We start from the raw sequence: 142988 nt of genomic DNA, 5'->3' as shown, positions 1-142988 counted from the left end.
TTATCAGTGAATCAAGTTGCTAGGGCAGGAAGGGCAGGGGGAAGTGATGAGAGGACTGGGAGGGAAGGTGGATAGGAGGGGTCGAGGATGCCGGCAGCCTGTCATCTCCATGACGCGGACAGCTGCTTTGGTTGTATTTGAAACGGAATCGCATCCCAGTGTAGACACTGCGTCTGGATTTACGATCCACCCCGTGATCTGTCACTTTTATATACACACACACACAAAGGAGTGGAGTGGTTTCCATAGAGAGGAAATATCACGGCCCACTTTCGAACAATACAAGAAAAGGAGTCAGCGACCCCAGCATAGACAGAAGTTCGGGGGGATGGTCCTGGGGCAGATCCCCCGGTCCTGAAGCTGCTGCACATCTCACTGCGCTTTTCCACTCCGGAGGGAAGTCCACTCACGGGTAAGGTTTTGGTCGGGGACTTCTTTATGAAGGATAAATTGATTTGCCCTAAATTAGGCAGGAGGTGCTGGGGACTGGATGGGATAAGAGATGAGAGTTGCAAATGCCCCTGGGGGCACCGTGCTGAACGCCAAGGTCTGTGTTTTAAATAAGAAGTTGGCTCTAAAGGGACCATGGGGAAGTTTCTCAGGGGGCGCAAAATGATCCTCCCTTCGCTGGTAGAGAGACCTGCTTTGCAAAAGGTAATAGACTGGAGGCAGAATGTGTTCCTACAAATGTATTTTTCTGAACAGAGTCTAGTTGTGAATATGAAAATCGTGTTTACAAATGGAGTGGATGGGGGAAGGCGTGGGGTAGAAACTTCAGGGTACGATGCCCCGCTGCCTGCCCGAGCCGGAGGATGCTTGCATTTATTGGTTACCAAGGGCATCTCCTTTCGTTCTCTTGATGAACCTGTGAGGCAGGTAATGTCTCCTTTTTAGGATGTGACAACTGAGAGGTTAAATGGTTGAGGGAAGGCATTTGAGGGTAAGGGAGCTTCCCAGCCCAGGTCCTCTGCCTTCAAAGCCTAGAACCCTTTTCCCCTGGCTATACTGGGGACAGTGGAGGGAGGGGACAGATGTGTGTAACGATTAGGTGCCACCTGTGAAGGGGGAGACCATAAAGATGGATGGATGTTTGCTGTCTCCATCTGATGTCCAAGTCTTCTGAGAAATCCTGTCTGCAATGTTCTCCTCTAACATAGCAATCCAGCAAACACACACCCATACACGCCCCCCCCCCCCCACACACACATGCACACCCCTCTTCTGAGAATGAATGAAGTAAGAACGTGAATGCGAATGCTGCCAATGACAAATGTTATCTGTAACATGTCAGCTTTCTCCTGGCCGCTCTTCCCTCCTGGGGAGAAGGGTCTTTCATGAGTGAACCCTCTCTGCTCACTTGAGGGTGAATTGCTTGGAAGTCTGTGTGTGTATATGTGACACATAAGCACTTCCACGAGTCCACAGCTCATTACTATAATACCTTTTGAAATGCTTTAATGCCCCCTAGGTTCAGCAGTTACATTTTATAAAGTGTTTTCTAATTCAACATCTTATCAGTGTTTGCAGATGAGCTGGGTAACATGGGGACTATCTCCGCCTTCCTCGCTGCTAGAAAAAGGGGCTGGCACTGGGCGAAGCCACAGAGTTGTACATTTGCCTTCTCGCTTCACTTTTTTCCTTCGAGCACTCTCTCCCTTGCAGGTGCTCTGAATTTCAGGCCAGCCCAGGTTCCTCAGTGCCTCTCATCCTAGGGCGTGACGTGGCTGTCACAGCTCTCAGAAGTAAGTGTGTATCTTCAGAGAAGCACTGCTTATAATAACCCCAAAGAATGGCTCAGTTTCAGGTATCCAAATGAGAAAAATAAAGATGTAGAACTTTACCTCTTAAATCTAACTAGGCGGAGACCACTTGTTTTCAGAGCAGGTAGGAGGGAAATCTTAAACCTTTGTGTTGTTGCACTAGGGTAACGGCAAAAGAATCCAAAGAACATAAGAGGAGAAACTTGCTTAGGAATCAGACTTTAGTGAGGAGAAAAGGACATTTCTGTTCTTTTATGCTGCAAATGCTAAACAAGGAGATAGAGAGAGAGGGAAGAGCCTGAAACTCAATCCCCTGATCTCAAAGATGGAAATACTGGCACCCAGAGCATTTAACTGCTGAGCAAGTTAGTGGGAGGCCAGGGCTGAGTCTGGTCCATGAAAGGAGCGGGGGTACAAAGGGATAGAATGACAGAGAAAACAACTTCCCCACCTTGTGTTAACCCTTTCTTTGTCAATTAGTTTTTGGTTTTTTAAATCTTTTCAGCCTTAACAAGCCCTTTGAAAGTTCTTCCAGGCTTTAAGATGTCTCCAAGGTGTGAGGCAACTAATTCTAAGCTAAGCCACAATTCATGCTACTATTATGCAAAACAACTAAGGAGCTCCTCGGTAAATGATAAAGCAGGAAGTCTGGTTATTGACACAATATTGACAGGGAAAAAAAGTCCACTTTTCCACAGTCAACACACACCCCTGTAAAATGTTCTCAGGGAATTGGACACACAATTCTAAGGAGCTCAGAGATGGATTGGAACACTGAGAAAGTGGTTCTCAAAGCGTGGTCCATGAACCCACAGCATCAGCATCGTCTAGGGATGTGTTAGAAATGCAGACTCTCAGACCTCACCCCAAACCTACTGATTCAGAAATGCTTAGAATGGGGCCCAGCAGCTAGTGTTTGAACAATCCATTCACATGATTCTAAACACTCTGAAGCTTGAGAACCGCTGACTTAGAATGAGTTCAAAGCAAGGAGAGCCTGTCTGGGTTAGGATGGAGCAAATGGTGTATAGAAAAAACGGAAAAGCCAAAAACACAACACAACAAAGATACTGGTCTACAGGATCCAATTACCTGGCATATTTGTATATCTATATTTATATTATATTGATATAATTTATATTTATATTATATTATTTATATAATTTATAGTATATTTATAGATATATAGATATAGACAGATCACTTCTGAGATGGCTGTGTGTGTACTGAATCTTATCCTAATAGGATCTGGAGATGATTTATATATAAACAGTTATGAACCAACCGTCTTCATTAAGTATTTGGTTAGACCAGGAGCTTTTCCATTTTAATTTAATCTTTCACTTAACCTTTATGAGGTAGTTATTATTATCCCCAATTATCAGATGAGGAAATTGACATTCTCAGAGGTTAACCAATCTGCCCACCGCCCTCAGGCAAATAAGGACCAAGTTGGAATTTGAGCCTACACCTGACTAATCGCAGAGTCTGTGTTGCTTTCCCTACCCAGCTAGTTCATACATTTGGATTATTTAAAGCAAGGATCAGTCATCATCAGGCTTGTGAAAGTGCAGATTGCTGGCCCCAGAGTTTTTGATTGACTAGCTCTGGAGCAAGACCTGAGAATTCTTCGCATTTCTAACAAATTTCCACATGGTGCTGCTGGTCCAGAGACCACACTTTGACAGCCAGTGAAGTTGAACATGAACAAAGCCCTACTGGATTTGATCCATTTCCTCCTGCGCCCTAAGCCCCCCTCTCACACCCTCTTCCCACATTGCTCTTCTCTGCTACAGGGAGAGATGCTGATACCAGCCCACTTCCTGCTGCTACTGCTGCTGCTTCTAGGGGCCCCCAGCACAGGCCTCTCCCAAAAGCTGTACAAAGCCAAGCCCATCTTCAGCTGCCTCAACAAGAAGAGCCAGCTGGAGGATGCGCCCCTGCTGAGCAAGAGAAGCTTCCCCTCCCTGCCCAGCCAAGACTCACTCTCAGGAGAAGACCAGGAGAAGGAGGAGGAGAAAGACAAGGAGAAAAGGACCTTCCCTGGCTCTGGGGGTGGCGGTGGGGCTAGAAGCACCCGGCACAAATACCTGTCCCAGGCGCAGCTCCGGCGGAGGCTGTACCAGGACAAGGCCAAGAGTGACCAACGCACCAAGTTCACGCTCTCCCTCGATGTCCCCACTAACATCATGAACATCCTCTTCAACATTGCCAAGGCCAAGAACCTACGAGCCAAGGCAGCTGCCAACGCCCACATGATGGCCCAGATTGGGCGGAAGAAGTAGAAGCAGAGGCCAGAATGAGGGTGGCCCATCTGGGACAAAGGTCAGGGTGGAGGGGAGGGTTGGTTCGTATTGGAAGAATCTGCCCTGTTTTCCAGGCTGCTTCACTGCTCAACCCCTCTGCTTCTTCCTGCCTCTGGCCCAGCTCCCTGCTCCTCTGTACACGCACACACCAATGCAGTATAGTCCCCGCTTCACAGATACCAGGCCATTGATGTCTCCACCTACATTCTGCATCTCCTCTCTCTTCCCCACGATGAGAGGCAAAGGTCATGCACTCCTGCCCTCCATGCTGCTCCTTCATGACCCAATGCCCGAGAAGAGGGCGTGCAGAGCCCCTCTCCCCTCCACACACCCACCTTCCCCAGACAAGGCCAGAAGATGAGGGCACTCAGCATTCCCTCCCCTCCCCTCTCACCCCCATTAAAACCTATGGCTACTTGAACCCCTGGCTGGTTTCAATTCCTCTTCCTTCAACCGGCTGCTTTCAGGCCTCCGGGCTTGGAAAGGGGACAGCTAGTGAGGGAGGTTACATGTGAGTCCATTTCCAACTCTCCCAGGACAGGAATGGTTCCTGGAGGTTTTAGGGGGGCTGAAGAAGAGCTTGGGAAAGGCCAAGATGCAGGACTGTGCTGGTTGTCGTTCGATCAAGAGCCATCTACATGGCCTGGTCCCACCCAGGGACACAGCCTGGGATCTGCTACCGAGTGGGCCCCTGGGTTTAATGGGAGACATCCTCAGCTCCTCCATACTTGCTAGGGATTGGGCCACCAATCTTTAATAGGGGCTTCTTGAACCCATGGTCACTGTCCAGCCCAGTGCTGGACCCAGCGGGGGATATTGATGTGGGAGGCAAGGCCTCTGCTCCCCATGCCTCAACAGTCTAAGTGAACAGACAAAAGCAAAATTTGAAAAGAAGCAGATACCACTGGGGAGTATATAAGTGATGAACGGCAACGTGATAGCAATTAGTGTAAAAAAGTAATGAGGAACTCAGAGCAAGATGAGAAGGTTTAATATGAGTATAATTCACTAGACATGGACATCGGCAAGAACTCTGATGGCCTCTAGCAGCAAAGCCTTCTGCATGGTAACAAGTCATGAATACATAAAAGGAACTTCCACATGGTAAAATAAACCACATACACACACACACCAGCAACTAACCCCATCACCACCAGACAGAAAGAGACAAATGAATGACAGATTTGAAAAATGTTTGCCACTCATGTGAAACACAGATGGCTTACTGATCAAATATTTAAAGATCTACTAAAAACTGAAAAGAACAATCCCCCCCAAAAATAAGCAAGGACATGAATAGATCATACACACACACACAAACACACACACAAATACAAATGATCCTTAAATGTATGAAAAGATGCTAAACTTCATTGCTAAGAAAACAAATTAAACCTGTACTCATATAGAATTTGTCACCCATCAAATAGGCAAATGTCCCTGTTTGACAATTGGCCCACACGGTGATTGATGAGGTGAAAAGCCACCCTCCTCCACTGCTGGCTGGTGGGAATATAAACTCTGAGAGGCAGTTTGGAAATACTTATTAAAATCACAAGTTCACTTTACCTTTAACTCAACAATCCTGCTTCTGGTGGACATTATTGGCAAAAGCGAAACTGTGCATTTTTTGAAATGTTAAGCTAAACTTGAAATGAAAAATACCCCATCTCTTAACAGAACCAATGTTCAAAAACCCGAAATGCAGCCATTGTTTCCATCCTGGGAAAAAAACCCTCATGATAGAGCAGAAAGAATCCTGCCCGAGACTCAGAATACCTACCTTAAGTCTGGGTTCCTCTTCTTATGTGCCTCTGAGCAAATCCTTTAACTTGCCTCAGTGCTGATGTGCCATGAAATCTCTTTATGAATGTGACCTCATGGAGTTCTCATGAGTATATCTTAAAGTAACTATTTTTTTCCATTTTGAAGATTTCTTAAAATTTGCATTTAATATTTATTTTTGCTTTAATAGTGCATATTCTGTTCACACCAAAGGTGCAAAGGACACGAAGCAGGAGATTAGCTTGGCTAAGGAAAAAATCAAGCAGGTGTGACATTTCCATGAACAACCAAAAACTAGGAGAACTTAAAAGTTGCAGCTGGTACCCCCAAGCACGCCCAAGTTCACAGCTGTCTCCTCAGGACCTTTGGCTAGGTGAGCAAAGCCTTGATAACAGCAGCCTCTAGCGGACTTTGATAAGCAGCTTTAAAAGGTTTTGTTTTGCTTTGTTTTGAATGACGGTACCTATATCACAAAAGCTCCAATCAAAAGGGTGATTAAAAAAAAAAGAAGGCACAGATCATTGCAAATGCCAGATTTTCTCTTGCTCTCTTTGCAAATACACCATCACGTATAAGCTAAAATGTATCTACGGTGGTGAGGTTTACTGGCAGGGGAAGGGGAATGGCATATGTAACAGAATCCTAGAGGATTCAGCTTTGCACCTGAAGCAAGAGATTGGAGCCCAGAGAAGTGAGGGAACTGTCCAAGGTCTCCCGGCTGGTAAGTGACAGTCAGATCTCTCTGGCCACAAAGCCTCTGCTCATCCCTCCATGCAGAGCTGGCCCTTCACGTGTACAAAGGGCATAAAAACATGAACCATGTTGTTGCCTTCCAGGGCTAGCACGAGCCCCAGTGAACCACAAACGTGGAAGCAGCTGGGAAAGCCCCACACAGATACTAGGACTTATTATGTCTTCAGCAGGTGGGTCTGGTGTTTAGAATGCCCTCAGAGCCTTACAGGTGATTTAAATGTGAACAGAAGCATCTGCTTAATAAACTAAGGAGTATTTGCCAAAGCTGGACCCACCAAGAACAGTGGGAAAGCACAGGTTTCCTGCCGGGGGCTCCTGCTGAGCCCCGCATTCTGCTGTCCGAGCTCCAGTCCCCAGAATGGACCCCGTCACAGTCACATCAACATGTGAGAAGGGAGAAGGCCACATCCAGAGATCACCACCGCTGCCATCTGCCACCCTTGAGTTCACCTTGTAAAACCAAGATTCACTCTCGATTTCACTTTGTAAAATCATTTGCGGAGGGCGGTGGGAAGGGGGAGAACTGTATTGAGCTCTCTTGAAACAACGGGTTTAAGCTCTCTTTTTAAAATAAAGTGAGCCTCAAACGCCAAGTGAACCTTCTCCAAGGAGACAAGTGCATGGATAACAGGATCTCCAAATGTTCTACCCAACAAGAAACCCCGCAAATACCAACAGCTGACAACGGTGCCTGCTTCATGGCAGTGGAATAATTTTGGAAGCTGTAACCAAATAATTAGGGAAAGCCGAGTGATACCCAGAATTCAATCAGATATTTTATGTAATTCCAAGAAATGGGAGGTACATGAGCTCAAACGTATGTAGTATTAAACTAAAAGACATTGATTATATATTGAGAGCCAGAGAAAGACAAAACCTAATCAAATGGTGTAGCTAGCTACCTTAGTAAGAACCACAGATGGAATCAGACTTGAAAACTAACCTTAGTTAGGTTAGTTAGTTAGACTCAAATCTAAGGGTGTGCTATGGGACACTTCGTTCTTTTGTAAATGTATTTTTATTGAGGTGTAATCAACATACACCATCATATTAGTTTCAGGCATAGGACACGATGATCCCACCTCGTCCTTTAATTAATGAAGTTTCTGTTATGGACTGTTGCCTAGGGTTCAGCACGTCCATGAGAGCTGCCAAGATCCTGTCACAGCCTAGTCAGCATCACTTAGAAGCCTCAGCAAGCTGGGAAGGCAAAAGACAAAAAAGTTATCTTGGGAAGGTAACCCCAAGCCTATGGGATGACATGGTGTTTTCTTAAGGGGCGAGCATCTTTAACCCCAGGAGATAGTCCTGTCTCCTTCCTCCCTAAATCATCATCCCCCAGCTTGAACCTCATGTCTTAGGATCGAATCAGCCTAACCACCCTGTTGGCACTGTTCTTTACCAGAACCTGGGTCAGCCTGCCTCAGTTCCTGATCATTTTAGCTCACCAACCTCTCTGACACCTCTCCTGCCCTGACGATTGGTGATTTTGACATGCATAAGATGACCTGCCCCACATCCCGGGTCTCAGGTCTACTCCCTGACCCCGTCCAACACCATCTCTCGGCCACGCGATCCCATGGCCACACCCCAGACTTCATCCTCACAGATCATACACTGTCGGACCGGCCCCTCCTGTCTCTCCCGCTCGCTTTCTGTAGGACACCAACTCCAATGGTCTTTCAGCCCTACTGAGACCAGTAATCCGTTGATCCTGCTACCTTTTCACTGTCCCTCACCCTCTGCTCATAACATCTCTTCACTCTTTACCAGTTTAAACGCCGTGGTCAATCATTATCATTGTTTTTTGTAGACACCTGTCATTCTCTTGTTCCACTTTTGCTTTGCCTAATTCATTAAACCCTGAGAAATTCACACACTCCACCATACCGCCCCTGTACCTTGAAGCTGAACACAGCTTAACACACACACACACACACGCACACACACACACACACTGATTGATCTCACTTTAAAATCCTGACAAGACGCCTCAAATGGGCTCTTAAAGCTGTTCAGCAATTAGGCCACATCTCTCTACACCATTCACATGCCTACTGTCCTAGACTCTCCCTCCTCTTCTTTCCTCAAACCTCTCATAGATCCTCCCTATCCAGTGGACTCATGCACTCTGCCCTCGTTTCTACGCTAGAAACCCACACGCCCAGCCGCTCCTGGTGGAGGACCACACTGTGCTCTGCACCAGCTTCCCATCCCCTCTCGACTGCTTACAACATTGAGCCAACAACTGGCCCTTCTTCCTCCCACATCGTCAGTGTCACCCCACCTGCTGCCTGGTTCACATCGGCACGGAAACCTACACGACAGCCTACAAGCCCTTGACCCCTTCCGGGCGGTGGCCAACCCTCTGCTCCCTTTGACAGAGCTCCCTTGGAAGTTCCCTCTACTTACCTCTCATTCTCGAAGTCAGATGTCCATCCCTATCCTTCCACTGAAACTGCTCACGAAGGTCAGCCAGAACCCCTACGTTGCTGAATTCAGTGGTCAAGCCTCCGCCCTCACGCCTCTTGATCTGTAAGAATCACTCAACCCAGTGAACCACCACCTGCCCCCCGCACACACTTTTTTTCCAGTCTGGCTTTCAGGACATCATACTCTGTTTCCCTCGTTCCCCAATAGCCCCTCCTTCTGAGTCTCCTTTGCAGGTTCCGTTTGCCAGGTATGTTCTTCCTCCAGGCATCTGCATTCTCCCTGTGTCACTTCCTCCAGCTCCTTGTCAAATGCCTCTTTCTCACTGAGGCCTTTAGTAACCACCCTATTTCAAATTGCAACCTCCTTTCCCCTTACCAGGCTCTATTATTTCCTTTGTGCACTATTGTACCCATCACCTTTAACATGCAATATAACTTACTTATTTAACATGTCTATTATCTTTCACCCCACCTTCACTACCATATAAACCATGAGGGCAGGGATTTTTGGGGGAGTGGGGCGGGAGGGCTTAATGTTTATCCCCGGTGGTCAGAATAATGAGGAACACATGACAGGCACTCAGTAAATAACTGGTGAATGAGTTAATTAAGTAAGGATTATTAAAGTTCTCGTGACAAGAAATCTGTGCATAATTAGCATTTAAAGTGCAGTATGTATAATATTTAAGAGTATTTGGCCTAAAAGAATCATAGTCAGCCTTATAATTCCAATTTTAAATATGTAAATTGAGTAAATAATTTACACCTGTGATCTTAAAACTCTTACTAGCTTATAGACAGTCTGGAACATATAGGAACACTAATCACCATATTTATAGTTTACTTTGTTCAATTTTAAAAGAATTAGATTTTTTTTAACTTTTTATTTTATACTGGAGTATAGTTGATTAACAATGTTATGATAGTTTCAGGTGTACAGCAAAGTGATTCAGATATACATATACATGTATCTATTCTTTTTCAAATTCTAAAAGAATTAGAGTACTTGGGAAAGTTTGTCAGACAATTAAAATTCTTAAAATAAAATAAATTTATAAATACAACCTAAAATATTTGAGCATTTATCTAATTGCAAAGGGCACCAAAAATTCAAACATATTCCCTTTAAAAGTGATTATTTAACTTTGCTAAACTTAGAAATAATAAGATTTACACGCTGAACTTAAAAATTTAAGAAATGTTTAGGATTATAATCTTAATTTTAGTAGTTTATTAGTTGTTAAAAACAAAAGGAGGGACTTCCCTGGTGGTCCAGTGGTTGAGACCTTGCCTTCCAATGCAGGGGGTGCAGGTTCGATCCCTGGTCGGGGAGCTAAGATCCCACATGCCTCGCAGCCAAAAAACCAAAACATAGAACAGAAACAATATTCTAACAAATTCAATAAAGACTTAAAAAAAAATAGTCCACATCAAAAAAAATAAATAAATAAAATAAAATAAAAACAAAAGGAAACTTCTAGATGTTCTTTTCTGAGTTTTCTAAATGTCTTTTCACACATGTGCGCACGCCCACACACACACACACACACACACACACACACTCAAATGTAACACTAAAAAAAAAGCTAACAGCAATTATTTAAGCATTTCACTAGCGCCCTCCAGTGTCCAAAGCGGGGAATAACACATGTACATAAAAACATTTTTTCTTAGTAAAAGCCTACTAAACGTTCAGACAACTATGTAGGATATTCACATGAAAAAATATATTTCATCAATGAGAATTTACTACAGTATTTTAAATATAGTGAGAAACCTCATAGTGTATCTCCACTCTCTCTATATTCCCAAGAGGCCACAGGCAACAGGTGATGTCTGATCTGGGTTTGAAGTCGGAATTCACCCCACGGTCACAGAAGGAAAGAAGAGAGAAAGTAGTGAGAAGGAGCAGAGGCAGAGGAGAGAGGAAGAAAAGACAAAAAACGTGCTGGGAAGGGGTGAGCCGTCTAGCTTGAACGGAATGCGTGCAAACACGGTGAAGAGTGTCTAAGCAATACTTCCACCAAACTGCAGTCATTAGCCTCCGTGGTGACAGCAGTGTGAGTTGAAAATAAGCAAAGTGGTACATTGTTGGAATGAAGCTCTTAAAGGCCACATCTCAGTGCAGTGATTTTGGTTCGTAAAAGCATCTACCAGGAAAGTGTTAAAGATGGAGCGGCAGTTCTCAGGTCCAGGTGGCACACGCAAAAAGAAGGTGGTAGCATTGCACTTTGATAAATCTCACACCAAGAACCACAATGTTAGGCCTCCAGCCAAGGCTTTAGAGCCTGTTACCTTCAGTTGTCCAGCCGGACCAAAAGCACTGACCGCGTGGAGACCAAGAGAGCATAACTGGAGGGCCCAGGCTGAAAGGTCAGCCCTGTGGATGAATAAGGCACCTGAAACCTACCTACAATCAGCTCGAGAGCAACACCTAAGCCCAAGCGAGCACCTTTGCAGTGTCTTATCTTACTTCCAACTAGTAGACTAATATCATGGATCTTTAAAATCTAGCTAGTCGTTTTAATGCATTTATAGCTGTTTTGTCCATTTTAAATTATCACCTGTTTGAACATGAGTCAGTTTAATACCCAAAGTTAATTCCATGAGGTGGTTTTTGAACTTAAATCCTCAGATGACCCTCCCTCCAATTCCCAGGGCTTCTCATTTAGCAAGTCCATAACGAAGCTCAAGAATCTGCAATTTTTCTCAACATCTTAAATGGCTCCCATGCAGGGTTCTGCTGGCCATGCTTCCAGAACACGTCCTCAAGGACAGAGGAGCGGAAAGAAATCACTTTCACCTTCTGACCCGCAGGACACACAGATTCAAACTTCTGAAAAACCCAAGAATATTCTTGTTGTTTGTTTATTTGTTTGTCTGTATAAAAAGCAAACTGAGACCTTAAGGCCTTGGAAGAAGGAAAAGACTCATATTGAAAATATTCATTATTTAATCAATGTACAAAATATATATATATGGGAAAATAACATTAATAATCATTACATGCTATTTTCCACCTCAGGAACAGGAAAGGAAGAGCATTCACTTTAGGGTTTCACAGTCACTTGGTTGAAAAAGCAAAGAATAAAGCCAGGTTTCCATTCTGACAAAAAAAAAAAAAAAAGATGAGCCCCAGAAATTCAAAGGACTCCAAATCTTAGAAGGTTCACAGGGTGCAGTGCTGAGTGACACTAACAGACAAGGAAATGTGGGCTCATTGTTAATATGGACCCATTTAATTGGAACTCGGGGTCTCGCTTGACTTAATTTCCTTAATTTCCTCATCAAGGGAACTCTAGCCTTTAAGTGTAAAGCGTGACACTTAAGCTTAGCATTCATTGTCACCAGTCAGATCTGCATCAGAAACTTCGCCCCACTTCCTCGTAATCCTTCTCCAAGACTGCCAAGTCTTCCCTGGCTTCTACAAACTCGCCTTCCTCCATGCCTTCCCTAATATACCAGTGCAGAAACGCCTTCTTGGCGTACATGAGGTCGAACTTGTGTCCCAGGCGGGCCCAGGCCTCCACGACCGCCGTGCTGTTGCTCAGCATACAGACAGCCCGCTGGACCTCGGCCAGGTCCCCTCCCGGCACTGCCCGGGGGGGATGACCATTGATGCCCACCTTGAATCCAGTTGGACACCAATCTACAAACTGGACAGAGTTCCTTGTCTTCATGGCTGCAATTGCCGTGTTCACATCCTTGGGGACCACATCCCCTCTGTAGAGCAGGCAGCAGGCCACGTACTTCCCCAGGCGAGAGTCACACTTGACCAGCTGGTTGGAGGACTCGAAGCAAGCAGCTGTGATGTCTGACACAGAGGGCTCCTCGTGGTGGGCGTTGTCCGCAGAGATGATGGGGGCGAAGCTGGTCATGGGGAAGTGTATTCTAGGGTAAGGTACGAGGTTGGTCTGGAATTCAATCAGGTCCACGTTCAGGGCCCCCTCAAACCGGAGGGAAGTGGTGATGGAAGATACTGCCTGGCTCAGCAATCTGTTGATGCTGGCATAAGACGGGTGTTCAACGTCAAGTTTGCGATGGCATATGTCATAGATGGCCTCGTTATCCACCAGGAAGGTACAGTCCGCATGCTCTATGGTGGGATGGGTGGTGAGGATGGTGTTGTAAGGCTCCACTATAGCCGTGGAGATCCGAGGGGCTGGGTAGACAGAGAACTCCAGTTTAGCCTTCGTGCTGTAGTCTATGGAGAGCTGCTCCATTAAGAGAGACGTAAATCCTGATCCAGTGCCTCCTCCAAAGCTTCGGAAAATCAAAAAGCCCTGAAGACCACTGCACTGTTCCGCCTAGGGAAAGTAAAAGGGACGTAAGAATTCAGCCAAATAAACCCAGAAGCAGTGGTAACCGTGGAACACAACTAGTACCCCAAAACAAACAGAAACTTTCAGAAAGAACTGGTTTACCATCACTAACTCATCACAGACATATTTACTTTGAAACATACTTGAGAAGTTACTTCTGGAGTGGGGGAAGTGCTTAGAGGTTTACTGTAAGCAAAGCATAAATATTCAACTGTCTTTTGCTACCCCTGATGAATTTATCTGTATGTGATCTAAAGTAAGGTCTTTATCAATAACAAAGAAAATGACAAGCAAAATATTGAAGTAATATAATCCCCCCCCGCAGTAGATGAAGTACCTTTCATTTTCATACCCAATCTACTGTGCTAGTGTAAAAGATACTGTATTCCCTAACGATTATGCCAAACATCAAAATTTTTACTAGACAAAGGATTCTCCAGACACAGGTCCTTAGGGAAGAATTAACTGTCAGTAAAGAGTAACTGATCTCCAGGTAGGATGTGCTTCCTGTTAACTTTACAGATCTTAGTAACTATTGGAAAATGACAAGTTTTAGAGTTCTTTGGAAGTCTCTGATAAAAAGATATGCCATGAGTCAGCAGAAGCAGGAGTAGATGGGGGCTAGTCACTAAAAAGAAGGAAACCCTGCTGTTTGTGACAACGTGGATGGACCTTGTGGGCAGTTAAGCAAAGTGAAATAAGTCAGACAGAGAAAGAAAAGTACTGCATCATCTCACTTATATGTGGAATCGAAAAAAGCCAAACTCAGAAACAGTAGAATAGTAGTTGTGAGGAGCTGGGGTCGGGGGGTGGGAGATGCTGCTCAAAGCGTATAAACTTCCAGTTATAAGATGATTAAGTTATTGGGATCTAATGTACAGCATGGTGACTGTAGTTAACAGCACTGTGTTGTAAACTTGAAAGCTGCTAAGAGAACAGATCTTAAATGTTGTCGTCTCCACACACACAAAAAGGTAATTATGTGAGGGATGGATGTATTAACTAGCCTGATTGTGGTGGTCATTTGGCAATATATTCCTGTGTCACATCACCATGATGTACACCTTAACTTTACACAATGTTATAGGTCAATTATACCTCAATAAAACGGGGGGAGATAAAATAAAATATTTCCTCATAAATATAAAAAGAAAAACAAAATAGTCGATGGGGGCTGTACAGTAAGTGCAAAGGCTTCTTTCCCCTGCCTAGTAAGGAAGGTAGTCAGTGCCCACATCAGGACCAGCCCAGCTTTGAGCATGCGCAGGAGGCTTCCAGGGGAGAGGTTGGGTGGTGATGGAGGCGTAGGTAGAAAGTGCTGCTTGGGCGGGTCCCGCAGGATCACAGGCACACAGGCACTGCCTGTGGAAGGAGAGAGGAGCCACTTGCCAGCTTTCGGAGCCTCTCCAGCACCAGATCGAGGATCTCTGGCCCCACAGAGTAGCGACCACGGGCGTAGTTATTGGCAGCATCCTCCTTTCCGCTGACGAGCTGCTCCGGGTGGAAGAGTGAGCGGTACCTGCCTGCACGGATCTCATCTGCCAAGAGGAAAGGAGGTCAGTGCAGTCCACTCCATCCCACCCCTAACTCTTGCACAGCCCTGTACCCTGACTCGCTTTCTCTCTTCTAATGTCCTATAAAGAAATGGATTTAAACTGCCCAACTGGCCCTTCTTAATCGAGGAAAAGGTATAATTATCCCCATATAAATTGAAAGCACGTTTTTCCGTCATACACCCTTTATTAGTTTCTCAGGGCTACTGTAACAAAGTACAACAAACTTCGTGGCTTAAAACAAGGGAGATTTATTGCCTCATAGTTCAGGAGGCTGTAAGTTCAACGTCCAGATGTCGGCAGGGCTGGTTCCTTCTGGAGGCTCTGGTGGAGAAATGGCCGCATGCCTCTCTCCCAGCTTCTGGTGACTGCATACATTTCTTGGAGTTCTTGGCCGGCAGCTACATCACTTCATCTCTGCCCCCATCACAATGCCCCCTTTTCCTGTCCGTGTGTTCTCTCTTCTCATAAGGTGTACTGAGGGGACCACCCTGCTCTTAGAAAATGAGTGTTTTTCCTCTTAGGCAGGAGCTTCTAGGTATCTGATGCCAAGTCCATTGGGGTACATCTGCATAAATACATGTCATCAAGCCAATTTTATCATTATTATTTATAATTGTTATATGGGCCATATATCATCCATATATCCAACCAGATCATTGGACATAGGGCCTCCCTAATCTGGTATGACCTCATCTTAACTATGTACATCTGCAAAGACCCCAGTTCCAAATAAACTCATATTCTAGGGTGCTAGGTGGGTGCAGAGTTTTGGGGGGACAACATTCAACCCACCACACATGCGTGGTACTTTTGCATTTTAAGATAAAGAGCCAGCTGTGTGCTGGAAAAGCATACCAATCTAAATGATTAGTTATATGCTTAAAAAGAGGCTTTCACAAGAAAAACGGAGCTGGAGGAATCAGGTTCCTGGGCTTCAGATTATACTACAAAGCTACAGTAATCAAGATGGTATGGTACTGGCACAAAAACAGAAATGTAGATCAATGGAACAGGATAGAAAGCCCGGAGATAAACCCACACACATATGGTCACCTTATTTTTGATAAAGGAGGCAAGAATATACAATGGAGAAAAGACAGCCTCTTCAATAAGTGGTGCTGGGAAAACTGGACTGCTACATGTAAAAGAATGAAATTAGAACACTCCCTAACACCATACACAAAAATAAACTCAAAATGGATTAAAGACCTAAATGTAAGGTCATACACTATAAAACTCTTAGAGGAAAACAGGAAGAACACTCTACAACATAAATCACAGCAAGATCCTTTCTGACCAACCTCCTAGAGAAATGGAAATAAAAACAACAATAAACAAATGGGACCTAATGGAACTTGAAAGCTTTTGCACAGCAAAGGAAAACATAAACAAGATGAAAAGACAACCCTCAGAATGGGAGAAAATATTTGCAAATGAAGCAACTGACAAAGGATTAATCTCCAAAATTTACAAGCAGCTCATGCAGCTCAATATCAAAAAACAAACAACCCCATCCAAAAATGGGCAGAAGACCTAAATAGACATTTCTCCAAAGAAGATATACAGATTGCCAACAAACACATGAAAGGATGCTCAACATCACTAATCATTAGAGAAATGCAAATCAAAACTACAATGAAGTATCACCTCACACCAGTCAGAATGGCCATCATCAAAAAATCTACAAACAATAAATGATGGAGAGGGTGTGGAGAAAAGGGAAGCCTCTTGCACTGTTGGTGGGAATGTAAATTGATAAAGCCACTGTGGAGAACGGTATGGAGGTTCCTTAAAAAACTAAAATAGAACTACCATACGACCCAGCAATCCCACTACTGGTCATATACCCTGAGGAAACCATAATTCAAAAAGAGTCATGTACCACAATGTTCATTGCAGTTCTATTTACAATAGCCAGGACATGGAAACAACCTAAGTGTGCATTGACAGATGAATAGATAAAGAAGATATGGCACATATATACAATGGAATATTACTCAGCCATAAAAAGGAACAAAGCTAAGTTATTTGTAGTGAGGTGGATGGACCTAGAGTCTGTCATACAGAGTGAAGTAAGTCAGTAAGAGAAAAACAAATACTGTACACTAACACATATACATGGAATCTAAAAAAACAAAACAAAAAACAGAAAAAAACCATGGTTCTGAAGAACCTAGGAGCAGGATAGGAATAAAGATGCAGATGTAGAGAATGGACTTGACATGGGGAGGGGGAGGGGTAAGCTGGGACAAAGTGAGAGAGTGGCATGGACATACATACACTACCAAATGTAAAATAGATAGCTAGTGAGAAGCAGACTCATAGTACAGGGAGATCAGCTCGGTGCTTTGTGACCACCTAGAGGGGTGGGATAGGGAGGGTGGGAGGGAGATGCAAGAGGGAGGAGATATGGGGATATATGTATAGCTGATTCACTTTTTTATAAAGCAGAAACTAACACACCATTGTAAAGCAATTATACTCCAATAAAGATGTTAAAAAAAAAAAAAGAGAAGCATGCAAACTCAAATGCCCACACCACTTGGTGCAGTTAACACAAATGCCTGAAGCAGGGAAATAGCGTGAAGATGTCAGTATTCCATACAACCAAGCATAACCCTTGCTGGTTTTATTCCCTTTTAAAACAAGAAAACATCAAGACACAGCATGTCCAAGGGCCGGGTCACACTCACCTACCTTAGAATTATCCAAACAGTGTGATTCCTGAAGATCGACGCAGCGGCATTTGAGGGCTAGGGAGGTTCTGGGAATGTTGTCCTGGTTATAGCGGGTAGGATACGCATTGCATAGCAGTTCAGAGCATGTGCTCAAGAATCAATTTCCTGGGTGCATGGCTGGCCTTCCTCATTTAGCTATAGAGCAGTTACTTAGTGTCTCTAAGCCCCAGTTATATCCTCTCACAAATGAGGATGATAGCAAGACCTACCCCAGTGAGTTATCATGGGATTAAAGACCACAGAGCATGATGCATGGCCCATATAACAATTATAAATAATAATGATAATGGCTTCGTGTCATGCATTTATGCAGATGTACCTCAATGGCCTTGGCATCAGATACCTAGAAGCTCCTGCCTAAGAGGAAAAGCATTCATTTTCTAAGAGCAAGGTGGTCCCCTCAGTACACCTTGCTCTCCTGTGTATGACCATGTATATGACCACAATTTGGTACACCCCTAAATGTTTAAATTTAATAAAACTGAGTTGAAATTACTTTTAACTAACATATGTACACCAAAAAACAACCACCAAAGTTGGGATGTTTTAAAGATATATTTACAAGCAAGTGGGCATATAATTCCAGGTTGACTACCAGCTTCTCACCTGAAGCTATAAGGCTGAGTTCAGTTTAAGCAGGGAATCTATGGAAGCCTGCTTCTTCAAGACAATGTCCAATTGAGTCCTTGAGGGTGGTTAGTTCCATAAATTCCTTCAGTAAAATCCACTTTCTGGGAGATCAGTGATATAGCACCACCATTCACAAGTATACAAATTTCTGCCATGTTTCCACCCTGCTCAGAGACCATGTACCTGGTCCAGCATCCTTAACCAGCATCCACAGGGACTTTGGTGGTTTTAAAACATGATTATTATTTGATGGTTCCTTGGCTTCCTTACCTCCATTCCAGGTTAAGCCTTCTAGGACTCCCCTATATCAATGTCCTCCTCATTTTCAAGCTGAAACAACACTCACGGGTGTCTGGATGTGTCTTTGCTCATGGTTTCCATCTCTCTCACCTGTGAACTATTAAAATCCCCCTGCCCAGTCTTCCAGACTCAGAGGAACTATCACTTGGTCCATAAGGTCTTTTCTGATCTTTTCCATAGAGGTAAAGCTCAGGCCTCACTTCCTTCAGATTCCTACGCACCACCTCCTCAGTAAAGCTTTCCTTGATGTTCCTTTTGAAAAACAGCCCCCTCAGCCCACACGCAATATTCCCTTCCCCTATGGCCCTGCTTTGTTTTTCCCCATGCTCCGATCGCCACCAGACACACTATTTGGCTTTTATAGGTCTGCACCCCACTAGAATGTAAGCTCCAGGAAGACTGATACTATATATCTCTCCAATGTCAAGATAGTGTCTGACCATATGAGGCATTTTTATTTGTTGAATAAAACAAGGAAAATCAGTGCCTCCTCTCTAAACCCTGGAGCTTATGGTGTTTTGTTTGGACCAGCTCAAGATCCTCAAAATTGCCCTCCCTCCAGGCTGAGTTCTAGAGGATTGGGGAATTTCTTCTGGTCTTTGCCTGCCGACTGTCTCTCCTCCAGCTTGCTTAGCTTCTGATCCTGGGTCCTCCTATTTGCCTAGGTCTTTGGATTAGCACAAGTTAAAATATCTGCTACAATATTCATAATGCTGGGGTGTGACCTCTCACATTGCTCCTTCAGCCACATTTACCGAGGTCCTCTGGGGACGTATTCTACCCTGCCCAGGATCATGGCACACCAGACTCCAGCTAAAGCTCACAGTTGCAAACTCCCATTTGTTTGAAACGAAAATTCAGACATTCTCTTAGGGCACTTATAACTCAAGTCAGAATATGACGCGATTGCCTCTCTCAGGTTCCATACTAGTCTTGCCTGTTCTTGAAGCCATCAGCAGCTCCTTATTTTTAATTCTTTCACAACATTTAGCAGAGTAATACTGAATCAATATAAATCTTGGCCTTGACATTTCTTAACTTCCACCTATTAATTTAAAAAACCTTTCTATCATTTCCCTCACGTTGACATCACCGTACTTTCTCCATCAGTTTGTTACTTGATTCAGACTTCGTTCTGATGAGGAAATGAACTCCAATCCAGATTGTATTTTCCAAAGAAGACTGTAATGATATTTCCTATCTCACTTGTGCTTCTAGAACCTCACTATTTCTGTATCAAGAGGTGAGGTCTATATCCCTTCCCAGGATGGATCTTTGTAACCGCTTCAACCCATGGAGGACAGCTGAAGTGACACAATGTGACTTCTGAGGCCAGGTTATAAAAATGCCATGGACTTCTGCCTTGTTCTCGTGGGATGCTTGTTCTTGGAACCCAGCTACCATGCCACAAGGATGCACGAGCAGCCCACAGTGACCCCACAGCTCTGGCTTAGCTCTCAGCCAACAGCCAGCACCAACTCGCCAGCCAAGCGAGTGAGCCACTTTCAAAGTGAATCTTCCAGCTCCCACTTGAGTCTACCTTCCTGACACCATATGGACCAGAGGAGCTGTCCTCTGAGCCCTGTCCAAACTGCAGATTCATGGAGAAAGTAATGGTTGTTGGTGTTTTAAACTGCTACGTTTGGAGGCGATTTATTACACAGCGGAAAATAATTGATACAGAGTACCAAACCCAAACCCACCCTCCTCTGTAGTTTTCTCTGAAGTCTGCAAGACCCTTTCTCTCCCCAGCATTTCGCCAGCTCCACTTCAAGTGTTTTTGCACGAGATGCTACAACATCTGCTGTTAATAATCATAAGTAATCATTTTATAATCATTAATCATCATTTCCCCACAATTAGAAGAGTTATTTAGCTCCTTCCTTCTTCGGAATCACGTTCAACTAGTCTATTCTCTAAAAGCAGGTAATGCCAAATTTCAGATTCTTTGTCAGAAGCTTCTAGCAACTGGCTTTCAAACCCAGGAAAAGATTTAGTGTTCTGTTACAGTAGATTGTGTGGAGAAACTAACAAGGTTTTCGTTCTTTTCGTCACACAGAAAAAGAAGGCTAAGTTAGTCTTCCCTTTGGGTTTGTTTGTCATGTTGATCACCCTAAGTGTCCACTGAGAGATGCTCTAAATTTGGAAAAGGGCCATATGATCCTATTCAGATAGATTCATGTAATCTGATGATCCCACCCACTGATGCTTGTTTGGGTTGTGGACCCGGTTAAGCACACTAGAACGTAAAATGTACATTACCTACAACAGTTGGCTCCAGGTCCATGAAGAGTGCTCTGGGCACGTGCTTCCCAGCTCTGGTCTCACAAAAGAAGGAATCGAAAGATGCACCCATAGGCTCCGTTCTGGCACGTGCCTGCGGATCCTGCCTGCCATCGAGAACAACGCCATCTGGCTGGATTCCGTGTTCCAGGCAGTAGAGCTCCCAACAGGCATCCCCAATCTGGACGCCAGCTTGGCCAATGTGGACAGACAGGCACTCCCTCTGAAATGAGCCGTAGTATTTAAGTTACAGCTGTGCATCTTCCTAACATGATAATACGAGCTACATCACTCAGCAGTTCCGCTCAGGGCTGAGAGAAAGCAGGCTAGCGTATGCCAGCAAGAGAACTTCGTGATAAAGCTAATGAAAACTGTTTCATGGAAACCAAAAACCAAGGTACAGGTAAGCTTCAGGAACAATTAAACCAAGGACTCCAGTTCACACAACATAAATTAAGCATCTATTGTGTAATGGGCTATGGATGAGTTAAGACATATCATATATGAATAAAATCAAGCTTTCTCACCCAGAAAAAAATTAGTTATTGGAAAGGAATAAAACCAAAATCAATGTACAGCCTGATATATGTTAAAACTCACTGCAGTAAATCTCATATCTTGAGATTTTACATTTACTGTTCATATGTGCTCTAAATAAGGAAGGATGTTCTAAGCTTAAAAGTAGTGCAAAATTTACCAAGGAAACATGCTATAGATTTAATAACCCCAAAATGTAAAAACTCCATACTATAATAAACAAACAAAAATACTGATGTATATAAAAAAGGATTTATGTATAGCCCTTCATATATGAGCTATACATAAGGCAATTTTATATACATCAATTAAAAAATACTTGAGACATCTATTAGATAAATAGGAAAATGACATAAACAAATGAATTACAAAAGAAAGAAATGATCTAAAATGCAAAGATTTAGGCACAATTGCATTCACAGTATCATTATTTATAAGAGTAAAAACCAAGAACCAATCTACTTAACCATTTACCTATTGTTGGGCATTTAAAGGAAAGTACATCGATACAATGGCATGCTATGCAAACCTTCAACAGTTACCAAAAAATTGTATGACATGGGAAATACTTATGTTAAAATGTTACGTGAAAGCGTATGTTATATAATTGTATATAAAGTATGATGTCAAATACATTTAAAAATAAGCTTACTCAGCCATAAAAAAGAATGAAGTAATGCCATTTGCAGCAACATGGATGGGCCTAGAGATTATCATACTAACTGAAGTAAGTCAGAGAAGGACAAATATCATATGATATCACTTATATGTGGAATCTAAAAAATGATACAAACGAACTTCTTTACAAAACAGAAACAGACCCACAGACATAAAAAAACAAACTTATAGTTACCAAAGGGGAAGAGAGGAGAAATAAATATAAATACATATAACATAGATAAACAACGAGGTCCTACTGAATGACACAGGGAATTGTATTCAACATTCTGTAATAAACCATAATAGAAGGCTTCCCTGGTGGCGCAGTGGTTGAGAGTCCCCCTGCCGATTCAGGGGACGCGGGTTCGTGCCCCGGTCTGGGAAGGTCCCACATGCCGCGGAGCGGCTGGGCCCGTGAGCCATGGCCACTGAGCCTGCGCGTCCGGAGCCTGTGCTCCGCAACGGGAGAGGCCACAACAGTGAGAGGCACACGTACCGCAAAAAACAAAAAAAAAAAACAAAAAAAAAACCATAATAGAAAAGAATATGAAAAAGAATATATATATGTATAACTGAATCACTTTGCTGTACACAAGAAACTAACTCAACTTTGTAAATCAACTATACATCAACAAAAATAAACAAATAAAATAAAATAAAAGTAAAAATAAGCACAGAAAAAAAGTCTTTAAAATGCATCAAAATATTAACTCTAGTTACATCTGGGTAGAATTTTTTTACCTGTTTAAACTTACCTATTTTCTTCACCCTCATTAGCCTCCCCTCTCCTCTTCCACTTTTTTTTCTTTTTTCTTTCTTTTTTTTTTTTTTTTTTTGCGGTACGCGGGCCTCTCACTGTTGTGGCCTCTCCCGTTGCGGAGCACAGGCTCCGGACGCGCAGGCTCAGCGGCCATGGCTCACGGACCCAGCCGCTCCCTGGCATGTGGGATCCTCCCGGACCGGGGCACGAACCCGCGTCCCCTGCATCAGCAGGCGGACTCTCAACCACTGCGCCACCAGGGAAGCCCTCCTCTCCCACTTTTAAACTACCATTCACTTTTATTTTTTTTTAAGGCAAACAACTTTTTTTTGTAATTTAAATATCTACTCATCTAAGAGAGGGGAGAAAAAGTTAAATCCTAAAAATCTAAAGGGACAGCAATTGCTGGCTTTAATATCGTTGTGTTTTGATTGCCAATGGTCATGGAACAAGTCTGTGCAGAGGGTCTTACAGGGTGAGAAGTCTGTTTACTGCATCATCAGGACCCTTCAGGCTGTCTGCCTGATATGCTGATAGGCAACCCTGCCCTCCTCTGTCTGTCCGTGGCTGCACTTTCCCAAGGTCTGAGATTCAACCACAAAAAGACCACCGATTGGAGGAGGGGAGGGAGGTCTCTGTGGCCAGTCACAGCCCTGCCATCTGACCCAGACTCTGCTCACGCTGCTTGTGCTCAGCCATAAAAACCCTGTACTTTGTCTCCTTGAGTCACGGGCATAACACAGAGCTCTGTGCTTTATGAGGAATTCAAGTTCATTACCTGAGTAGAACTTCCCTTTGATTTCGTTTGTATGCAACCATGTCTCTCATGACAAAGGAAGTGAACTCAATTTACAAAGCACTTCACTTAGTACCAACCAATTTTTCCAACCTCTATCTGGCACAGAAAAATCAAAACAACATATTCCATCATCAACAGCCTTCTAACACCTGAGTCTGTAAAGCACAGCTTCAATCCTCTCTCCTCCCAAAGGACTTAAGAGGATCTCAGTACATTAGCTACTGTAATCAGATCAAAACTTACCCCAATTCCTAGATTTAGGTACAAACTTAAAAGTGGTGGAGGGGTGGGGGTGGAGGGGGTGAAGGGGGGCGGCGAATTCCTTGTTTCTGCATCATTAAAACCAATTGCATGTAGATTTCTCTCACAACATCCTTCCATGACTGTTTTCCACCCAGTCCAACAGGTCATGCACACAGGGTACTTGCTCTTAATATTCACGGTAAAAATAATCGCCAACATGAAAAACGATTGCTGATCTTCATGGGGACTGTTCTCCCAAGTGATACAGACATAGGAGGGAAACTGAGCTTTTTGAACTTGGCAGGAATACTTGGCCCAAGAAGGACCAATCTTGCCCATCCTGGTTTGAGAAGCAGCTGAGTTTATCTCATAACTGTATCCCAGGGACAGAAGGCTATCTCCACCTTATTCTTAGCCTTTTCCTCCTTTCCAAACTATCTGTTAAAATATTAGTCACACTATATAAAATAAAGACTGTAAAATGCCCACTGAATATCAGTAGTGATGTCACAGCACATTAATAAATGCTGCTTTAAAGCTTATTGGGAATTACTAGGACAGCACAGTTTTTTAATTACCTTTTTATTTTGAGATAAATATGAACTGTAGATTCATGTGTGGTTATAAGAAATAATGCAGAAAGAGCTCATGGATCCCTTACCTGTTTTCCTCCAGTGGAAATATCTTGCAAGATCACACCCAGAATATCAAAACTGATACACTCAAGACAGAGCATTTCCATTACTGCAAGGATCCCTGATGTAGGAAGGCATAATTTTTAAGAGCAAAACAATATAAAATAAACATCCTTAAAATGTTGGAGAGAGAGTCCAATGGGGTGAGAAGATCAAAGATGAAAAAGTAATTCGAATTCTTGCTTCCATTTAAGAATTAAAAATTCTAAGACTAAAAATTACTGTGACTGGAACATAAGAGATAATAACACTGTTGGTGGAAACATAAATTGGTGCAGCCACTGTGGAAAACAGTTTGAAGGTTTCTCAAAAAACTAAAAAGAGAACTGTCATATGAAACAGCAATTCCACTCCTGGGTATATTTTTGAGAAAAACAAAAACACTAATTCGAAAAGATACATGAACCCCAGTGTTCATAACAGCAGCATTATTTACAATTGTCAAGACACGGAAGCCACCTGAGTGTCCATCAACAGATGAATGGATAAAGAAGTGGTATATACACACACACACACACACACACACACACACACACACACACACACAATGGAATATTACTCAGCCATTAAAACAGAACAAATTTTTGCCATTTGCAGCAACATGGATGGACTTGAAAAATTGAAATAAGTCAGACAGAGACAAACATGTATGATATCACTTATATGTGGAATCTAAAAAATACAAGAAACTAGTGAATATAACAAAAAGAAGCAGACTCACAGATATAGAGAAAAACTAGTGGTTAGCAGAGGGGAGAGTGAAGGGGGGAGGGCAATTTAGGGGTAGGGGACTAAATGGTACAAACTATTAGGTATAGAATAAGTGACAAGGATACATTGTACAACATGGGGAATAGAGCCAATATTTTATAGTAATTACAAATGGAGTATGACCTTTGAAAATTGTGAATCACTATATAGCACACCTGTAACATATAATATTGTATAGCAGACTCTACGTCAATTAAAAAAAGAAATAAAAAACCAAGAGAGTGAAAGGAAAGTGGATCATAAGAGGTGGTCCCCAAACAGAATTATTGTAAGTAACTGTATTAATTATTGTCCTCAAAGAACTAGACTCAAGAGAGGACAACATAGAGGTCCCTGCGCTTCACCCAGCCTCACATTTATGAGCTCAGCAACGGTGACCTGGCTCTGAAGTTCCCAGAAACTCTGAAAGCATTACTAAAAACGAAGCCACTGGTTTCTACAGAAAAACCAGCACACTCAGTCTAAAGCAAATGTAAAAACTAAAGGAAGGAGAGGATCTTGCCTCAGTGCTTCCGTTAAAGGCAGTGAACCACTACAAATCAACAAAGCTTGTCCTAAAAGCAGCAGAATTATAGATGAATAGATGAGATTCAGAGCAGATTCAAATCTGATCCAAACACAGATATTTAAAGAAACAAATGCCTCTTTAAAAATTTCTTCTCTTGTGTCAGGAATCTATGAAGAATTGTTTGGTGGGGGAAAAGAGAGACACACATGATGAAAAAAATTTGCTGCAACTGTTGACAGCAACACTGTCAGCAACATAGAAGCCACTTACCATGCTGATCTGCAGGTGCCCCACTGCCCAGTGGTACTGACAGGAGGAGCCGCCCAGGTAAGCTTTATCAAAGGGCAGGAAGTGACTCTACCTGAGGGCTGAGACACTTAAAGCAGCACAGCCTCTTTTCAGTTTTTCACTTCTCTGGTGTCAGAGGAGCTGTGATGCGCCTACCTGAACACCCTGTGATAAAGTCTGTGCACAACTACCGATGAATTCTCTAAAGCTTATCCAAATCTGCTTGCGACGTATACCTAGGTTGAAAATAACAAATGTCTTTAAGAAAGAATCCTCCTCTTGTATTAAGAATGTATGAGAGGCTTCCCTGGTGGCGCAGTGGTTGAGAGTCCGCCTGCCGATTCAGGGGACACGGGTTCGTGCCCCGGTCCGGGAAGATCCCACATGCCGCCGAGCGGCTGGGTCCGTGAGCCATGGCCGCTGAGCCTGAGCGTCCGGAGTCTGTGCTCCGCAACGGGAGAGACCACAACAGTGAGAGGCCCTCGTACCGCAAAAAAAAAAAAAAAAAAAAAGACAGAATTTGAATTAACAGTAGAAAAGCAAACAGATTTTTACATGTACAGAGGAGCCTCCATAGGAAAATAAAAACGCAAAGAAGGAGCAAAACCTTAGTGCTTATGTACGAGGTTGGACAATGAGAGGGAATTGTGGAAGAGTAAGTAAAATAGACGGGGAGACCAAAAGAAGATAAGAGTTATTTAAACAATTTCTGTTTGTAGAGAATTCTCTGTCCCTGACTCCCCCCATCCTCCTGATATGGGGAGGGCCGCTATCACAGGGGAGATTTATCTCCTGCTTTCATGAAGAAAGGGGGAGGTCAGAAGGCCCTTCTTGCACCTGGTGTTCTTCAAGTGCCTGCAGCTAAAAATAATCCTCCTTCCAAAGCGGCATGTTTAAGGTGGCATATATTGCTACCCTTCAATGTATATACAATTTTATTTCTTAGGATAGATTCCCAGAAAGGGAATCAGAGTGTGAAAGGGGAGGTGATTTTTAAAGCCTTTGACATAAAGAAAGCAGTATTTTAAACCAAAGAATGTGCTATTTAACAATTTTCTTTTTTATTTGAGAAGGTCCTTTACGTGCTGTAGTGCCTTCTTATAATTAGAGGATGAAGGCACTTGGACTCTTCTGCTCTGGAGACAGGAGGTCTCATAATCAGATTTACTGGTTTCCTAGAGAGAGCCCTGAGAACACATTTTTCCAATACCTTTGGTGACCGGGGATTTATCTCACATGAATAATTCAGCGTGTGCAAACCTCATTTTACTTTCAACATCTCCCCACATGCTAAGAAAGATCTAAAATGCTTCCAATTTGCCTTGGCTTGTGGTGAAAGTCCTAATGAACTGTGAACTACTAATCGGGTCTTGGGGATTTAGGAATGGAGTCAGAACTAAATCCCAGGTTACACGTTTTCAACAGGGTGACCCCCTCGGCTACCCTCCCCTTCTAGCTTCTATGAAGTTAAGCGCCTGGAGGTAGGAGGAGAGGGGCGGGACTCCACGTTTCCTAGCAACCGCACGCCGTCCCCTGATTGGCTGGTCGCCGCGCGGCCGCCATTTTCAAACCCCGGAAGATGGCGATGGCGGCGGCGGCGGTGGCGGCGCCCTCCTGACAGGAACTCTTCTCCGGGCCGAAGCGGCCAGGCGCCGTGCGGCTCCCAGCGGGCCTCCCGGGCACCCGGCCACCGCGCCGCCCCCTTCACGCCATGGAGCCCGAGCTGGCGGCCAAGGAGCAGAGCCGGCCGCGGAGGCGAAGCCGCCGGGCCTCGGGACTCAGCGCGGGCGGCGCCGCAGAGCCTTCGGCCGACACCCCCGGGCCGGGGCCAGATGGCAGGTGAGCGCTGGGGGCGGCGGCGCCTGGGGACCCCTAGCGTTGGGTCCGAGGTTGGGGAGGGGGTGGGAGGAGGGGAGGGGCAGGGGAGGGCCGGGCTGCCTACTCTCCTCCCCCTTCTCCCCCCTCCCTCTTCTCCCCACCTTTTTTTCTCCTCCCCCTTCTTTTCCTTCCTCCTTCTCTTCCCCCTCCTCTCATCCTCCTATCATCTTCTCCCTCGTCCTTTATTTCCTTTTCCCACTCCTTCCTACCTCTCCCCTTCCCCCTCCCTCCAAACTCCTCCCCCACCTCCCTCAGGGGGCCTTGGAGATCCTCTAAACATCCATCAGGTTTCGGGCCGGAATCGGGAAGGTTCCTAAATGCCCACGGGGAACTGCTGGGTCGGGGGACGGGAATCGTCCCTGGAGCCAGAGGACTTCTACCAGACAGCAAACTTTTAGCCTAAAAACGAGCATTAATATGAAAAGTTTTGCCGAGGTCAGAGTCCCTCCTTTGGAACCTTGGCCAAGTCGGTGCTCAGCGCAGCTCACGGCCCCAACCTCCTGGGTAAAGAGAGCAAAGAGGATGGTCGACGAATTTTTAGCTGTTGACACATTTCACATTCTGTCCCGTGTATCTACAAAGGAAGGACACTAGCCGAGGGTTTCAGAGGCTGTGTCTGCAAGAGGAGAGGGTGAAAAAGTGCTAAAGGCGTGGCTTTCCCCTCACGATTTTGCAGGGGGTGGGTTTCCACTGACTGGCGGTTGGACCTTACATCCCTGAAGTTGTGTCCTCATCTGTCAACTGGGATTATAATAGTACCCACTTCCTGTAAGTTGTGAAATTCAGTGAGGTCATGTGTGTAACCCTGTACACAGAGAGCTCTCAACAAATGTTAACTGTTCTTTGTTGATTTTTATCTATAATTCCACCTCTGCTCCATCTTTTCAGAAGCACTGTGGTCCACTTCACATTATTACTTGAGATAAACTACAGTTCCTTACATAATTTACATTCCAGTCATGCCTGCATGTGCCAATCCCTTTTTTTAAAAAATTTATTTAATTAATTTATTTTTGGCTGCACTGGGTCTTGGTTGCTGCGTGCAGGCTTTCTCTAGTTGCAGCGAGCAGGGGTTACTCTTCATTGAGGTGCACGGACCTCTCACTGCGGTGGCTTCTCTTCTTGCGGAGCATGGGCCCTAGAGCGCGTAGCCTTCCCTAGTTGCAGTGCATGGGCTCAGTAGTTGTGGCTCAGAGGGTCTAGAGCACAGGCTCAGTAGTTGTGGCACACAGGCTTAGTTGCTCCGCGGCATGTGGGATCTTCCCGGACCAGGGATCGAACCTGTGTCCCCTGCACTGGCAGGCAGATTCTTAGCCACTGCACCACCAGGGAGGTCCGCCAATCCCTTTTTGAGAGAAAGGAAAACACCTTACTTTCATGGATAAGGCATTTATAAACTCATTGTAAGTTATCATGCAGAGAGAACAGTATCTTTCATTAGATACTGATTTTTATTTTGAAGTTTACAATAACCCTTGCCTGAAACTTTTATACTGATTACAGCCTAGTTTAAGAAGAAGTGAAAGAGCAGAGAGAGAGATGTCATCATCTCTGAGACTGAGAAATAGGAGAATCGGGAAAGCCTAGTTAAGGGAAAATGAACATAGAATTTCAAAAACATCAAGTGGGGCAGTGTTAAATTCATTGCACCTGCCTAGCGCCAGACATTGTTGTAGATACTGGGAATTCTGGTGAACAGATGAACTCCCTGCTCTCCTGAAGCTTAAAGTCTGCTTGGGGAGGAAAGACAATAATGAAATAAATAATAAAATATCAGGTGGTCATTGCTGTGAAGAGGCATACTAAGGGGGATAGAGATAAGGAGAGGGTCATGTTGCTGTTTTTAAAACATCACAAGGAAAAGCCTCTCTGATGATAGCGATGATGTTTAAGCAGAGATCTGAAGAAATTAAGGAACAAAGCCATGTGAATATTTGGGGAGAAAGGCAGTAAGTGCAAGTAGAATCTATATGGTATGTTCAAGGACTGCAGAGAAGCCAGGGTCACTAGAGTGGAGTGAAACAAAGGGCAGAAAGGTAGATGATGAGGTCGGAGAGATGGCTGGGGCCAGATCGGGTAGTATATGGTTGGCTGCCAAAAGGACTTTAAATTTGAATCCGTGGTTGGGAAGCAGTAGGAAATTATGTGATCTGTCTTTTAAAAGGATCACTTTGTTACGTGGCAAGGATAGAATCCGAGAGACCAACTAAGAGGCCATTGCAATTGAAACATCCGAGTGGTAGATGTGGTGGAAAATATTCATATTTGGGATGTGTTTTGAAAGTAGAGCTGACGGGATTTGCAGATGGATTAAATGTGGAGTTAAGAGAAATAGAGGAATGAAGAATGATTCCAAGGTTTTTGGTCTGAGCACCAGAAGAATGGGTTTCCATGTTCCTACAAAGGAAAGACCTGGGGAGTTTGCCTTGGGATATGTTATAAGACTCTTATTAAGGAGTTCATCACACCAGTTTCTTTTTTCTTTTTTCTTTTCTCTTTTTCTGCTTTTTTCTCTTTTTAAAAAAAAATGCTTTATTGAAGTGTAACAGTCGAATGAAAGAGGGCATGAATCATAAGTGTTCTTGGCTCAGTGAAATTTCATAAAGTGAATGCATCTGTGTAACCAGGTATAAATCGGGAGGTTGTCAGCAAGCAGACTTGAAATCACAGCATTGCGAAGTCATCTAGATAGTGAGTCTGAGTAAAGAAGAGATTGGGGGGCTTCCCTGGTGGCACAGTGGTTAAGAATCCACCTGCCAGTGCAGGGGACACGGGTTCAAGCCCTGGTCCAGGAAGATCCCACATGCCGCGGAGCAACTAAGTCCGTGCACCACAATTACTAAGCCTGCGCTCTAGAGCCAGCGTGCCACAACTACTGAAGCCCGCACGCCTAGAGCCCGTGCTCTGCAACAAGAGAAGCCACCGCAATGAGAAGCTCGTGCACCACAACGAAGAGCAGCCCCCGCTCACCGCAACTAGAGAAAGCCTGTGCGCAGCAACAAAGACCCAACACAGCCAAAAATAAATAAATAAATAAATTTATTTTTTAAAAATGAAGAGATTGGGGACTTAACCCTGAGGCACTCCCCACATTTAAAGGTCGGGGTAATGAGGATGCTCAGAGGAACAGCTGGTGAGGTAAGAAAGAGCCAAGTGAGCTCAGGATCCAGGACGCCAAATGTAAGAAAGGATTTTGAGAAAGGACATGGGAAACTATGTCAAATGTGACTTATAAGGAAGGACTGGAAAGTTTAGTTAGATAAGGAATGAAAAGACCATTAAATCTGCTAATGAGAAGAGCATATTGACCTCGGATAGTTTCCATGAAACAGTTAAAATATTGAATTTAGAATGTTTGTAGTGGGTTGAGAAGAGAATGCGGTGTGATTTGTTCCGGAAATATGTGAGCGTTAGACACTAGGAGTATGGAGATGGAAAAAACTGTCCTTATTCTGGAAGAACTTATAATGATATAGGGAAGAAAGTTAATAATTATAATAGTGTATGACAACAGTTACTATAGCTGTATATATATGATGCCATAGATGCAAATAAAAGGAGAACTTACCCTGACTGGAGAGGACAGGAAATGATTCCTTGTAGTAAGCCCTGAGTCTTGGAGGACCGGTTTAGACCGTAGGTGTAAATGGGTGACATCATACGGGTGAAGGATGTTAAATGTTAAAAGGCCCTTAAGCAAATGAACATGATGAGTTCTAGGTATCATAACTAGTTCACTGTGGCTTGACACTAGTTGTGTAGGGGAGAGGACTCAGACCCAGAGGAGGTAGTGATGAGAGATTATACTGAAGAAGTAAGAGTCGCATCATGAAGGGACCTTGTATGCCATGACAGTAAATCTTAGGAAAACTATTCCCTAAAAAGTGCTCATATACATAAAATTTCAGATTTGTGGACCCTTGCAGCCCAACTATGGATACCAAGTTAAAAATCCCCAAGTGAAGATGATGAATTGGTGGGAACTCTATCTGCAGTAGCCTAGATGAGTGTTTGAATCTGATGGCTGGCAATGAGATAGGAGGACTTGACACGCTAAGTGTGGGTTCCACTTTGAAGAACTCTCGCTGCAACTGGAGAGCAAGAAAGAAGAATGGAGGCAACGCAAGCTTGTGGGGTAGAATCTTAAGAAGGGGTAAACTTGATATGGGGTGGGGGCGGTGGGGAATAAGCAAGTACAGGGAGAGGTTGAAGAGACAAGAGAGAAAAGATGATGAAACAAGTGACCAGCAAGGCAGAAAAGGATGGAATCCAAATTACGGGTAGAGAATCTAGCCTGGCTAAGAGCTAGGTAAGTTTGGGGGATGGGGTATGTTGTAAGCAGGAATTTGAGGGCTTTCCCACCAGGGTTCTATTTTTTGTGTGAGGTTGGAAATGGTGTCAGCTGAGAAAAGGGTGGAGGCAAAGGCAGCATGAGGAGAGTAATGAAGTTAGAAGAACCTTGGAGGGAGAGGATGTAAGATCATCTACAAGAACATGTGAAGTTTGACAAGATAGTGTCAATTAATAGTGGGGCAAGACAACTGTTTAAGCATAACATCAGATCCAGAAATCATAATGAAAAAGATTGATGTATATGACAATGTAAATGTTATAACTTTTTCTAGACAAACTCAGTATACACTGATTTGAAAGACAAAAAACATACAGGATGGGCATCCCTGGTGACGCAGTGGTTGAGAGTCCACCTGCCCATGCAGGGGACACAGGTTCGTGCCCCAGCCTGGGAAGATCCCACATGCCATGGAGCGGCCGGGCCCGTGAGCCATGGCCGCTGAGCGTCTGGAGCCTGTGCTCCGCAACGGGAGAGGCCACAACAGTGAGAGGCCCGCGTACCGCAAAAAAAAAAAAACAAAAAAAAAAACACATACAGGAAAAGGAAATCACCTTTTTAAAAAACATTGTTCACATACTATAGTTTCACCCATTTGAGGTGTATAATTCATTGTTGTCCTATAGATTCACAGACGTGTGCAACCATCACCAGGCAATTTTAGAACATTTTCTTCACCTCAGAATGAAAACCCATACCCTTTAGTTATTCATCCCCCTCCCCAACACTCCTTTCTTGCTTTATCCCAACCTCTAATCTACTTTCTGTCTCTATGAATTTCCCTCTGCTGGACATTTCACATGAATAGAATCATGTGGCCAATTTTAGTGAGCCATCCTTTGCCCATTTTTAAAATTGGGTTATTTATATTTTTTATTATTAAGATATAAGAACTCTTTACTCTGGATACACGTCCCTTACCAGATACATTGTTTGCAGGTAGATATGTTCTCCTATTCTGTGGGTTGTCTTTTTTTTTTTTTAATTGAAGTATAGTTGATTTACAGGTTGTGTTAGTTTCTGGTGTACAGCAAAGTGATTCAGTTATACATATATATTCTTTTCCATTATTGTTTATTGCAAAATATTGAATGTAGAGCCATGTTCTGCTCCTCCAGCGGCAGCCATGGCGGCAGCTCGGGCATTGTGGCGAGGGGGACGCTGCCGGGCAGACCCTCCCTAGAGGTCTCCCTCCTCTGCCTCCTCCTGTCACCGCTCTGCTGCTCCATTATTTCTTCAGATATTTTTTTCTGCTCCTTTCTCTCCTTTCCTTCTGGTACTCTCACTGCATGTATATTGGTGCGAAATCTGGTAGATAAAACAACATTTTAATAAGGTGTATATTTAAACCAAGCAATTAGAGGGATTTATCTTAAAAAAGCAGTTGCATAGCATATGTAGATGTATGTACAAGGAAGTATATCACAACACATTTTTATAATAAGTTTAGAAAAAATGAGAAAATTAAATACATTATACTTTTATACAATGAAATATCATTAGCTATAATAGTTTTTAAAATCTCTTTTCATAATTCAGATGGAGTTTATTTGGTATATTGTATACAGTATATTTGGTTTTTAGTTTCTTTTTTGTTGTTGTTTTTGGTACATTCCTCTGTGTATCTGTGCAGGTTTTCTCTAGGGTAGCAGTTCTATAAGTTTGACATCACTGATAATCTAGCTTAACAGAGGAGGGCTGGATTCTTATATCGCCTTGTATATAATGTGTTGCAATGTATAAAGTTGAAGTATATAAAGAATGAAGTATATTAGTAGATAAAGAAAATCTGCCCTGACATAGATTTTCAGTTCAGTAAGGCATGGGTACTTTAATAGGCTTTTCAGATAATTGAGGATATTCTTTGATAATATACCAGAGCTTGACAAGTGGTAGTTTCTTAACAGGTGGCTGGAATTTAGAATCTGAAACCATAGCAATGAACTTTTCATTCTATGTTACATTAAAATCCATTGGTCTGTTAAAACTTTGAATAGATCTATTTTACCCATCCTTGATTTTGTGACATTATGCATTTGTCATTTGGAAAATATTGGCACAGGGAGTTAAGCATATCTTCTAAAGGTTGATACATACCGTTACATGCTATCAGAAAATCACAATTATTAATAGTACCACCAATCTCATGTGAAAGCTTTTAAGTATTGGGAGGATGCCATGCTCATAGTGATGGGTACAGTTTTCAAAAAATTCTAATTTTCATTTGAAAGCTCAAATTTTTATCATTGGCAGCAGCAATACTTCATTATAGATAAATGTCCGCAAAATACTCAAGTCCAAATGACAGTTTATCTGTTAGTCATTCTGTCAAGTAAAAATATTGTTCTCTGCAAAGCTAATTTGGTTCACAACCTGATTGATCACACGATTGCTTTTCCTCAAGACAACCTTATTACACTGGCCATTTTCCCTTATTCAGAAGGGATATTCTCCTGGAATTTGTATCGTTACACTTAATTCATTTATATTTAATATCTAATTCTTATTCTTTGTCTCTGACTGCTTTTAAGAGTAGAGAACCAAGGATATGACCCAGTGTACAAGTGGAAGGCTTGGCCTTAAATAATAGAGCTTATCCACTATAACAAGAGAGAAGAAAAGGTCCATGGTTGTTAGACTGGACAGTGTAAATATGTGGGATATAATATAATAAGGTGCAGAGTCAAAGCTGTTAGGGAGGTGGGGATGGGGAAGGAGTATTGGAAGAGTAAAGAGAAAGGTTTGAAATAGTTATTTCAGAGGGTAGGCGAGGAAATGACAAGGGAAATCTAATAGCGTTGCTGAGCAGAACTGAGGATCACTTGAAATTTGTGGTCAGGAATTCATAGTGAAACTAGGCAGCGTGTGTGTGTGTGTGTGTGTGTGTGTATACACGTACATGTGTACACACATTTGCGTGTAGATAAATTTTTTTGAACATAATGTGTGTGATGACTACTATAGGATATGGCAGGGGCAAGATAATTAGGGAGAAAATAGTGGAGACATCTGGAATCCACTGGGGTGTAAGCTTTCTGTGCAGCTGCCTCTTATGTGGCAGGCCTCTCGCTCCTTTTTCCTCTTCCGTCCCTCTCTTTGATTTTTTTTGTTTTTTAAAAATTTTATTTATTTATTATTTTATTTCATTTAATTAATTAATTAGCACAGGGTCTTTGTTGCGGTAGGTGGGCTCCTTGGTTGTGGCATTCATGTGGGATCTAGTTCCCTGACCAGGGATCTAACCCAGGCCCCCTGCATTGGGAGCGTGGAGTCTTAACCCCTGCGCCACCGTCCCTCTCTTTTTGTTCTGGGTAGTAATAGGCCAGGGTCTTGTCCTCAGGCAGCCCTGGGCCCCACCACGCAGCCCATAGCTCAGAAGGCGGCTTGCTTTTCTGGCCCAGTTTTCCTAACATTGTTTGTTCTAGCCCCAGCTTTGACTCAGCTAATTATTTTCTCTGGGAATGTACACTCTTTGAGACTGTGACCCACAGCCAAATAAAACATTAGTGTTTAAAGAGTTTAGGCTTTACAGTCAGGCTCCTTGGGTTCAAACTCTTGCTCTTGAGGACTTAATCTCTTTTAAGTCTCACTTCATAGTGTCTAGCTCATTATTAGTATCTATCTCATAAGGCTGTGATTAATCTCTTTAAATCTCACTTCATATAGTATCTGTCTCATAAGGTTGTGAAAATTATGGTAGGTAATTCAAGTAAAACATTAGAATAGTACCTAGACACAGCAAATACTCCAGAAATCTTAAGTGTCATTATTTTTGTTTTCTGCAGGAAGCACTAGAGCTATAACTTACTTACCCTCTATCAAGGAATGTTTAGCAATTACCTCTGTTGTCAGTTTTTGTAGAGGTGGTACAGTATAGTTGGTAACAGCACAATGCTAGATCTTTGACTTTTGTTTTCCTAGTGAAACTGATGAATTTGTAGAATGGACATCCAGGGTTAAAGGTATATTCTTAAGCCAAGCTAGCTGTTCTGTTAACTTAGAGCTGAGGATTCCTGTTGCCTTTAAGGGAATTTAACTTCTTGGATGGACTATTTTTCAAAACATTTAAAAAACTAAATTAGGGCATATAAACACAAATTGAGCCAATCCTTGATAATCCCGAATTGTCATTATTATTACTATTTATATTAATAGCTGCTGAAAATAAAAGGATGCCCCCACCTAGCTCCTAAGGCTGTTTCCTCCCACATTGAAATGACGGTACTTTTTAACAGTTTTATTGAGATATAATTTGCATGTCATAACATTCACCCATTGTAAGTGTGCAATTCAGTGATTATTAGTAAATTTATAGACACAGTTCACTGTTAGAACATTCATCATCCCAAATACTCCCTCAAGTTTGTTTGCAGTTTGTCCTTGCTCCTACCCCCAGACCTAGGCAGCCACTAATCTGCTTTCCATGTCTATAAATGTCTATTTCTGGACATCTCATATAAATAGAATTATACAATATATAATCTTTTGCATTTGCATGTTTTGCAGTTTGTCCATATTATGACATGTATCAGTATTTCATTCCATTTTACTGCTAAATAGTATTCCATTATATGAAATGAATATCCACATTTTGTTACTCCATTTACCAGTTGCTGGAGATTTGAATTGTTTCCAGTTTTCGCTATTATGGATAATGCTGCTGTGAACATTTACATACAAGTCTTTGTGTGGACATATGTTTTCATTTCTCTTGGGTAGATTCCTAGAACTGGAATTGCTGAGTCATATGGTAAGCTTATGTTTAACCTTTTAAGGAATTGCCAAACTGTTTTCCAAAGGCTACTAGATTTTTAATGAAGTAGCTTTTAGATATTTTTCTCTTCCCTCACTATTACTTGCTGCTGGCATTATCCCCTGTACTCTGTCTCCTGAATCTGATGCTGTGGGCAAGGCAACCTGATAAGTATATTAGAAATTTGTAACGCAAAGGCATTGAATGATAGTCTTGAGTATTAGTGTAGGATGTTGTGATGTCTGGAATGTGTGTGTGCATGCTGGTTTCTAGATGCTCAGCTGTGTTCTGGACTAGAGATGTTCCAAGATTTATCTGTTACTTGGGGCTTTCAGATACAGGTGAGAAAACCCCAGTGTGGTAGAGGAGATAGTCTACATGATTATCAGCTGCACCAGGCTCTTTCCGAAGTGGAGAGGAGACAATCCCTTAAGATGCTAAGCAGTCAAAGCAGTAGGAGATGTCTGCTTCCTCAGATATTAAACCCAAATAAGTGAATTTTGTCATTGTTTGTCTAATTTGCAAAGCACTTGAGACACTGAGTAGTTCAGCACCCCAAATACCAGCAAATGTTATCTATAAAGAATAGTTTACACCATTCATTCTATAAGATTGATACATTCATGGTACCTTTGGCATTTACAGGTTACATTTTTAATTTAGCTATCTGTGAGTTACGTATAGTTGTTTGTAATCAGGCTGAGAAATGTGTTTGAGTGGCACCCAACAGCTGCATGTCAGTAATACTGTGTTGTTTTCACATAGGAAGTAATTTTTCTTAACAGATCTGGAGGCATCCCAAAAACTTTTCAATTATACTTTGTCATATTTCAAATGCCCCTATCCCTCAAGTCTTCTTTTTTGCTAATTTCAATGACCTACTCTGCTATACTCCTATCATTAGCCCTTCTATTTAGCTTGCTTTTTAAAAAACATTACTTTGCTAACTCATTTTGGTTATTTTCATTGTAAAACCTTAAATACCTATCTTATTATAAGCCAGTATCTTTATATTTTTGTGGTTTATTTTCCTTTTTAATTAGAATAGTCACTTATATTGTCTGGTACACTTTATGAAAATGTTGCCTTTTATAAATCTGCCATTATAAATCCAATTCAGCTCTTAATTACCTGCCATGATAGAGGAGGACAGTGACACAAGTCATAATCTCTGAAAATACAATTCGGTTTAAGAATGAAATAACAGGATGATTTTCTTTTGAACATCAACTTTGCCATTTTAATTACGCTTTGTTTAGACTAAATTTAGTTTATTGTAAAAATAATAGTTTGAAAACACACCAAGTGATACAAAAGGAAAAGTGTTAGAGGCCAAGGAATAATCACAATGGTGGGGTTAGTAGGAAACACAATTAATATACCAAGCTAGTTCCTTTAGGTATTAGTTTATTTTATGCTTTAAATGTTATAATTATTTGGATATATGAGAAAAGGGGATTGGACAAAAATTCTTGAAAAGATGAAGAACTGTCACTTCTTATTTCAGCCTTTGAGCTCCCTTTTAAATGGACTGTACTGGGTATCTTCTAGAAAGGCCATTTTTAATGTTTTATGAAATCAAAAATTTTTCCCACAAGGATTTAAAATAGCTGTATTACATTTTGAGTCTGACCCCTGTGAAAAAATGATTATATATCTTTCCAAGATTTTTGAAAGCCGGCACTGACTCACATGCTTTCAGGGCACAATTTGTTTTTTGGGTTCCTGTTTTACATGAGTTTTCAAAATAAATAGGTACTTGTTATTGAAATAGGAAAAAATAGCATTACTGTAAAGCTGATTACAACTGGTGCTGGAAAGAATCTTGCCATCCAATTGGAAATATTTTTCCAGTTTGTTGACCTGTTTAAAATTCCGAACAGCTAATTCTTTCCAGCTTTCAAACATCAGATTCATTCTGAGGTCAGTATGGACAATTCTAGGGAATAAAGAAATGAATAGCTTTGGTTTTGTGTTCTCCTTAATACTTGTCTTATACCCAAAAGGAAGTGTTTATTGACTGTTTTAAGTGCCACTATGATTACTACTTTGTAATGAATATTTGTATTAAAGATAATCTGAGAAATCATAATTGTTGCTTCTCAACCCAGTCCCTACTGGGTCTCTTTTTAACTGGTATATGATAGCACTTACCTAGAGGAGTGTTGTTTTTTTTTTTGCGGTACGCGGGCCTCTCACTGTGTGGCCTCTCCTGTTGCGGAGCACAGGCTCTGGACGCGCAGGCCCAGCGGCCATGGCTTACGGGCCTAGCCGCTCCGCGGCATGTGGGATCTTCCCGGACCGGGGCACGAACCCGTGTCCCCTGCATCGGCAGGCAGACTCTAAACCACTGCGCCACCAGGGAAGCCCTAGAGGAGTGTTTTTAAAAAGTGTGCTCTGTGGACTCATAAGGTATGAAGGTCCTGTTTTCCCTGTAATCTTTTGGCATTTGCTTATAATATTATAGATATTATCTATGTATACTATAATACTATATCCATGTATTCTTTATTTTTTTTTGATTTGTTTATTTTTATTTTTGGCTGCGTTGGGTCTTCGTTGCTGTGTGCGGGCTCTTCTCTAGTTGCAGCGGGCGGGGGCTACTCTTCATTGTAGTGCGCAGGCTTCTCATTGCGGTGGCTTCTTGTTGCGGAGAACGGGCTCTAGGCACGCAGGCTTCAGTAGTTGTGGCACGCGGGCTCTAGAGCGCAGGCTCAGTAATTGTGGCACATAGGCTTAGTTGCTCCGCGGCATGTGGTATCTTCCCAGACCAGGGCTCGAATCCGTGTCCTCTGCATTGGCAGGCAGATTCTCAACCACTGCGCCACCAGGGAAGCCCCCCATGTATTCTTTAGTCATGTGAATTATAATTTATTGCTGATGTCTTAGTGTTTTATCAAAAATCATGCTATTTTCTTCATTGTTGCTTGACTTTTCTGCAATGGCAAGAAATCATCAGTTCCTTAGGGTTATTCTGCTCCACTACAGAGGCCCTCAAAAATTTTTTTGAGCTCCAAATAATTATTTAGGAAATGTTTGCTTTAAATATCTTAAGATCTGGGGGCTTCCCTGGTGGCGCAGGGGTTGAGAGTCCGCCTGCCGATGCAGGGGACATGGGTTCGTGCCCCGGTCTGGGAAGATCCCACATGCCGCGGAGCGGCTGGGCCCGTGAGCCATGGCTGCTGAGCCTGCGTGTCCGGAGCCTGTGCTCCGCAACGGGAGAGGCCACAACAGTGAGAGGCCCACGTACCGCAAAAAAAAAAAAAAAAACTTAAGATCTTTGTGCAACTGTTTCTAATTATTATTAGTGTCATCCTATTTCACTATGTCAGGAACCTTAATAGTAACTGAACAGGCCTAGGGAGGAAAAGAATTCTCCATCCAGTTATGCCATTGAGCCCTCTCTGGTCTGCTTTTCCTTTCTAACCTTACTGCTGTCCCTCTGCCCCTTACCATCTGTTGTAAGCAATATTGGAACTGCCTCTTAACTTGTCTTCCTGACCAGTGTGGCCTTCTTCCAATCCAGCCTTCTTGTTTCTTAGAACTCAATTGCTGACAGTTGCCGTACATATTCAAGATCAAGTCCATACTCCTTAGGGATTGTATGTGAGGCCTTTTATCATGATCTAGCCCTTTTTTATTTCTTTTGATACTCAAACATAAGGAACTACTTGCAGTTTCCTGAATATAATTCAGTTCACTCCCCCTTAACATGTACTATTCCTTTCCCCACAGAGCCTTCCTGGCTCTTGTATGCTTTGCTAATTGCTATTTCTCTTTGATTCAGCTTTAGTATTATTTAAGTATTAATTCTTCTGTGAAGCCATTTTGCTATCCTCTTTCTCCTTGTAGCCATTTTCACTTGTGTTCCTTGTCAAATAAACTTCTGCTTTATATTTAGCTTAGAAAACTATAAAAGTTTTTGTGTTTGATTTAAGCTTCTAAATATTTGTAGAAATAACGGCCATCTGTGGTTTTCTGTAACTTATAGACCCCTTATGAGGGTCAAGGGTGAGAGACAGAATATACAAGTGGACAGTGGCCTGACAATGCAGGAAGCTAAGCGCAGTAATTTCTGTAATAATCAGCCCCAGATGGCCAGGACTTGATCAGTAGCTGCCAGCTTCCCTAATTTTTGTCCTTGCTTCCAACTTAAAACCAACTAGAGCAAATCAAATCTGCACCCAGTAAATCACATAGGATGCCCTAGTCCTAGTTAGCCTGCCTACAGCTTCCCCCTGCCAGTCAGGGTACACCTGAAGCCTTCCCTTTTTTCCACTGTAAAGCTTTCTCATTACTCAGCCTGCCTTTGAGTCTGCCTAAACGCAAGTGATGGTGGCCATCTCCCTTGCCGTAGCAAGCTCTGAATAAACAGCCTTTGCTTTTCTCATAAGTATAGTTTATAAAATTTATTTCATGTGCTAGCTATGTTTCGTGATTTTCTACATGTTTTATAAACATAGAGGTTTATATTTTATAAAGGTGAAGACAGATTTTTGTCATAAGGATTATTTTGTTTCTTTACATTGAATGACAAGATGACACAGAATAAAAATGTGCCACTTAGCAGTAAAGAACAAAATCTTAGTCAAATTTTAATCTTACTTGAGACCTTTGTCTCCTATATAGTTATTCAAAACTTTTTATTTGGTTTATTAAATCTTTTTTTTTAAAAAAAATCAGTACATGGAAGAGATTTAAACATGAAATACAAAATAAATGCATTTAGGTTTTATTATGTTAAGAGTATTCTTTTATTCTTATTTTTAAAATATTAAGCATGAATGCTGAATTTTATCAAGTAATTTTTGCATCATTTACTGGTTTTTATTTAACCTATTAGTGCAGTATATTGTATAAATATATTTCATATTATTGAGCCATGTGTATGTTCCTAGAATAAACTCTGCTTGTTTTGAATTATTTTCTTTAAATACTCTTAATCTGTTCACTAATTTTATAAAGCTCCTTTCATTTTTGTAAAGTTTCTGAAAATGACCAGAACCTATACCCTGATTTTTTACTTTTTGTGGTTTCTTTTTTACATACCCTTCCTCTTATTTCTACAATTGAATGACTAATAAGGCTACTTTGAACAGTTTTGAAACTATGAAAAAGATAGCTTTTATCTGTCTAGTGCTTTATTTTACTGAAGTTACTCTCAGTGTATTTATTGTTTGAATTTTCTGTTAACAGATATTCCCTTCAGAGAGGTAGCTCCTTCACATTTTTAACACCTGGCCCCCATTGGGACTTCACTTTGGTGAGTAGACACCTAGGTTTTTTATTTCAAGACATTAGTTAATTCCTGGGTTGTGTTTCAGTCTGGTGTACAGCTCAGTTGTCTGTACCTCTCTGAAAACCTTGAAGTACAGAGTTTCTATCACTATCTTTGGCAGCCTAATTTAATTCTTTTCTGCTAACAAACTGAAAGAAATTTTTATTTCAATTAAATATAAAATATATTTTGAAAAGTATCAGATCTATTCATCTTTAACTCTATGCAATTCTTTCTCTCATCCCTACCCGTGTTAAAATTAAGAGACTATATTAATGAAACGTGAGGCTATTTTTATGCACACACTCTAACAGCTTTTTTCTTGGTTGAAAAATATTAAAATGCTTGTAGATAATATATATAATGAATGAATCTTTTATTAGTCATCTTAGTATAGAGGGACTCCATTATTTTTAGAATGAGACTTTACAGAGGCATCTAATCTTGTGCAAAGTGACACCAGAAAATTGGGGGATTTTATAATTAAATACTCATTACTTCACAATACTCATGTAAATAAAGTATGTACAAATAGAACATGATTCTTATGCTCTTCGTATTTGGGGGAAATAGCAAAAACGATTCTGCCTCTAGTTTGCCAAACTTTACATATGTGCATGTATTGAGGATGTGCCATTTCATTTGTATTCTGTTCTATTGTATTTAATTTGTTTTTCTGTTGGGGACTCCTGTTCGAGATTTCTGTGAATAATAGCATTTACATACATTAAGTGGTCAGTAAAGCATTCATGGTAAGAGTCTCCTGATTTTAATGCAGTTCCACATTTTCCTTTCAAACTTTTTTCATCTTGGTCCCTTTCCCTTACTAGTTGAAGAACCTAAACTTAAACAGAAAAACTAGTAGAGAAGTATCTCCAAATTTGATTTTGCAAGACTATCAGCAAAAATATTTGGAGCATTACCCCTGATATATTTATTTATAATTTTTAGGTATGTAGCAACTTTATTAGCTAATATTTCAAAGCTCAGTACTCACTTAGGGTGAGATTAATGATAGTGGACATAAATGTATATTTCAAATAGTCGGGATAATTTCAGTTTGGGGCTGACTTCTAAAATGGATTTGATAAGATTGCCATTATCTTTAACTCACATTTTTAAATGTGGTTGATGATGAGCTCATCATCTGTGTATTAAATTTTAGTAAAGCTTATTTTTTAAGGATTAAGAAATACATAAAAATGAAGTTCTAACATTTTCCTCCTGTATTCCAGGAAAGTTACCTTGCATATCATCTGGGATAGATGCATCTCACTTGGGAAAACATTTGTGTAGAGGTCTCTGTGACAAAAGAAATATCTAACGGTTCATGTATTAAAACTTTTGGAATGTGATTGATTAAGGAATACTAAGAGGGAGATTTATAACTTTTTAAGTACAGAGTTTAAGAAGGGAAAAGAACAAAAATTAAGCACTCAAGAGGTGAGAAAAAGAACAATAGAGTAAATCAAAGAAAAGAGGAGGAGAAGTAAGAGTGGAAAAATTAAAATCAACACCCAATCATGATAAAATTCTTGGCAAACCAGGGATAGAATAGAACTTCCTTACCCTGAGACCTACCACAAACAACATACATAATGATAAAATGATAGTGACAGTCCCTTTAAATTTAGAAAAAAGCATGCTGTCATCATATTTATTCAGCATTGTACTAGCGCTCTTAGCCAACACAGTAGGACAGGAAAACAAGTGGTACACAAATTAGAAAGGAAGAGACAGTCTGATTTCATTACTTAGAGACAATATGATTGTCTACATAGAATATCCAAGAGAATATTAATAGCAACTATTAGGACTAATAAGAGTTTGAGCAAGGCCATAAAAGTTATAAAAAGAAATCAATAGCACGTATGTATATTAGTAACAAACAAATGTAATTTTAAAAAAATTATTTATTTATTTATTTTTGGCTGTGTTGGGTCTTCGTTTCTGTGCGAGGGCTTTCTCTAGTTGCGGCAAGCGGGGGCCACTCTTCATTGCGGTGCGTGGGCCTCTCACTATCGCGGCCTCTCTTGTTGGGGAGCACAGGCTCCAGACGCGCAGGCTCAATAGTTGTGGCTCACGGGCCTAGTTGCTCCACGACATGTGGGATCTTCCCATACCAGGGCTCAAACCCGTGTCCCCTGCATTGGCAGGCAGATTCTCAACCACTGCACCACCAGGGAAGCCCAACAAATGTAATTTTTAAAGATGCTTTTATTGAAATAAAAAAATGTTAAACTAGGAATAAATCTATGAAAAGATGGGTGAGACTTTTATGGGAAAAACTGGAAAGCATTAGTAAAGAACATAGGACACCTAATGAAATGGACAGATATACCATTTCATGCAAGGAAAGGCTCAATAGCATAAAAATGTCCATTCTTCCCAAATTAATTCATAAAGCCAATGCTGTTCTGATAGAAATCTCATTAGAATGTAATAGATCCCAATTCATGCAGAGAAATAGAAGGCCCAGGACAGGGAAAGTAGTGTACCCATCAGGGAGCATTATGACTGAGCGTATAAGCTATTAAGACTCACTCCAAAGGTACAGAAATTACACAGCATTATATGGGTGCAAGTGTAGATAAATAGACCGTTGGAATGAAATAGAGAACCCAGAAACCGACTTATGAGAACTTATTGTATCATAGGCGTTATGAAAGAATGGTGCTCTCAGCAAATGATGTTAGGGGTGGGGACAGTTGGCCAAATTACCTTATACCACATACATACAAAAATAAATTCTAGATGGGTTGAATATACAAATATGAAAGATGAAACTTTAAAATAGTTAAAAGAAAATACAGTAGAATGTTTTAAAATCTGTTAAATTTCTTTATACATATGCCCACACATGTATAGATTCTATATAAATACATAAGTATGATCCTGTACATGCCTTTTTTCCCTCAGTACAATCTTCTTTTTGCTTGGCAGTTTCCTCCCCCTTTCCTCTCTTCTCCCCATGTAAGTCCTTCCATTCCCCCAGTTCTGCGCTAACCCATGTCACCAACACTGTATGTATCCCTCTATATTTTGCTCATATAATTATTTACAAATACACAGCCTCACAGATAAGATACACATAAGCAGGATTTTTGTTTAGTTTGCTTTTCAAAATTAGGATCATATTATTCATACTTTGCTGCATCTTCTGGATATAACCTTAGAATCAATAGAGATTTCTTGAGTTCTGTCACCTCATTTTTTAGTTTTTCCCAGTTCTGATTTATATTGTTCTTTCGTGTCTTGTATCATTTTCTTAATGTCTTTTTAGCTAAGTTCGAAATAGTATTTTATAGGTTTGCTCTGCATCTGTGAGCATTTCCTTTTGAGGTGACTTCATTCCCTGTAGGGATGTTATTCTGCCCCTTATTCTCTCTTTTTTCTTACAGTTATTTTGTGTAGAATTTGACTTGGGGAATTTTCTGTTCATTTTAATATGAATTTAGTTTTCCTGAACTTTTACAAAGAGGCTTGGTGCAGATAGCTTTTCTAACTTTATAGAGTTCCCTCTTTTGTTGTTTTCATGGGGCTTGCTTCTGAGACTTCCAGGCTCCGTATATTTCCCCCACTTCTATCTGGACTTTATCTTTCCTTTTCTCAGTTGCCCCCATCCTGCTCTATGTTGATTCTGCTCTCAACAGTTTCTCCTCAGGGTGGGGCCAGGTCCTGGAAGGGAGCCCTGGCTTGTCAGTTTTGAGAGTTCACAAGGGCTAAGCTGTATCACAAGTAACCTGAAAAGTTATTTTGAGGTTTAAGGGAAGAAACGTTACTTAAGGATTCTTTTTCAGTATTGATTAAGGACCAGAACTTAAAGCTATATACACAGTTTTGTCACTACTGGCACCAGTAGGGCTGAATGAAGGTGATGAATGATAACTGGAAGGTACTCCCGGTACATGGATGTTCATTTTCCACCTGATAAATCCTGCTTCAGGCAACAAATCTTAATTACTTGGGCCATGAGAAAAGGATATTTTTTTCCTAGTGAAATCACCCCCCCCATAGGATAAATAATATGTGTTCCTTTTTTAAGAAATTTATTATCTTTATATATAAAACATATTTTACTTTTTCTCTAACAAGTATAGAGTTGACTTACATAAGAGTTCTGTTCTGAAAAACTTTAGATAAGTAAGTTTTTTAATAGGGTGGAATCACTTCACAACAAGGGATGGTTTAGTCAGAGGGGACTTTTTAGAAAGTATATAGTATGTGCTGGCGATAACTTATGGGCATCCCTCACAAAAATAATTTTCTTATGAATACAGCCTAAGACTTCACTTTTTAAAACTGATTTTTCTAGTTGTATGTGGTCTTTGTTTAATGGACTAACATGCATGCCTTCTATATAAGAATAAATTTTTTTCTTTTTTATAGAAAAGAAAACGAAGAGCAAAAGATGATGATGTCATAAGCCTTAGCAGCCTTGATCTGAAGGTAAGCCTTACTGCTCTGGCAAGGAAAAACATTTAAGAGTATGCAGATAGCATTTTATTTCTGTGCTATAAAAATAATGAATGCTGGGGTTTTTGCATTTTGCATTTTTTAAGTGCAAAACTGAATAATATTGGCTGTCACAGATCTCCTCTGTTTTCTGTTCTACTTCTTTGTTAAGAACAAATAGAAAACCTCCCTCAGAATAATAGTGAACACAAACTCACATGCCTAAGGAGACCAGGCCTGTAGTCTATGCAGAGAAAGGAGTAGGTGGGGGACTGTGGTGAACTAGAAGGGCACCATGCCTCTCCTCAAGAGAGGTAGCTGCTCCTTTGCTCTAGCCCCCAAATCTAAAAAGCCATGCAAGCCAAACAACTTGTCTACAAGCCAGATGTAGCCCAGGGGTTTCTAATGTGTGATCTATGATAAACTAAAACCCAGTGCAAACTTAAAAATAATTATTTTTAATAATTATTTTTAATTATTTAATTATGTAAATAATTATATTTAATAATGTAAATTAGTTATACTCAAATAAAAATTTTTAAAAGAATAAGAAAAATGTAATAATAATTTAAAAAACCTGCCCCCCCAAGTAATCCTCTTCTGTAAAATTGTAGTTAAGTCCAAAACTCTGGCATCTTTGAAATTACTTATTTCATTTTTGTCAGTTGGCAAGTTTTACAGAACCATCTTGGTTTTAAGGAACCTTTTTAAAAAGATTGTTATGGAAAAGTTACACATTTTTAAAGTAATATTTTTAAAAAATGTTTGACATCACGTTTAACGATGGCAGCTGCTGCTTTTTATTTTCTTTTTTAAAGGGTTGGAAAAAAATTTTATTTTTAAGATTTAATTTTTTATTTATTTTTGGCTGTGTTGGGTTTTCATTGCTGCACACAGGCTTTCTCTAGTTGCGGTGAGCGGGGGGCTACTCTTCATTGTGGTGCACAGGCTTCTCCTTGCGGTGGCTTCTCTTGTTGCAGAGCACAGGTTCTAGGCGCACAGGCTTCAGTAGTCATAGCACGCAGGCTTAGTAGTTGTGGCGCACAGGCTTAGTTGCTTCATGGCATGTGGGATCTTCCCATACCACGGATCGAACCTGGGTCCCCTGCATTGGCAGGCAGATTCTTATCCACTGCACCACTAGGGAAGTCCCTGCTTCTTTTTAAAGACAAGGTATTTTCTAAAAATTAAATTTTTATAGGTCTGCCCATCAACATTTTAGCAAATCTGGCAATCCAGATTTTGTGGGTATGTGTACATGTCTTTATAGAAGAATTATGTGTTTTTAAGTGTTAGGCTTTTTGCAAAACAGTTTTAGTTACATTTTTTAAATCTTGTTTTCAAAGAAAGAAAAAGGTGTGAATGGCAACCCTGAGTATTTTTAGGTGTGCTTCAAATGAAATCTTATGCAGAAATAAGAGTTTGCCACAATAAAATCCATGGTCAGATCTACTTAAAGACAATCCTCCTTTTTTTCACCCCAGCTTCAGCAATAATTAATATACCATCAGATCAGTCTCATATCATCTATCCACTCACCTACCCTGCCTCCCCTGGATTATTTTGAAGCAAATCCTAGACATTGTATCATTTCATCTGTATCATCAGATTCAGTGTTCTCACTTTCCTTGATTGTCTTAAACATGTTTTGTTTTGTTTTTGTTCATTTTATCTGTTTGAATTGTAATTCATATAAGGTCCATACAGTGAGATTGATTATATCTCTTTAGTATCTTTTAATATATAGGTTTCCTCTCTAGCTCTTTGTTTTCTTGCAAATTTTTGTTGTTGTTGAGGGAACCATGTCTTTTTTCCTGGGGAGCTTTCCACAGCCTGAAAAGTTGTGACTGCATCCCCATGGTATCATTTCCTGTGTTCCTCTTTTCTCTGTATTTCTGATAAATTGGTAGTTAGATCTAGAGAGTGTTTGGGGCTATTATGTACTTCCCTCAGAAGGTATGTAATGTCTTTTTGTGATGTTCCCAACATTAATTATCATTGCCTAGATCCATTTATTCATTGGAGGTTGCAAAGTGGTTATATTGTGCCTTTATCAGTCCTTTGTTTATTAACTGGAATACTTCTGTAAAGAGAAAATTCCCCTCATCAGCCTTGGTTACTCAAAGGTACTGATTTATAATAAAGGTAGGACAAGTGTTTGATTCCTTTCCTTTATCAGTTTTCAAAAATAATGAGTTTTATTCATTAAAATTCTCTAAAAGTAACGAATGATTTTTCTTTTTAATATTATTATGAACTCATGGATATGAACACATTTTTGTGTTTTGATCCATTTTAGTTATTACTCTTACTATGCTCAAATTTTCCCATCTTCGGTCTCTGGGTGCTGCCTCAGGAGGTCTCCTATGTCCTTTTCCCCCAGCTTTATTAACATATAATTGACATATAACATTGTATAAATTTAAGGTGTACAACGTTTTGATTCCCTATGTCCTTTTGACATGACCCTCACCTTATATCTAGAGGCTAAATGGCCTCCTTTTCTTCCTGGATGACAGGTTATTCCAAGCCAACTTGTACATTTCTTTTTTTCCTGTTCCATACCTGGAATCGGTCATTTCTAAAAGCCCTGATTTTAGAGGCTAAAATCTGGGCATTTTGAACACTTGTTGCTACCAGTTGATCATTGTTTTTAGGCCTTTTTAATGGACAGAGCTAAAAATATATATATAATTTTTAAGATAAAATAAATTATGAGTTTATATTGATATTTTAAATTCAATGCTAAAGGATCTTTTACTTAATCTCATTAATCTTACTGTCTAGATCTCTTTCACCTGCACCAAAAATCTGGTTTCTGTGGGACACTGACATAATTACTCACTTGATTTACCCTTGGTTCAAAGACAAATCTACATTATTACAAATTACTACCACATTACTACAAATGATAAAATTACTGAAAAAATTTTATGTTTCACATTTTTTGTTTTTTATATATAGGTTATAGTGAGGATATATAAATTTTATGTTTTAAAATTATTGAACTAGTTCTCTCCTATGTGTAATTATGCCAACTCACTTTATTTGCAATTTTTAAGAATTACTGCTTTTTAAATTTAATTTTTCTTATAACCATGTAACAAAATTGTGTAGAATTTCAAAGTCAGTTCTACAAGATTCTTGTTTCTATCCCTGGTTCTCCTACCCTACTTCTTTCTTCTATACAAGATGTTTTTTTTTTTCCTTTTATTAATTTCATGGTTTATCCTTCCACTTTTTAAAATTATAAGTAATTGCATATGTTTGTGTATCCCACTTTCTTGGATAAACAATAGCATGTTATCTTTCCTTATGTGTTCTGTTTTATTCTCTCCTTTTTGTTTTACTTGTATGTTTTAGCTTTGTTATATCTTTCAGTGTTTAGGAAGATTCATGTATTTGTTCTATTGGTTATCTTTCTATGATGCCTTCACTTCTCTCTTTTTGTCTATTGTAGATTTGTTCATTCCTGTGAGCATTGTTTTAATTAACTAGCCACCTCTTCTCCCTCCTCTCCTCTCCTCTCCTCTCCTCTCCTCTGACTGAAGTAATCTCTCTTTATTCTAAGTTAATATATTTAAAGTAATAAGTGCTTATTTTACTTTTCATGTACACTCATCATTCTCCATTTTTAAAAAAATAGTTTTGCTGTATCCCCAGGGTCAGCACATTCAGCCATTATAAACTAAGCTGTGTACCCTGATAACCACCATTTAGACTTAGTTCTACAGGTAAGTATATATTTAATGATCAGCACCAGTCCTTATATCTATACCTTTTTAGGTTTTTGGTTTTCTGAAGCTCATTCTTTAGCACAAGGGTCAGCAAACTGTGGGCCACAAGCCATATCTGACCTGCCCATTTATTTACATATTGTTTATGGCTGCTTTTAAAAACACTACAGTGGCAGAGGTTGAATAGTTGTGACAGAGACCATGTGACCTGCAAAGGCTAAAATATTTACTGTTTTTTTTTTACAGAAAAAGTTTGCTGACCCCTGCTCTAGAATTGAGTAAATTCAGAGGAAGTGTTCATGGGAGCAGTATTCCCTGAGTTATTGAATGTTCATATCAGTTTGTTTGCAGCCTTTATACTTGAAGGTTAGTTTGGATGAATATGAAATCTAAGGCTCATATTTTCTTTCCTTGAATATATTAAATATTTTACTCCATTGTTTTCTGGTATAAAGTGCCACTGTTGAAAAGTTATAATAAGTGTATAGTTTCAAGTCATCTTTTGTTTTAGGAGCATTTTTTCTTGAATTATAGTTTTTGGTATTTTTTCTATTGTTTTTGCCTCTCCTCCCTGCCCTTTATACTTAGGTTGGGTCTTCTTTTTATCACTTTCTTTCAAAACATTTTTTTGTCTTTTTTATTTTTAAATTCATCTTCCTTTTTTACCTTCTTTTTCTCTCAATGCATTAGCCATTGTTTTTTTTCATTCTGAAATAATTTTATTTTTAATTCTTTCCTTCTATCACTTTCAAATCCTCCTTTCTCCACTTACCTAATTTCTGAACTTTATGTTCTTTCATAGCTTCTATAATTTTCATTTATTTTAGGCTATAAAGACATTATTCTACTCCACATTTTGTTTTCTTATAGTAGTTTTAAATGGGTTTCATGATTCTTTTATGAAGTACATTAAGTTTTCCTTTCCTGTATTTTTAGGTGAGAGGAGTGGGCCATGGTAGCCTGTTTTCAGCTTCATGACTCTAGAGCCCCTCTTGTGTTGTTTTCACAAAGTGATTTTTAAAAGTATGGCCTCTTTGTCTTGTTTATGGTTTCCTTTGCTGTGCAAAAGCTTTTAAGTTTAATTAAGTCCCATTTGTTTGTTTTTATTTCTGTTACTGTAGGAGGTGGGTCAAAAAAGATCTTGCTGTGGTTTATGTCAAAGACTGTTTTTCCTCTAAGAGTTTTACAGTTTCTGGTCTTACAGTTAAGTCTTTAATCCATTTGGAGTTTATTTTTGAGTGTTAGGTAGTGTTCTAATTTCATTCTTGTACATGTAGCTGTCCAGTTTTCCCAGCACCACTTATTGAAGAGGCTGTCTTTTCTCCATTGTATGTTCTTGCCTCTTTTGTCCTTAGAAGACTAAAAATAGAACTACCATATGACCAGCAATCCCACTACTGAGCGTATACCCTGAGAAAACCATAATTCAAAAAGAGACATGTACCACATGTTCATTGCAGCACTATTTACAATAGCCAGGACATGGAACCAACTTAAATGTCCATCGACAGATAAATGGATAAAGAAGATGTGGCACATGTATACAGTGGAATATTACTCAGCCATAAAAAGAAATGAAATTGAGTTATTTGTAGTGAGGTGGATGGACTAGAGTCTGTCATACAGAGTGAAGTAAGTCAGAAAGAGAAAAACAAATACCGTATGCTAATGCATATATATGGAATCTAAAAAAAAAAAAAATGGTACTGATGAACCTAGTTGCAGGGCAGGAATAAAGAGGTAGACATAGAGAATGGACTTGAGGACATGGGGTGGGCGGGGGCAAAGCTGGGATGAAGTGAGGGTAGCATGGACATATATACACTACCGAATGTAAAATAGTTGGCTGGTGGGAAGCAGCAGCATTAGCACAGGGAGATCGGCTCCGTGCTTTGCGATGACGTAGAGGGGTGGGATAGGGAGGATGGGAGGGAGGCTCAAGAGGGAGGGGATATGGGGACATGTATATGCATATGGCTGATTTGCTTTGTTGTGTAACAGAAACTAACACAGTATTGTGAAGCAATTATACTCCCATAAAGATCTATTAAAAAAAAAGTATGGGGCTTTTCCCTGGTGGTGCAGTGGTTGAGAGTCCACCTGCCGATGCAGGGGACACAGGTTCGTGCCTCAGTCCGGGAAGATCCCACATGCCGTGGAGCAGCTAGGCCCGTGAGCCATGGCTGCTGAGCCAGCGCGTCCAAAGCCTGTGCTCTGCAACAGGAGAGGCCACAACAGTGAGAGGCCCGCGTACCAAAAAAAAAAAAAAAAAGTATGGCCTCATGTTTTCTGAAATCTTTCGTTTCTGCTCCCTTTCTCTTTTATCTGGACTGTTTCTTGTCTTTGCTTCTGTTACCCTGTTCCGCTCAATTTGGATCCTACTCCTAGAAATTTTTCTCAGTGCAGTGTTAGTTTCAAGAGTTTCTGTGGCCCAGACTGCTCCAGCACCAATAAACCTTGTTACTTGGAGGTGCTCTTGCCCATGGCGTGAGGCTTTGGTCCTTGGAATCCTTCCCAGTTTAGACCACTGTTCGCAGTGCACCACTGTTGGGGTTCCCCTATTCTTGGGGCCATCAGACAAGCCCAGTTGCCTTCCCTTTGCTTCTCTGTGCACAAATGCTGAAACCATGTGGGTCTCATAGCTGTTCAGTTTGCCTCCATCTGACCAACAAAAGGTGTGGGGGGAAGCACTCTCATTTTTGGTGTTTATTGGGTTTTCTGTTTTGCTATGGTAGTCGCTCTATCTGCCTTTTCTTTTTCTTTAAAGAATGAAGACCTATCAAAGATTAGTGTATTAATGTATTGATGAGTAAGCCAACAGAATGGTAAAGCTGGTCAAAGAGCTATAGGAAACACTGAAGTATTCTAATCACTGAAAGAAGGAATGGTGGAGTACAATTGCTAAATTTGATACAAAATAGATTAATAGCCTCATCTACATGTCTGCCTACCAAATATATTTACATTGCTATCAGTCCCTACAGAGTTAACATCTACCCTTACAGAGTTGTAACAAAAAAACCTTAATAGCAAATAGTGAATCAAGCAAAAGGTACACAGCCCTAGAAAATGAGATAATCTAATGAAAAAGCATTCGGGCATCCTTTTTGTCTGGTTTCAAGTTTTGGTATTTTCTGCCTCATTCTTTCCTTAATTTTATTGCCTTTCTAATTCTGATTTATGTTCCTTCATAGCTAATTTTGGAATATTATAGTTTTTGTGAGTATGTTTTTCTACCATGCCTTTATTTTATTTATTTATTTTTTTTTTTTGGCTGCGTTGTGTCTTCGTTGCTGTGCGTGGGCTTTCTCTAATTGCAGTGAGCAGGGGCCACTGCTCGTTGCAACACATAGGCTTCTCACTGCGGTGGCTTCTCTTGTTGCGGAGCACAGGCTCTAGGCGCACAGGCTTCAGTAGTTGTGGCACGCGGGCTTCAGTAGTTGTGGCTCACGGGCTCTAGAGCACAGGCTCAGTAGTTGTGGCGCACTGGCTTAGTTGCTCCGCAGCATGTGGGATCTTCCTGGCCCAGGGCTCGAACCTGTGTCCCCTGCATTGGTAGGTGGATTCTTAACCACTGCGCCACCAGGGAAGCCCCAATGCCTTTATTTTTTGTAGGGATGTTTTTTCCCCTATATCTTTTTTTAATATAAAAACTTTGTATTGGATTTGATTATGATTCTTTTTCCTGGTCATTGTTATGTGAAAATAGTTTTAGAAAGAAGGAATGAGTCAGGAGAGCTTCATGACTCTAAAAATTCCTCTTCTGTTAGGACTCTGTGCTTTCACTGCCAAGGGCCCAGGTTCAATCCCTGGTCGGGGAACTGAGATCCCACAAGCTGTACTGTGTGGCTAAAAAAAAGAAAGAAATGATAAATATATAGATATACTTTCTGAGTTCTCCAGGACCTGTTTTTCTCCTCAACTTTTATCTGAACTTTTTCTTTCCTGTATCTGTCAGCTCTACTCTACTGTGTTCGTATTTGAAATCTTCCCAGAACTTGCTCCATGGTGTAGGGCTTTGTCCTTTGAATGAGCTTTGAAAGTCCATTACGCTCAGGTGTTCCAGTCACAAACTCCTTACTGTCACCCTTGAGTATATAAAACTCTTTCCAGTTGCAGTTGCTATTCTCAGAATGGCTTGCCTCACTCTGCAGTGAGGAGCTGTTAATAGTTTTGGGGATTCTTCTCTACTCAGATCTGGCAGATGTTTTGTTATTTTTCTCTGTTTTCTCATCCAATACCATATAGGTCTTAGAGTTGTTGTTAGTTTATCCATGTTAACGTATTTTTGGATTCATGGAGATGTGTATCTTGTTACAGAGTGCTGTGCATATTGACTTTGGGTTTTGGTTTTGCTGTCCTTGCTCTACATGTCTTTATGGAAGGATTTGGAAAAATTGTAAAACTGTACCGCTGCCACCACCTTATTCCCAGAATTGTGCCTCATGTTATTTTGTTCCCAGTGTGGTGAAAGGCAAATTCAGCATTCTTCTAAACCTAATGTAATTTTAGCAGATTTTATTGACATTGAATTTACTGGAATTATTTGAATTACTATAATTTTTAGGGTAGATATTATATTATGAACTAATACTCACCAACTAGGTAAATGGGCTTTCTCTAGTTGCGGTGAGCAGGGGCTACTCTTCATTGCAGTACGCAGGCTTCTTATTGCAGTGTCTTCTCTTGTTGCGGAGCACAGGCTTTAAGCATGTGGGCTTCAGTAGTTGCAGGACGCAGGCTCAGTAGTTGTGGCTCACGGGCTCTAGAGTGCAGGCTCAGTAGTTGTGGCACAAGGGCTTAGTTGCTCCACGGCCTGTGGGATCTTCCCAGACCAGGGCTCGAACCCGTGTCCCCTGCATTGGCAGGTGGATTCTTAACCACTGCACCTCCAGGGAAGCCCTCTTTTTTTTTTTTTTTTAAATTCCACAAACATTCATGGAGCACCCACAATGTTCCAAGCACCATACTGGACCTTAGAGATAAGATTATATACAAACAGGAAACAAGAACCTCTGACAAAATCATGCCTGCATAGATTACAATAGACTGTGCAGAAGTACCAGTTGGTATTAGAAGGAGGAATGAGAGTAATAGAAGATATTTTGGAGGTCTTGGTTTGGAGTTGGGTTTTTATGAAAGCAAATGTGAACTTAGGAAGACCAACCCAGATAGAGAAGGGGCATCTACAAATACCAGGAATTAAAATCAGTTATATTAATACAATGATGAACAAATGATTTGGAAAGAGTCAAAGAAATATAGGAGAATGAAGAAATGAAGTACAGAAGGTTAATTGGCCACTTAGTTGAAGGCTATAAATGATAGGCTGAAGAATTTATTGATCTCACATGAAAATCAACAGAAGCAACATTCTGGATTCTTGAAATGATTTTCTGAAGTATAGTCTTTCCATCTGTATAGAAAGTATGGGTTAGTAATGGTCTGGTATAGGTTAGTAATGGTCTGGTATAGTCTAGAGGCCTTGAATTGGAGTAATGGCTGTGGAAATGAAAACAGCATTCCTAAGGTTCCATCTTTATCAATCTTTTCTTCTTAGTTAATCCTTCTCGGAGAACTCATTCAGTCAATAGATGCTGCTGTCTAAAACTGATGACTCCTAGTCTGAATCCTTAAGCCAGATCACAGTCCTAATGTTCAGAACTTTTTATCCGATTGCTTCTAGGGGTTTGTAACTGGCCTCCCTGCCTATAGCCTCTTTATGGTGCCATATTGATCTTTCTCCACAACTTGGTCTTTTTAGTACCTTGCTTGAGTTCTTTCAGAAGCTGTTTATTGCTTTAAAGATAAAAATCAAATCTTTCACTTAACATATAAACCCCTTTATGATGAGTTTCCCTACTCCATCGCTCCAGAATTTTTCGTATCATACTTCCTATTCCCTTTCCTTTGCACATCCTCATTCCCTTTCTTTACCTGGCTTATGCCTCTTTATCCACTATTCAGGCATTATCTCCAGGAGTCCTTCCCAGAGTCTTACCTCTCTTTGTGTATTTCATGCCCCCACCCGCCTAGGGTGGCTACTTCTCCTATGTGCCCCTTGGTAGGGAGAATTGAATGGGGAAGGAGCAAGTTAGGATTCCACGAGGAGGAAAGAAGTTAGCAATGAAGTTCACAGTAGCATTAAGCTGTATTTACACCTTGAAAATAATGACCGGCCAAAACAGAGATGCTCGACCCTGGCGTCAGGTCAGAGTCACCTGGGAGCTTTTAGGGGAAGAAATGTGCTGCTGGGCCTTATCCCAACTATGTGAAAGTTGGGTGATGGTGTAAGGAATGAGGGTGGATGACATTGGGACCTAGGAACATCTGGGGAGGAGGGAATTTGTTTGGTTTTTTTGTTTGTTTGTTTTTAAGATGTCCAGGTGATTCTTGCTTATAGCCAGGGTTGAAAACTACTGAGTTAGAGTATGGCATTCTTAAACTTATCCTTCCCCCCAAAATAGATACTGTGTCGACTCCCCAACCCCTGTTTTTTGCGTGGGCTTTCATCTAAGAACGATAGTATGTAATAAGCTAAATGTAATCAGTTCGTATGATCATTTAATGCCTGTTGCTGAAAATCATTCACTTTATTTACCTCTATATTTCATAGCCATCTGTTTGATGAGTAAACAGATAAGTAATATTGGTCAAATAAATGAAATAAGACCTTGGATTTGGGTAAGGATGTAACATGAGCATTGTGTTATGTATTTTGACTTAGGATATCTTATATGAAGAATTTAGTATTAATTGAATTATCATGTGATGCATCATTGGCTGTGAAGCTGTGATTGCTTATCAGATTTGTCTCTAAGTAAAATTTCAGCACTATCTTTTATCAGGTTGTCTTACTACTGTGGTATGTATAAGTTTATTCATTTTAAAAAGAACACAGTATTTGTTTTCCAAAGGTGTTTCTCAGCTCTGTTTCTTAGCAGCCATAACCTTGCCTTTTTCTTCTGATAGGAAGAGTCAAAAGTGACTGTTTACTTTGTTAATGTGAAATAATACTGGGATGAGTAATACTGAGTCATTTTTATGACTGAAGTTCTTTAACTCTGATAGTGATCAAAAAACAAACCAAAACACTTCAGAAGAAATCTTTTAAAATATATGAACAGTTCGTTCTTTTTCTCAACGTTCAGATTTGGGGATCTCATTTTCTTAAAAGTTAAATAGCCTATTGAAGTGTTATATTTTGAGTATTGCTGTACTGTGCAATTTTAGATTAAGCCTAATACTAAATTATGTATTTTATTCCTTAATAACTATGACAGGTAATTGGTTATTTTCCTGGGGCACAGATTTGAGAAGTTTGAAGCTAGCTGACACACAAAAGCTGGTGACTTAACTTATGAATAAGGCTACCTTACCACCCTTCACTTTGCATTTTCATATAACTTGTTGAACAAGGCTACCTTACCGCCCTTCATTTTGCATTTTGATATAACTTGTGATCTCTACTGGTTGCCCTGTAAAATAATAAAACATTGTTTCTCTGTGACAGAAGTCCAGAAAATAAAGCCAACTGTTGGTACAGGTGATAAAAGTTAAGAGAAACCAAAGGTATATCAAAATGGTTCCTCTTAACTTAAAATATAAAAATTAAATATAAAACAATTATTCCTGATAATGCTCTAAAAATCCATTAATCCAGAGCTATTTATCCTTAAACTTAATCATTCCTAGATAGCTATGAATCATTCCTAGACTGCTATGTGCATCTAAATACTTTTGTGTGCTTTTTAATTGTAAAAGTAACACACAAATGCATTGTGCTTGTACAAAAGTAAAACAACTTTTTCAAGTCCCCTCTTATCACCTCCATCCTCTGAGGCAACCAGTTACTATTTTATGTGTTCCAGGTCCTTTTCTGTTTATTTACCTACTTTCACACAGTGTGTATAATGGTGACATATATATGATGTCGTATATATACTTATGCTATAGCTTGCTTTTGCTATTTATATCTTATCAATACATATAGGGCTACCTTGTGCTTTTTTTTTTAATAGTATTCCATAGTATTAAAGTACCATAGTCTACTTAACCAGTCCTTTAAGAATGGCCCTTTAGTATATTTGTCTTTTCTTTCTACATTAAAAATAATGCTTAATGTACCTCTTCCTTGTGCACAAAGGAGGGACCATGCTTATGTCTCTAATATAGTTACCCAGAAGTGGAATCGCTAGGTTGCAAATTTCAGTTTTTTTTTTTTTTTTTTTTTTTGCGGTATGTGGGCCTCTCACCGTTGCGGCGCACAGGCTCCGGACGCGCAGGCCCAGCGGCCATGGCCCACGGGCCCAGCCATTCCGCGGCATGTGGGATCCTCCCGGACCGGGGCACGAACCCGTGTCCCCCGCATCGGCAGGCAGACGCTCAACCACTGCGCCACCAGGGAAGCCCGCAAATTTCAGTTTTGATAATACTGTTCATTTGCCTTCCAGAAAAATTTGATAGATTTTCACTTCTCCATCAGTCTATGATAATAAACATATCCTTATACTCTTGTTAGCCCTGGATTTTACTAATATTTAAAACCTTTTTCCAATTGTTGTGATAGACAACCAGACAGAAAATTAATTAGGAAATAGAGAACTTGAACACCACCATAAACCAATTGGACCTAAGAGACAAATACAGAACATCTTACCTCAAAACAGCAGAATATATATTTTTCTCAGGTGCACATAGAGCATTCTCCAGGATAGACCATATTTTAGGCCACAAAACAAGTCTTAATAAATTTGAAAAGATAGAAATTATACAAAGTACTATTCCAATCACAGTGGAATGAAACTAGAAATCAGTAACAGAAGGAAAACTGGAAAAATCACAAGTAAGTAAAAATTAAACAACATACTAGTAAACAGCTGATGGGTCAGAGATGAAATCACAGGGGAAATTAGAAAAGACCTTGAGACAAATGAAAATGAAAGCAAAATATACCAAAACTAATGGGATGTAGCAAAAGCAGTGCTAAGAGAGAAATATATAGCTATGAATGCTCACGTTAAAAAGAAAGAAAGAGGGGCTTCTCTCGTGGCGCAGTGGTTGGGAGCCCGCCTGCCAATGCAGGGGACACGGGTTTGTGCCCCAGTCCGGGAAGATCCCACATGCCGCGGAGTGGCTGGGCCCGTGAGCCATGGCTGCTGAGCCTGCGCATCCGGAGCCTGTGCTTCGCAACGGGAGAGGCCACAACAGTGAGAGGCCCGTGTATCGCAAAAAAAAAAGAAAGATCTCAAATCAACAACCTAACCTCACACTTTAAGGAACCAGAAAAAGACAAACAAGCTAGACTCAAAGCTAGCAGAAGGAAGGAAATAATAAAGATTAGAGTAGACTTAAATAAAATAGGGAATAGAACAGTCAAGAGAGAAATTGAGAAAAATCGATGAAACTAAAATGTGTTTCTTTGAAAAGATCAGAATTGACAAACCTTTAGGTAAAATGACTAAGGAAAAAAAAGACAAGACTCAAATTACTAAAATCTAGAAATGAAAATGGAGATATTACTACCAATTTACGGGATTAAAAAGGATTACAAGAGTACTATGAACAATTGTACACTAATAGAATGGATAACCTAGATGAAGTGGACAAATTTCTAGAAACACACAACCTACCTAATCTAAAGATTAATATTTAATTCAGCATTGTGAAATTTTCTTGTTTTTTAGTTTATTTTCATCCTTTTATTCTCTGGTCTCTGCTTCTAAAGCTCCTATTCAGAAGATTTTGGAATATCTGGAACATCTTGAATTACTTTATATGTTTATTACTCTCTTTTATTCTTCCATTTTTTCTTTCTTTTTTTTTTTTTAAATTCTTCCATCTCTTAGTCTTTTGTGCTATTTTCTGGAAGAATTCCTTAATGTGCTAATTTCTCATTAGTGTCTGTTCTGCTATTTAGCCTAACTATTGACATTTTTATTTTGACAATTTCTTTTTAATTTCCACAATCTCTAGTTCTTTGTTTTGTTTTCTCATAATAGTCTTTTTTTATTAATATATTTTCTCTATTAGGTTTCTGGGGATATTAATTATATTTCTTTTAACATCTATTTGCTCTACTAACTAATATAAAATAAGCCATAAATCAAATGAAATTATGCTACGGCCAGTGAAGCTTGTTTAGAAGTTATGAACTCTAACTTTTGGACTTACCAGTTGTGTGTTACTAGTTGTTTGACTGTATAACTTACATAGCCATTCTAAGCCTCTGTTACCTGTACTTAAAGATAAAATTTTAATCTCAAACTTCATTCGTAGCTCTTCTCCACTCCCCAGCATATTCGGTCTTCATTCATTCACTCATTCACTCACTCATTTCTATCAGTATATTTTGGAGCTCCTACTATGTGCCAGACACAGAGAGCAAAACAGTCTTTGCCCTCATGAAGCTTACATCCTATTGGGGGCATAGATTATAGCTGTCTGTGACTCTAGAAACTTGTGGGGGAGACATGTATTCTAGTCTTTGAATACCTCTTTTCACCTCCTTAAGACCCAGTCTCCTCCAGGATGTTAGGCAGGGAGAAAGGACTGGAAATAAGATAGTCACCTTACTGGATGAGATTACAATCCTTTTCATTGTTGGCTGTAACTTCTGTTCTAAATTTCCCTCTATGGGATCAATGAGAATGAGTGATGGCTAATAAGGAATCCATTCTGTGAAACTCCCCTAGGTATTGGTAGTCTCTTGCAAGATTTAGCCACATCTTTTTGATGACCTTAGCAAGCATTATACCAACAGCCCTTCCAGTGCATGCTACCATCCCAGGGTAGGGTCTGCCTACCCTGATGCAACCATGCCAGTAAGACCATCTCCCCAGTCTCTTCTCTGTTCCTCATACTGGTAGAACCGGAAACTCATGTGGAGTCAGTGCCATATTGGCCCTCTCTGCTATTGAGAGTCCCTGAAGGATGGAGGGCTTGAGGAGAAGAGAGAATAATCTCTTTCCATGAAAAGTGCAGGCCCCCAAAGACCAACAGCTTTATTTCTCAGGCCTTTTCTTATTTTGCTGGGATAGTCCCAGGGAGAGACCTTCTGATATGCACGAGATAAATCATCCTGTTTAACTAATGCCTCCAGGATACTAGCACCTCTGTACTCTTGATAAGCATTAACATGAGATAGGGATTCTCCCACTTTGTGCACACTCCGAAGGTCCATCTGCATGCCTCTTCTCCAAAATATTTTGTCTCAATCTTTCTGATTTTGCTCCTTCCAAGTCCCTGACCAATCAGCCAGACCATTCACCACTTCTCAGGGGCCTGTATGGATCAGTACTTCATGCCCTTTCTCCCTCTGTATAAAGTGAACAGCCACATGTGCTGCCTACAGCTCTACCCACTGGAGGTATTTCCCTTTACCATCCCTAAATGGGTCCGTAATCGTGCTCAAAACAACAGATGAAGCTAATCCACCCATGAACTAGGGCCAAGTTTTTCTCCTATGTTAGTTGATTATTGAGAACCCCACCCCACCCCCACCAACAGATGAAGAATTGAAGGGGAAATTTCAGTGTAATGTACCGGGTAACGTGGCAATCTGTTCAGTAATTTACTTATGCCCTTTGGACTGGCTCAGGCCTGATTCCAAATAGACCATTTCCATGGTACCTGGCCAATCCTGTGACTCAGTTGGTATACTTGGCCTTGTTCATTTGGGGCGGCTCTAATTGCATTAGTCACATGATGTAATGTGGGCAGGTCCTCAGTCTTTACTATGGCTGCTAGCACACCAGGAGCTGCTGTTCAAACAGCAAGTGGTTTCCTGCCATGGAAAGCATACCTAGCTTCAGAACCCTAGGAATCTGCATTGAATTTCTCTTCCTGGCCTTGCCAAAGACGTCACACAGCATCTTTGTCTACCATAGACATCTCAAGCTTGATCAGATACACTGGCTCACATGGCCTGCAGGGCACCTGACACCCAGCCTGGACCTGCTACAGTGGCCTCTCTTGCTCTGGATCCTACTCAAAACTGTGAGCGTTTCAGATTACCTCATTAATGGGTCAGAGCAGAATTTCCAAGTGCAGTATCTGCTCTCTTCAACCTAGTGCCATGCCTCTTTCTTAGTGCTGGGATGCAAGGTGCAACAATTTGACCTTTACCTAGGAGGGGAGATCCCAGAAAGCCTCAGGCCATTGGACCTATTAAAAATTTTCTAATATGGCAGCCCTTGAATTTTCTTGGCATGCATTTGACTTCCTAGACTGTCCAGAATACTTGTCATTTCCCATTCACCACATCCTGTTAGTATGGTGTCATCAGTATTCTAGACTAACATGATGCTCTGTGGGATGTCAAGGTCCTTGTGGACTCTATGACAGAGAACATAAATGTTAACAGCCTCAGGACATGAAATGTAGAGTGCTGTCTACCACATAAAAGATAACTACGTTTGCTCCTTACTAATGGTTATTGAAAAGAACACACAGGCTAGATTAATAGCTGTATACCAAATACTAGAGATGTGTTGATCTGTCCCAGTAAAGGTTCTACATCTTGCACAACAGTTGAGATTAAAGCTACCACTTAAGTTTTCAGTGGTCCACTGTTAGCCATCACAGGCCATCTCGCTGCAGGAGGCACACAGATCAACTGAATGGAGATACATTAGAGACTACCACTCCTACCTGCTGTAATTCTGATGGCCATCTCTGCGTTTTCTCTCGGTGTGCAATATTGCTTCAGTTTATTACCTTGGCCCAGGTGTAGGGGGTGAAATTTCAGGGGCTCCCACTTGGCCTTTCCCTCTGTAATGACTCTGAGAACTTGAAGGTTACCACTTGCTTTTTCAGGCTTTTAAAGCAATTAACAAAAGCCAGCCAACTCTGCAATCCTTACAATTACTGTTGCCCCCATGTTGTTCATTTGTCACCACTGCTATACATATGTTATTGCTTCACTGCTCCATCTGTACCCAGTTCATATCTTGGTCCTTAATACCATTTTATCAATGAGTGACCAGTTCCAGAATCCCATCCGGTGTGTCTAATCTCTAGGGCCAGTCTCAGTGTCAGTGTCTTAGCCAGTGTTCCCTCCAGAAATCAGAGCCTGAGACGTGAGATAATTGACAGGTAGTCTCTTTTCAGGTGTGGTGCCAGGGAACAAGGGGGCAGCTCATGCATGCATCTAATTATGGGACCTTCTAAAGAGCCATGTAAAATACACCAAACAGTTGTCTTCTCAAGGGTCTGAAGAGGGTCTTTTATCCACTAGCTCCTGTGCTCCATTAGTCAATGGCTGTCCTATGGGGTGTTAATCCCTCACACTTCCAGGCTACACGTGTAAATGCCACACTCGGCATCCGAGAAGTCGAGGGTGGAAAGCAAGAGGGGCGCAGCTGAGGCCAGGACCTGTTGGAGGCGGGGCTGGTTACTGCAGCAACAACTGGAGTAAGAAATGAGCTGAGAAAACAGGAGGCCGGCGTGAGACAGTGTTGTTGGTCGTCAGGTTTTGACCTTAGCTGAGTTTCAGGGAAAAAAGGCAGAAAATCCCACTCAGCATTTTGTTATAGAAGTATAAGCAATCTTTACATGATACTGGAAGATCCCTGTGTACTTGAAATAAAAAGTCACCACTGACAGCACCAATACCCAATTTTATTTGCTGCTTGTATTATCATTGCAAAAAGAACCATGGTTTTGATAACATCAAGCTTCTTAGTCTTTCTAATAGTATTAACTGATCTGAGTTGATCTTTTCCCAAAGTAAATTCTTAGTAAAGCTTGGACCTACTGAAATTTTAATCCAAATGACATTTAAGAACTCAAATCCACATACAACTTCATTACTAACTTCTTTCATACTCATCTCATCCAAATGTAACTGCCTGTTTTGGTGGTGTTTTTAAACTCATTACTAGATATTTTAGAACTCTGATTCCTCAGAAGTTCCATCTTGTTAATATTTCAATCAGTGTTTCCTTTTTTAGTAAGATTTGAAATTCTGTTTTTAACTAACCTATTTTTAGTGAGATACATAGTAGTTATTTGTAATCTTGAACTCTAGAGTTTTAAAGTGGAACATCTTTTTTTTATATTTAGAAAAAGTCCTTAAAATATTTCTTGTGAACTGTGGAATCTTTTTATACACTTGTACAATTTTAAAATATATGTTTAATTTATCAATATAAAACATGAGAGCTACACAGGGCTAAAGATAAAAATTTTACTATCAATATAAGCCCTTACAACATAAAGTGGAAAAAAGTAGGTTGGCAATTGCATTTCACAATATCCCTTGTAGAGGGCAGCAGAGAGCTTAGATTTTTGTTTTTTCTTTACGGATAATAAGGCTTTCCTAGCCTAAGTTCCAATTGCTTGTTATTGTTCCAGACAAAAGTAAATAAAAACAAATATCTATACCAAAAAAAGTAATGATTATTCTTCAGCTTTAATTTATTTCTAAATTCCAGAATTCTAATTTCACATTAAAAGGAGAAAAATGGTAAGTAGGGTAATAGTCCTTTTTCTGTAGAGAAGGGAAACATCTTTCTCTTTACCTTATTCAAATTGTAGGAAACGAAGCATTGAAGGCTCCATACAAACAGAAGAACAGAGGCTCTAACTAAACCTGGTTTTTGGAAAACAGTAATTTTATCAAAAACTTGATTTCTTAAACAAAGCTGCATTATTCTTTTTAGATAACACAGTTATGTTTTTAAGTTTATAAACTCTAGATTTTCTACACAAAGACACTCAACCAATCTGTGTTTCAGTTGTAGAAAGTCATATAAATAATTGCTATTAATAACATGATCAGTAAAGTAAACCATTGATTGAAATAGGATCTCTTCTAAAACTTAAGCAGTTGGAACTATTTTGTTACTATTTTTTTATTTACCTGCCTATAATACAAGTAATCTCTCTACTGTGGTTTTATGCTTTCCTTCTCTATAAAATGTTGGCAGTTATTTAGCAAAACTAGCCTGGGACTAGGAGATTGGGTTTTAAACCCAGCTCTGCTCCTAACTCGTAGAATGACAACTAGCAGTGCCTGAGCACTGAGCTGTACAGACCGGTGCTGAAGGTGGTACATGGATTGTCTCACGGGGAAGAGACGTTGCAGCCACAGTTGAGCAGACCAGATTCAAACCTGTCCAGCCACTGATGACCTATGCAACTTGGGACAAGTTTCTTAAACTTTCTGAGTTTCCTCCATCTGTAAAATGAAGGTAATAATACATACTTCATAAAGTTGGTTGAATAAGATAATATGCATAAAGCTCCTGGCACAGAGTAAGGACTCACATTTCCTTTTTCTTTTTCCTCACTATCCAGTTTCCTCCTAAGAAAACTGAGGAGGATGAATTAATGATCACAAAGGACCTTTTCAGCCCTCGTATTTTATAAAGCATTGTTAGAGTCAAGATTCTCTCAGGCTCATGGCTCAGAGTGCTAACTGAACATCCCTTGTCCATTGTTGCTTTTATAGATGCTGTCTACAGTTGTCTGAATTATATTTAGACCACAAACCTGAACATCCAAAATGAAACTAAGATTTTAGGTTTGGTGAGCTGGGATTTTTCTACTGGGACTATTCACTATTAGACCCTACTTGGTTTTTGCAGGCTATTTCTGCATTTAAGACTTCTACCTTTACCCTTCGGACCCTTACTGAAGGAGAGAAATGAGAGATGTCCTTTCCCCTCGTTACCTTGGCCTTACCTCTATCAGAACTAAATAGAAAAACATAGTTTGGAGAAAGACATCAGGTAAGAGACCATGAGAACGCCCTAGCAACTTCTTTCCTCACTCCCACTCTGCATAAGTCCTTTATTCCCTTATGAAACTAAGTAGCCATAAAGTATTGGCCTTACTTGCAACCATCTTTTAACTGATGAAACTAACTGAACCAGACTACTGGGTTCTTATTAACTCTGAGGGCTTAAGCAGATCAGTGTTCTTACCTGTAAAATTGCGGAACTGGATTCCGTGATCTCTAAGGTGCTTCCACTTTAATGCTGTATAGCATAGAACTACCTACCACAAACAGCCTCTCAAGGCCAACTGCATCACACATGTTGCCCAGGTGTGACCTGGTAATAAAGAACAGTTGACGAAATATAACCAATCACCATTACTTTTTTCAGAAGTCTAAAAGCAGAAAGACAAATTAAGAACATCATCCCAAATGCAAAACACATTGGTGTTTATGTAAGGGCAGCGTTCTTTCTTCCTGCAAGAAGTGACACTGTCCTGTGAACCTTAGTAAATTGTTTTTTATAGATTATTTGTCATTATAGTCTATGTCCACTATTACTCTGCTCTATTCACTCTTCAAACCTTTGTGGTTTCTCTTTTGTCTTTATTCTGCTGAACTAGCACACTTGAGGTCTTCATTAAACTTGTAATCACTAAATCCATGAATCTTTTCTTACCCATCTTAATCTTTTTGCCGTAACTAACACCTTTTCTTCCCTTGGCATCTCTCCAAAGTTAGATCCTTGGGCCTCTTTTCTTTTTGTCCAGATTTTCTCCCCCAGGCATCTCGTTCACTTCAGAGCTTCAACTCTGATCCCTGTGTCTCCGACTCCCCAGTCTAAATCCACCCTCTGACCTCTTCAAGTCCTTGTCCAACATTTCCAGGTTCTAGCTCAAGTTTTATTTGCATATTTTTCCACCACCCAAGACTCAGTATATCTAAAATGAAACCCAGAATTTTCTTTCAAAGCTTATTCCTCCGTATTTCTTTATTTGCATTAACAGTTACCCTTCCTAACTTTACAGTTGTTGGCATCTTTGACTTCTTGCATATATCCTTTTCCTTTCCCACTGGTCCTACCTTAGGCAAAGTTCTTGGTCCCTGACTGTGATTTTTGCATTATGGTTCCAGCCATCTTTCAAGCCATCTTAAACACCACCTTACAACATACCTCTCATTATCTCTCTCACGTGCTCAGTAAAACCCTCTGCTCATCTGTCTTTACCCACAGCCTGAGACGTCAGGCTGTGAGTTTGCTTTTCATGCTCCTTTGGGAAAGCCTTGCACTTTTCCCTTGCTCAGACCTTTGAAAAAAATAACATGGCCTTCAAGGTACTGAAACAACATGTTACAGCCTCTTCCCTAGTGTCTTTGCCACCCTCATCTCATCTGCCAGAATTGGTTTCTTCTCCTGAACTCCTTGCTAGCTGTACAGCTTATTTTGGACTTGTCAAAAGCTGTCTTGCATTACTTATCTCTTCGTGTGGCCTAGCTTTACACAATGGTCTGTTAGCGCTTTAGGAGCGTATATGAAACCTAGTTTTTTCTATCACCCATAGCGTCTAGAATAGTGCCTTTTACATAGATTTCTCAGATTTCTCTGACCCTAATAAATCCTAATAGAAACGTTTTTGCAAATTATCAGCATCATATCATTCATAGTAGCATATGGTTAAGAGGAAATCCTACTTTTCGAAATAGAATACAGTACTTACTGTTAAAGAAGAAACTCTGCTTTGTTGCAGGCCTACCAAACCAACAGAAGTAGGGTTGCTTCATAGATGCAAGGCTTTGGACTAGAAATTGCACTTACGTAATATAAAAGCAAGGCCCCTGGATAATTAGGCTTTTCTTTAGTATATACATTTTTTAACTCTGAATTACAATTTTCTTAAAGTTGTCAAGTCCGTTCTAAATTATTTTCTAGGAAATAGGGTTTTATAGAAAAAGTATCCCTGTGTGCAGCTAAGTACTAAGAAAGGTAACCTAGATACGCAATTCATTTGTCTTTGGGAATGCTTTTTAAATCAGGAAAAGCCTTACAGTAACCCAGTTTCCTTTTCCCCTCTGGTCTCACTATAGAAATTCCAAACCTCTTGATAAAGAGCTTTCTCTGGCAGAGAAAGCGGAGAGGCCTAGGTGTGCCCCGCTGTCAGTTAAGGGCTGTCACGTGTCCCTCGGGTGCCCGCCCACTAGACCCGGCCCAGCCGGCCCCGCCCACAGAGCCTGGAGTGCTGCTGGCGTCTCGAGCGCCTGCAGAAGCCGCTACGCCGGAGACGCTGGGTGATGGCTGCGCGGGGCAGCTGAGCGCCCAGCCGAGCTGAGCCGAGCCGGGCCGAGCCGGGAACTTCCCTGCAGGCTGCCGACTCCGGGAGGACTTGGGCTGGGGGCGTGAGGGTACTCGGAAAGCATGGTGGCGCACGATGAGGTCGGAGGTCTCCTACCTATTAAAAGGACTATACGAGTCCTCGATGTGAACAACCAGTCCTTCAGAGAGCAGGAGGTGAGACTTGAAAAGCCAAAGGAAGGTTTCTAACTCCACGAAACTTATTCGATGTTTAACAGTTTATTAACAGTATATTGTTAAACTTTTGATCTCACTGAGTATTAAAATGTATGACTTTGATTTACATACAGGTTTGAAATGTGTTTAGGAACATTTATGCATAGCGTAGCTTGAGTGTACACAAACTTTTATACAAAAGAAAAACATTTTAAATGTATATGCTGTTCAGTTTGGTTAAATTGGTCACATTTCTGATGCTTAATACAGTTTTCTGTTTGGTTGAGGTTTTTTGGTTTTGGGGGGGTTTTGACCTGCATTTATTTATATTACCTAGTAAGTCTTAAGAACTGCTTTGTGGAGTAAGAGGAAAATAAGAATCCCTTCCTTGCAAGTTAGTGCTAGTGAACAAAATGCCATCTGACCTAGTGTTCATTTTTCTTTCCATGTCTAATAAGTTCATTGTGTGTGACTTTTGTTCTTAAGAAAGCAAAATGTGTTAAAATATTTAAGCCAACAAACCATTATTTAGGTGCTTCTGCCCTCCTTGCTTTAATTACGTAAGTCGTACTTTTTTAAAGTCTTTATGAACATTTATCAAAATAAGTGATTTTTATGCCATTTTATTTAATTTTGATAGTCGACTTAATACTGTGTGGGCATTCTATTTATATAGCACAGCACAATATATATACACTCCATGGTTATACTATATTATTATACTTCTTATCTTCATTGGGGAGATGGTTTTGTGGTTGTATACATATATCAAAATTATCTAATTATACATTTTAAATATGTGCAATGTGTTGTATATCTCAGTATAGCTGTGTATCATACATACGCACACCTTTTGGTAGTTAGAATAGCTGCCGTCTTTCAAAGGTATACTTTTATTTGGTGTGATTTGTCTTTGTTTTTCTATTTGTTTGGTTTTGTTTATATGTTTGTTTTCTCAAAAGTGGTCATCAGTGTAAATACTAAAACTGAACTAGTCTTTTGAACTAGTCTTTTTGTTTGGTATCAGACACCGGCCATGTTCTGGCACACCTTTATTCCAAAGATTAAAAACACCAGGAATGTTGTCAGGTTTTTAGCAACACAGCCTTAAATAAATAACTAAATTTGACTATTTCTATTACTAAGAGGAAAGGGAAGACATCCTGTGAGATAACTCATCTTTATCTATTTATAAATAACTTTTTCTTTTCATTCTTCTTAAAGTTCTTGCCAGGTAGAGGAGAAAATTATTTATCTAGTAACCCAAATGAGTAAACCCAGACACATGTTTTTTTGTGTGTCTTGATTTGGTTGACTCTAGAAGAGACCCTCCTGGAATGTATTCTCTTATGTGACATCATTAGGAGAAAAAAAACGTTTTACAAAAAAACCGGGTTCACAACAGAATTTTTCCATGTTGTTGCTTTTATGTGCAAGGTACATTCCAGTAAAAGACTTGAAATTGATGTTAACAATTTTCTGTTTATAGATATCCAGAAAATATTTTAAGGCATAAAATCTGACTACAACTGGATTAGTAAAATAAATAGATTGATTAAAAACTCGTCTCAAGTCAGATTCCCTATAACAACGCATGTGATTGCCTGGCTAAACTAGATAGTGTGGTTAAAAGGTAACCTAAGTAAACAACATAAATGAATATTACAGTTCGTAAAGTGAACTCTAGCCCTGGTGAAAGGTTGCCTACAGTAGAAAAAGTTCCTTGAGTATGTAAAACTTGTTGGTGTTCTTTATCTATTCCCGTAAGTTTTCAGATTGTCTTTTGAGGAGGGTGTGTAGTTTCAGTATCTGTACTCGTTCTTTAAGCTTCTTGTATTTACCATAATGCTGTTAACAATGCTCCAAAACAAAAATAAACAACCACGGCAGCAAAACCATTATGAAAACCTTATTCTGGGTGATGGTAAGATAGGTAGAGTCCTACTCCTCTCTTCCTTCTTTACCTCCAAACCCTGTACCTGCATTGTGTCTGCAAAGGGGCAGAGGTGGGCGGAATCCCAGCTCTCAAAACACCAAACCAAAATAAAGTGGCTCGTCTAGACCTCTAAAGAAAAACTGCTTTTGGTTGTAGCTCACATGAACCAAATTCTAATCTATGAAGAGACAATTTTTTGTCCCTACCCTATAGGTGACCTATGAATGCGTAGTTCATAACACTTTTCCACAAAAGTTGTCTGTATGATTTTTTTCAAATAATATATTTATCCTGAAATTCGTGAGCCATATTCAGTATTATGCCTTTACATTTCAGTCACACTTTTTGAGTTATTTTATTCATTAAAATTCTTCATACTTTTGAAGTAAATATATATGCTAAAAGTTTGTGTTTTGTCTGCCAAACATTCATCACATATGAACTTTTAGTAAGGCAGGAAAGTTACTTTTGGATCTTAAAAGCCTGTGTGAAAAGTACAAGGTGTCCTCCCACCCCCACCCCCTCCCCCATATACTTCCTGATTCAGCACTACTTTGGTACAGAGAGATTTAAGAGTATCATGCTGTACTGACTGAGCTAGCCAGGCGCTCTTACCAGACGTTTTAGATTAGATACAGCCCTGAGACTAAGTTACTCTTTGTGAAGAAGTGAGATTATAGGTGGGTTTCTAAAGGACTGTGGAACATATTTAATAACAAAATACTGCTTATTAGCATTATATCCTGACACACTAAAGAGACAAAATCCACATTTCAGAGTTTTAGTTTCAGAAAGGTGCTTTAGATATGTTTACACTTAATTATCTACATCTAAATTCTGTAGTTTTTATTTTAAATATCACAGTTTTAAATTACCAGGAAATTAATAGTTGTACTGATCCAAAGATAAGAATTTTTTGATTTTATGTATTAAATTAGATATCAAAAATTCTTTTCCTTCCAGCTAAACTAACGTTTCCTTTCAAATTCACTGAGAAGAGCACCTTTCCAAAGACTTTTAAATTGAAATTAAATATTTTATGATTTACTAGGAAGTCAAATGGGTTATGATCTAAACAAGGAAGAGGAATTAACCTCTTTCCAAACTATGGAACAGAACTTTCTGACAACTGCTTTGTTTCTAGTTGGCGTTGGCATATCTTACTTTGTGAGGTAATTATATCCCCATTCAAACAGAAGTGTCTTTGTCCTGTCTTTACTCAAGAGAAAGGAATGCCTTCTGCCGCCTTCTGCCCATGCATGTGTCGCTTCAGTCTCGCACAGATGGGTCTGGTAAAGGCATCCACACATGGCCTTGGCCACACAGTGTGTCATTTTACTACATATCCTGGAGCCTTCTTTTTCGGTTCATTTAACATTGGCACATTAGTGGCTTTATAGTCATAGTTTTACTTTGGAGTTAATTATTTTGGCGGGGGAGGGTTGGTCTACAGCCCCACCTCTTAAGGACTCAGGGGCCTGAACTCTGTTGGTTGTCCACAAAGTCTTCTTACCTTAGTGGGTCATATTCCCTCCTCATATGTGTATATACCTTTAGGAGCTTTAATAAGTCTAACTGCTTCTTTGAATATTCAAATCATTTAAGTTTCTTTCCAGAGGATTTTAACCCTTTCTGCCACTTTACTTTTAAATTATTCTTAGGGAATTATTTTTACTCACTTTCCTCATCTCTTTTTTATGACCAGTGAATTCTTTGATTGGTCATATCAAATAATTCTTAGGAAAAAAATTTTTTTATCTGTCATTTTTAAGTGGTAATTTTTATATAATTTTTTGTCGTATATCCTTCTGAAGTCTCATTAAAATTATTTTGTCAAGTATGCCACAATTGTCAAAGGCACCAAATATAAACAAATAATTATGCTCCATAGACATCATAAAGGATAGGCCTGTTCTGTGATCTGGCCTTCTTTATCTCAATAGCAGTGTGAGTCACCTAATGGTATGCCTCCATTTTCCTAGCAGTAAAATTAGAGTAATAAAAAAATTTGTAAAATTTTGAAGTCTTTGAATGATAAATGATGTTTGCTATACTATTATTATTTTAAAAACAATACATGTAAAATAATATGTCCTCTGAATTTGTATATATTTTTCCTTGAAGTTAATTAAATGTATGAAAGAGGATCTAATTATTTATAAATACCAACATTTACATAGTAAGTGGAAATATTCCTAAGAAAGAATGTTAGTAATGGGTAAAACTTAGTATGCTCCAAGAACTATTCTGAGCCCTTTAAACATACCTTAATCTTCATAACACCTTTATAAGAGAAGTTCTAATATTAACCCCATTTTACAGATGAGAAAATTGGGACCGAGGATGTTTCATATCAAGTGTCCAAACCAGGATTTGGGCCCAGTCAGTCTAATTCCAGAGGCGGATTGTCCTCTTAACCACTGTCCTAACTGTGCTAGAATACCTCCACAACAGGGACCTACCTCACTGCCTTTAGAGCTGACCCATTCCAATGTCAGATGTGTTCATTTAAAAGCTATTCTCTAACTGAAGTATTCAGGAGTAAAATAATAGAATGTCTGGCATTTGTTTTAAAATATTTCAGTAGAGGCAGAGATGAAACAAATTGTTACACTAAAAACCGCTGAAGCTGAGTGATAAGTACATGAGGTCCATTATGCTATTCTCCCCTTTTGTGTATGTTTGAAATTTTTCTAAATAAGGAGGTGTTTTTTAAAAGTTACTCTCTATATTAAGCTAAAAGCTTCTAAAGGTTTTTAGAATCTAATTGTTTGTTTTAATTTTGGGTTTTTTTCTGTTTAATGATAGTATGTTATGTTCTCAGAGTGATGTTCAGATATTTGACTGGCCTTTCTTACACCATTTATTATTTAATAAATTACTGTTATTCATTAGTGTTCTTTGTATTTCAACAATGAAAAACAACATTCATTTTCAGAGTTCCATGTTTCTGCATTTTATACTGTACAAATATCTGGTTTTTGAGAGGGCTTAACTTTGTCCAAACTTGTTTGAAATCATTACACCTAAACACACATTTAGTATAACTTGTTTTTGTTTTCACAGGAGCCAAGCAATAAAAGAGTTCGGCCTCTAGCTCGGGTCACATCCTTGGCAAATTTAATTTCTCCTGTAAGAAATGGAGCCGTCAGACGATTTGGTCAAACCATACAGGTAGGGACAAGTAATGTAGTGAGGGGACTTTTTATAGAAGCCTAAAATTTGCATTTTCTTTGAGTCATACAAACATGTTTTTACTATTATACTTAAACATAACTTTCCTTTTTTGGAATGTGCTGGTAAGGCATATTGTTGCCAGAACAATATTTATATAACCTCATTATATTAGTTTGTATCTTATATCAAAGCAAGATCTTTGATAATTTTTATTCCCAGAGAGAACTTTGACTGATAAATATTTAGAATACTGCTAGATAGAAGCTTGGATAAATGATTGTTTTATGCATAGAGAAATTCTCAGAACCTTGCTTTTAATTTGTCTTTCTATTTTTTTTTTTAAGAAAAAAAGTAATAATTCCTGTATCCTCCAAACCTTCTTCTCGTTCACCTCTTTTCTTTTCAGTCATTTACCCTTCGTGGTGACAACAGATCCCCCGCTTCTGCCCAGAAGTTATCCAACAGATCTACAGTCCCGGCGCCCGCCAAAAGGAGAAGCAGTGCCCTGTGGTCGGAGATGTTAGACGTCAACATGAAGCAGTCTTTAACCTCCAGAGAGATCAAACGTCAGGAGGTGTGCCATGCTCAGTAGCAAGACCATGTGTACTGGCTTAAACTAAAAAAAAATAGACCCTGATTCTGTTGTTGTTTTTTTTTTTTTTTTTTTTTTTTTTTTTGCGGTACGCGGGCCTCTCACTGTTGTGGCTGCTCCCATTGCGGAGCACAGGCTTAGCGGCCATGGCTCACGGGCCCAGCCGCTCCGCGGCATGTGGGATCCTCCCGGACCGGGGCACGAACCCGTGTCCCCTGCATTGGCAGGCGGACTCTCAACCACTGCGCCACCAGGGAAGCCCTGACCCTGATTCTTAAACATATGTTTTGCCAGAAGAATAGCAAACTAATGCCTATGGCAAGATAAACTTGCATTTTTATACTTGAAGGCCATTCATAACACATGCTGAGCAGCACCTGAGATGGGGGATGGTCATCCAGTTTAACAACTCGGATGGGGTAGAATTATGAAACCTACGGCATCCTCTAATTTGAGATTCCATTCTGAATTAGTTTTCAGATGGAATCACTTTAAAAAGCGCCATTCAAAACGTCAGTTAAATGGTAAATATCAGTTGTATACAATTTTTGTTTCTCAAAGGGAGGAGTGATCTATGATGTTTGCTGGATTTCTTTTTAGGCAATATATGAAATGTCCCGAGGTGAACAGGATTTAATTGAGGATCTCAAGCTTGCAAGAAAGGTCAGTAAATAACTTTCTATCATGTGCCATAGTTTTTAAAAATTACATTTCACAAATTCTAAAGGATGATTTTCTTACCTTTAGAAGTTGAAAAGTAGAGAATATCTACTGGTGAATACTTCTTTTAGATGAGGTTTATTAGATGCATCTCTTCAAATATGAATATCAGTAAGTCTATTTTGGGCTTAACATACACTTTAATTTCTTTTATGTATAAAATAGAATCCACACTAGTTTTACATAGTTAGTCATGCTTGCATTCAAGTACAGATCTCTCATCATGTTTTATTTGCTTGATCTCTTTGTGTGACACATTTCTCCCCTCTGACAGGCCTATCATGACCCCATGTTAAAGTTGTCTATTATGTCAGAAGAGGAACTCACACAGATATTTGGTGATTTGGACGCTTATATACCCCTGCATGAAGGTAAGATATGCTACCTAATTTTCGTAGGATTCTGAACAGCAGTAACAAGTGATTTTAAGTCTAACTTCTAACTTAGTGCTGAATATTTTTTAAATTTTTATTGAAGTATAGTTAATTTAAATATTATATTAGTTTCAGGTGTACAGCATAGTGATTAAGATTTTTTATAGATTATACTCCATTTAAAGTTACTATAAAATATTGACTGTATACCCTGTGCTGTACAATATATCCTTGTAGCTTATTTATATTATACACAGTAGTTTGTACCTCTTAATCCCCTGCCCCTATCTTTCTCCTCCCTGAATTATTTTTTAAATAAACCTATTATTGGCATTTCTGCTTCTTTACACTTCAGATTTGTTGGCAAGAATAGGAGAAGCAACCAAGCCTGGTGGAACAGTAGAGCAGATTGGTCACATTCTTGTGAACTGGGTATGTAGCAAGTTGTTGCCTTCAGATAGGTTTATACAGATGTGCCAGACTTGTCATTTATGATCAATATCACATTGATTTGATCCAGTTACTGGATTCTAAAATCAGATAAATAAGGCGTTAAAACTGAACAAATTTACATAGCTGTAGAAGTTATAGTCTCTGTTTAAAAAATATTTCATGAATGATGCAGTTTCATTTGTTTTAAGAATATGTTCCTCCTTAGACAGAATTCCCACATTATATACCATCAGTTATCTGTTTTATTCTCTCAGTTAACATTTGAGTGCCTGCCAGATGCCAGCCACTGTTCTAGGAGGGGTGACTAGAGATTCAGTGATAAAAGATGGTCTCTGCATTTATAGTCAAGTGAGAGAACAGGCAGTAAATAACCAGTCTCAAGGCTGTTGAAGAATGTGAGAGAGGAGGGCTCAGGTGTCCTGGGAATACAGGAGACCAGCATGTAACTGAGGCTGGGGAAGTAGGAGGCATGAGTCTTTGTTTGGATTTAGCCATATTAGGGAAATTGAAAAAGGGCATTCTCAGATTGGCCCGAAATACTATCCAACCCCCATTATCACCTGCAGGAGAATTTTCACAGCTTGTTAAAACTTTCAAGAATAGCTATAAGTATTCTATGGTAAATTATGTTGGTTTTTCAAATGTTAAACTGATTCTGAACTACTGTGATAAACCTCAAAGGATCATATAATAAGCTTTTGATTAAAAAAAAGAATAGCTATAAGTTTTCTGTTTTGTGTCCACAGTCTTACTAATGGATTAAATTGTAACAGGAACTCATTATACTTTGTTTTCTCTTATTACTCTTCAGTTGCCAGGCTTGAATGCCTACAAAGGCTACTGCAGTAACCAGCTGGCAGCCAAAGCTCTTCTTGATCAAAAGAAACAGGATCCAAGAGTCCAAGACTTCCTCCAGCGATGTCTTGAGTCTCCCTTCAGTCGAAAACTAGATCTTTGGAGCTTCCTAGATATTCCTCGAAGCCGCCTCGTTAAATACCCTTTACTGTTGAAAGAAATTCTTAGACACACTCCAAAAGATCACTCTGATGTTCAGCTTCTGGAGGAAGCTGTAAGTAGTCCAATAAGTGATTCTTACGTTTTTCAAGTTTACATATTAGCTTGCCTGAGAAAGATATACAATGATACTCTCACACTGTCTGCATGTTGAATCAGCACAGTGAAGTTTTCTGTAGTCATTTTAAGTTCTCGTATGTTACTGCACTTTGCACTAATAAAGAGATGTGTAATACATAACACATTTTATACTTATATTTCAGTTAGAAGACCGGATTCTAATCTGATCTCTTCGATCAGCTAGCTGTGTGACTTTGGGCAAATCACCCATTTGGCTGAGGCTGTAAAATGAAGGGACGGCTGAATTACCCGATTTCTAGAGTCCCTTCAAGCTTTAACATTTTATCATTTTAATGTGACATTTTAGTCCTGTAGGGAAACAGGATAAACTAATATGCTGAAAATGCTACATTGATTTTTTTTTTATTATTTTTAGATATTGATAATACAAGGAGTTCTCTCTGATATCAACTTGAAGAAAGGTGAATCGGAATGCCAGTATTATATTGACAAGCTGGAGTATCTGGATGAAAAGCAGAAGGACCCTAGAATTGAAGCTAGCAAAGTATTGCTTTGCCATGGGGAACTGAAAAATAAAAATGGACATGTAAGTGCATTTGGACACTAACATATGAAGTGAGCAGTTACTGCCCTTTTCTCACTGTTTAATTTTCTTCCACATTGATTATGAAGCAGGTTTATAAAATAAACTCATCACATACTGAAAGAAGGTAACTGGATTTTATGTTACCAGCTTTGGTAAAGCAAACATTTGGTTTCTGTCATTACCGAATAAGTTAAATGTCTTGGGTGGAGAATCAGTAATCATTTATTTTTTAGTTTTGAAGCATAAATCAACTTGTTTGGCTAGGGGTTCCTTTCTAAATAAATTATTAGTTTTATGATGTTTAATAAAAAAGCATATCCTTCAAAAAATTTTTTTGAAGAGTTTATAGTAATAAAAGTAGTTTTTAGCACTACTAAACAAATTTTTACAGCAGATTGAATGAGAGCAAACTTATTTTTTAAATCTTAATTACAAAGGTACTTGCTAGAACTAAGTATAAGCATGGGACGGTATTTTTATTTCATTACGTGCTTTTCAGAAGCCCAATTTGTAAGTTGAGGTTCTTTTTTGGAAAAGAGTTAATCTTTCATCTCTGATTTCTATCATGAGGCCTCATTGTTCTATAAAAGCTTAAATTTATGTGGGACAAAACAGAACAATTAACATTTTTACCAGCTTACATTTTTAAATCCTCACCCTGTTAGAAGACTGTGGTGTATAGTCCTGGTGTTTCCAGTCACGTTACCACCGACAGTCAGGTCTTTGTGGTGCATAGCGTTTGCTCAGCTGCTGCTGAATCTAATGTTACACACGGATAAAAAAGTTGCATATAGTCTGTGATGACAAAAGCTCTCCGAGGAGAACATGCATAACTTTAAAATCACCATCGTTATGAAGTCATTTGTAAGGGGGATCTTAGTAAATCAATTTGATGAAATTAGTAAGATCAAATCAAGTTGTTTTTACAATGGATTTCAGTCACTTAAAGTCACAAAGTTCCATATCTAGGAAGCATTTTTTTTTCTCTCATTTCTCCAGAAACTCTACATTTTCCTGTTTCAAGACATCTTGGTTTTGACTCGGCCTGTTACACGAAACGAGCGTCACTCCTACCAGGTTTACCGGCAGCCAATCCCAATCCAGGAGCTGGTCTTGGAAGACCTGCAGGATGGAGATGTGAGGATGGGAGGGTCCTTTCGAGGGGCTTTCAGCAATTCAGATAAAGGTAAAAATACACGCTTTAAAATAGTTTCAATAATCGTAAACTCAGTTTTAATCTATAAGAATTCTGTCCCCACACAAAAAACTAAAAATGAAATGGGTTCCATCATCCTATACCTATTACACTCCTTGAGTTGGCAGGTGCTGTGCTGCCAACTAGGTACAGTTAGGTACAGCACATGTACCTAATAAGTAACATCTAGGCACTATGTAATGTATCTGCCTAACATGTGCATGCTGTATAAATACCAGCACCCATATTCACTTTATCTAGAATATACTTTTTAAGTCTGATTTCCATTTTTTAATTTTTCTTTTTCTAGCTAAAAATATCTTTCGAGTTCGCTTCCAAGACCCCTCTCCAGGCCAGTCCCACACTCTACAAGCCAATGACGTGTTCCACAAGCAGCAGTGGTTCAATTGTATCCGAGCTGCCATGGCCCCTTCCCGACAGGCCACCAGCCCCTCCGAGCTGCAGGGCTTGCCAGAGCCCCACGAGGAGTACAGAGAGAACTGCCCCCCTGCCAGCAATGCCAGGGCCCAGAGACGGGCGTCCACGGCATCCAGCGTGACTCAGGTGGAAGTTGATGGAAACGCTTCCGAAAGTGGCACCCCGGTGCACACAGCAGACGATGCTAAGGGCACAAAAGCGCCCCGAGCCCAGGCTGGCCTCCGAAAAGCCAGGGACAAAGCCCAGGTCGGTGGCAAGCGGAAAGAGACACTGGTGTAAAGGAAGCTCTGTGGTAACCGGGGGAGAGACTTTATTTATAACTGTGTACAGTTGTTCTTTCTTGTAATGTGAGTATGGGAGCGTTGCAGGGTTACTTAATACCAGTCTTCACATTTTCTGTGTTTTTGGTTGGGTTTTGGTGGTGGTTTTTTATTTTTTAATTTTTTTTAATGGCAGCTAAAGATATATGCAGATTACTGTTAACCTGCAGTCTTTTTTTTTTTTTCCTCAGATCATCTAGAACATGTAAGTCTGGTATTTTTAATCAAATGAAATACTTATGAAATGGGTTTTCTCTTCATTCTGCATTCATTGTGACTTTTTTTTTTTCTTTTTCTTTTTTGCGTTATGCGGGCCTCTCACTGTTGTGGCCTCTCCCGTTGCGGAGCACAGGCTCCGGACGCACAGGCTCAGCGGCCATGGCTCACAGGCCCAGCCGCTCCGCGGCATGTGGGATCTTCCCGGACCTGGGCACGAACCCGTGTCCCCTGCATCGGCAGGCAGACTCTCAACCACTGCGCCACCAGGGAAGCCCCATGACTTTTTAATACCAATTGTGATATTTATAATATTGGCCAAAGCTTAAAATTTTGCAAATACAAGGATTTTACCAGTGTTTATTTGATAAACTTTGCATGCAGAATTTGAAATTTTAACATCAGCATCTAAGATCTACTTGGAATATATGTTTGCAATATTTCAGAATTTATGTTGAAACATAAGTTCCTTGGAAAAACAAAACTTAATAGGTTTTCCATTTTACCAACTGGAATGCTTTTTATTAGTTTGTTTTTCACTGCACATTCCTCATTTTTCATTGATTTAACCTGCCAATTATTTAATTTTTTCATTGTAAAGTAGTTTTTAGTATTTGCTTTTATTTTTTTACTTTGATGCCTTTTCAAATTGGCATGTCTTTAAAGTGTTTTTCTTCCTTGATTAAAAATGTGTGTGTGTGTGTGTGTGTGTGTGTATTTTTTTAAATCATATTAACTTTACCAAGTGAAATCAAGCCATACTGTTTTTGAGCCAGTTAAGAAAATTGCAATTTTTAAAGTGTAGTATTTCAGGGTTAGAACATACATGAAATGACTCAGTATATTCTGGACTACTGAAAGAAAACCACCTTAAGGATTTCATGGAAAGTTAATATTGTCTGAAAAGCAAGAGGGAAGGAAGTTGGCTGGTAATAAGTATTAAAAAAAAAAAAAGAGGGAAAAAGAGTGTAGTTTTGTCTTAAAGTAAAAAATGTCTGGTTGTGTCAGACGTTTATGAAAGATAGTAAAAGCTAAACTTGAGAGTGTGTAGTAAGTTGTAGAAGGCTTGAGGGAAGTGAACTGTATTTGCCTTGGTTTACAATACTTGCAAATAATGGGTTTGAAAAGAAAATGTGTTGAAAATTTGACCATATGAGATCAGTTTTGGCAGATGTATTCATAAGAGACTGGTGAATCTTCTACTATGAAATGTTTCTGTTCAAATGAGATTGTAGTCTTTAAGGCGGGGGTGCTAAAAGCCCTATGTCATGGCAGATTTGTAATGGTGATCAGCTCAAGTAAATGTTGACTATTATGTGAACTATATTTGGCCAGTGGAAATGAAAATTGAAAAAGACTGTAAATAGTTACATCCAAATGATTTCTCTGTATAAATGAATTATACAATTAAAAAAAGAAAGTCACACACATAATCACCCTTAAAGGTTTCTTTGCTGGTGGATGTTTGGGGGACGTTTGCCAGAATGCGTTGGTATAGCAAAGGGGGTGATGGCAAGCCTCACAAAGTTCTTTAAAAAGTCATAAATACTTACACCTTTGAAATTCATTGAAAAGTAAGAGAAAAGGCTTCAATTAGGTCAAGTTTTTTGAATCTTATTAAACCATTTACAACACATTATAATCAGAAATAGCAGTTGAATTGAAGACAGCTGAACATCTGGCCACTTTCTGGATACAATAGTAGCGCTATTAGCAAAGCATCCTCATTAATTTGATTAATTTTCAGATTTTAACTTAGGTATCTCAGGTTTCTAACTCTGGAAATTCAAAGTCAGTAGTATAGATTATACCAGTGGTTGTGATTTGAAAAATCAGCAAGATTTCTAATCATTTGTAGAGATGTTATAAGATACAGTCTCTTCCAGAATTACCTTGATCAGCCTCAAGTTGTAGAAACAATAGTAGTTCTAATATTGTTAATGAAATGATGTTTTACTGAAAACTCTAGCTTCCTTGGGTTCACTCAAGGGAAAAAATAAGACCCAGAAACTGAATAATTGTGTAGAATGGACACTCTTCGTAAATTGCATCTATATTTGAGAACATCTGACGATTTAGCCTAGTAGTTCTCAAGCCTGTTTGGGCATCAGAGTCACGAGGGGTACTTTGAAAAAAATAAAGGTAACTGGGCCTCACCCCCTAGCTCCCCTCCCCCAATTCCTACACCTGTTTCACTGAGTCAGTATCTGGGGGGTGGGAGTAGAAGGCTGATAATTTATATTTGTAAACACTCCCCCCTAGTGATTCTGATACAGTGCATTCCTTGGGTCAGCACTTAGTAATCACTGATCTAGCCAGTAGCCATTATGTAAATGCTATATAGTAAGTACTGACATATATCTATTAGCCTCTCAGTTTGCCTTTAAACTCTTCAGAGTCTGAGTTGAAGTAAGTACAGTTTTTCTTTTAACTTCTTTCCATGAGCATGTTTGTATATTTTGAGCAAAGGGTAGTCTCTCTGAACTGAGGGCTCAACCTAGGATGTGTGCACACAGGTGGGAGGGAAGGTCAGGTATCTGGATTAACTGTCAGCCAGTGGGACACCAGTGTCACTAAATCACCCTTGAAGCTATTAAGACTGGCATTTCCTCAGCTGATCCGGGAGGCGACTCGCCACTCTTGTGCTGGCTTAGCTCTACTTTATGTTTAGTGCTTGAGTAAACGTGCAGACCCAGCACAGTACTTGGTTTTCTACAGTATATGTATGGCTAACGCTAATGTTACTGAATTCATTTTACAGCCATCTGCAAATGCCTGGCTAAGGTAAGGCTCCCGTCTGTCAGTCTTGATGACTGAGATACAGACCAAAGGGGGCATCTCTCCAGTTCTCTTCCTTATTAGAACTCCTGCCTGTCCCTAAAGGGGAAACTGGTGGGTAGTATTGTCTGTTAGGGTTAGAAGTCCTGGGATTCAAAGTAGGTGATACCTCAACCTGCAAACTTGGGCTTTTCTTAATCAGCATTAGCGAACACCCTTGAAAGAATCGCATTCCTTTGTCCATTGAAGCTGATACCCATGAGAGGAATATCCTAGCAAAGTAAATCTCCCTCAGTCCTAGAGTCTAGAACTTCCTATATCAGAGGAGTTTGGGGTTTTGCTTGCATATTTGAGCAACTCCAGAACCAACTGCAAGTCTGAGGAACTTACCAGATATGGTGGTTTCCTCAGGTCTGGTGGTACATAATCTTATTTAGCATGCGCGCTTTGAGACAATGGGAGCATCCACTAGGGTAACAAATAAATGTTTAAATCCATAGCTTCAAAATGATTCTGTAAGAAAAAGCACAACCTTTTAAATCGCCTTTGGAGTATCTCATGAAACCAACTTACTCCTTTGAGAACTGATTTAAAAAAAATCAAGCATGCATTCTGCCTTTTCCTCTACAAACTGTATCTCAGGGTAACTGAACAGCTGAGAAAGGGAAGATTTTCTTTATAGCAGTAGCCCAGCTAATCAATGAAGAAGGCATGATAGAATATCACCATTTTGTAAGCCCTGGTGGATTGATGGATCTAGATTTCAGCCGTTAATAAAGACCACCAGCCACGGCGTACCTCCTGACAGTGGTGCCCCCTACCACCTAAGCAGTCTTCTCAAGAAAATCAGCCTGAGTTGCATCTGCAGGAAATTAAGAAAAATGACAGTTTCTTCAACAAAATAAAATTGAAAGAGAAAGATGGAGGTATCTATGACTTAAGAGACATGTCAAACCTTTGCAATGTATGGACTTACTTGGATCCTAAATCAAATTGTTTTTAAATAAGACAATCTGAAATATCCAGGATAGACTGGATATTTAAAGTCCCCTAGATATGGGTTTTTTTTATATAAATTTATTTATATTTGGCTGTGTTGGATCTTCATTGCTGCACACAGGTTTTCTCTAGTTGCAGCAAGTGGGGGCTTCTCTTATCGCAGAGCACAGGCTGTAGGCGCGTGGGCTCAGTAGTTGTGGCTCGTGGGCTCTAGAGCGCAGACTCAGTAGTTGTGGCACACAGGCTTAGTTGCTCTGCAGCATGTGGGATCTTCTGGACCAGGGCTCAAACCTGTGTCTCCTGCATGGGCAGGAGGATTCTTAGCCACTGTGCCGATAAAATTGTATGAGGTCTGAGATTTCCTTCAAAATTGCAGGGCAGGAGCATGGTTAGGGATAAAAATGAAACCAGATTGGCCAGCAGTTCAGGATTGCTTAAACAGGATGAGAGATCATGAAAATTCATTATATTCTTTGCATATCTTTTTGAAGATAAGTGAAATTTTTCACTAAAAAAGCAGAAGTTGAAAAAGAAAAAGAACTTAATGAAATTCCAGGATCCTAATGTTTCCAACTTCTCAATCTCTTAACCCACTCTGAACCCCCAGTCTTCACTTTTCAAAATAAAGGCAGAATGTTTATCAAATACAGATGATTTGCTCTCTACCCTCTCACAGATACACAAACCTTGTGCCTAAATTCAACGTTTGCGTCCTCTGTTACAGTTTGGCGACAGGATCGGACTAATCTGGATTCTGGTTTAATCCACACAGCTTTTTCCTCCCTCTACTTTCCTTTCCCTGTGTGTCTCCCTCTACCATCATCTGCTTCCTTCACCTGCCCTCTTTCCCGGACACACGAACGTGTTTTCCACCCTGAGCTGAGGCAGTGAGAAAGATGTTCCCAGGTCCCCAGTGAAGCGACTCCATGTGGCCTGACCCTGAGAATTTCCAGCAAGGGCCAGTTGGTTAACTACATCTCTGCCCCTTAAGAGAGGAGACAGCATTACAGTCTCTGGTAATGTTTGCGCTGCTGAGTAGCCCAGAAGGTGAGACAAAATCAGCTACCTTCGAAGAATTCAGCTAACCTTCCACGGAATTCAGATTCCTCTGTAGCTGCTGCTGGGGGCAGGGGTGGGGGTCTTGTTTCCCTCCCTCTCTGGGCAGGGCCAGGAGAGACAAATCAATAAAGTCAGGCCTGGAACCTCACACAGAGTTTAGTCTGATCCCCTGTTCACCGGCTGAGGCATCTGAGATCTGGAAACATCACATGACTCGCCCAGGATAAGCCGGCTGGTGTGTAGCAGAGCTGAGGTTAAAGGCCTGTGCCGGCCTGTGTGTGTCCCCTGAAGATGCCGCCTCTGCTAACAGCCCACGGAGGTTCAGAGGACCCGCCTTGGAGGACTCCCGCAGACCTTGGAAACGAGTGTGTTATGAGTAGTGACCACAGCAGAGGTTCGTGTCTGGTTCGAATAGGCAGCAGGTACGACCCTGGTCAGTTCACCTCTTCACACAGCTCTGCAGAAACTGGTTTCATTCTGTTCCCAGGAGCTGACACTGTTCTCAAATCGGAAACCAAAAACCAGAGCTCTCTCCAGCCTTGATGCCTTACACTTCCCAGACTGAGTGCCATCTTCTTTGTTATGCAGGTGCAGGCTCAGAGTCAAAGCATCACCCAGGGCCTCATAGCTGGCAGGTGACAAAGATGGAGCTGGAAACTCGGCTCGGACTGCTGGTGCTGTTTACTCCACTCACTGTGTTCACAACTTCCCGTCTCAGGAGGTCTGGGGGTGGGGGGATGTTAAAGCTGGGGTGCAGGGAAGGGGTGGCAGAGGGTGGCCTGTTGGTGTCCCCCCACCCAGGTGGCCACAGGTGCTCTTTCAGTTTGAAAGGGAAGAGGGTGTCGCAGGGCTGGCAGAAGTGTTGGGAGTGAAGGGGAAGAAAAGACGTGACCCCGTTTCCCTGGTTTAGAAAATGGGGGGTGGGTTGACCTGGGCTCCACGGCCCTGGCCTCTGAGCTCTCTGCTTGTGCTGAGGCCTCAAGGCCTGTTGGTCCCAGCCTTCCAACCAGGGTGCTGCCCCCCCTAAACTAGGAAGCAGAGGCTTAACTGGACATTCCATCTCCCTTTCTTTCCCCTCAAACACCGGCTTCTCTGCGCATTTAGAGACCCGCACCCTCAGGTTTGACCAGCGCCTGGTGTCATCCACTGTGTTACCCACAACCTATGTGATCAGGTGGCTCCCTCGTCCCTCTGAATACAGGCCCAACTTGCTGCCTGGTGCCCACCCAGCCTGCCTTCCCCCCAGCCTGCTCCCTCCAGGACACAAGCCGCTCCCAGTAGAGGGTGTCTCCAGTGCCTCCCCAACCCCACTCTGCCAAATCCCAAACACGGGACCTGAGAGTCTTCGTTCTTGCTGTGCTCCGGGCACTCTGCAAAATCAGCCCCACGCCCCCAGCAGACCAGCAGGCACAGCTCGAGGACCATATGCGTCCGTCCCCATGGCTCCCGCTGTCCGGGGTCCCCTCCTGGCAGGCCTCGTCCGCCCTTCACGCTGGCCCTGAGCACCTGGAGCTCGCACTGCGGCCCATGTGGCCCCGAGCAGCATGTGCCTTACCCCTCAGCTTCCTCTAAGAAGAGCCAACTTAAACCCACCATCCCTCCCGTCCCCGGTAGGCCTCGCCCTCTGGGTTAATTCTCCAGATTCGGTCCCTGGGAGCAGGCACCACCTTTCTCCCTGAAGGCCCTCGTCCTCCAGCTGCAATGCCAGCACATTCCCCTAGTCCTCCCTCCCTCACATCTTCTCTCCTCTGGGCCCTTCTCTTCCAGACCTGAAATGGCAGAGAGCCACAGGGCTCGGTCCCCAGACCTCTTCTTCTATGCTTCTGGGAAACCTGATCCATTCCCATGACTTTACTGTCACCAGTGCCTGACAATTCCCAAAGGACACCTCCAGCCCTCACCTCTCCCGTGAGCTCCAGACTCACCACCTGGCATGGCAGCCTCTCCCATGTGCCCACTTGGAAATCTAAGATCTCACATTTGACGTGACCCAAGAGGACCACTGCTTGTCCATCCCTAATCCTCTCCCCCGCCACCCTGAACCTTCCCCCATCTCAGTAGATGACACCACCGTCCATCCACCCTTGATTCCTCTAATTCACTCACATGCCATGACCACTCACTCTCTGAGCCACATCACCTTGACTTCACATCACATTCAGAATCCCACCCAGGGTGAGCTGCAGTAAACTCTGGTCCCTACATTCCACTCCTCGCCACTCTCAATCCACCCTCCATACAGCAACCAGAATGATCTTTCTAAAGAATTAGATCATGATAAGTTATCAAATCTCTTGGTTTTGTGTACTCCACTTCATGAAAACAACAAGGCCATTATCCTAAACACTAAGTCTTTAAGGGAAACCTTTAAAACGCACCTTCAAAACATCTTAGCAACTTGCTAGAATGGTACCTGAAGAAAGGAAAATTGGAGATGGGCTGAACTGTAAATTTCCTACATAAGGCTCTCTTCTAAGTCCTACAATAAATGTAAAGGTCATGTTTCTACCCTAGATAACAATAATAGTCTTCCTTAAGTAGGTCAGTGATAGTCTGCGCCAGCTGTATATCCTAGTCCTTATATTTGCTCTCCTATTCGTTCCTGGTCTTCCTCTGGGTGGTTTTTATTTGTAAGGCACAAACATCCTCTTTTTTTTAACTCCTTGCTCTTGTTTTCACATTTAGTTTCAAGTGGCGTAGTCCTTATTTCAATCCAGAAGATTTAACTGTTTCCTCTGAGAATTGATATTTGCTCTTCAAAAAAAAAAAAAAAATATATATATATATATATCAAAGCAAAATGTTAGAGCTCTAAAAATAATTTTTTCTGTTGTTAAAAATCATACAGTTTCAGACTTCCCTGGTGGTGCAGTGGTTAAGAATCCGCCTGCCAGTGCAGGGGACACGGGTTCGAGCCCTGGTCCGGGAAGATCCCACATGCCATGGAGCAACTAAGCCTGTGAGCCACAACTACTGACCCTGCACTCTGGAGCCCACGAGCCACAACTACTGAAGCCCATGCGCCTAGAGCCCGTGCTCCACAACAAAAGAAGCCACCGCAATGAGAAGCGCACACACTGCAACGAAGAGCAGCCCCCACTCGCCGCAACTAGAGAAAGCCCGAGCGCAGCAGTGCAGCCCAAACTAAAATAAATAAATAAATAAAATCATACATTTTCATCATGGAAAATTTCGATAACTCAGGAAAGTATAAAAAAGAAATTGCCTCTAGAGAATGAGAATACTCTCATCTCAGACCCCACAGGCTCCACAGACTGGAAGAAAGTATTTGTAAAAGACATATCTGATAAAGGACTATTACCCAAAAATATACCAAAAAAACAAACAAAAAACCTCTTAAAAAGAACCTCTTAAAACTCAGCAATAAGAAAATGAACAAACCAGTTTAAAAAGACTTGAGTAGACAGCTCACCAAAGAACATACGTGGGTGGCAAACATATGAAAAGATATTCAACATCATAATGGCCCAAATTCAAAACACTGACAACACCAAATGCTGACGAGGCTGTGGAGCAACAGGAACCCTTCATTCATTGCTAGCAGGAAGGCAAAATTGTGCAGCCGCTTTGGAAGACAGTTTTGGCAATCTAACCAAACTACAAGACCTACCACGTGATCTAGCAATCATGCTTTTCAGCATTCACCCAAAGAAATTGAAAACTTATGTCTACACAAAAACTTGCACATGGATGCTTTTACAGCATCTTTATTCATGATTTGCCAAAACTTGGAAACATCCAAGATGTGCTGTAGTAGATGAATGGATAAATAAACTACAGTGCATCCAGACAGTGGAATATTATTCAACGCTAAAAATAAATGAGCTAAAAATAAATAAATAAATAAATAAATGAGCTGTCAAGCCATGAAAAAGACATGGAGGAAACTTAAAGGCTACATGCTGTATGATTCCAACTGTACTGATGTTATGGGAAAGGCAAAACTATGTAAACAGTAAAAAGATCATTGATTTTGAGGGGTTAGTGGTGAGGGAGGGATAAATAGGTGAGGCACAGAGGGTTTTTAGGGCAGTGAAACTACCCTGAATGCTACTGTAACGATGGATACACGTCATTATACATTTGTCCAAACCCACAGAATATACAACACAAGAGTGAACCCTAATGTCAACAGTAGACTCTGGATGAGGATGACGTGTCCATACCTTTTTCCTGGATTATAAGTGAATTCCAAAGTTGGCTGCCATCTTGGAAAATCACTCTTCTGTATTTTTGATTTTTGTAGCCCTGATTTCCCCTCAAATAAAAAAAAAAAAAGGTCATTCCTTTCATTCCTTTGACACCTATCAAACACTGAGGATTAGAGGAGGACAAATGAGAGATAATGTATGTAAAGCACTTTGACTAGCTCAGCAGGAAGGAGTCATCTGCATTCAAAGCACTTTAAAAAAAAATATGCTGATGAAATAAGCCCTAGAAAGATAGAGCAAAAAAGAAAAGGCAAATTGTGACACCTTCCCACTCCCATCAATTTCCCAAAGACCAAAGTGAACAAAAATTTCCAGTGTTGCCATCTCATGACAATCCATTTCCAATGGTTGTTTGTATTCAGCACCTATGGCCAACTCCACTAGATCAATAGTATCATAGACTCCACCTCTGCAACCCTTAGGACACTGACAAAGATATTGTGCCGTCTGGTGGGGGTGGTGATGGTGGGGGAGGCCGTGGGTATGAGGGCTGAGGGATGCAGGAAGTCTACACTTTCCACCTCATTTGGCTGTGAACCTAAAGCTGCTCTAAGAAAATTAAGTCTTTTTTTTTTAAGAGAAAGAAAAAAATTACCCAGTCCCAATGTGCCACTAGGAGCACACATCCTTCAAAGACTGTCTACAGAGATCAAAACTGGGGTGACAGAGCACGCGTTCTACACACATTGCCGGCGAGCACCTAGCACAGTGATTCAGGCCCGTCTGCCTGAACGACCGGGCTAGGAGCCCTCGCTCTCAGCCCACGGCTGCTCTGGGACATTGTGCACCCAGAGGCCAGGTCTCAGGCTCTAATCGCAGGCCCCGCCCACCCAGGGCAGCCGCACCTCCAGCTCCTGAAGGGTCAGGATCTAAGGCAGGCATGTGCCCGAGGTGCCCGCAGTCTGGGTGAGAGGGGCTCCGAACTGCCGTTTGTCCACCCCTGTTGAGTCTGGGCTGGAGCTGCCTTTGTCCCAGCTGAGCAGGGGTGGACCAGCCCCAGGCAGAGGCCCTTGCCTCTTCTGTGTCTCTGCCTGGAGTCCGAGCCGGGCCTCTCCTCCGTGCCCCGTGGGCAGAGGCCCAGGGCTGCCAATCGCCCCCTCCCCGGCAGCGCTGGGGGACAGGATGAGGAAGGAGCAGGCTGCAGCTCTCTGGTTGAAGTAATTCTCTCCCCTCCAGCGGCTCGGGCTATAGCTGCCCGTTGAACGTGACTTGAGAGGCTGGCACCAGGCCCCTCTCCGCTCCTAGAAACTGCCCCAGGACTGGAAAAAGGCTGTTAGCTGACATCGCGCACCTTCGCCAACCGTCGAGCATCGAGTTCAAGCTGGTCCGCCTTCTCCCTACCAGGCACCTCCGCGGGCCCACCTGAATGTTCATCTCGGGCCATTTCCAGGTGTGATGCTCAGCGCTCGGATCTTCGCCCCATTGTCAGAGAAAACACGTGGAAGCTGTGATGACGGGGAAGAGAGGGAGGGGGAAGGGCAGGCAGTTCCCCGAGGTCGACGCTGCAGATACAGGCAAATGAGGTGTAGGGTGGAGCCCTCGCCCCCACTTTCTTCCTGCTCTTCTCCCGTTTCCAGGGCCTGTACTCAGTGCCCTCCAGGCAAGTGACGGGGGCGGGGGGCACCTTCGCACAGAGTCTCTGCCCCAAAGGAACATGTGGCCCAAGACAGCCAGCAGTGAAACCCACACGGGACAAACGTCACAAACCACAGGGACAGACAAATAGCCAGCAGGTGATGTTTCCGTAGAGTCAAAGGTACATGCCTCTTACAGGGCAGCAGAAGTAGCTGGAAACCCAGCACCGCCTTCACGCGGCCCGGGGACCGGCAGGCCTGAGTCAGGTGTGTTCCCTCAGACCTACGCGTGCCTGATCCCAGCGGGCAGCGCACTTGCCCAAAACAAAGGAAAACGACACACAGGCAAGTAAATACACACTCCCGCACCTCCCATCTGAGAGCAACTGGGCAGAGTCCCTGCAGCACAAAATGATGTTTGCCTGCACGGCAGGGGCGTGAATCTTTTCCACAAGAGGAAACTATTTCTGCAGTCGTTCTCTGCTGCTCTAACAGGCTAGGTCCTCTGGGGCTGGATCTCTGAGAACTTTGCAGTGAGTTTCTTTGTTGCAGTAACAAACAAGTGCAGCTGTTGGCATATGCCTGCTGAACAGCATGGGTCCAAGGGATGCGAAATAAGGTGCCGAAATCAGAGCAGGGAAAAGTGACACCCTAACCCGGCAATGCCGGCACCTTGAGCTTCCCTCCCCTGCAGCAGCCAGGCTGGCTCCCCAACCTGGGAAGCTGTTCCCCCCTCCCTCCCCGCCTCTCTCCTTCCCTCTGTCTAGTGACCTCCTACTCATCCTGAATCAGGCTTGTTTTGCCCCGTGTACAGCAACCCAAAATGCTGAGACGCCAAGGTTTGCAGCAAAGAGAGGGATTTATTCGCAAGGCAGCCAGGCGAGGAGATAGGAAAACAATCTCCAATCCGGCTCCCCGAAGGCAAACGGCCAGGGCACTTAAGGGATGAGGACTAAAGAAGCAGGGTGATCTGAGGCATGGGGAGCATGGGGAGAGCTGATTGGGAAAAGGTGTGGTGATGGTTGTTCTGCGCAGGCCTAAGGAAGCTACAGGCCTCTGCACGTTCAAAAGGTCACCCACCACGTGGACATGCACGCCTGCCCAGTTGAAGGGTCAGTGGTCCCACCCAGTCTTAACCAGCTCAGTTCGAACTGGACACAGCTGACTCTCGCTCAGCTGAACTAGACGCAGCTGACTCCAACTTTCTGGAAAAAAACTGGAGCAAACATCTTATTGTTTAGGCTCCGTGCGGCCTGGAGAACAAGCAAGTTTTTTGTAGCAACAATTAAAACAACCTTGATTAGTAAAGGCAGGTGCGATGGAGTTAGTTAATGATCACCCTCGGTTTTGATCCTTCAGACCCAGCTAGGCCTCCCCTGTTGCAGGCCTCTGACACCCCTGTAGACCCATCCCCCCGCTGCGTCCCCACCACACCGGGGGTCTGTGGCTACCCCTGTGACATTTAACACTTTCCAGTGTGAGCATCACCTTCTCTACTCGTCTGTAAGATTACTGGTCTTTGTGTCCTACCCACCAGTTCTCCTGACGTAGAGAAAATGCTTGGACGTGTTTGCTAAATGAACCAGGAAGGCTAAATTAGCTCTGCCTCAGCAAGAGTCAGTGTTACAGGAAACGATCTGGTTGAAGACTTTCAGCCCCGCGAGGGCCCTGTGGCAGCCAGGCCTCCGATGAGCCCCCATCCTGGAATTCAGACCTTCTCCAGCCCCTTCCCACAATGCATCTGGGCTGGTCTGCATGACCAACACAATAAGATGGACATGACAGCATGTGACTTTGAAGCCACTTCCGCCTTACTCGGTCCTGGAGGAAGCCAGACACTATGCTGTGAGGACACTCACGCTGGCCCGTGGAGAGGCCCCCGGGCGGAGGAACTGACGCCTCGTGCCCACAGCCAACACCAGCTTGCCCACCGCGTGAGGGAGACACGGAGTGGGGGGCAGACCTCGCGCCCCAAGCCGAGCCTTTGGATGATGCAACCTCATCAAAGATGCTGGGCCAGAACCACTCCTTAATTTGCTCCTGGAGAAATTGTGAGATTGTGTGTGTTGATGAAGGTTTTGAAGCCGAGGGTGACGTCAAGTCCATTGCACCTGTACCTGCCCTCACCTATGAAGCTGGCTTTCATGGCTGCCACAAAAGACTTGAATGTCCTCCACATGTCACGGAGCCCAAACAATAAGATGTTTGCCCTAGCTGTTTTCCAGGAACTTGGAGTCAGCTGTGTCTAGTTCAAGCCCCAGCCACTTAAGGCTGCTTAGGACCACTGACCCTCCAACTGGGCATGCACAGGTATCTGCTTAGTGACCTTTTGTCATCAGGAGCCCAGAACGCCACCTTCAGAACCGCTAACTCCTCCATCTTCTGAGCAAGCTCCCGTGGAAAAGCCTGCAGCTTAACACCTGCTCAGAACAACAAGGAAACTCACCTTTTTCTTATTTCCAATCACTCCGCCACGCCCCACGCCTCAGACTACGCTGCTTCCTTACCCCATAAATACCCCAGGCCCTCGCCTTCGGGGAGGTAGATTTGCGGTTTGTTTTCCAGTCTCCTCGTCCGGCTGCCTCTGCTCTTTCTCGGCTGCAAACCTCAGTGACTCGGTGTCTGGCTGCTACGCAAACTGAGCCAGGTTTAGTAACAGTTTTTACGGAATTTCTTATCGTAGTCATAGGTAAGTACAGACCCTGATAGGTGAGCTGGGTTGGAGCTGTCGTGCGGAGACCTGGGGAGAGCCCGGTCCGAGGGGCCTCATAGGCCCTGGGGTTTGGACCAAACCAGAGAGAGCAAGTTAGTGCAAACCTCAGGAAGAGAAACCAAGGCTCGTCTCCCGGGGCCCCAAACAGGGGAGTAGGTCATAAACATCAACCAGACGCAGCTGTGGTCTAAGGCCTGCTGCCCTCTGTCCCTGAATCCTGCATCCCACTGGACAAGGCAAACAAGCTGACCTTGAAAGCCCTGGTCTTACTCAATCTCTTGACTTTACAGCGGAGGACTGACTTGTCCGCGGGGTTGAGAGCTGCATCCCGTTCCTCTGACTCCAGCCGAGCTGCTCCGGGCTGCACCGCCCCACGGACTGGCTTCAAGGCTGATCGCCTCCCTCACCCATGCCTCACCTGCCCCTGCCTACTGGCCAGGACGGTAGTCACTCCCCCAACAGCCTGTCCTTCACACTTCTGGTGGCTCTTGCACTAATTGTGGATGTAACTCAACATCCAGCCTGGGCAGTGTCTGCAATCTCCCCCAGGTTCTACCTGGTGTTCCCCAGGGGACCCCTTAAATTCAGCTACACAGCTTCCCACCCACCCCCAGGCCCGGGCAGGACTCTCGCCACCCAGTCCCTGGGGACGTCCTTTCTTCAGTCTCCGGAGAGACCCTTTCCTCAGAAGCAGGGCTGTGTCCCAGCCTCTGCAGCCATGTCCCCAATGTGCTGGGAGGCCCAACAGGAGAATGAGATGCAGAGGAGAGCCTACAGGGCAGTCTCAGGAAGGCTCTTAGGAAGGCTTGCAGCAGTGACTTGGCTGAGCCCCTGGCTTCAGAGCTTAGGCAGGTTTACCAGATGACCTGCCAACTGTCACCTATTCATTCATATTGAGAATATTTTCTGGATGCCTTCTGAGCTCCTCCTGGAGTTACTGAACTGGTCCTTCGTTCTCTGTCTCCCCTGGACCCAAAGAACAAGCCCTCTCTCTTCTCTCCTCAATTCTGGCCAAACAGTGCCCGTCCCCTTCCCACCCCCTGTTTCTCCGCCTCCCTTTGGGTTGGATGGAAACCTACAGGTCACGAGGCAGGAAGTGGTCCCTGGTGCTCTTCTTGATGAGCAAAAACAAGTTCTGAGACCTCGGGGAGTTTTTACAAACCTTTGGAAATGAATCAGAAGTTTTGAAAGCTGAATCTTTAAAAAGGTCCCCCTGTGGCTGCAGCCAGATTTTGGCCCCTGGCTTGAGTTCTGAGCTCCCTCTGGTCTTGAGAAAGGGTCAGGAAGTGCCTGTGCTGTGCCCCCTCCCCAGGGGGAGAGCCAAGGTAGGCAGGCTGGCTGCACCTGCAGGAGCTCGAGGCCCAGGGCTCCTCTGCCCCCACCTGCGCCTGCCCTGCCCCCGGCTCCCCCTGGAAGAGTCTATGTAGGTGAAGTTCTCTCCTGCATCCCTCACTGTCACTTATCCTCTGTCTTTCTCATTCTCCAAGGCACTCACACACCGTCCCCACCACCCATCTTTCCCTCTTGGGACTCGGCTCAAGCCCACCCCTTCCGTGGCCTCAGCCCATCTTCAGTATAATGGAAGGTTTGGAGCACATCCAGGCCCAGTCATTTAGAGCCACAGTCACAATTCTGCATTTTTTAACCATTCTCTACCTGCTATTCTTTAATCGACACATTCTGCGTTTAGTAAGTGTATTTAAAAGATGGTGATTATAAGTGGAAAACCAGCTTCCCTCGCTATAACCAGAAGGAAACAATAACAATCACCATCCTGAAAGCAACACGGTAAGTCCTGCCCGAGACACTCTTGCCTTGAAAGGGAGGTCACCTCTCTCCTTTGTTACCTTTGCCAGGTTAAGTCCTAAAATCATCTCAGGTACCATCAGGCCCCAAACTTTAGTCAACAATGGACTCCCTTTCAGGTCTACCAGTTTAGGACTTCCCTGGTAGTCCCGTGGTTAAGACTCCACGCTTCCACTGCAGGGGGCATGGGTTCGATCCCTGGTCCGGGAACTAAGATTCTACGTGCCATGCAGCGTGGCCAAAAAATTTTAAAAAGTCTACAAGTTACTTTTCTGTTTCTTTCTCCCCGCTCTTCCGCCCCCACCCCGTAATAATCATAACATACATGCAAACACAGTCCTCTGGTCTAAAAGTGCGTATGCCAAAAAAGCGTTTTTGTTTTTGTTCTTCTTTTGCTAGCACTAGCCACGGAGCAAGACACCGGCATTGTCTGGGGAGCGATAACAGGCTGTGTTTCCAATATCTCTGCCCACTGGCCCTGACAGATACCGTGGTGGTTCCTGCCAGGAAATCCCCTCTGCCTCATGGAAAACCCAGAGGAGGAAGTGGAGTCGTGAGGACTGTTCAGGCTCCACCCCAAGATGTTGGAGTGAAACCAGCCCATCTTCTCGGGCCCGGAAGCCCACAGGCTCTGCATACACTTGCAGGGACCCGGGAGCCTGCGACAAGACACACACACCACCGAGGCCCCGTGCGGTTGCCTCTGCACCGTGTTTTACCAAATCTGAGCTGGTTTGGAGTCCAACTACCACTTGATAAAGCCCGCAGAGGAAGAGCTGTTGCTACCTCCGTTTTGCAAATGAGCAAACCAGGGTCAAGAGCTCTGCCAGAGATCTAACAAGGTCAGCTTCGCTCCCCCACCCACAGTGGGCATGAGTAAGTCCTCACCAAATGTATTGCCCTTCCTTCCCGAACCCTGAGGCCACTCGTGTGTTCTGAGCAGCTGTAGGGGGAGAGCCTGGGTCGGCCTCTGCCCTGGTGTCCCCAGCCCACCCCACCACGCCTACAGACTTCTCTGGGCCTCCTCTCCTGGTGACGGGGCGCCCTGTCCTGCCTTCTCTCCCCTCAGGGACCATGACACCCGTCCTTGCCTGGGCCATAGCCCCAGGGAACAGCTGGGCCCCAGTTACAGGGTTGCATCCTCACGTCAAAGACCACCCGCCACCCAAGCCCTCTGCCCAGGTTGAACGGGGCTCAGCCTCGGGGGTTGGGGGGTGGGTGAAGACCCCCTCCAGCCTTTCTCAACCCCCTGGCTCTCACTTCCAGGGCCTGGCGTGTGGCTGCCTCACAGCCTGGGAGGCCTCTGTCCCCCACCCCTGCTCTGGCCTCGCAGTGGAGGGTCTTCAAGAATCTCGCATCCGACGCCTCCCAACTTTTCTCCCACCCCGGACCCCTGTTATTCCCCAAACTGTGTTTTCACCAAACAAACCACAGTTGCTGCATCATTTGTTTTCCAGATGTGATCAAGGATGGACGGAGCTGCTCAGACATCCCCGAGCATCAGGAGAACCTCGCTGGCTCTGCTGGGTGATGCCCTGGAGAGCCTGGGAGCTCCTTCCTCAACGTGCATTTGTGAGCAAGTGCTGGACACTTTTTACCCACTTATACTTGTCTCTTGTGGCTGCTGGAACGAGTGACCGCAAACCTGGTGGCTCTGTCCTCACAGATCTGGAGGCCAGGTGTCTGTGGGCAGGCGGGGCTGGTTCCCAACGGGAGGCTCCGGGGAGAATCTCCTCCTCGCCTCTTGGGGTGCTGGTGGCTGTCTGCATCCTCGGCACACCCGGCTTGTAGCAGCAACCCTCCCATCCCTGGCCTTCCCCACTCTGTCCAGGATCTGTTTCCCAGAGAAAACTTCACACATCGTTAGAGTTCAACACATAAATTTGGGGGGACACAAAATGCAGCCCGTAACGTTCAGTATTTCCAATAAAACAAAGATCTTTAGACCCACCTTCATAAACGATTCCCAAACTACAGAACCGTTGAACTTCAGAAACGGGAGGAACATCAACGTCCATCCAGCCCAGGACCCGCGGGATGGGTGAGACTCCTCCACGGTCCTTCCCAAATGTCTCCCGAGCATCTTGGGGAACGCCTCTGTCCCCCATCTCCCGAGGCAGCCCCAGACCCCTCGGGTGGCCCTGCGGTCCGGGAGCGTCATTCTGCTGAGCTGCCGTCGGGCTCCCCACCCCACCTCACCCCCTGCCCCCAGCACACATGCCGGCCCTGGGGCCGCTTGGAGCAGGTCTGAATCCCTTTCCAGGGGCGGCTCTTCAGCTATGCAGCAGCCGCTGTTCGGGTCTTCCTGCTCCGGGCTGAACGCCCCCCCTGCAGTGTCTTCCTGGTCACTCTTCTCTGGGCAGGTTCCAGTCCGTCTCTACCCTTCACCAAGAACTGAGGCGCCTGGAAATGAAAGCGATGGCCGTGTCCATGCTGTTCATCCATCCTATGAAATCAGCCCCGCCGCTGGGGTAACAGCAATGCGCAGGAAGCATAGAGTCCAGCGGTCCTGACGCTCATGTTCTGGCGGGGGCAGGGCGGGGGGAGGAATGGTGGATGCAGAGGAACAAGCAAGGGACAGAGCAGAGCCATGCTCCCTGGAGTGGAAGCACGACCAGCAATAGTGAGGCAGGTGCTTTGGGCTGAGATCCAATGACAAGGATAGCAGCTCAGGCAAAGTCCCTAAGGTAGCAGAGCCCCCCTCCTGCGCACCCCCTTCCCAAAGGCCCCACTGGCTCCTTTGTCTCTCCAGACCTCAGGTGCCTCTGAAGCAGGGCCAGCCCAGGGGCAGCTCAGCCAGTGCAGGGCCACCTAAGGTCATCACCCTGGGAAGGAGGCTCGTCCTTAAAGACAGAATTTCAGTGGCTTTGAGGAGAGAGGATTATGTAGCAGTTTAGGCAGCCCACACTTCTCTGGACAAGCATGGGGTCCGGGTGTTTGGTGCCCTCCCAAAAGGTATGAGGCTGCTTCTAACCAGGACGAACCACGAGCCCAAAGATGGGCACAGAGGGTGCCTAAAAGGCAGGCTCTGCAGCCCTGGCTCCAGTGAACCCCGAACTCTCCCCGGGCCTGAAATGCCCACTACCCACGTGATCTTCGAAGCCCTGGACACTGAGAGACCCGGCTGAAACGTCATGTCCAGCTGCCTCTGCCCCCGGCAGGGTGAGTCCCCATTCCAGGGGGTACCAGCTCTCCAGTGGGCACCCCCTCCCCAACAGCAATCGTCTGTGCCCACGTTGGTCCCCGATACAGGGAACTTTCAAAGTGGAGGCTTTCTTGCATCACCAGTGCCTAACACTGTGTCAGGAAATAATGGTGAAGGAAGAAAAGAGGGAAGGAGGGGAAGATGCAAGGACAAAGGAGTCCCTGAGCTCCAGCAGGAGCCCGGCTCTCGGGGTGAGTGTCGGCTCCTGTTTGCACACTCGGGCGGCTCCCATCTCTCCCTGAGCCTGCTGTGACTTTGCTCCCATCCTCACAGGCCCACGGGGAGGCGTGGGGCTCAAGGAAACACTGTGGGAGGAATGAATGAGTGAGTGAATGTCACCGCCATCACCACCTCGCTGTTGTGACCACATGGGTCTGGATGCAGGAAAACTAGACTCCTTGAGAGCACTGGCATCCCCTCCCCGAGAACTGACTTCCATCTGGGCCAAAGATCAGAAAGGCGGGGGCTCCATGTTGGCTCTCGGGGGGACAGAGCAGGTGGGGGGCCGTGGGTCACCCAGCAGAGCACCGTCTGTTCCCAAAGTGACTCAGACTGGACTTGGGTGACAGCAGCCTCCCAGTGTGCCGGGGGAGGGGCGGAGGAGGGCCCTGGTTTCCCAGGAGTGGGCTGCTCCTTCTGGAGCGTGACCACCCAGCAGAGTCCTGGTGAAGGGGAGGGGTAGGGCAGCCATATTCATGACCCCAAAACTCAGAACCCGAACAGGTTGACAGAAAATGGGGCTGGATAATTTATCTAGATTGTTCCTGAGAATCTAGGGCGTAGCCTGTATCTATTGAGAACATACTCTTAACAACTTCTTTTTTGGGGGGGGGGCGGGTACTGTGAAGAGAGAAGCATCGATCTGAAATCTTATCAACTGGTACAAGTGGCCTGACATCTAAATCGTTGTCTGTCCTACCAGTTACCTGCCCTGGAATCTATTTCCCTTCTACACAGAGAGGGAAAGAACTTTGTAATGGTTAACTTTAATGTGGCATCTTGGCTAGGCTAAACGGAGCTGGGGAAACAGTGTTAATGGGTGCGTGTGTGAGGATGTGTCCAGCAGCCATGAACATGTGACCGGGTTCAGCAGATTTCTCTCCCCATTGTGGGTAGGCATCACCCAATCCACTGAGGGTCCCAAACAGAACAAAAAGGGAGAGGAAGGGTAAGTTCACTCCTTGGTTTGAGCTGAGACATCCACCTTCTCCTGCCCTTGGATGTGGGTCTGGTTTGAGACTTCAGACTAAGATCAGGACTTACCCTGTCAGCTCCCGAGGCTCAGGCTTTGGTTTGGACTGAACTACTTCCCCAGGTCTCCTGGGTCTCCACCCACAGCAGGCAGGTCCTGGGGCTTCTCTGTCTCCTCCGTAATGCATGAGCTGATTCCTATAACAAATCTCCTTGTGTCTCTACAGACCCTACCGGTTCTGTGGCTCTGTTTCTCTGGAGAACCCAAATACAGAACAGCTGGGATGTTATGATCATATGCAGACTGTCTTCATGGTTCTTAGAAGCCAGGGCATAAGGTGCCCTCTCTCTCCAGTCGCACATCTTCTTGTCGAGTGTGAAGTTGTAGAGATTCCTTTTCACCCCATCGGCAGCACGGGAACCACCTCCTCCCTGCAGAGGTCATGCCTCATGTGGGAGGGAGCCTGCCAGGTCACCTGGCATCTAGTGCAGATGGTGGGAGGGTTTGTACTAAACCAACCCCAATCCAGAAATCCACACGCCCTGAGCTCAATGGGTTTACAATCTAGGGTAAATGTTGATGAGTTTTATTTTGTTATGTGGGGTCCTGAGGAAGGAGACTTGGCCTTGTTCACAAGGAATTACAATACGAGATGCACTTTGAGAGACTCATACTAAGAGGGAGATGTTTAGTCATTCACTCCAAGGGTATATGTTAAGGATCCACAACATGCTAGGTCCTGTTTGGGAGGACTTCCTGGAGGAGGAGGCATTTGATATGGACCTTAGAAGGCCTGTCAGGAATAGATATAAATTAAGATTTAAAAGATACAGGGACAATTCAGTGAAGAAAATGTATTATTTAGTATATGGAATTTGAAACATCTGTTTCGACCAGAGGTAGCATAATTCATTAAAATTAATGCCTGGAAGGATTTGGAGGGATTTTTGCTTTAGTTGAGATTAGTTTTGTTTTCACCAAAGTGGTTTCACCCCAACCAGTTCCCGTAAATGTATCAGTTCAGTTCTGCTCAGCCAAATGTCAGTTTTGTGTGTGATTCACATTCCAGGCACTCGGGGTGAGTGTCGGCTCCTGTTTGCAGGACAACAGCGAACAGGTCAGCTCCGTTCTGCATTCACGCTGGCAATGAAATGCGACTGTTCGTCTCTGTCAGGTTATTGTTCGATGTTTAGGTGAACTGACAGCAACTCAAACAATTTCCAAGCCACAGTCAAACTAAAAACTGAAATATCAAACTAAACAAAACTTCAGAGAAATATTCAACAACGGCTAAGAACATCTTATCCAATGTGAATCCCTGTAATCCTGTGAAGTGTCTTTAGAAATAATTTTTTGGGAAATTGGGAAATACCAGCAAGCGGACCATTTGCAGAACCAGTCTCGGCAAATGGATTTTCAGAGGTGGCTTTCGGAGCCCCCGGTTTCCTGATGTGACCTCAAGCCGCCTTGGCTCCTGGGAGGCTTCTAGCTCGCTCTCCTTATCCTCTCGGGGTCTAGATGGGGCAGGGAAGCTTCAGGACTAGGGGCTGGGTAACCTGGGCCACCCCCCCCCCCACCACCACCACCACCACCACCAAGGTCATCCAGGCCACCTGGAGCCAACGTGAAGCTCTTTTTCTGTCCCCTGCAGTGTCCGGTGTAAAGAGAAAGTCACTAAAACACAGGCCGGCAGATTTAAGAAGATGGTGAAGCCCTGGTCTCCACCAGACCCCTCCCCAGGGCTCCTTCCTCCAAGGGTGGGCCCACCAGGACGCCCCCTGGAAAGCAGCTATGCAGGTGGAGCCCTGCGGTCCATCCAGGTCCTTCTCTCATCCGAGGCCTGAAGTAAGTCACTTCCTCTCCCAGACCCCCAGATTCCCGTTCTGTTCCCCAGGCAATAGATGAAGAGATATTTCTGCTGCTTTCTTCCTGCCTTGTGGCCCCATCGAACCCTTTTCGGCAACAGCTCGGCAGGGATGAGCCTCAGGGGTCCCACCTCTCACCCCAGCCTGGCCCCCACCTCCCTGGACTGCTGGTGGCTTTACCTCTCTCCTTCCCTCTGTAAGTTCTAACTGTCCATGAACTGTTTGCATTGTTCTCAGTAGAACATATTTTACACACACGAGAATATGGAGAATAAAGTAACATCCCTGTATTAGCATCCTAGAACCAGGCAGCCTAGGAAGCAAAACCTGGAGGCATTGATCAAGAGCCTCCCGGATCCCTCCTCCTCCTCCTCCTCCTCCAGAGGAAGCACCAGTCCTGAACTTGGAGTTTACTGAATAGTGTTTTTAAGGAAAGAAAACCAGTGTTATACTCCACAGACTTGAGCCACTGTCCTCAGCGCTTTGGGCCTCATGGGACAGTAAGATGTCAAAATTAATGTTGGGCACTTGTGGAATTCCCCACACTTCAGAGGAAGTACGTGAAAGAAAAAAAAAACTCACAAAACTATCACTTACCATCATAGTCACTTCATGAAAGAAAGGACATTTAACACAAACTATAGAAAGAGCATATTCTCAGAATTTAAGAAACTGAATACATTAGGTTCGTCAAAACGTCTTTATTTTTCTTGTTTCCACACACAGCCTGGAACACTTCCTCCTGGACCGGCCTGGCATTTAGGAACCTCTCATTTAGAGACTAACTTCTATGACCTGCGTCCCTAAGAGGATGGGGACTTTCTTGGGGGGGGGCGGAAACCACCTGGGGGAACCACCCCCATCCAGAATGGGTGCCTGCTGCTGCCACCGTCCCCTCCTCTGATTGTGCCCCACTTCTTGTCTCCCGTCTTATCTCCTCCAGATGCTCCAGCCCCTCTCCCCCGGAACCCTCAGGGACAGGAGCCTCCTGCCTTTCTTCTCTGTCTCCCCACCCTCCAACCCAGGCCCAAGGAAAGGACTTCGGCCAGACCCTGAGTCAGGGCTAGGATGGACGGGGCAGCCCTCTGTGAGGGCACGGGAGGCTGAGTGACCCACTGAAAATGTCCCCAAATGGAACAACTTCATCGATACCATAGCTGTACCTGGGTAGCGTGGTACCGCTCCCACTGCACTGGGACAGAGCTGTCACTCACCCGCCCACGTGCCGGAATGAGGGGGATGGTAAAGGGCCGGGCAGGTATTTTGCAATAACTCCTCAGGTAAGCGGGCTCTGCCTCTCCCCACCCTGCGCTGAGAACCTTTGCCTTGTCTCTGGCTAGGATAATTTTCGTTGCTGTTTTTTTTTTGGTTTGTGTTTTGTTTTTTTCTTTTAGCCGTGCTGCACGGCTTGAAGGATCTTAGTTCCCCGACCAAGTATGAAACCCACACCCTGGGCAATGAAAGCGCAGAGTCCTAACCACTGGCCTGCCAGGGAATTCCCCGGCTAAGATAGTTTTTTAAAAACACACAGCAACAGCACAGAAACCCAAGTTCAAATGGCACCTCAGCTTGACATGGGGGGCAGTGCTGCAGGCAGACCCTCATCTCCCATCTCCATGTTCTGGACTCCCCCCACTCCTCTATGGGCGCTCCCCAGCCTGGGAGCCACTTCAGCGCCCCCCACCACAGAAAGGCCCTGAGAGGCTGCAGCCAAGGGGTCTGAGGGGGCCCCTTCTTCCCTGAGTCGTGTCCTCCTCAGATCTGACTGGGAAACGCCCCCCCAAGTGCAGCCCCCTGCCCTTTACCCATCACAGCACCTCTCGTCCTTCCCATTCCCACCTGTCCTGCCCTCCTTCAGGTGGGGCAGGGCCGGTCCTCCGGGGCCACCACCTTCACTGTAGAAGATCCCATGTCTCAAAGGCAGGACAAGCACACGCATGCGTGCACGTGCTCACATATGCACACATGCATCTTTTTCTTTCAGCTCAAGCCTGAAGAACAGCTGGCTACATGCAAAGGATGATAAACTTCGTTTGTGGTGCAGGTATGTCCCAGCCCTTGGTCCAGGCTCCTCTGGCCTCAGGTCCTGACCAGAAGCTCAGGCAGACCCTCCATCCCCCTCCATCCCCCTCCATCCCCCTCCATCCCCCTCCATCCCCCTCCATCCCCCTCCATCCCCCTCCATCCCCCTCCATCCCCCTCCCACCCCGTGGTGCTCACCAGCCTCCTCGTCCATGGGCATCAGACGGAGGTCTACTGGCTGTGTCCCCCACTAGGGCCAAGTGAAAGAGGGAGAGGCTCAACAGAACCCCATCATCTGGGGCCCTTGGACACCCCCCATTCAAGCGCAGTATCACCACCTTGAAGCTCAGACCCCTTTTATTCCGATCACCACGTCACTTTGGGGTCCTCACAACAGCCCTGCGAGGTAAGGAGCACCCCCATCGCATGAGCACACGAGGTCTCGCCGGACAGAGAGCAGATCCCGGGCCCAGGAGAGGCCAGGGGTCCCCACGGGGAGGCCCCTCCCACCCACCCACCCACCACCTAGACTGTCCCTTGGCGTCCCCAGCTCAGAAGCCGGGGCGGACCCCGCAGCAGGCCCAGCATCAGGCAGGAGGGGGCGGCGGTCGGGAGGCTTCACTTCAGCATGAGGACGTGCACGAACTCCTCGTAGCTCACCTGCCCGTCCCGGTCCACGTCAGCTTCCCGGATCATGATGTCCAACTCCTCCTGGGACACCTCCAGCTGGGCCATGGCCTGCTTGAGCTCATCCATGCTGATGTGGCCGTCGCCATCCAGGTCGAAGGCGTGGAAGGCTGTCCTCAGGTCATCCGCTCTGGCCCGGGCCTGAACCCCCTTGGCTATCACTGCCAGGAACTCCTGGGAGCTGATGATACCATCCCCGTCCGCATTGTCCCTGGCGATGAACCCCTTCAGCGCGGCCTCTGACGGGTTCAGGCCCAGCTCCTGCATCACGGCGCCCAGCTCCTTGGTGTTGATGGCACTGTCTTTGTCCTTGTCGAATCTGTGGAAGGCCTCCATGAACTCGGCCACCTGCTCTTTGGACAGCTGCTCAGCCATGTCTCTCGCACCTTCTATGGAGCTTGCTGCCAACCCGCCCAAGGGGCTCACGTCAGAGCTGGGACAAGCGGCGGGACCGAGGCTGTGTCGGCATGAGGGCAGAGCTCCAGCGGCAGCCTTGCCACAGGATGGGAACCCCTCCTTTTCTGAAAATCCGAGCAAAGGGAGCAAGAAGACTCCCTCCCCACCCCACGTCCTAGGGTGAAATCCTCCTCCTAGGGAGGGACAGCAGAGAAATGCAGGAACTGGAGCGGCCGGTCTGCCCAGGAGAGGTGGCAGGCACCCCGGGCCTCACCTACTCCCGATGGCCAACCACGGCACCCCAGAGGCTTTTGCCCATGTGACTCTCACAGGGACCCTGGCCAAGCTGGGGAGGGGGGCTCAAGAGGGCTTTCCCAATTTTAGAGACGGGTGGGAAGGGGAGAGGAGCCTCCCTCAGTGGACATGGCAGACACTGGAGGAGTGGAAGGGCTGTGTCCAGCGTTCCTGTGCTCTCTCGGGGCTGCTGGCCAGCTCTCATCCCATGGGGCGGGGCTGGTGGAGGGCAGATGGTGGTAGAATGGAGTGGGATTCTCCCAGAATGGCACTGCGGGCGTCATCACTCTCCAGCCCAGCGTGGCTGGCAGATCCTTAGGCGGGGATGCGGCTGCCTGCCTTTTTGCTTCGGGAAAGCGGGGAGCCAGTTGCACTCAGAGCCTGGTGCACAGGTGGCGCTGAGACTTGTTTATTAACTGAATGTTCAAAGTGTGATTTCAGAGCTGAGGAGAAGGCTTCCTGTCCCTGCAGAATACTCCTCCTCTAGCTCCCCAGTTTCTCTTATTCCGTTCTATTAAGACCAGGGTTCTCTACAGAGACACCAGGAAGGAGGGGACCCTTCATTTACGATCTCAGAGGGGTCCTGCCTGGGAGCTGCGGGAAGACTGGAAAGCACTGGGCTGGAGTAGGCAGCCCCTGAAGATGCGAGGGGGTAGGAGGATGTAGAATCGGGTGGCTGAAGCTGTGAACTTGGCCTGGCTCGTGGGTTTACTAAGTCAGCCCCAAGCACAGAAACCCATTTAGGAAACTCCCTGGACCCCCGGTCTTACCTGTTTCATCTCTGCTCACTGCTCTGCGTAGCAGAGTTTAGATCAAGAGCTCGGGCCGTGGGGACCCTGCAGGAGGAGGGGCATCCCCTTCCTGGAGGATGTTGAGTCCCCTGCAGCTGTGACAGGGCGGGTGACCCCCTCCATGGCGGCTGGGTGAGCCCTTGGGGCGGAAGAGCCTTCACGTGCAGTAGCCGTGTGTCTGTGTGAGAGTGACGTGTGTGCAAGAGTGTGTGTTGGTGGGAGGTGTGCAAGCCTCCAGAGCCAGCGTGAGGGCAGGTGGCTTCAGCTTTCCAGGGCCCTGACCCAGGAATACACGCCAGCGCGTCCACTGCTGTTTGGGTTTTGTGGGTGAAACACCGAGGAACCTGCAGGACAGGTCTTGGAGGCTCCTCTGGCTCCCCCGACTTGCAGGGACCTGCCCGCCCCTCCCCCTGTGCCAGTCTCCCCGGGGACAGCCCTGCCCTGCCCTTGCCCAGGGAGATCCACCCCGGGAAGCGAGAGAGGACACTGTGTGGGAGTCGCTGTCATCCCGGGAGACTAACCCTGGCTCTGCGCCCTTCTTCAGGGGCAGTAGAGATGGGGGGTGATCGGGCTGCCCTCCCAGGAGCCCTGCTGGGCCCGCACCCTGAACACAGGGCTCCCACCGAGGCCACAAAGCAGGTGGCTGATCACTGCCTTTGGACCCAGGAAGCTGTGGGTACGGGGCTCCCCACAAGCTTGGGGCAGGTGACTTCGCTTCCCCTGTGGTAGATGTCGGGTCCTGTTTCCCACCAGCCATCTCATGGTTCCCGAGCTCACCCACCCTTATTGTTAGCCTGCGTCTGAGTACCACCGCCCTGGGTCCCTTGAGCATCTTCCAAAGCCTGTACATAAGCCACAGATACGTTTCCAGGTCTCTTCTTGGACAGACGTTTAATTATTAAAACCATCTACATATTTGCAATGATTATCCATCACTGCAATTTTCCCAACTGCCGTGGTTCACGGTCTCACCAATCCAGACGCCCTTTACCTCTCTCCCCTAACTCGAATCTGAGCCTTCTCTTTCCTCTGATGGGATTCACTCCTACACCCACCTCCTCTCGGAACTCTTTTAACTCTTTTACATTCTAAGAAGTGGCTCTGAGGCTTTTGTCTTATCTACACAGCTGGTGTGTCTCCTTTCTGTCCTCCCTCATAAGACCCTAGGAGCCCTTTCTATGCCACCATAGCTGTGGTCTCTCTGCCACAATCCTGTCCAGCCAACCAAGTTTCCTAGAAACAGAATGTTTCTCGTACTGCTTCTTTCTTTAGGGAAATTGCTCTTTCCTGCTCTGGAGCCTCGTATCAGCTTTAACTGGTCGACAGTGAGGAAGAGCTCTGTACACGATACAACACGGCCCCTGGTACTCCTGCCCCCCTCGGTGATGGGTTGATGAGGACCTTTTGCATCTGTGTTCAGTGATGTCAGTTGTCACCAGCTTTACCCTTTCCTTGGACATCCATCCCCGCCTGTCAACACCTCATTGCCTAACCTGGTAGAGCCACGCCTATGCCTCTGCCCCATTTATCTGGGGGAGAGGGTGACGTTCATATTCACACCTGAGCTCCTGTGTGCCAGGTGCCATGCAAAGGGCTCTAAAGGGTGATCTCATCTTGTCCTCACTGTTTATTCTTATGTTCCAGATGAAGCAACTGAGGCTCAGAGAAGTCACAAAACAGGTTCATGGAAGAACCGGGAATTTGCATCTGGGTTTGCCTGACTGCAGAGCCCAACCCCTTCTGTCCCGCATCACGCATCACGGCACAGCTCAGCTTCTGATAACCGACCTTCACATGCCAGCCGCTGAGGACAGCCAGGCCGTGCCCCTGCAGCCTTTGGAGCCCTGGTGAGAGCTGACAGCCAGGCTCGACCACTCCATCAACACCTGGCTGCATGAACTGTGGCAAAGCACGGGCACAGCTCTGCTCGGGGACCTGGCTTTGCTGTGGCAGAAGGGCGGGGGCTGTGGATTGATGGTAAGACCACAGACGAGCCTGAAGGAGACGTGTTTCAATCCCCGCTCTCTGCCTCTCACCAAGTACCTGGCTGGGCGGCACAGCCCAGATGATCCTGGTTACCCGATTTGAGTCAGTTTTACATTTTAAATTAGCTAACTGGGTCAGTGGATTTGGTACAGAGGCGGTTCTCAGGACTTCTCTATGAAGCCCTTAGAAAGAATTTTACTGAGAACGCCATCATTCTGCAGTATCCTTTCAGCATCACCTGCAGCCGTCAGTATTCATTAAGTCTACCATCATTCTCCTATCTTCCGGAACATTGTGTGACAAGCTGCCCTCTGATTCTAGCTTGACCTCCTCTCTATCTTGAGACCCTCGTCTCTGGCTCCGCAGATTCCTTTGAACTTGAGGTTTTTCCCCTAATTTTATTCCAATTTTTTCACCCGTGTTAGTAATGGCTGTGCCTGCTGAACAGGTGGAAACAATGCAGGTGTTTTGAAGATCTCTAGCCTTTAACTCTCCTTTCATAGCTTTCTTCACTTTTTAAAAGCATGCCTGACCACTTTCTGGCATCTTGAAAAGAGAGTGGAGCTTTTTCTCCTTCCTTGGTCCTCCGTTTTATTATAATTTTAACATCCTTCTGTTCTGTTCTGGCAGGAGTTCTCCTTGTCCTGCTCTCCACGCCCTCCCCCAGATCCTGGCTTGACTCTTCTGCTTGATTCCACAGCGGGCAGGATCAGAAAAGGCAGGTGTTTGCTGTTATGTGATTCTCTCTTTTTTTCTTGTTCGTAGAGCCTGTCATTTATACTGGCCCATTTCCCTTGGAGTATATTCTAAGCTGTTATCATTTACAGTGAAAAGTGCTCCAAACCAGTTCTAAATATTGGGTTCACAGTTTTTTGTTTGTTTCCTCAAGCTACACCACTTGCAATTTGCAATTCCTTCCTCCAAGTGGACTTTATTTGTATCTAGAAGCCACAGTTTTTGAATACCCTGTTTCATTTTTAGTAAGGTGTTGGGTGGATTGGGGCACAGCCTGGGGGGCCCTTTCTCTTACTGGCCACCATGAAGAGCTCGCCCCCAACCCAGAGCACCCTCCCCTTCCCCAGCACTTCACGTGTCATGCATCACCCATGTCCTTTCTGGAATGAAAACAGTGCCCGCCCAGGGTCTTCTCTCCCGAGGCTTCCCTCCGAAAGGTTGCCTTGGCCTTCATGCCATCAGGTCTAGGGGTCAGGGGCTGCCCAGGCCCGGGGATGCTCTCCAGAGCTGACCACAGAGCAGCCAACTTTCCCAGGTGCCAGGAGGCCCGTCTCTCCTCCATCCAATTGGTTACAGAGACCGCACAAATGTTGGTTCTGCTAGCGCCCCACTAGCGAAAATAGCGATTCCAGCTTTTAGTCCCTTCTCTCCCAAGAACTCAGATCAGACACGAAGCCTGTGGTCTGGGTGAGGAAATGGAGGATGGAAGGGGTATTGGAGGTGGGATGCCAGGTCCCCAGACAGACCCTGCACTGAGCTCACCCCTCCTGTCTCAGTGTCCCCAGGCGGGCACACGGAGGGCTTTCTGTTGGTGGCTCTCGGAGCCAGGACTGGACCTTGGTTCTCCCTGGGATGCTGGGACCACACAGTTGACGACACGGGCTACGTGTGGCACCAAGCCCACCCCCCCACCCCCGCCTTCACCCAATTCCGGTCGGTCACTCGTCCCGGGAGACCTGAGTTCTATCCCAGCACAGCCGTGTGACCTTGGTCAGAGCCTTTGTCATCCATTCAACAGATGTGCCGGAGCCAAGCTGGACCTCGAGAGCCTACAGTGACCAGACACTCTCCCTTCCTCCAGGGAGACCGGGGCTGGAGAGAGATTCCCTCTGCAGCTGCAAATGCCCTCGGGTCCATTCCCCAAGGACAGCCATCCTGGGCAGCACCAAGACGACCTGCCTTGGAGCCAGGAGATCCTACTGTGAGGCCCATTTTTGTTCCTCTCTAAGCAGTAGTACACACCTGGGTAACTGCTCACACTTGATGGGTTACAGTGTCTGGAAAATGAGAGTGTTGCACTGGATGGTAGCTTTCAGAATTTCATTAGCGGTTGAGCCACGTTGCAAATGAAATCTTATTCGTATGACAGATAATCGTTAATATTCATTGGGCTCTTACTGTTCCAGCTACCCTCCTGAACCTTCCATGCATTGACGCACAGTGCCCTGGGCCACGCTGCGCCCAGTTTACAGGTGAGAACCATGAACCAGAGAGCCGCAATTTGCCCAACACAGATGAAGCGGTTAAAAGCAGACTTTCCTGCTTGGTGGTGGGGAAAGGAAGGAAATCGAGTTGCTCCGCTTCACCTTCTCCTGCTTCCTTGGCATCTCTGGAAGGACCTCTGCAGAGTCCAAGGGTCTCCGAGACCAAGTTCAAGTCCACTGGATGAATGACCTCAAAGGGAGCTGGCACTGTGATTTTCCAAGCCACTTTGCTCTTCTGATGGCTTGTCCAGGTGCCCAGCTCACGCCCCAAGCCTCCTGCTTCCTCCACACCTCACGGGCTCACCATTAGGTACACGCATTCACACATGAAGGCTTGAGCCTCGTGCGTGTCCTCGCGCACACGCACGCATGCACACGCATCTTCCTGTATTAAACACAAAGGTTTTCGTCACCACCGTAAACTTCAAAGGCTTGGAACTTGGAACCAACACCTTTCCAGCCTCTTAGTGAGTCCCAGACCCCTCGGGGAAGAGCAGCTTGTTCTCCTCAATGTAATTAGCACCACCACCACCCAGCCCGCCACCCCCTGGCGATGGGGACTGAGAGGAACTGACGGGCCTCCTTAACCACTTACCAAGTGCGTCTTGATATCAAAAGATTTGTAGCACGGAGTTCTAGCTTCTCCGCAATATCAGTCCCTGTAATAGTTTCGGTTTGTCGGTTTTTTTCAAAACATCAGATACAAGTTTGAAAGGCGGGCGAGTCATACACGTGAGCCCTGGCCCCTCCAGCCTGCTCTCCTCTGGCCTCTGCCCCAAGGTCAGCCCGGAACCCCTTCCCCTGCCCACGGACAGGGCAGGCAGTGAGTGACTGCAGGACGAGCTACTTGGGAAAAATTACTGAGCCCTCAGGAATCACAAAACATCGTCCTTTTCCCAGGAAAGCAGACTTTGACTTGTTCAGCTACTTTTATTGTGAGATTTAGCACCGATGTGCTTTGGTTTTGGGTGATGGTTTAATCCTGAATTAATCAAAGTGGCTCTCAGCAGTTAAACACAGGCCACTTTATGTCCCGGTGTCGCCTTGGGCATGAAAGCACGATGAGGCTCCCAGAGACTGAGGGTGCAGGTGGAAGGATTAAAGGCAGGTGGGGCCCCGGGGTGTACCCTGGAGAATGACTTGAAGACCAGACGCCTGGAGAAAGCAGCAGGACCTGCCAGGAGGACCCGCCAACCCAGGAAGACCCAGGAAACGCTCAGAACCATCCAGGCCCTTGGCTGCCTCCGCACTCGGTGGACTTCATTCCGCAGGTGAGGCCTCGAATCATAAACGCAAACCACCCAGCAGCGTATGATCCCTGAGTAGGAGGCACAAGGCAGTGCCTGTGTCCGGGAAGATGACGTATCTGGTTACTTGTCAGACGTCAGTTCAACGATGCACAGCTCCGATCCCAGATCAATGGTCTCCTCCCTGAACTGAAACTGCAGCCCAGCCCGGGACAGGCCTGGAGGAATCTTGATGATTCACACAAGACCAAGACTGAGCAAACGTCATTCTCAGAGCTGGCTCAGGCTCTGAGGCTGGAACGGCCTTCGGTGGGAGGTGAGAACGGGCCAGAACCCCTGGTTCCCACACAAGGAGCCTCCCCATCCCCCCAGCTGAGAAGACCCTCTCCTGGCAACGAGTGTGACTAAGAAATTCTTGCTTTTCCCGTGGTCAGTGTAAGTCGGAAAGTAGAGCAAAGCGTCACCATCCCCTCCCGGCCTTGAAAAGTGAGAAGCAGTAGAGGAGCTGGTCAAGAATACGTGCGCGGTACAGAGGCCACCGCTGTCCCCAGGTGAGCCTGAACTCCACTGTCGGTGTCTCATCACCACGTCCCGTGTTTGTCTTTGTCAGTCTTGTTGCTTCTTAGACTGTGAACTGCAAAGATCCCAGAACAGCAATGCAAGCTGCATGCCCCCCGCAAACCCAGGCGTGTCTCATCATTTCTGGGAGATTTAGGGATGGAAAGTCAGAGGTAGGAACTTTAGCTGCTGAGACCAAACACTCCAAAGACAGCCTGAGACGAGGGATAGCCCTGCACTCACCCTGGGAAGAGTGGGTTGGAATCGGGGAGACCCCAAGGAGCTATTGGGAGTTTCCAGATTGTCCCTAAAGCCACAGAGGAGAAGATGGAGGCCCTACCCCAGGTCCTTGGGCCACGCTCCACTTCCCAGGACCCTCTCCCACCTCCGTCCTGAGCCCTTCCTCCGCCTGGTCCCTCTAGATTCACTCCAGTCGGACATTCGGCTTTGAGGGGAGAAGTCCGCTCTCCGCTGGGTCTGCCAGGCCTCATCACCCTGACTGTGCTCGGGCCTCTCTAAGGAGCCGGGCCAGCATCCCATAATAAAGAGCAAGTCGGACAAAAGTGCCAGGTAGCAGACGGCTTGCAGGGAGTTGGGAGGTAAGTCCATCCTCCTGAGGCCCGGACAGCACGACTGCGTGCATGGGGGTGGGGTGCACCTTTCTAGCATCAGTGCAGGGCTGTGAAACTGGGGAGAAGCCACAGGTGGAGGCACAGAGGGTAAAGCATCAGCAGCTGCTACCGGGGGTCAACACAGAGGTCACCCATCCCCACAGAGCCACTCGGCAAACCTGCGAACAGTAAGGGGAGATGACAGACCACACAGTGGATAAAGTGGGCACCTGGGCAAGAGCATCTGAGGCACCCCGTGGGGTTTGAACCACAGGGAAGGGCTTGAAGAGACACGGGTCCAATCCTCCTGCAGGTGGAGGCAAGGCGGACCCTCCTGTACTCTGTTCATTCAGCAAATACCTCCTGGGCGCGGGGGCCATCCTACCCCAGAGGGCCTGGCAGGGGAAGAAATCAGAAGCAGCCTTGCCTCTTGTGAAGATTACGTGGGAAGAAACAGAAAGGAAGCAGGTCCACAGGCAAGATCAATGTAGAAGTAAAAGTTATGAAGAAAATAAAGGAGAAGAATAAGACAGGAGAGGGATGAGGTGGAGGAGGGTGGTTAATTAGAAGTGGGTGGTTGGGGAAGTCTTGGCAATGAAGCGATATTTGACTTTTGACTAAAGTGACAAAAGAGAGCGGCTGCTTGAAGGTCAGGGACAGAGTGTCCAGGCAGCTGGAGCAGCTCGTGCAAAAATACCAAGGTGGAAATCAGGATGGGAGCGTTCAAGGAGCAGAAAGTAGGCCAGTGTGCTTGGAGCAGAGTGTTGTGGTGATGTGGCCAAGAGGGCCACCGTAGGGCGTTCGGATTCTACTGAAACCCAAAGAAAGCCCATTATAGCGTTTCAGCAGAAAATGACATCACTGAAGAATACCACAAAAGGGGAGACCCATTACGAGGCTGGGGCTGTGGTCCTGCCTGGAGATGACACGGCCTGGCACAGAGGATGTGTCGAGGTGAAGCTGAAAGATGGGGTATGAGGTGTGAGAGAAAGGGAGGAATTAGATGTGGCTCTGGGTTTGGTTCTGAACAACCAGACGGGTTTTTTTTAAGAGATGGGGAGATTGAGGGGAAGCAGGTTCAGATGAGGACCAACGGCTCCACTTTGTCATGTTAACTTTGAGGGTCTTTCCAAACATCAAATGCAGGGGCTCAGTTGGCAGGTGGATCCCCAAGGAGCTTGGCAGGAGGGCTCTGCACCAGCAGGTATGTCCCAACATTTCCCACAATGGAGGATACCTACTGCGTGTGAGTCCCCCGCCTCCCGAGTGGGTTTTCCAGGTGCCGAGTAAGAAGGTCTAAGACTGAGTTGGGGAGAACCGCAAAGAAAACAGCCACAGGCGGGGAGCTGTAGGAATTGGAAGGTCTAGGTCCTGAGTTTTCAGCCTGCTGGTCATCTGACCTTCATGCGTTTGCTAGTTCTCACATCCTTCATCTGTAACGTGGAGACACGAGACAATAGGAATGAAAGTGCCTGATACACGCTTGCTACAGAGTAACTGCCCAATGAACAGGCAGTTGACCCATAAATATTCCACTGGAAAGGTGTACTATGCTCTGAGTGTTTGTGCCCCCGCCAAATTCATATGTGGAAATCCTAACCCCCAGGTGATGGTATCAGTCGGCAGGGCTTTTGGGAGATGATGAGTTCCGGAGGGAGGATCCTCCATCAATGGGATTAGTGACATTAAAGAGAGTCCAGAGAGAGCCCAGGTCCTTTCCATCCAGTGATGGAGGACACAAGAAGTCTGCAACCTGGAAGAGGGCCCTCCCCCCGCCAGGCCTCCCCAGGCCTCAGACTTCCTGACTCCAGGACTGTGAGCAATAAGTTTCTGCTGTTAACAAGCCCCCCAGGGGGTGGCATGTTGTTATAGCAACATGATAACACTAAGACAAGGTGTTTGCATTTTGCTGGGGGGAAAGGAAGTAGATAAGTAAATGTTAGGGCTGGTGAGTGGCTGTATGGAAATGGGGGGGTGGGAGAAAAAGAGGGAGAGAGAGAGGCCCGTGGCCACACCCATTCTAGGAGGGCACAGGAATGGATCTGGTTGAAAAGACTAAGCATCCCAATCTATATCTTTCTCTATAGTGCCCAGCAGGAGAGGCACAAATTCTGTTTAACAAAAGCTATAGTAGCACCATTTCAGCGGGGAAGGCAACACCTTGGGTCATCTGCTCTTCTAAGGATGTAGCTGCAGCAGGCCCTCCCCTGTTGTGGGTCTGTTGAGGTCCTTATTAACACTATACTCTGTAAGGCCAACCCCGCTGTTCCCAGCAGGATCCCAGCATCCTCGGTGCCTCTCACCTCCAGCCCAGGTAATTCTACACCGGGTTCACTCCTGATTCTCAACTCTACCACTGTGGTCCTCCAAGTGTGTTCCATGGATCCATTTGAGGGGAGGGTGTCCCCAGTACCCTTTCAGGAAGCCTGGGTGGTCACAACTATTCTCGTAATGCCAGACACGGTTTGCCACTTTCACCGTGTCAGCTTTTCGCACTGAGCTCAGAGCACTGGTGGGTGAAATCACCAGCCCCTTAGCAAGAATCAAGGCTCCTGTACCAGCAGTCCTTATAGCCTTCACCACCACATGGTCTCAAGTTTTTAAAAAGCCAGCTTCCTTTAAGAATGTTCTTGCAGAAGTAGTAAAATTATTATTTCAACCCTTGCATGCACATCCTTAATTCTCTTAATACTCTGCTGAGTAGTCTAGTGATTTGTTGTAAGAAAAGCACTTGTGTGCATACATAAGTCACAAGGTAAGCTTTTTTCATGGAACACCAGTTTTTGGGGAAAAACAGCTGATAGACAAACTGTGGTTACTCAGGCTTGGTATTTGGCATTTTCTCAAAAAGCGATGAAGTGAGCCTGGCACTTCAAGGAAAATAACTGACAGTATTTGTTGCAATAATAAAATTTCAGCATCCAAATGAAAATTAGAACTTTCTAGATTTTGTATTTGCCACTGTGAGCTTGAGACTTCCCAATACTTAAAGACTTTTCTAATGGGATTGGTGGTAATATTAACGAATGTGATTTTTTAAAATTATACATACAATGATTCAACATCCAGAAGATCTGCAGAACTCAGTAAATCAGGATTTTCCAAATGACCAATGCATAGCATCACAGAATCATGCATGAGTAAAAGATCCATTCAAAGCACAGGAGTGAGCAATGGATTTTAATGTAACAGGACGGAAAGTTCGTTGGCATGGTTTCAGAGTTCACGCTACAACCAACCTTTAAGAAGCTACCGCCTGTCAAATTTTGATATGGTACCAAAGAAGAAATAACCACAGTTACCTGAAAGGGTCATTAAATGCTCTCTCCTTTGCCAGCTGTGCATAGCTGTGTGAAGCTGGGTTATCATGCACTTCACATCAGAACATCTTCCCACAGATCAAGTGCAGAAGCAGACATGCTTTCATAAATCCAGGCGTTAAAGAGATTTGCAAAATTATGTTTTCAGGTACCACTCTTATTTTTTATACAGTATAATTTTTTTATGAAACTACGTTATTTGTGTTGACATGTAATGGGTTTTTTTAATTTGTTTTTTAAAAGTTATAAATACATAAAAATATATTTAAATATTTTTAAATTTTATTAGTTTTAATTTCAAACCTAGTAAATATCGACAGACATTTTAAAAAGCTCTTTAGAGTCCCCGGTAATTTTGAAATGTTTAAATGGGTCCTAAGACCACAAGTATATGCTGGAGGGAAAGGAATCAGTGCGCTGAGAGGCCGCAGGGGGAGAATATAGAAGCCTAGCAAATTAAAAACATTCCCTCTGTCGTAGTTTCCTAACCAGCGAGTTGCAACAATTTAGTTGTCACAGCCCTGTGTCTTGTGAGTCATGAGCAACTCTGTTTAAAACTCTTACTGAGCTCCCTTTCAACGTGTCTTTTTGAAGAACACAGGCCATGACCAAGAAACCTGCAGATACCTGTTGTCCACTTACCCTTCGTAGGTGAGGCAGGATGCAGTCCATCAGCAGGACAGTGTCAGGCACAAGTTTCATCGTGATGCTGGCCCTTGGTTCCCCAGGGTGCTGTCAGCTACACGCCGTTGTCCAGTGGTTCTCCTGCTCCTGCCCTTGCAGCATTTCATGAATATGTCCCCCCAGCATATGAATTTGAGGGGAGACACGTTCGGACTAAAGCATTCAGTTTCTCATTTCTTTCTTTCACAGATCATCATCTAAATCCAACCCAAACTCAAACTACAGACCTTGGGTTTGTATCATCACCAAACCCAAGGTCATCCAGATTTTCCCCTACGTTATCTTTTAGGAGTTTTCTAGTTTTGTGTTTACATTTAGGTCTATGGTCCATTTAGTTACTTGTGATGGGTATAAGGTCTGTGCCCAGATTCTTTTTTTTTTTTTTTTTGCAGGTGGACGTCCAGTTGTTCCAGCACCATTTGTTGAAGAGACCGTCTTTGCTCCATTGTCAAAGCTCAGGTGACTCTTTTGATAGGGGTCCCTCTCTAGGTTCCCTATTCTGTTACACTGATCTACTTGTCTGCTCTCCAGCCAGCACCACACTGTCTGGATCACTGCCACTTGACAGTAAGTTTCGAAGTCGGGCAGCATCCAGCCTCGTTCCTCTCCTTCAGTCCTTTGTTGGCTCCTCTGGGTCTCACCACTTTGGATCTGCATGGATTCCCACAGGCAAAGCCACCTCTTCTCACTCCGTGGCTGGTCCTTCCCCGGGCTTCCTGGGAGTCGAGCTCGGAGCGTGTGTGCCTGGTGGGCATCCCACTTCACCTTCTCGAGAACCTCCTCTTAAAAACACCCCTTTCTTCAGCTCTGTCCATTCCCATTCCCGAAACCAGAAGCTCAGACTTTCAGACATGGCCTTGCTAAAATGTGCAGGGGTTCCCGTGCATTGGAGGATAAACGTGAATTCCTCTCGCCTCTGACAAATCTCGCTTGTCTTCCTTTCTTCATCTCCTGCTTTCTCCCCTTCACCCTGGGCTGCAGCTGCACCAGCCTCTTTTCTGTCCCTTGGCCACACTGAGCCTCTCCCACCTTTGGACCTGGAACCTGTTGGCCTCCGCCTGGAAGGCCCCTTCTCCCCCTCAGGTCACCCTTGTGTGCCACCTCTGCAGAGAAGACTTCCACAACCATCGCTGCAGAAGTAACCTCCCCACCTGCTGTCCATCACCACCCTTTATTTCCTTGATAGCATTTATTGAAAGTATCTCATTATCTTGCTTGTTTCTGTTAGTTTCCTCGCTAACTAGCTGTGTTGTGCTTGGAATACATATGAGCCTCTGGAGGATCTGGGGACAGCCTGCTTCTATCTGAAAAAAATATATTTTTCTTTTCACCTCCTCTGAAAACCCTCTTGGGAACCCTAAGGTTTTCAGACTTTGGAAACCAAAGAAAAGGAAAGAGAGTTCTTTTCAGGCAAAGACAAGGTCTGTTCTTCCTCCTGCCAAAACCCTCAGCTGCAGGCAGGAAAGAGCTCAGAGCCAGTGGTTTTACTGAGTGGAGGGTGTGAAGACTGGAGGGGTGGGATTCCGGTAGGCAAACCCAGAACTCATCTCTCTAGAGGCTGTCTACCAGCCTCTCTGGAGGTGTCCCCACTAGTCCCGGGGGCTCTGGGCGGTGGGGAGGAGAGCCCGGCCTTTCCCAGAGCTGCTGGCGTCAGTGCAACTAGCCGGCCGGCCCACTGCCTGGGCCTGGACTCCTGTTTCAACAGGACCCGGACTTCAGGCAACCCCAGGGCGGGGAGCGTGCACGGTGAGGGACACCCCGGCTCCTCCTTCAGCGCCAGCAAGTCAAGCCGGGGCCAGAACGCCAGCCGCCGGCCACCTCCCGGTGCCCGGCCATGTCCGTGTGCTGGACTGCCTCCCCGCAATGGTCAGGGCCGAGCAGCTGACCGAGGTGCAGGTGGCCGAGTTCAAGGAGGCCCTCTCCCCGTTCGATGAGGATGGAGACGGCGCCATCAGCACGCGGGAGCTGGGCACCGTCCTTTGGTCGCCGGGCCAGAACCCCACTGAGGCTGAACTCCGGGACCTGGTGGGCGAGCTGGAGCGCGACGGCAGCAGCACCGTGGGCTTCCCCGAGCTCCTGGGCCTAATGGCCGGGAAGGTGAAGGGCAGGGACGCCAAGGACCAGATCCGGGAGGCCTTCTGCGTCTTCGACAAGGACGGCAACGGCCTGATGGGCACGGCCGAGCTGCAGCACGTGATGACCCGGCTGGGCGAGAAGCCGAGCGACCAGGAAGTGGACGAGATGATCCGGGCGGCGGACGTGGACGGGGACGAGCTGGTGCGCTACGAGGTGTTCGTGCGCTTGCTGGTTTCCAAGGGCGGCCGCAGACCCACCCCCACCCCCACCCCGGGTGTCCGGGCTCCGCGCGTGGCGCCGGAGGACCTACCTCCGTTCCCCCGGCCCCTCCGGGCACTGCTCCTCTGCTGGTTGACCTGATCCAGCTGTCTGTCCCCCTTTCATCTCCTCTCCTCGTTCCTGCCTACCTCTCCACCTTCTCCTTGAAGGATGACACAGGCCGCTCCCAAGCCCAGCAAACCCCAAATGTTCCATCCCTCGGGAGCAGAAGCTCAGGGACGTCCCTGTGCACCGACCAGGGCAGGAGAATGGTCACAGCCTCACTGGCCGCTCATGCCCCAGGGAGGGCACGGTGTGCCCTCTGGGAGCCCTCCACGTGGGATCCCTAAAGCGCACCCGGCACCTCCATCCGCTGTGAACCAGGGCCCTGGGACGAGGGGCACTCTTGGAGGCTGACAACCAGGGTCTGGCCTCCTGAGAAACACCACCTCCTTTCCCCGGCCCCCCAACTCTGCTGTGCTCTCTTGTTCCCTTCTGTCTCTGTGCCAAACCGCGGTGAGGTGATTCGTCTCTTAAAGCTGGGAGTCGGTTGTAACACGTTTGTATTCACCTTCTTGGAGGGAAATTTGAAAGGGAGAAAGAGGCCACCGGGGAATAAAGAAAACGTCTGTTTTTCTCTGGTTCCAATGGAAATGATCCTTGTTAAGTCCAGGGTTTAAAAGAGGCAGGAATCTCTCTTTTTGTGCTTTTTGGAAGTGCGGTGAAATCTTGTATTGATGGGCGTAGCGAACAGAGAGGAGTATAGGCAAGGTAAATCTTGAATATTTGTTTCAAATAAAATGGAGAAGTTGGCAGCAAAGGGTGGTTAAAAATCCATGTAGAGCTTCTAAGATCTGAGTCGATTATGGTGGGGAAGGAACAGTGGTCTGTGTTCATGGATTTCTTACATTCATGATCAAGTTGTTGGGAAGTGCGGTTTGAAGAAAGTCAGGGCTGGAGAGGGCCCGTGTGGTGCAAAAGCAAGAGACAGTGCTTCCCGCGTTAAACCCTGGCTCCCAGAGGTGGCATCAGATAACCCCAAGGCCGAAGGGGCTTGTCTGAGATTATTTCAGTGTTTTCGTGGGTTGGACACTACACCTGGGGTCATCAGAGAGGGCTACCAGCCCTGGGACAGTCACAGAGCAGCTGGCCCATCTTGACAAGTCCTCTTTCCTGACACCCTCCCCACCATGCACGTTTCCTCATATGTAAAGGGAAGAGCATGGGCTCTGGGGCCAGACAGACTGGGGATGTAGTTATTGCTGCCCTGCCGACTGGGCCCAAATCACTCGTCCTCCCCATGGTGACAGCTGACACTCTGGCAGCCCTTCCTGGGCGCCGGGCCCTGCTGTGAGCACACTGCCTGTGCAGTAACTCACTACCACCCTACGGGGGGCCACCCTTTGCAGCTTCCCCGTCTATAGATGAGGAAGCCGAGACACCGAGAGCTTAAGAAAGCAGCCTGTCCCACAGCTGGTAAGGGGCAGAGCTGGGGTTGGATGCAGGTCTGTGCCCCTGATCTCACTCACAGCCTCCCTAGAGCTCCATGGCCTCCACCGTGACCTGATGATGAGAATCGCGCCTCCTCCAGCACTTGTGAGGATCAGAAATCATCTTAACATGCCTGGTATGCAGTAGGTGCTTAATAAATGACAGCTACCATTGCTATCATCCTTCCAGCACCAACACTCTGTATTTCCACCCATCGGAACAGTCCAAGGGAAAAGCCGGGGTCTGGTTTGGGAACTGGCCCCGGCGGGGCAGCTGCAGAGCCCCCTTCGTGCAGGAAAAGAAACCAGTGCTCTGACCGCGGGGCCTTGCAGGCTCGGCCTCTTTGGGCTCATCCTCTCGCAGCCTCAACAGTCGGGGGTGGCTGAACTCCTACAGGTGCAGGCTTGGGAGCAAGCCCGTAAGAGTGGACGGAACGTCTAGGTGCCATGGACGTGGCTGCCCCGGTGCCATGAGCAGAGAGCCAAGCCCGTTGTCACCTCAGAGGCTCAGATGTGCATCATGGTCCCATCTGCCAAAAGAAGCACTGACGTCATCCCTAGGGACCTTTCATGGAACGTGTGCTCAGTGCTGCGGGAGGGAAAGAAGCAGAGGTAAGGAAGGGGAGGTTCCAGGTCTCCCTGCACAGTGTCCACGGGTCTACAGTTGCCAGTGTGGACCTGGCTGGGGAGCTGGCATTCAATCCCCTCTGTCCTGGTGGGTGCCTTGAAGTATGGGGACCTGTGTGCCTGCCAGCACTTAAGCTGGAAGGGGTGAGGTGTCTTTCTGCGTCTCTGTCCGGCCTCCTGGCATCACACCCTGCCTGCATTTAACCAGCTTTAGAACCTATCGTGAGAACCCCTGGGGCCAGGGCAGGAACGCAGCTGGTGTTGGAAAGAGCTCCTGTCCCTCCCGTGGGTGTGCCGGTGACACCCAGAAACCAGGCTGCGGATGAGGGGTCTGGGCAGACTGGAACCAAGATGACAGTTTCTCCCCCGTCCCCAGAGACAGCAGAGCCCCTCAGACCACCGCCTGCTGTTTCCAGTTTCCAGCTTGGCTCTCGTGACCCGGAGCACTGGGGGGAGTGCATCCCATGGGGGACCGGCACACACAGGTTAGTGATACACGGGCCTCCCTTCTGCGTGCAGATGGGAATCAGGCATCAAGGCTGAGGGGACCACAGAGCTGAATGTGCCCCCCTGGGTTTTACTTTCCTGACACAATTTTTTAAAATGTTTTCTGTTGTCCTTTCTCATTCAAGCAAGGCCATCAGCCAGCTCGGCCACATGGCTGACCGCTCTCCCAAACTGCTAGGTTAGGGACAGGGATGCCAGCCCAAGGGGCACACAGTGGGTGGCGCTCTCTGAATCTGAGGGTCCCCTGCCTTGGTCGGTGTGTCCAAACTGCAGTGGGTGCACGTCCTTCACGGTTGCTGAGAGCCAGGCGAACCCTTCACAGTGCCCACCTCCATGCCGGGCACCAGCCACTCCCACTCCGGGTGTCCCGTTGTCACACCTGGGCCTCAGCCAGGGACTCGGGCTCCTGGGCCACACCTGCGTCTGTCTTCAGCCTCCTCTCCCCCCCCCACCCCCCCTCCGCCGCTCCATCTTCTTTTCCTTCTCCCTCCCCACAGTGCCAGGACTTGTGCTGTCCCCAGACACCTAGATAGACGTTTTGTTGGTAAAGTGCAGTCACTGCAATTGCCAGGTGTAGGTCCTTGGCCTCCCTGAGTAGGACGGGGCGGGGGAGGGGGCGGAGGGAGGAGGTTGGGAGTGGGGCCCTGAGGACCTGAGCGAGGAGTCCAGGCCTGCAGAGCAGCCCGCGTTTCCGGATCAGACTTGGAGCAGCCCCTCCATGCTCAAGTTCCCTTTTCCTTTCAGTCCACGAATAACTGGACTTAACCTCCCTTCATCCCCCAAAAAGGTGCTTTCTGACTGCAGCTCAGAACATTCCATCCATCCTTGGGGAAGGAATTTATAAATATTACCTCGGCTTCCATGTGCTTTCGGCAGGCCTGTCATAAATCAGTGCAGGGCTCCTGGACCTCCCAGGCTATATAAAGCCACTCTTCTGCCTCCTGTTTCCAATTTTAAATCAAACACAGCTCAGGCCCGCAGGCTCCTGCGGATTCCAGGGGCCGCTCAAAGTCTCCCCAAACCAGCCGGCTAAAAATGACTCCGTTGTTCCCCTGGAGAAATTTAAAATTAAAACTCACGTGTGGGGTGGAGACTGCCCACGATGCATATGAATGAGGAATACAAGATGTGTTTCTCCACCAAAAAACAAAGCAAAAAAAACCTGTCTCTGAAAAAGGTCTGGGCCCAACTCACCTCCCAACCTCCCCACCATCCTGCCTTTTGGGTGGTTGTTTCTATAGCAACCGGGTTCTCAGACAGGTGCCTGGACACCCCGTCCCCCCACCCAGAGGGGAAGCAACCAGTTAAAGGCCTCCCCTGGCCCTCTGATCAGGTGCCAGGGTCCGGGGGGCTGGGGCACCTTCCGCCAAGTGTGGGGAACGGAAACGTCATGGGGCTAGTCCTGGGAGACGCGCTTGAATTGACCTAGAAAGGATGGCGGGTTTCCATGCCCGGGGAGACAGTACCCGTGGAGACAGTCAGTGAAGGAATCTCACACTGTCCCTTAAGCACCTCCTCCACTCTTCCCACCTTTCTAATGGCCTCAGAATCTCCAGGGAGGGGAAGGAGCCAGGCCCTCAGTACAGAAGGAGGGGTGGCATCTGGAGTCTAGCATCAGGTGGGCCCAGGATGTCCTGGCTTGTCACTTGGTGCTGCCCTGCAGGCCTGGGATAGCTGAGCATTGGTGGAGGAACCCCGCCCTCCCCCACCCTCCTCCACCCTCCCCCACCCTCCCCCACCTTCCCCCACCCTCCTCCACCCTCCCCCACCCTCCCCCACCCTCCCCCACCCTCCCCCACCCTCCCCCACCCTCCCCCACCCTCCCCCACCCGCCACGGGGAAATGGACCTCGTGCAACACTGCCAGCCCATGGGTAAAGCTCATCTCCCTGGACACCGAGCTGGCCCATCTCTCGTCCATCACGTGCCCTGCAGGCTGGTTTGGAGGGCGCCCAGGATAGATGTTCAGGTCTCACTGAGGGCAGGCTTCCATGCCGGGACCGGACCGTGTGAACTGCTCACCAGGCATTGCATTTTCAGCTCCTTAAATCCTCAAAACAAGCAAGTGTGGCAGCTGCTTTAATGAGCCCATTTTAGAGAAGATTGAGGCCTCGAGAGTCTAAATAGCTTCCCCCAAATCACGCATCTAGTAAATCAGAGTTTGAACCTGGGTCTGACCAGCTCCAGAGCCAGCATCCTTCCCACCATCACAGAGAAGCTTCTCGGAGCAAGCAGCCTGAGACTGACGGCAGCCTGACCTTGCAGAAGTCTTGAGGCTCCAGCAGAGCTGCAAAAGGCACGTCGATGGGAAAGGCCTGCAAGTGGGAACAGCTGCTGGGCAGGGTGTGGGCAGCCAGGACGCAGAGAGAAGACAGACATCAGCTGGTGTGGAGGGAGCCATGAGAGCCGCTGTGCCAGCGCCTGGATGGCTGCAGAGGGAGTGTTGTCAAGCCTCCCACAGCCCTGGGCCCTGCATGGGGTCCTCACCGCGTGGCCCCCCACCCTTGCCCAGGCACTGGAGGGCAATGCAGTGTGGGGCACCTGCTGCCCCGAAGAACTGGAGGAGGCCGCCATCACCAGGAGAGAGTTCTGCCCTGGCCCACGTCTTCGTGACAGTAGATGCCAATCAGTTCGCAGTGCTGAGCAGGCATCCCTCTGGCCAAAGCTGGGCCCAGGCCTTTGTCACTGGAGAGAGGAGCTCGGGAATGTCTGGGCCTCCAAGCTTCTGTTGTGGGAGAATGCTGCCTCCCCCCAGACTCACATCGTGGGGTGATGATAGGCAATCATAAGAGACTCATGTCCTCGTGGGTTGAATTATGTCCCCCAAAATTCACATGTTGGAGTCTTGACCCCCAGAACCTCAGGGTGTGACCTTATTGGGGGATAGAGTCATTATGGAGGCAGTCAAGTTAGAGTGAGGCCATTAGGTTGGGTCCCAACACTGACGTCCTTCTAAGAAGGGGAAATTTGTGGAGGGTTTTTTCAGTTTTTATTTATTTCGTTATTATTATTATTTTATTTATTTATTTATTTAAGGCTGTGTTGGGTCTTCATTTCTGTGTGAGGGCTTTCTCTAGTTGTGGCAAGCGGGGGCCACTCTTCATCGCAGTGCGCGGGCCTCTCACTATGGCGGCCTCTCTTGCTGCGGAGCACAGGCTCCAGACGCGCAGGCTCAGTAGTTGTGGCTCACGGGCCTAGTCGCTCCACGGCATGTGGGGTCCTTCCAGACCAGGACACGAACCTGTGTTCCCTGCATTAGCAGGCAGACTCTCAACCACTGCGCCACCAGGGAAGCCCCTCGTTATTATTTTTTTAACCATGCCACATGGCTTGTGGGATCTCAGTTCCCTGACCAGGGACTGAACCCGAACCAGGGCAGCAAGAGTGCAGAGTCCTAACCACTGGACTGCCAGGGAATTCCCAAGATGGGTAAATTTGGACACAGTTGGACGATCACGTGCGGACACAGGGAGAAGACGGCTGTCTAGTACCCAGGAGAGCAGCCTCAGGAGGAACCAGCCCTGCTGACTCCTTGATGTTGGACCTCCAGCCTCCAGGAGTGGGAGAGAATAATTTCTGTTGTTTAAGCCCCACAACTTGTGGCTCTTGGTTACAGCTGCCCAGCAAGTGCATAATACTCCTTGTATAAGGCAGGGTTAGGGGTATCACAGATTCTTGTCTTAGACTGAGTCCCCGAAGTGGTTTTCTCCTGGTCCAGCTCTGATTTCATGAGTCATACATACTAGACTCTGAGAGAATCCAAGGAGAAAGGAGATCTTGCCACATGGAAAAACACCTTCTGATGCACTCTGTTGCCGCTTCCCAGACTCTGGTACTGCAGACTCCCCTCTCCCAACTTCAGCGCCTCTGAGAAGTAAAACAGTCACTGGAGTCGGCATGACAATGCACAGTGCTTCAAAACCTGAGGGTGCGTTCTCTCCATCCCCCCGACTGAATGCAATGTGACATTCTTACCACGGAGCCTGAGGTAGAGATAAAATTTTAGACTTGAAGAATCTTGGGTCTGTACACCGCCTTAGGAGTTATCTGGCCTGATTTCCCACCCAGGATGAAAGGCCTAAATATGACAGCGCCCCGGAGAGACGGCTGGTTTTCATCTCCTTGAAAGTGTCCATTAGAGAGTTCAAGGTCAATTGGCCAACAGTTGGATAATTCTTATCCTTAGAAAGTGTTTCCTTATGTGGGTCTGAAATGTGTCTTTCTTCCTTCTACCTACATCCTGGGTAGATTCCACAGCCCCAGAAAATATGACGAACGCCTTCTCTCTGTCAGTTCTTTAAACAGCTATAGAGACCATCAGGTCCTGCCCTACACTCTCTCCTCTGCAAAGTAGCTCTAATTCCCTCCAGAGTTTCGTATGTGACACACATTCAGGCCGCCTCACCTCTTGACATGCTTTAGCGTTTCAAAGTCTCTCTTGTCGATGTGTCACCGGGCCCTAGCCAGGTGTGATCAATGCCAGTGGCGGTGGGGCCACAGTGGCGGTGGGGCCACATCTCCCTATGCTGAATACGGCACCTCTAAGAATGAAGCTCGTGGTCAAACCAGACTTGCGCGCAAGTGATATGCTGCTCATCAAATATTGTTGAGCGTGTGTGTGCGTGTGTGTACATGCTGGACTTCAAGGGACACAAAGATGATTAAGACTCAGGACCTCACCAAATGGAGGGAAGATCAGTAAAGAAGTGGTTACAAGACAAGTGCCGGGGGGTGGAGGAGAAAGTGGATGTGTGGAGGAGGAAATGCCTCGGCTGTCCAGCCAGTGGAGGGGCAGGGGAGGGCAGGGAAGGACTACACACAGGTGACTCACCAGCTGAGTCCTGATAGCAGCCAGGCAGTGTGATGGAGTGGGGGGGTAAGCAGGCCTGGATTTGCTCTTCCCAGGCTGAGTGTACAGCATGGGAGAAGGCACAGAGGCACAAAGACGCGATCACCTCCTGTCCTTCCTTCTAATCCTGTTCAATCCTCCAGGAAGGCTGACTTTCCAATCTCTCCAGGTTGGGTCAGATCCCTTCGCTCTGTCCTCTGTGACACTTGCTGCAGACCTGTGACCTCTGCACTTACCTTGTGATATTGTCATGATCTGTGATCTCCCCACGGGGCTGTCACCTCTTTGAGTTCATCAACTTCATCTCCGAATGCCTCACAGAGAACTGGCAGAGGGTCATTGTTCAAAGCAAGTGTGTGGATGGATGGATGGATGGAAGGAAGGATAGATGGATGGATGGATGGATGCAAGGATGGAAGGATGGATGGATGGATAGAAGGATGGATGCAAGGATGGATGGAGGGATAGATGGATGTATGGGTGGAAGGATGGATGGATGCAAGGATGGAAGGATGGATGGATGGATGCAAGGATGGATGGATGGATGGATGGATGGAAGGATGGATGCAAGGATGGATGGATGGAGGATGGATGGAATGATGGATGCAAGGATGGATGGATGGATGCAAGGTTGGATGGAAGGAAGGAAGGATGGATGAATGGATGGATGGATGGATGGGGACACCAAGTGTGTCCCAACCAGAGACACTGGAGCTCATTGTGGGGAGGCAGGATGGTGAGGCGATGAAGACCTGCCCACCCTTCTCAGAGGTCTGGTCTTCACACCGCAGGCAGTGGGGAGGCAAGGGTTACTTTTACGCAGGGGATTGATTTGGGGGAGAAAACATGCTGGCGGCCATTCGAAGATGAAGATTAGAGGTGGAGTAAACAGAAGCAAGTCATGAAACCTGGGTGACAGCCCAAGCGAGAGAGGACAGGGTGTGACACAAGGCAGTGGCCACAGGGAGTGAATGGCAGAAAGAGGGAAATGGGTTAAGAAGATAACTAGACAGAGCTTGGTGGGATTCAGGAAAGGAAGAGGCCAGAAGGACTCGGACACCTGGGCTGATGGCATAATCCTTGTCTGAAAGTGAGAATTGAGAGAGAGAAGGATTTCCATTTTATTTTGATGGCTGGAGGACACGGGAGAAGGGACAAGATAATAAACTCTTTTTTCTTTTTTCGGTCTTGTTGATTTTTCAGGTAATGGGCCTTCCAAACTCATTCCAGAAGCATGAGTTTGGGGCCAGGCTGGGTGGAAGATCTGGGGGTCATCGGTGCCCCTAGGAAGCCGCAGGAATCAATGAGGCAGCTGGGAGAGGATGGAGTGTGGGGAGAAACAGGCTGGAGACAGAATCCAAGCTCTCAAGGCATCACTCAGAGCCCACGCTCAGAAGAGCCCCGAGCTTAGTTCGATGCTATGCTGTCGCCACCCTTCTCAGAAATTCCTACCGATTTTTCAATTATTAAGAATCAGGGGCCACATTTTCGTTTTGCACTGGGCCCCCTGAACCACGTGCCCAGTCCTGCCCCCCACGCTGTCCTTCACTCCTAGGGCAGGGCTGCAACATGGTGGGCACCAGGTGCCCACGGAGACGGAAGCATGTGGTCGGATGAAAGAGGTGCCAGGAGCCAGCAGAGTGGCGGAAGCGGAGGAGAGGGTTTCAGAGGGGAGGTGCGTCTCTGGATTCTTTGCCCTGGACCACAGTGAGGATGGCAGAGCATTTGCCCCCAAGCGTGTGGTCCTGCCAGTTGAGGGCGATGCCCACCAGCGAGTGGAGTGGCTGCTATTCTCACACTCTTTTTCCACTCAGACCCCTCCATCCTCCCACACTGAAGACAAAGCAGGGTCTCTGATGAGGGGCTGATGTTTGTTTCCACCCAGCCCATTGACACAACTTCGGATTTTTCTTTGGGGAGCTTCTTTCTCCAGAAAGCGCTGCTGGTACTGATTACACCCTGACTGGGGGAAATGACCACCCAAAAGATATCAATCCCCGTGGACTTCCTCGCCCCTGCAGGGGAGGTCTCCAGCCGGGCCAGCTCAGGCCCCATCCTGAGTACCCCTTCCGTAGCGGGCTGGAAGCCCCAGAACTTCTCCCTGAGCCATCGCAGCCAAGGCGACAGACCTGGTTGGAAAACAGGTGCTAACAGCCCAGAATGTGTCATCAGCCCGGGCTGAGATTGTAACTTCTCCCCACGGACCCCTCCCCCATCACCATCGGCACCACCAAAGGAGGGAAAGAAAATACTCCAGAGGGACTGGATTAAGGTCTTTCAGCTCAGAAAGAGGGGGATTAGGCAGAAGCTGGTAAAGAGATGGTCTTCTGGGAATTCCCTGGCGGTCCAGTGGTTAGGACTCTGCACTTCCACTGCAGGCCTGGGTTTGATCTCTGGTAGGGGAAGTAGTATCCCACAAGCCATGCAGCATGGCCAAAAAAGAGATAGTCTTCCTTTCCAAGAAGAACTGAGCCACAGGAAATGGTCTTAAACATCCACAGGGAAGATTTTGATCAGGGGTGAAAAAGAGTTTCACAACAGCACAGATCTTGAGAGGCCTACAGAGAGCACCAAATGAGAAAATGGACCTGTGCAGGAGCACAGGGGGGAGTCTGTGTATTCCACGAAGCCCCTCTCGCAGGCTTTGCGTAGGTGGTTGGTAAGTAAACGCCTGAAGTTATGCGTGAAAGCTTTTCTAAGATATCCCAAGAGATACCAGCTGCATTTCCAAGAACCAGGCTCTCCAAACAAAAATCTGGGTCCAAAGTCCTCTACGTAATTTTGAAAGTAAATTTTCAGTTCTTGGATCCGGAGGCTTTGTGGCCTCATCTAAGTCTCAGATTCTGCACAGTCACAATTTCAAAAAATAATACAGCGTTCCCAGCGGAGAGGCTCCGGGACTGGAGGAGGACTCTTTGTAACCCAAAACCTGTGAGGAAACTTAGTTCTGGCGCCAAAGAGAGGTTTCCACTGAAAGGGAACAAAAACAGGCAAAGAGGTTTTGCAACAGGCAAGCGCTCTGTTTAAAAAAAATGCAGGGACGTCAGGAAACTCCAAAGAACTGGCTAAAAACAAGATTTCTTTAACCTAGAACATGGGGACTTCAACAAGGCATAGGAAATTGGATGCTGGAATCCGGCCCCACCAACATTCTCAATTCTAACCTTCGTCGACCTGCTGGAAGGGAGGTGGTAGGTGAGGAAAAGGACATTTCCTTCATCTGGGATGGCATCTTCATCAGGACTGGTCTCTGCTGTTTTGCAGACAAAGCTCCATTCATGGTGCTTGGAGAAGGAACTATCAGATACTGATTCCAACGTGAGTTTCATTCATTCATTTATAAATCTTACAATTATTTGTTGACTGTCTGCTCCCTGCCAGGCACTAGGCTGTTTACTGGAGATGAGAAACACCTGCCTTCAGGTAGCTACTGTTCAGTGAAAGCACCAACAGGTGGGCTGCAGAACTGAAACATCTCCAGGACCAGAGATCCCGAGTCACCCAAGAGATGTGGGGTGCATCACAACTGCCCAAGCTACATCATCGTGTGTATTCCCAACACATGAAAACCTCAGTGTTGATTAGGCTTTGAGAGGAACCAAGTCCATCCCTTACTGTGTTACATCTGATGATTGCAAGATTTTTCCCCAGCCCAGCCTCAAGCTCCATCAATGTCGAGTCTCATTTCTCTTCGCCACCCCGTCCTCCCGTGCCCTGGAATCATCGGATGTCTTCATGTGGCAGAGACCACAGAGCGGTGGTGGGAGAAGCATCCCGGAGGCCGTTTCTCTACCAGAATGTGTGTGGATAACGTGACTGTACACGGAGTCACTGCAGCCTGCCTAAATCAGGGAGGAAATTGAGGGCAGCCGTGACCGACCGCACCTACAAATTGTCTGCAAACACGCCACGGGAGCACCTTGCGGGGACACTCCCGGGCTGTGGAGGGAGTCGCCCTACGAGGGTCCGGAAGCAGAAGCTTGAGTCTACTTTTCCCCAAGGTCAGTGCAGGTCTGGGGGAAGGTCTACATGTTCCGAGAAGTCATCTCGGGGTCGAGATTCTCGGCCCCGCAGGTCACCTCGGGTCTGCGTCCAAGAGTCGCAAACATTTAAATCAGGCTCTTCCTAAATGCCAAGAAAAGATGTGGTGATGCCAATCCTGTGCCCTGTTTTTAGATCTAACTTCCTCTCTCCCTCCATGCCCCCCCATCCCCTGATGCGTGGGCTTCTCTCTGCCAGACCTCTCGTGCTGTCGGTTTTCTGTTTCTGATTCTCGATGTGTTTAACTCTCTTTCGAAGCCTTCTCATCGTTTTCTTTCCATTCTTCCCTCGTTTAGACCTGTATTGCCCCGTCTTCTCTCCTCCGTCTCTTTCTCTCTCCTCCTCCCCCCTGCTGTCACCAGCATCTCTCTACTTTAAGATCTGCCCCCTCCATCCCTCCTTCCTTTTACTCTAAGCTTTCCCTCAATTACTTATGTCTCTGGTCTTCACATCCCACTCTGGACTCTCCCGCCCGCCCCCATCTTTCCCTGGAGCTTCCACTTCTTTCCAAATACAACCAACCTCCACTTCATCCTGACATATTTTTCCCCCTCTATTCAGTAGTTGTTTAAGAACTTGCTCTCGGGACACAGCCTTATTGCAGTCTGTTTTTCCTTCCTGTGGACTGAAAGCCCTGAGCAGCCTTTCCCTTCAGGCTGCAGGAGGGGAGCAAGGCCAGGAACAGCAGGAGCTGGTCTGGGGCCCCTCGCCCCTGTGTTTGCAGGCACTGCCCTAGAGGGAGGGGTTTCTTGGGATGTCCTCTGTCTCAGACATGATGGAGAAGAACATGTCGGTTAGTTGGAAATCCCTCTTAACTCTGTTTTTTCTCTAATTCCCTCTAATTCTGTTTTTGTCTGACTTTCTACGGAAACCTATACCTACATGTTCATCACTCCACTAACAGGTTCTACTAGAACACCCTCTATGAGCCATAAAGAGCAAAACAAAGTCCCTGTCCTCAAGAAATGTACAGTCCAGGGTCTATGGACACGAAACTATCACCTATAAATAGTCATCTAAGTAATAAAATGTACAATGTTGACCATATGGGTGCAGGTCAGGGAGGGGAGAACCCAGCCTGAGCCTCAGGACTGGAGGTTCCCAAGGAGACAGTGAGAGACAGGGCAGCAGGTCCCCTGGGAGCCAGCTTAGTGTTGGGGGGGGGGATTGGGAGTCACAGAGAGGCGAGGAGGAGGACCTTTAAATTAAGTGATAGTGGAGGGAACCCATTCACCCCCAGAGCTCTCGGTCCCTCCCTGACACACCTGCAGGTTCCACTCCCTTCCAGCCACTAGGAAATTGGGTTATAAAATCCAACTGATATCCTGATTCTTGGGAACTTCTTGATTACAACCACCTGCTTTGGGGATTACGGACCCAGAAGGGAGGGGAAGAGCCCGGAGGAAGGTGTATGGCAGACATCCGGGGATTTGTCTTCCCCTTTCGGGTGAATCTTTGGATTTAATATCCATATTTTCCTCACCGGAAATGAAATTACATGGTGCGGTAAGTACTCTTACACTAAAAGAACAAATTGGAACTTTCCAAAAAAATCCAAATTAGTTACCTAATAATCCCAATTATATGCAAAGGCTTCCAGAAATACCTGAAGAAGAGCAGTTTTTGCAGAACCTTACCCACGGGCACAGCACACTTCAAACGCCTTTTAATGCCATTGTCCTTCTATTTGCTCTTCAGTGAGAGAATCACGGACGCTTAAAAGCAAATCATTGTAGTGACCCAAGAGATTAAAAAGCCCAGCTCCCTCATGAGGAGAACATCACTGTAACATGTACACAGTTCTTAGCATTTGCCAAGGGCTTTAACAAATGCTGGCTCTGGCTTATTTAATACAACTTGGATATTATTATTCCCATTTTATAGATGCTGAAAATGAAGCTCAGTAAGAATAACTGAGATGGCTGGATTGCTGTGTTAAGTAAATGATAGCCCAGTTTTTTGAACCTATATCCTACACACAAGCCACTGCTCTTTTTATTAAAAAAAAAATAATAAGTTTCTGATCATAAAAGCGAGATTTTTTTAAACTTTAATTCAGAAAAAGATAAGGAAGAAAATAAAGAGCAGTCAACATTTGGTGTATAGCTTTCCAGGATTTTTCTCATGTAGATATGTGTATATTTAAAAAATAAAACTGGGATCACACTGTGCATACATTTTCTAATTTATATTTTTTATGTAACAGTACATCCATGAGCATTTTCTTTCAAGATATAGATACCAAGATAGATCATATTCTGTGCCAGAAGACAAATCTCAACATATTCAGAAAAATCTTAACAGAATATGTTATCCAACCATATGGAATCAAATAACAAAAAGAAATCAATAACAAAAAGATAATAGGAAAACCTCAAATCACTAAATACACATCTAAACAATCCATGGGTCAAAGAGGAAGTCTCAAAGTCAATTTTAAAGCAACGCATTGAACTGGATGAAAATGAAAACACAATACTTTGAAACTTGTGGGACACTGCTAAAGCAGCACTGCAAGGAAAATTTATAGGACTAAATGAATATATTAGAAAAGAGGAAAAACCTCAAATTAATAACCTAAGCTCCCACCTCAAGAACCTAGAAAGAGAAGAGCAACATAAATCCAAGGAAAGCAGAAATAAGGAAGTAACAAAGAGAAAAGCCAAAATAAATTAAATTAAAAACAGAAAAATAGAGAAAATCAACAAAACAAAGGGCTAGTTTTTTGGTAAGATCAATAAAATTGACAAACCTCTAGCAAGACTGACAAAGATAAAAAGAGAAGACACAAATTACAAATAGGAACAAAATAAAATAAAATACCACCACAGACCCTAGAGACATCAACAAGATATTGATGGAATGCTACAAACAATTCTCCCACATAAATTTGACAACTGGACGAAATGGACCAATTCCTTGAAAAACACAAACTACAACAACTTACCCAAAATGAAATAGATAATTTGAATAGCCCTATAACTATCAAAGAAATTGAATTTGTAATTTTGAAACTTCCCCCAAAATAAATCTCCAGATCCAGAAGATCTATACAATCTCTTACAGAGAAGAGAAGGAACATTTCCCAATTCATTTTATGGAACCAACATTACCCTAACACCAAAAGCAGTGCACAAAAAATGAGGAAACTATAGACCAATATCCTCAATGACTACAGATGCAAAATCCATTTTAAAATAGTAGCAAATAGAATTCAACAATATATAAAAAGAATTATACACTGTTACCAAGTGGGGTTTATTCCAGAAATACAAGACTGGTTCAATGTTCAAAATCCATTGGTGCATATAAAAAAATTAATAAATTAATTTTTTTAAAAAATTCATTGGTGTAATTCACCATATTAATAGGCAAAAGAAGAAAATTCACATGATCATATTAATTGATACAGAAAGAAAATTGACAAAATTCAACACTTATTTATAATTTTAAAACTATCAGAAAAAAAGGAGTAGAGAAGAACTTCTTCAACTTGATAAACAGCATCTGCAAAAGCCTACAGCTAACATTATACCTAACAGTGAAAGACTGAGTGCTTTTCCCTAAGGTCAGGAATGTCCACTCCAGACTGGGAGAAAATATTTGCAAACCACATATTTGACAAAGGACTAGTATCTAGAATCTGTAAAGAACCCTCAAAAGTCAACAGTAAATAAAATCCAATCAGCAAATAACGGGCAAAAAACATGAGGAGACATTTCATCAAAGAGGATGCACAGGTGGCAAATAAGCACATGAAAAGATGCTTCATATTATTTATTAGGGAAATGCAAATTAAAACCACAATGAGACATCATTATGTATCTTCATGATTGAAATAAAAAAGAGTGACAACACCACATTGGCAATGATGCAGAGAAACTAGATCATATATGCATTGTAGGCAGGGATGTAAAATGGTACAGCCACTCTGGAGAACAGGTTGGCAGTTTCTTAAGAAAAAAACTAAAAACCGGGCTTCCCTGGTGGCGCAGTGGTTGAGAGTCCGCCTGCCGACGCAGGGGACACGGGTTCGTGCCCGGTCCGGGAAGATCCCGCATGCTGCGGAGCGGCTGGTCCCGTGAGCCGTGGCCACTGAGCCTGCACGTCCGGAGCCTGTGCTCCGCAATGGGAGAGGCCACAACAGTGAGAGGCCCGCGTACCGCAAAAAAAAAAAAAAAAAACTGAAAACCTAAACATGCAACTACCATACAACCCAAGTGGTTGCACACTTGGGCATTATCCCAGAGAAATAAAAACTTATATTTTAAGTACACAAATGTTTATAGTAGCTTTGTTATGCTCTAAAACTGTAAACAGCCTGATGTCCTTCACTGGGTGAATGTGGTCCATCCACACCATGGACTATTACGTGGCACTAAAAAGGAATGAATGATTGATACATGTAACAACCTAGATGAATCTCCAGAGAATTACGCTGAGTAAAAAAAATTGAATCCCTAAAGGTTGTATACTGTACAATTCCATTTATATAACATTTTTGAAATGACAAAATTATGGATATGGAGAACAGATTAGTGATTGCCAGGAGTTAAGATGGGAATGGGGACAGAAAGTGGGCATAGCCCTTAGAGGGCATCCTGAGGGATCCTAGCAGTGATGGGAATGTTCTGTGCCTTATGTATTAATATCAGTATCCGTTGTGGTGTTGTACTATTTATAGTTTTGCAAAACATTACCATTGGGGAAAATTGGTGAAGGGTACACAGGACCTCTCTGTATTATTTCTTAAAGCTGAGTGTGAACCTACAATTATCTCAAAATAAAACATTTAATTTTTTTAAATTAGAAAATACTGGGATCATGCTTTACATATGTTTTATATTTTATTTTTTATAATATATCATGAGCATTTTCTCTTGGTCTAAAGTAGTCTTATATTTGCTGACTGCTTATATTTCATCTATGGATATACTATAATTTTTTAATTATTTGTTTTTCCTAGGGATCTGGATTATTTTTAAATATTTTGCTATTATTTTAAAATTCTGAGAACAGCATCCTGGTGTCCATTTTTTTAAAAACAGCTCTAATGAGATACAAATAACATACCATACAAGTCACCTGTTTAGAGTGTACAGTTTAATGTTTTTTAGTATTTTCAGTGTTGTACAACCATCACCACAATCTAATTTTAGAATGTTTTTGTTCCCCCTAAAATAAGCCCTATACCCATAGCAGCCAATCTCTGTTCCTCCCCGCTCACCTGCCCCAGCCCTAATCAACCACTAATCTACTTTCTGTCTCTATCAATTTCCCTATAGAGACAAGTTCTGGACATTTCATATAGATGGAATCATACAGTATATGGTCTTTTGTGAGAGGCTTCTTTCATTTAATGTTTTCAAGGGTCATCCGTGTTGTGGGAAGTGTCAGGGCTTCATTCCCTTTATTGCTGAATAATATTCCCTTGTATGAATATGTCACATTTTATCCACTCAACAGCTGACCAACATTGGCTTGTTTTCATTTGAGTGGCAAATATAAACAGTGCTGCCATAAACATTCCCATATAACATTTTTTTTATGGACGTATGTTTTTATTTCCTAGGAGGGGAATTGCTGTGTCATATGGTAATCCTATGTCTAACTTTTTAACCTAGTATCCATTTCTGATTATTGCTTTAAGGTACATTCTTAGCCATGAAAATAACTGGTCAAATCATAGCGCATCTTTAAAGTTTCCGATGCACAGTGCCAAATTATGCTCCTAAAAATTCTGCCCTGACCACAGCAGGCGGACACTGACAGTACAAATCCGGGCTCCAGAGGTTCTTCCAGGATTGGTCCCACAGTTATCTGCTTGGAGCTGCAACAACTGCCGAGGCAGCCCACTCCTTTCCGGGACAAGGCTTAGTAGAAGGAACCAGAAGACCCGCCTTCCTCTCCCAGGCCTGCTGCTTGCTGGCCATGCAACCTCCAGCAAGGTATTTATTTCCTCTTTTGCAAAAGGAAGTTAACGCTCGTCTGCCTACCCCACTCAATGTTGGCAGATCAACATAGCAACTCGGTGTAGGAATGCTTTTCCAATGTGGACATACCCAGACACGAGTGAGTCTGGCCAAGGGATCACTTTTTGAGAAGCGCTGCTTAACTGGGTTGTCCACTGAGCCTTGATTTTGGGGTGGAACTTGGTAGTCAGGGGTCAGTGTTTGGTTGGCTCAAGATATATCTACTTTAACAGAACCTGAGGACAAAAAAAGCTACTTTTTTTTTTTTTTTTTTTTACCATGAATGTGATTGCACAGCACACTTTTGATGTGTCATTAAGCTATACACACACACACACACACACACATCCCAGCAGTAGCTCAGTTAGGGAGGGACAGAGAGGGCCGAGATGCCAGGGAGTCCGTACCTCGATTGTGGGGTTTTCTTATTATTGATAGAAACTTCTTCCCACCATTGGGATAAAATGTGCCCTCCAGAAATTCTCACCGTTAGTCCTTACTCTGCCCTCGGTCCTGTGGCCATGGCAAGGTTGCCTTTCTGAGACTCTTCCCACAAGGCCAGGGCCTTCCTCCGTGGCCCAGTAGACAGTGGGCCTGCACACGAGCCCGAGGAGAGCTCTGTTCATTTTAACAGATGAAGAAATGGAGCGTATAATGGAGAGGGAGGAGAGCTCATAAACTCACAGCGTTGCCTCTGAGTCAAGACAGAAACTACTGAATTCTTCCTTCTCTAGCTGCCTTGGGCCTGAGAGCTCTGCCCCATCAGAGCCCCCCAGAAACACTCTCCTGTCTGCCCCCTAAGGCTGGTTCCCCTGTCCACACACCCACCTCCCCCTAAGCCCAGCCTGGCTAAGAGCACAAGGGCCTCCGCAGCCAGGGTGTCTGGGACTGAGAAGCCCTTACTTCCTCGTTTCTTTCCACACGGCTGGGCCCAGTTATACTAGATCATGTGCGTTAGGAGCCCCAGTCTCAGGAGCAAAGGCATAATTTCCCCCCAAGGGCATTGTTCCACGCACGCCAGAGGGATGAATTGACACTATTGGATTAACCCTGGAAGCAGGCCCGCCCTGTTCCCTCTCACAGGTTGTGCGCTGCACAGCTTCAGGGGTGCCGGGCATACAGTGACCCGCCTAGAGGGGTTTATGATTTCATGGGAACAAACAAACCTTAATATAGATCTCTCTTTACTGTAGACAAAAGGGTCGGGAACAAGCAGACTGTCCACATCAGTTCAGAAATGACAGTGGAGGATCCCAGGCTAAGCCCGAGCTGAGTCCCAAGTGACCTGCTTCCAGCCCCAGCTCAGCCAGGGACCGGCTGGTTAACCTTAGGCAGGAGCCTTCAACAATACAAAACATGCACAAGTACTGCAGAGCTATATAATTTAATAAGTATCACGTATCGTTGTTTGCAAAATTAAAATTCAGCGGGACTAAAGGCCTCAGAAATCCCTGCTGGCTGGGTGGCTCTGGAGTTCTCTACGGCAGACGAAGAGGGTGAATTGGTAGAGGACTCGGGGTGGGACATGGGGAGGGAAGCCAGGTGGTTTTACCTAAACACTAAAAGCAGAGAAACAAGCACACACCCTCTCCCAATTCTGTGATTTTTTTTCACCCGTCTCAGCTGGAACAAAAAGCCTTTTGTGAGCTTAGTGGAGCCTGACTTCGCACACTTTTCTGTCTCCTTCTCCTTCTGTGTGGGAAAAAACAAGCCATTCCATTCGGGTTTGCTAGGTTCCTTTGAAGGGCTTGCGGCTTTGGTTCAGGCAAACAGGAACCTGGCCGGGCCGCCTCCGCCCTGGTGAGGGAGCTTTTTGGCAGGACTTTCTCCCGGCCTCCTCGTGCAGAGATTGCAGAGGGGGAGGGGAAGGGGAGCACGGGATGGGCGTGGGGGGAGAGCAGGGCTGTAGGTGCTGTGCCAGGCGAGGGACCTGAGTGCTGAGCAAGCAGGGCGCTGGGCCCTTTCTTGTGTGATGGGAACCCACCGACATCCCCTCACTGAATGCTCTCCTGCGCCCAGGGAGGCGGGAACCACGGCCTGGTTCCACATCAGGAACCGAAGCTCGCAGGGCGGCCTGCCTTTGCCAGAGGCCACACGGACCAGGTGAGTCTCACCCCGTGGCCTTTGCTCCTTCATGGGCGCCGTCCGCTCCCCAGAAAGTCCCGGCCTCCCTCATCCTTCGCAAACCCAGAACCGGGGCCTCCACGGAGGCAGCGGGATAGCGGAGCCTGAAATCACGTATCAGTGACTTGAGACTGGCGTCAGTTCCCCAGCATCGGGGAGGAGAGCAGGTTCACGCTCAGACTCCAGGTGCTGTGAGCCCGGTGCACTCTGCTCACGCCCCCGCCCCGGGGCTGCTTCCACTCGGTGCCGGAGGGGGGTCGGCCCCGCGCGGCCTGCCCGTTGCACGCTCACACTCTTACGCTCACTCACACTCATATATTCACACTTATGTGCACTCGCACACAGCCGCTCACCCACAATCACACACACACACACCCCTCCCAGCGCACCACGGGGCGCTAACACCCAGGCACCTTCCAGGAGCGCGGAGCCTCTGTCTGCACGTGGGGTGCGTCGCGGTCGGTGCACAGCTCAGCAGTCACGCAGGGTGACTACTGCTGGGTCAACCCGGAGGATACACGGGGGCCTCGGGGTGGAGGGATGAAGTCAGTTTCACGCAGTATCCTCTCATCGGAGTGGAGTGCCTGAGCTAAGGGGGAGGGAAGGAAGGTCTGTCAGGAGCCCACATTTGGGGCAGAGGTCTGTGAGGGGCCCTTGCGGGAAATCAGGACCGCACTGGGAGATTCAGCGGCCTCATAGCGCCCATCCCTGTACACACACACACATGCTCACACACACATGCACACTCACACAGCAGCTGCACGGCCTGGTCAGCTCCCCGAATGCTGCAGGGCTGAACAGATGAAAGAGCAGCGTTTCTGAATATCCTCATTATGACCAGCATTCACTGAACCCTCAGTAAGTGCTCGGCTTTCTGCCGCTCTTTCCATGCAAAAAAGAAATTTCCAATTAATTCACATGACAACCCAGTAAGGTAGGCACCGTTGTCCCCATTTTCCAGATGAGGCCACTGAGGCTTAGGGCTCTGGTGACTTCTCCAAGCTCCCACCGCTGATAAGGGGCCAGAGAGCCACTTGGTAACCAGCTCACTCGTCCCTCCCCTGCGGGGCCTCTCGGGCACCGTGAAAGCCCCTGCCGGCTGAGCACCTGCACTCAGAGGGCAATGCCCAGCGCCCAGAGCCTGACTTTAAGTCGCTGCTTTTAGCCGTTCAGCATTTCTGTGCCACAGTGGATGGACTTGCAGAGCAGGACGAGGCCTTTCTTCTCACTGGCCCCCCACTGTGGAGGCCTAGTGGGGACGATGTGGAAGCAGTGGCTGGGTGGGAGGCCGGGACACCTCCTATCTTTTGCTTCCCCAGCAGCCTCTGATGATTTGTAAGGAGGCATGAGTTAGGGAGCCGGAATGGAGAGGGGAGTGGGGCTGAACCACACCATACCTCCCCAAAGATGTCATGCTAATCCCCAGGCCCTGGGACTCACAAGGCAAAAGGGACTTTGCAGATATGACGAAATGAAAAGTCTTGAGCTGGGAGAATCCCTGGGTTATGCGGTTGGATTATAGCCAGTGTGACCACAGGGTCATCGCACATGGGCCTCCGTCCTCCCTGCCCTTGGACAGCAGCTCCCCTGCTTCGGGTTTGGACTGAAACTACACCACCAGCTTTTCCTTCCAAGGGGCAGGCAGGAGGGTCAGGTCAGCAGCAGGAGCTCATGGATGGTGGAGTAGGTGAGGAAGGGGCCACGAGCCAGGGACTGCACAGCCTCTAGAAAAAGCCAAGGAAACGGATTCTCCTCGACACCTCCAGAAAGAACCAGCCCCTCAAAACCTTGGTTCTAGACTTCTGACCTCCCGGACCGTCGGAGAATGCATCTATGTTGTTTGAAGCCACTGAGTGTGTGGTAATTTGTCACACGCAGGAAACTAATACAGAGGGAAACCAGCGCAAGGAGGATTCAAATCAGCTGGAGAAGATGCTGGGGACCGGTTTAGTCCACTCCGGCTGCCATACCAGAGCACCACACGGGGGCTTAAACAACAGACAGTCACTGTCTCAGTCTGGAGTCTGGGAGTCCGAGATCAAGGTGTCAGCACAGCTGGTCTCCTCGGAGGCCTCTCTCCTTGCTGTGTAGGCAGCCACCCTCTTCACGTGGCCATCCCTCTGGGCACACGCACTCCTGGCTTCTCCCTGTGTCCTAATCTTTTCTTATAGGGACACCAGCCAGATTTTGGGCCTCATTTTAACAAATCACCTCTGTAAAGACCCTGTTTCCAAATAGTCACGTTCTGAGGTGCTGAGGGAGGGCTTCAACATGGGAATTCGGGGGCACGTAACAGGGAGCCTCCAAGCCTGCCTCATTCCCACAAGGCCCTCACTTTTCTGGCAGCTTCCAGACCTCCCTAGGGCCCAGCTTGAGCCCAGGCAGCCTCAGCCTGTAGAACCAGTTAGAGCTGCCAAGAGAACAGGTCGGGGCAGTCCAGGGGGGGGGTGGGTTTGCAGAAGGGACCTGGAGTTCCCTGAGGACTGGTGGTCAGGACAGGACCCAGGCACCGGGCATGGAGGAACTCAGTCTCTCCCAGGCCAGACCCCAGAGCCACTCTCCCAGTCCTAACAAGGGCCGCTGAAGGCACCGGGGAACAAGTGGCAGTGGCGGGTGGCAGGCAGCGGGGTCGGGAGTTAGACCTGCTCTGGTGACTTGGCTCTTTGCAGGGACATTGACACGGAAGGGCCAGAAGAGGCAGCGAAGCATGCAACACGCAGCCCCCAATGCAGCCCAGGACTGAGAGAGGAGAGGTCTCCTGATTCCTCCCTCTCCCGACACCACCCAGGCCCCTGACCACACGTGGCCCCAGAGCCTCAGGCAGCAGGAGTGACGCAGACTGCCTTCCAGACTTCCTCCTCGCTGACCTGTATCCTCCAGCCTCCACTGGGCTGCCCTCCCACCTCCTCCAGGCCGGGATGGACTCGCTCACACCCACAAACTGCAAAGGCGCAGGGCGCGTTTCAGACAGAAGACAGCCCACGCCAGGTACGCGAATGGAGAAGATTCGATACATATAGTTACATAAGGTATAAAATTGCTATGCTGGTGACTCAAAAGGTAAAGAGAACTTGACAGTATCACCCCCGAGGCTGAGCCAGCAAAGGGAACAGCTGGGATTATTAAAACGCGGAAACATGGGCCTGGGACCCCAACCTCGGAGGGAGGGGGTCTGGCGGATGCTGGCGTGTCTGAGGTGCCATGAAGTTGTTTTTACAAGTGTTGGAAAAGCCACAAAGGGATTCAGCTCCCCACCCCGACCCTCTGCCTCTGAGACGCTGAGTGTTTCTACAGCTTCTTCATAAAAACACAACTCACATCCACGCGGAGAGAATCACATCCTTCCCGAACTCTTTCCTCCTGCATCACCACCGGCCTGTCTCAGCCAAGGGTGAAAAGTCTTGGAATCTAATAGGGTGACCGTTGAACCCAACCCTGACCCTTTTTCTCTCTTGCTACTTCAGCTTGTGTGATGGTTGATTTTAGGTGTCAACCTCATGGGGCTGACTGATGCCCAGGTAGCTGGTAAAATATGATTTCTGCCTGTGGCTACGAGGGCGTTTCTAGAAGAGATTCACATTTGAATCGGTGGGTGAGGAAAGCTGACCCCCCTCCCCAAGGTGATGGACCACGTTTAATTCTTTGAGGGCCCTCGTGGAACCAAAGGTGGAGGAAGGGGGATTCACTCTCTCTGTTGAGCTGGGACGTCCAGCTTCTCCTGCCCTCAGACGTTGGTGCTTGTGGTTTTCAGGCCTTTGGACTTGGATTGAATCACACCCCAGCTCTCCTGGGCCTCTCAGATGGTGGGACTTCTGACTTCTCAGCCTCCATAATCACGTGAGTTAATTCCTAGCGTGAATCTCCTATATCTCTATATACCCTGTTGGAGAACCCTGGCTAATACGCCAGCAGTGTCTCTCTTTGCCTTGAAGACGTTCATTTTTATTTTTTATTGAAGTAGAGTTGATTTACAATATTATATTAGTTTCAGGTATACAACACAGTGAGTCAATATGTTTATAGATTATACTCCACTTATAGTCATAAAATAATGGCTATATTCCCTGTGCTATGCAATATATCCTTGTAGCTTATTTATTTTAGACATTAATAGTTTGTATCTCTTAACCACCTACCCCATCTCACCCCTCCCTGCTTTCTTCTCCCCAATGGTAACCACTAGTGTGTTCTCTATATCAGTGAGTCTATTTCTGTTTTGTTATGTACATTCGTTGTTTTTTACATTCCACATATAAGTGGTAACAGAGTATTTGTCTTTCTGACTTATTTCACTAAGCATAATACCCTCTAGGTCCATCCATGTTGTTGCAAATGGCAACACTTCATTCTTTTTTATGGCTGAGTAGTATTCCATTGTGTATATATAGCACACTTTCTTTATCCATTCATCTGCTGTTGGACACTTGGGTTGCTTCCATTTCTTGGCTATTGTAAATAATGCTGCTATGAACATTGGGGTGCATGTCTCTTTTCAAATTAGTGGTTTCGGTTTGGTTTTTATTTTTGGATATATGCCCAGGAGTGGAATTGCTGGGTCATATGGTAGTTCTATTTTTAGGTTTTTGAGGAACCTCCATACTGTTCTCCATAGTGGCTGCACCAATTTACATTCCCACCAACAGTGTAAGAGGGTTCCCTTTTCTCCACATACTCACCAATATTTGTTGTTTGTAGACTTTTTGATGATAGCCATTTTGAAAGGTGTGAGGTGGTATATCATTGTGGTTTTGATTTGCATTTCTCTGATGACTAATGATGTTGAGCATTTTTTTATGTGCCTGTTGGCCATCTGTATGTCTTGTTTGGGAAAATGTCTATTCAGGTCTTCTGCCCATTTTTAATCAGATTGTTTGGTTGTGTGTGTGTGTGTGTGTGTTGA

General features: G+C 44.9%; 5 protein-coding genes and 1 long non-coding RNA gene across 11 annotated transcripts; 4 read left to right on the top strand and 2 right to left on the bottom strand.

The window, feature by feature from the left end:
• Nucleotides 1-276: 276 nt before the first annotated feature.
• UCN3 (urocortin 3) lies at nucleotides 277-4045 on the top strand. Its single transcript, XM_032624724.1, has 2 exons — nucleotides 277-412; nucleotides 3557-4045. Exon 2 carries the CDS (start codon nucleotides 3563-3565, stop codon nucleotides 4043-4045), a length of 483 nt encoding a protein of 160 aa, XP_032480615.1. The 5' UTR covers nucleotides 277-412; nucleotides 3557-3562.
• Nucleotides 4046-12398: 8353 nt separating this feature from the next.
• Nucleotides 12399-24606, bottom strand: TUBAL3 (tubulin alpha like 3). Its single transcript, XM_032621672.1, has 4 exons — nucleotides 24526-24606; nucleotides 20845-21088; nucleotides 14748-14896; nucleotides 12399-13343 (listed from the first exon to the last, which is right to left on the bottom strand). The coding sequence occupies exons 1-4, from the start codon at nucleotides 24604-24606 to the stop codon at nucleotides 12399-12401; spliced, it is 1419 nt and encodes a 472-aa protein (XP_032477563.1).
• Nucleotides 24607-27708: 3102 nt separating this feature from the next.
• Nucleotides 27709-87481, top strand: NET1 (neuroepithelial cell transforming 1). 4 transcript variants are annotated; one of them, XM_032623655.1, is made up of 13 exons: nucleotides 27709-27965; nucleotides 42305-42371; nucleotides 46776-46835; nucleotides 73808-73915; nucleotides 74325-74492; nucleotides 75111-75173; nucleotides 75505-75601; nucleotides 75960-76036; nucleotides 76869-77126; nucleotides 77568-77738; nucleotides 78738-78924; nucleotides 79244-79617; nucleotides 85332-87481. In XM_032623655.1, exons 1-13 carry the CDS (start codon nucleotides 27838-27840, stop codon nucleotides 85380-85382), a joined length of 1809 nt encoding a protein of 602 aa, XP_032479546.1. In that variant the 5' UTR covers nucleotides 27709-27837; the 3' UTR covers nucleotides 85383-87481. The 4 variants fall into 4 exon arrangements, with proteins under 4 accessions (XP_032479546.1, XP_032479548.1, XP_032479547.1 ...); XM_032623657.1 differs by lacking the exon at nucleotides 85332-87481 and adding an exon at nucleotides 79883-81340; XM_032623656.1 differs by lacking the exon at nucleotides 85332-87481 and having other exon boundaries at nucleotides 79244-81340.
• Nucleotides 87482-101136: 13655 nt separating this feature from the next.
• On the top strand, nucleotides 101137-102172 carry LOC116749121. Its single transcript, XR_004348517.1, has 3 exons — nucleotides 101137-101310; nucleotides 101432-101526; nucleotides 102057-102172. It is a non-coding gene; the product is annotated as an uncharacterized LOC116749121 (long non-coding RNA).
• A 1770-nt stretch (nucleotides 102173-103942) lies between these two features.
• On the bottom strand, nucleotides 103943-106995 carry LOC116749119 (calmodulin-like). The gene has a single exon (XM_032623135.1). The coding sequence runs from the start codon at nucleotides 104412-104414 to the stop codon at nucleotides 103971-103973; it is 444 nt and encodes a 147-aa protein (XP_032479026.1). The 5' UTR covers nucleotides 104415-106995; the 3' UTR covers nucleotides 103943-103970.
• Nucleotides 106996-110305: 3310 nt separating this feature from the next.
• Nucleotides 110306-119071, top strand: LOC116749952 (calmodulin-like protein 3). Of its 3 annotated transcripts, XR_004348744.1 has the most exons (6): nucleotides 110306-110996; nucleotides 111107-111288; nucleotides 111407-111523; nucleotides 111953-112129; nucleotides 116538-116604; nucleotides 117851-117906. XR_004348744.1 is itself a non-coding variant. In XM_032624820.1 (3 exons), the coding sequence occupies exon 3, from the start codon at nucleotides 118009-118011 to the stop codon at nucleotides 118579-118581; it is 573 nt and encodes a 190-aa protein (XP_032480711.1). In that variant the 5' UTR covers nucleotides 113309-113345; nucleotides 116538-116604; nucleotides 117851-118008; the 3' UTR covers nucleotides 118582-119071. The 3 variants fall into 3 exon arrangements, 1 of the variants encoding a protein (XP_032480711.1); XR_004348743.1 differs by having other exon boundaries at nucleotides 110306-111288; XM_032624820.1 differs by lacking the exons at nucleotides 110306-110996; nucleotides 111107-111288; nucleotides 111407-111523; nucleotides 111953-112129 and adding an exon at nucleotides 113309-113345 and having other exon boundaries at nucleotides 117851-119071.
• Nucleotides 119072-142988: the final 23917 nt, after the last annotated feature.

The sequence above is a fragment of the Phocoena sinus genome, chromosome 2 (genome assembly GCF_008692025.1).
Source record: "Phocoena sinus isolate mPhoSin1 chromosome 2, mPhoSin1.pri, whole genome shotgun sequence".
Lineage (NCBI taxonomy): Eukaryota > Metazoa > Chordata > Mammalia > Artiodactyla > Phocoenidae > Phocoena > Phocoena sinus.
The sequence above is the reverse complement of the archived record's forward strand: the minus strand, read 5'-3'. Positions and strand labels throughout refer to the sequence as shown.

What these genes read in the sequence shown, in the direction of transcription:
- LOC116749119 (XM_032623135.1), bottom strand. Translation starts at nt 104,414, where the DNA reads ATGGCTGAGCAGCTGTCCAAAGAGCAGGTGGCCGAGTTCATGGAGGCC.
- NET1 (XM_032623655.1), top strand. Translation starts at nt 27,838, where the DNA reads ATGGAGCCCGAGCTGGCGGCCAAGGAGCAGAGCCGGCCGCGGAGGCGA. An exon ending in GGGCCGGGGCCAGATGGCAG is followed by an intron (nt 27,966 to 42,304) that starts GTGAGCGCTGGG and finishes TTCTGTTAACAG; the next exon opens with ATATTCCCTTCAGAGAGGTA. An exon ending in AAGCCAGGGACAAAGCCCAG is followed by an intron (nt 79,618 to 85,331) that starts GTCGGTGGCAAG and finishes TTTGTTATGCAG; the next exon opens with GTGCAGGCTCAGAGTCAAAG.
- LOC116749952 (XM_032624820.1), top strand. Translation starts at nt 118,009, where the DNA reads ATGGTCAGGGCCGAGCAGCTGACCGAGGTGCAGGTGGCCGAGTTCAAG.
- UCN3 (XM_032624724.1), top strand. Translation starts at nt 3,563, where the DNA reads ATGCTGATACCAGCCCACTTCCTGCTGCTACTGCTGCTGCTTCTAGGG.
- TUBAL3 (XM_032621672.1), bottom strand. Translation starts at nt 24,606, where the DNA reads ATGGAAATGCTCTGTCTTGAGTGTATCAGTTTTGATATTCTGGGTGTG. An exon ending in CCTGGAGCCAACTGTTGTAG is followed by an intron (nt 14,897 to 20,844) that starts GTAATGTACATT and finishes TCCTCTTGGCAG; the next exon opens with ATGAGATCCGTGCAGGCAGG. An exon ending in TGGAGAGGCTCCGAAAGCTG is followed by an intron (nt 13,344 to 14,747) that starts GCAAGTGGCTCC and finishes TACTTTCCCTAG; the next exon opens with GCGGAACAGTGCAGTGGTCT.